At 43.7% G+C, this 120,017-nt stretch overlaps 1 protein-coding gene and 1 non-coding gene across 3 annotated transcripts; one reads left to right on the plus strand and one right to left on the minus strand.

The window, feature by feature from the left end:
- Positions 1 to 2,047: 2,047 nt before the first annotated feature.
- Positions 2,048 to 97,391, minus strand: LOC106562421 (sodium-dependent noradrenaline transporter). Of its 2 annotated transcripts, none has more exons than XM_045689315.2 (15): positions 97,069 to 97,391; positions 96,094 to 96,588; positions 93,834 to 93,965; positions 87,344 to 87,581; positions 36,204 to 36,342; positions 29,600 to 29,734; positions 28,699 to 28,802; positions 17,776 to 17,900; positions 16,203 to 16,315; positions 15,192 to 15,320; positions 14,765 to 14,864; positions 12,611 to 12,711; positions 7,231 to 7,398; positions 4,936 to 5,010; positions 2,048 to 4,511 (listed from the first exon to the last, which is right to left on the minus strand). In XM_045689315.2, exons 2-15 carry the CDS (start codon positions 96,389 to 96,391, stop codon positions 4,488 to 4,490), a joined length of 1,881 nt encoding a protein of 626 aa, XP_045545271.1. In that variant the 5' UTR covers positions 96,392 to 96,588; positions 97,069 to 97,391; the 3' UTR covers positions 2,048 to 4,487. The 2 variants fall into 2 exon arrangements, with proteins under 2 accessions (XP_045545271.1, XP_013982775.2); XM_014127300.3 differs by having other exon boundaries at positions 96,094 to 96,512; positions 97,069 to 97,388.
- Positions 97,392 to 105,104: 7,713 nt separating this feature from the next.
- Positions 105,105 to 105,161, plus strand: LOC123725299 (U7 small nuclear RNA). The gene has a single exon (XR_006757797.2). It is a non-coding gene; the product is annotated as a U7 small nuclear RNA (small nuclear RNA).
- The last annotated feature ends 14,856 nt before the right edge of the window (positions 105,162 to 120,017 follow it).

Here is a 120,017-nt window from a genome sequence, read left to right on the forward strand (position 1 = left end):
TTGTTAATGAATAGGATCTTAGGATAGGATAGGCAGCAAAAGGACCTGTAGTCAGTCTCTGTAGGTGTGAACTCTTCAGAGAGAGAGAGAGAAAGGGGAGAGAGAGAGACAGAGAGAGAAAGAGGGAGAGGGGGACAGGTACAGAGAGAGAGAGAGAGAGAGAGAGAGAGAGAGAGAGAGAGAGAGAGGGGGGGGACAGATACAGAGAGAGAGAAAGAAAGAAAGGAGGGAGAAAGAAGATCAAGAGATGGGGCGAGAGAGATAGAAAGAGAGAGGGGAGAGCGAGAGAAAGAAAGAGTTAAAAAGCACTGCACAGTCACATGTGATAGCTTTTGGGGATCTCTCCAAAAATGTGTGCATTAATAGCATAGAGCAGTTTGGCAATAGGCATGCAGGAGAAACAGACAAGGATTATGTACTGTTCTGGATCCCACACCTGCTGCTGATTAAAAACAAAAGCAGCATAACCGGCCACTCAGCCGACAGCAGAGCGGAGCTCGGCCACAGTGGCACAAAGCTTTGGTCATTGTGTGGTGGCCTTTGTGGGGTATGACATGGGCACAGAGCAGCCGCACATGAAGAGAAAAGAGACACGACAGCAGGACGCCACAGTTAGCTACAGTACTGCAAGTGTAACCGATGTGAAATGGCTAGCTAGTTAGCGGTGGTGCGCGCTAATAGCGTTTCAATCGGTGACGTCACTCGCTCTGAGACCGTGAAGTAGTTGTTCCCCTTGCTCTGCAAGGGCCGCGGCTTTTCTGGCGCGATGGGTAACGATGCTTCGTGGGTGTCGATGTGCGCAGAGGGTCCCTGGTTCGAGCCCAGGTAGGGGCGAGGAGAGGGACGGAAGCTATACTGTTACACAATGAGAAATCCTCGCTCAGCAGAAACAGAGGAGAACACTGTCAAAGAGCAGCATCAACCATGTTGTTAAATTGCTATTTGGCTCACCACACACTAACCATCTGTTAACTTCATATTATATATGGAGAGTGCTAAAACTCTGTATTATATACAGTGATTCCGATGCCTTTGAATCATGGATACTAGATCTGATGGATGTGAGATGTAAGACTTGTTTGACTAACTTGTTATTGTTATTTTTATTGTATTACTATATTTCCTTTAGTTTATTTAGCAAATGTTGTCATACTTTTTTTTAAAACTCTGCATTGTTGGTTAAGGTAAGCGTTTCACGCTATACAACATATTCGACGCATGTGACAAATAACATTTGATTTGATTTCCATCAGTCTGTGTAAGGTGAGAGATATTAATAGGCTTTGTTGTTGTTATAAATGATTCACCTCTGTATAAAGCTATTGCCATTAGCTTCTCTTTGTACTGTATATCCTTCACTTGTTGCTGAGAGAAATTGAAAAATATATTTAAGAAAGCTGCATACTTCTCTACTCTTGAGAATATGCAATGTTTTTGCACCGGTAGAGACGCTTCGCTGTATCTGTGTCAGTCAACGCTGCAGAATATATATCCTGACGAAACATAAACAATACAATTCCCACATAGCTTTACTTCAAAAAAGAACTCTGAGAATAAACGCATGATGCAGGGAGCTGGAGCCTCCAGCAGTGAAACAGAAGTACATTTTTTTTCTTCTGTTGAAGTACAATATTGCAACACTTGCTGAATCAGTGGAGAGAGAGAGAGAGAGAGAGAGAGCGAGAGAGAGAGACAGAGGGAAAGTGAGCGAGAGAGAGACAGAGGGAGAGAGACAGAGGGAGAGAGAGACAGAGGGAGAGAGAGAGAGAGCGAGTGAGAGACAGAGGGAAAGTGAGCGAGAGAGAGAGAGAGAGAGAAACGTATGTAGATGCTCCCTTCCAGAAGAAGAATCCCCTTTCCCTCATCAGAGAGCTCCAAACATCCCCCCTTTCTGGTTCCTCTATTATCTAAGCCCCATGCATTCATCCTTTGGCTAATGTACAGTCTACCCTCTCGAACACAACACAATGGACCGGGAATTCAATTCCATTCACAGAAGCTTATAATCCCATTCTTCCAACAATAAATCAATGCTTATACCCCCATCTGTGTGTGTAGAAGAACTCTTTATTATAATAGTGTGCATATTTTGACTTCTTCATAGATAGTTGTCACTCACGTTCAACAGGACTTTTGTATTGTACACAGTGTTCTGTAAACTTAGCTCAGGTAATGCCAGGGCTCTACATTCACGTTGCAAAGTTACCCCGGTTACACTGGAGAATACATCTGTAAATAGATTAATCTTACCTACATCAAACACAATGATATAACAGTAACGGTGGACAGTTACGTTTAAAATACTTTACATTCACGTTTCGTTTATAAACAATTTGATAAATACAAGATTAGATATATAACAAAAGAATATATTTATATATTTTTCCATATCTTATACTCCACATACAATAGAATTTTTGTGTGTGGCTTGCTTCCTGCCATTAATGTTATTTTACAATTTAAAAAAAATCTATTACATTTCAACTCCATTTCAATAAATAAAGAAACAGAAAAGAGAAACAGAAAAAAACAAAAACGAAAGACAAAAACAGCAGACGTCTCTAAAAAAAAGGGGTGAACATATTGGCACTTCCTTGGTGGTGAATCTTCTTTGAGTCAAGTTGGACAAAAAATAGGCTTCAACAGATGACAATGTAACATATAAAGACACCATAAACTATTTAACATAACAATCCTTGTACAATGAATGAGGCATTTCAAACTTAAAATACACTATCTATCCACACACACACACACACACACACACACACACACACACACACACACACACACACACACACACACACACACACACACACACACACACACACACACACACACACACACACACACTTTGAAGGAGAAGCTCCTGATTTCCCTCACCCATATGGACCACAAAACCATGCATTGGAAAGATGCAACATAACAAAGAGAACATTATATAAAAAGTAAAGAAACGTCACTTGTTTTGTTGAGTCTACCTGTGTTAGTGCTGTAATTCAGTTAAGCTTTTGATGAAACAGGGCATTTCTTGCATGCCTGAAAACATTCCCTAAAACACTAAGAGTGCTTACCTATGCATAGAGAACTGAAACAATTATTTATGTTAAGGACTTCTTTCAAGTGCTAGATTCAACTTCATTTTATCAAAGCCTCCCTTTGTGTCTTCACCACTGTTCAATTACTACTGTTTATCCACAAGCACGGTGAAGGCAAAATCATTGGATCAAGGGCACAAGCCTCTCTGAAGAGGAAAATATGCTAGTACTATGCAACACATTAAAGCTGGTACACACAGTACCATTAGTAACCATAGCAGGACAATGTAGACCTCTACTCTGTGTAAAGTCCATGTGTAAAGCATAAGGACGACCACTTGCAAGACAAAACATTTCTGAGTCTCAACATAAATTGTTCCCTTTTCTGTGAGACAGGTGACAAAAGCTTCACATCTGTTTCAGGAAGGTTTCAAAAGATGGAGAAGGCAACTGGGAAAAACCTCTACCGCTGTAAGATGAACATCAAAAGGACATTGTCATTCAAACTGAATTAATAACGTATGTTGGTAACCATAAAGTGTATCTATCATCCACGAGCTCTGATCTGCAGGAGGATTCCTGAGTCGTCGGGCAAAACCTTTCTGGATGGACCAATGAAAACATTTACCTTTCTGTATGGACCAATGAAAACATTGGCAGGTTCTGAAGTGTCTAGCTCGATAAGGCACTGACACAGTTGAGCTGCTGTTATCTAGAGTAGTGACTGGAGACCTACTCAGTCAGACATACAAAGAGGGCAATGAAACTAGATTTCTTCCCTTTCTCATTCACCTAAAAGCTTGAGGGTCCTCTTTGAAAAGAATCAAGAAGATAAAAAGCAATGTAAGTCATGTTTGTCTCCCCCTGCCTAGAGTATACATGATGACAGAAGTGGTCATTTGGTACTTTCTGACTTGGTTTAAGTGTCTAACCCATGTATAACTAATGAACACAGAACAACAGTCATTGTAAAAAAAACATGTAAAAAAAAAAATTATGATATGAAAAACAATAATTGTGTCCATGAACACAGAAAACACCTGTAGATGCTCTGCATGGAATGTCTCCATCTTATGAGTTGTATACATTTTTTTTTAAATGACGATGATGACGATGTCACATGGTAAAAAGTTTTAAATAAAAAGATACTTCAAAAGCAAAAACATGGAGGATACTGGGTTGACTCTGTAGGCAGAGGTTGATGAGAGAATCTGTAGTCACTCGACAGAGAGAGAAGGAGATGAGGGGCGGAGTGGAAAAGAGGGGATGGCAGGTCGCAGGTTGGGTCAGAACCAACAGAAGACAGAGAGGCAGAAAGGAGCATGGCATTTTCCCTGTCCATCCTCCAGTAGCAGGAGGCTCAGCAGCAGGAACATCTGCCGTCGAAACACAATGACTCCAACACCCCGGAATTGTGAGTAGTGGGGAAGGTTGGGTGACATCAGGTTGTCAGATAGCCAACCAGTGCTTGAGCTGAAATAGAAAAGGGTGAATTTGCTAAAGCCTCATCGCCAATGCAGTATGGAGCATCATTAGAGGTCACATTCATTCAGTTTTCCATTCTGGTCATCACTCTGTCTACCTCCACTATACCTCTCTGTTTTCCAGCCCTTACAGATGTAGAACCTTAAACACACTACAAGTTTGCATTTCCTGCTGTGCAAGAAAAATCTCAGCAACAAAAGAGTGATCAAATTGAGTTTTAAAAAGGCTTCTAAAGTTTGTCATTTTCACTTTAAAATGTCAGACTTAATTTGCCATAATGAAAAATATATCAACCCCTACAAAAATGTCCATTCATTATAATACACATAATAATTCAAATGTCCTGTTGCTGCAGGATTATTTTCCTGATCTAGCACACTGGCTCAAATTAAGATCCAACATCTGTACTCACTGTGAACTGTCTGATGGTAGCTCCCTCCGCCACCAGATGATGTTCGTGTTCTGGTGTGATGCAGTAGGCTATCCTCTGAAAATAAACCATTACAGTACATAACTCATACCTTACAATAAACACATAGTCTTACACTGAAAAAAACAGAATCCAAAGAGTTTAGATGCACATTGTCCCAAGAAAAAGAGATATGATCTTGAAGCTTGAAATAAACTAGCGCTTTATTCTATGGTCACAGTTTATTCTATAGATCCACCATTTCTTCTATAGATAAGGAACTTCGAGATAGCTCAAATACGTCGAACAGCTTTCTGATTCTGATGTGATCAGGCTGGACTGGATGTACACTGCACTGTAGTGTGTACTGCATGACCTCTGATGTCTGTTCAAGATTGCCCCCATCCTCATATCTGACTGAGTGCACTTGGTGTGATAACAGTATGATAAACTGTGATCTCAGCTGGAGGAAAAGCATGAGAGATAGTCATGGAAGGAGTTTAAACACTGCCAGGATATCAGAAGGAAATGCCACGAGGAGTGAGTAAGAAAACACAAGGTAACACTGTTTACTGCTCAGGAAGATAATCAAAGCTGTGGAATGTTGTTTTTATGATTGTACTGTACACTGTTCAGGCTTTGAACCCGCAAGATCTCTAACCAGCGTCCCAAAAGCACTGACATCATCAACCATCAACCATTGAAAAGGAAAAAGTCCATTTATGTGTCAGTTCAATGTCAAGCCCTGAAGACTCCAAGCTAAATGCTTGCCATTGATCTAAGATTATCTTTGCATAAAATAAACACATACTATCCCAGGGGGGCAACCCTGGTTGAAATGACATCATAATCTGGTTATAAGGATGGCATTTCAACCAGTTTTGACCGCTGGGATACAGATAAGAGGTTGCTATTTACCACAGCTTTCAAGCTACATGACATCAAGCTACAGTACATACTGTACCTGCCAACATTAACACACTACTATGTTAAAAGCTCTTAAGGATTGGACCCTTTTTCACCTAAAATTACATACCCAAATCTAACTGCCTGTAGCTCAGAACCTGAAGCAAGGATATGCATATTCTTGATACCATTTTTTTTTAAACCTTTATTTAACTAGGCAAGTCAGTAAGAACAAATTCTTATTTACAATGACGGCCTACCCCGGCCAAACTCGGACAATACTGGGCCAATTGTGCACCGCCCTATGGGACTCCCAATCACGGCTGGTTGTGATATAGCCTGGAATCAAACCAGGGACTGTAGTGACGCCTCTAGCACTGAGATGCAGTGCTTTAGACCGCTGCGCCACTCGGGAGCCATTTGAAAGAAAACATTTTGAAGTTTGTGGAAATATGAAATGAATGTAGGAGAATATAACACATTAGATCTGGTAAAAGATAATACAAACAAAAAAACATACATTTTATATTTATTTTTTTGTTCCATAATCTTTGAAACGCAAGAGAAAGGCCATAAATTAAGATGGTAGCCTATGTGTAATTTAGATTGTGTCCACAAGATGGCAGCAGTGTTTGTGCAAAGTTTCACAGATCAACCCTTAAGAGAGATTGGTGGGGCTAAGGCTTAAGAGGGTGTGAACAATGTTGAATGGGTGTAGACAAAGAAGAGCTCTCCAATAGTAGTACCAAAACATTGAAAGACGGTTTTCTCAAAAGTGAGTTTACAAGTTGATCAACTTTCAAAGCAGAATTACTTTCCCATTGGTTCCTCAAATGCAGTGTATTATATACCATGTTGTAGCTCTAAGTCTCTACTTTTATCCAATGTAAAAAACAGAAATTCAAATGTTGCTACATAAGACCGAATCCAGATGGTGAGTCACATTTTATCTCTGGGACCCTCAGGATGACAAATCAGAGCAAGATTACGGAATGTAAGTACATTATTTACCTTCAGAGGTGAATGTCTCAAACCAGTGTTTTGTTGTTGTGCACTATCCTCAAACAATAGAATGGATTTTTTTCTGTAATAGCTACTGTAAATTGGACACTGCAGTTAGATTAACAAGAATTTAAGCTTTCTGCCCATATAAGATATGTCTATGTCCCGGAAAGTTGGCTGTTGTATACAACGTTTTCTAGTCACATTATTGCATATGAACATTGTCTGTAATGTCATTTACGTTATATGTCGGACCCCAGTAAGACTAGCTGTCGCCATTGGCGTTGGCTAATGGGCATCCTAATAAATCAAATCCAATCGATCTAAGGTTATCTTTACATTATATAAACAACAACTATGCAGATGAGAGGGATTTGTTTTTCCACTGACCTGTTTGAATGTCCCTGGCATACTGAGGAACTTGTAGATGGCGTAGATGGGCACAAACATCATGGAGGACAGAGCTACGCCCCAGCCAATCACATTGGACCATGAAGGAAAGACATAGTCATCATAACTCAGGCCCGTGGACGTCACAATGCTGGCTATCACCACAACCTGGGGAGAGGAGAGAAACAACAGAACGGATAGCTAGGTCATCATACAAACTGAGGACAGGAGAAACAACAGAACCGCTAGCTATGTCACCATATAAACTGAGGACAGGAGAAACAACAGAACGGTTAGCTATGTCACCATATAAACTGAGGACAGGAGAAACAACAGAACGGTTAGCTATGTCACCATATAAACTGAGGACAGGAAAAACAACAGAACGGTTAGCTATGTCACCATATAAACTGAGGACAGGAGAAACAACAGAACGGTTAACTATGTCACCATATAAACTGAGGACAGGAGAAACAACAGAACGGTTAACTATGTCACCATATAAACTGAGGACAGGAGAAACAACAGAACGGTTAGCTATGTCACCATACAAACTGAGGACAGGAGAAACAACAGAACCGCTAGCTATGTCACCATATAAACTGAGGACAGGAAAAACAACAGAACGGTTAGCTATGTCACCATATAAACTGAGGACTGGAGAAACAACAGAACGGTTAGCTATGTCACCATATAAACCGAGGACAGGAGAAACAACAGAACGGTTAGCTATGTCACCATATAAACTGAGGACAGGAGAAACAACAGAACCGTTAGTTAGGTCACCATATAAACTGAGGACAGGACAAACAACAGAACCGTTAGTTAGGTCACCATATAAACTGAGGACAGGAGAAACAACAGAACCGTTAGGTCACCATATAAACTGAGGACAGGAGAAACAACAGAACGGTTAGTTAGGTCACCATATAAACTGAGGACAGGAGAAACAACAGAACCGTTAGCTAGCTCACCATATAAACTGAGGACAGGAGAAACAACAGAACGGTTAGTTAGGTCACCATATAAACTGAGGACAGGAGAAACAACAGAACGGTTAGCTAGGTCACCATATAAACTGAGGACAGGAGAAACAACAGAACGGTTAGCTATGTCACTATATAAACTGGGAACAGGAGAAACAACAGAACGGTTAGCTAGGTCATCATATCAACAGAGGACAGGAGAAACAACAGAACCGTTAGCTAGGTCACCATATAAACTAAGGACAGGAGAAACAACAGAACGGTTAGCTAGGTCACCATATAAACTGAGGACAGGAGAAACAACAGAACGGTTAGTTAGGTCACCATATAAACTGAGGACAGGAGAAACAACAGAACGGTTAGCTAGGTCATCATATCAACAGAGGACAGGAGGAACAACAGATCCGCTAGGTCTTGATGCTGGCAATCACCACAAAGTAAGGAGAGGAGAAAAAACAACAGGGTGGTTATAATAATCCCAACGAAACATCAAACAGAGCTTAGAAATAGAAATAACGAATACCTCTCCTCCACTCCGCCACTGTTCATTTTGACAAAAAAATGTAAGCATTGCAGAGATGAAATTGAGTTGAATAGAACAGACTAGGGCATGGTCGCTCCCTCTGGGGTTTAAACATACTGTAATAGACTTACACTGTAAGTACTCTGGTTCACCTGGCTGCTGTAGACTAGAGACTGGAGGCCCATCACCACTGAACTGTAGCTCTGTAGCTTTGTAACTGTTGCCCCAGAGAGCAGCAAACATCACTAGTAGTTATAATACAACACTGGAAGGTCAGGGAAGTGTCTCTTCCTCGTCTCCAACTGAATATCAAAGGCCAACAACATCCTTCTATGTCCTTCTTCTACAAATGCCATCTATGCAACAGCCAAAGTTGCTTGCTATCTTCCTGACATCTGCTGTTTCTGCCTTGCTTCTGGAGGTAAGGCTAGCAGAACTATGGTAGCATACACTACACATTAAAACTAAACAATGATAGCTCCCCTCAGACGTAAGGTTTAAAGATCATGGTGATATATTGGCTTACAATCTTATGTACCTCTTTTCCTGGCTTTCAATCTTCCTCTGCTCTTTTTATTTCCTGTTTGCCATATAAAACATATACACTTCCCATATGGAAGGAAGAATATTGACTTATGACTGATCATAATCAATATAAAAGCATTAAGGGAATAAAATAATTTCCCACCAAGACAGATAATGTGCTTTTGGTAAGCCCTATCTATACAAACCCATACAGTATCTGTGCTTTATTGACATAGCATATTTCTAATATTATAAAATATAGAGACCTACACATTGTCATGATGTGGCCCTCTTTGGATATAGCAAGCACCAACTCTCTCTCTCTCACCACCTCTTTCTTCCCCCTACACCCAGGCTCTGTTATCTCAGGTCGTAAATTCCTGGAGGAGACTCTCTCCCTCATGCAGTATAGAGAGAGAAAGGTTCACAGTAGAACAAAGGAACTTCTTCTACCTCACAGAGCTTGAGAACTGAACAATATCCATGTTTTGGAGAATGTGTAACCGGTCGGTGGAGAATCCAGCTACGACCGGTCCATTTTGTTTAAAGTTTGTGACCTCATTGAGAGACAATACAGCCACATTACCATAACTCTGTTTATACAAGAGTCTCCGTTATGAGATTTGCATCTAATTATTGTATAAAATGAATGAGTAAAGATGGAACTATTTGTGAAATTCTGTGATGTGATTTTAATCTGTTTAATGAAAGAGAGTCCAATTCCCTTTAAAGTTAACTAAGTCATTGGCCCACCCCATGAGCACAGACATTGTTCTGGCGTCATGGGACAGCCTTTTCTGCTGTTCCGAAAAAACCCTGCACCTAGAGAAGCCCACTTTAGACCAAGCGTACCTCGATTACCGAGAGGGCTAAGGTTTGAGTAGAGACCATGCATTCCTCGGTTGCTGAATTCTTAACCATACCACGTGGTTAAACTCTGAGACTATTGATACCGACAGAATAAGAGCAAATCTTCGATACTAATTACTAGTCTGCAGCTAGGAATTCTGTACCATTGAATGCGAAGACCGACAACCGCCGAAACATCTATTCTATAAGAACATTTCTGAATGTTACTCTGAAGTATTCATTCTAACCAAAGACTCCAGGGACGCAGAGAGAATCTCAGATGAACTTTCCAACAAAAAAGGATGATTCCAACAGAGATCACGACGACACACTGAGCGTAAATATATATATTGATTGCAATTATTCCCGAATGAGTGAGCGTTCATGTGCAAAGGTTTAGTATTTCAATTGTTATAATTATCAACTGTGTAGTGTCTTTTGTCTTTCCCGCCCTTCTCAGTCCCTTTGTCTACCAAGCCGCCATGCCGGTTTAGACCACTAGGGCACATCCCCCATCATTTCCTTGTAACCATACCTCTTGTTTGTTATGCACTTCTGTGATTATTTAGTTACTTAGTAAATAAATGATTAAGACAATTGATGTATGGATGATTCATAGCAAAGACTGGGTTCTGGCTGTGCTGGGTTGGCTGGGTATGGCCAAGATGTTCAAACATAGTTATATTGTAGTTTAATCAGTTTTCATGCAGAGTTCATGTGATGCTAATCTATTCTTGGAGATACAGTACTTCTAACATGGAGGCGAACAACCTTTAAAAAAATATAACAGGAAAACATATTTCCTGTGGCAAATTACGAATTGCTGGCACATAATACAAGTTTAACCTCTATGGGCTAGGCGGGACGAATTCGTCCCACCTACGTAACAGCCAGTCTAATCCAGTGGCGCGATTTTTGAATCGTTTGAAATACTATTACTTCAATTTCTCAAACATTTGACTATTTTACAGCTATTTAAAGACAAGACTCTCGTTTATCTAACCACACTGTCCGATTTCAAAAAGGCTTTACAACGAAAGCAAAACATTAGATTATGTCAGGAGAGTGCCCAGCCAGAAATAATCAGACACCCATTTTTCAAGCTAGCATATAATGTCACCAAAAACCCAAACCACAGCTAAATGCAGCACTAACCTTTTATGATCTTCATCAGATGACACACCTATGACATTATGTTATACAATACATGCATGTCTGTTCAATCAAGTTCATATTTATATCAAAAAACAGCTTTGTACATTAGCATGTGACGTTCAGAAAAAGCATACCCCCCGCAAACTTCCGGGGAATTTACTAACAGTTTGCTAAATTACTCACGATAAACGTTCACAAAAAGCATAACAATTATTTTAAGAATTATAGATACATTACTCCTCTATGCACTCGATATGTCCGATTTTAAAATAGCTTTTCGGATGAAGCACATTTTGCAATATTCTAAGTACATAGCCCAGCCATCACATTTCCTATAAGAAAAATGTTCTTACCTTTCCTGTTCTTCATCAGAATGCACTCCCAGGACTTCTACTTCAATAACAAATGTAGGTTTGGTCCCAAATAATCCATAGTTATATCCAAATAGCGTCGTTTTGTTCGTGCGTTCTAGACACTATACGAATGGTAATCCACGGTCGCGCGCATGGCGCATGGCGTGACAAAAAATGTCTAAATATTCCATTACCGTACTTCGAAGCATGTCAACCGCTGTTTAAAACCAATTTTTATGCCATTTATCTCGTAGAAAAGCGATAATATTCCGACCGGAATCTGCAATAAACTAAACAGCCGAATTAAAATACTCCACGGGGGCTAATCGCGCACGCGCCTCATTCCATTGTCACCTAATGGGACACTTGAATAAGGTGATAATCTGTTTCAGCCTGAGGCTGCCTCGTCATCCTTCATGATTTTCCCGGGTCCTGAGAGCCTATTGGAGCCCTGGGAATTGTCACGTTACAGCTAAGATCCTTACTCTTCAATAAACAGATGCAAGACGCACGACTCCTTGTCAGACAGGCCACTTCCTGCATGAAACCTTGTCAGGTTTTTGCCTGCCATAGGAGTTCTGTTATACTCACAGACACCATTCAAACAGTTTTAGAAACTTTAGGGTGTTTTCTATCCAAACCTGAACAGTAATATGCATATTCTAGCTTCTGAGTTGGTGTAGGAGGCAGTTAAAAATGGGCACATATTTTTTCCAAATTCTCAATACTGCCCCCTAGCCCAAACAGGTTAAAAAGACTATAGTACAGTATATGGCAGCCAGTAACAATTAAGAAACCTCTGTTGTGAATTTCCTCATTTCTTCCTTCAAGCACAATAACATATCATACATCATGATTCCTACAGTATGTTAAATACTTGCTTGTGTCAGGTACTTTGCCCTCCCATCCCAACCCCCAGCACCATGCCAAAAGCTTCCGCCCCACCCCAGTACCCCAACCAGCCCTTTCTTGCCCCCCGGGGGTCTCACCAGTAGGAAGGTGGGGCTGACAAACTTCCAGCACAGCCTCCAGTAGAGACCTGGCTTGAAGCCCATCATGCGCTCGATATCCTCACTGAAGCGGTCCACGCCTGGAGAGGAAACACAGGGCAGAAGACCAGGGCTTGAACTCACGCACACAGAACCAGACCCATAAACCCACTGCAGACCTGGGTTCAAATAGTACTTGTTTCCTTACAAATACTGAAGCTGAGCTTGATTGAGCTTGCCCGGTGCAATACAACCAATAGTCCCGAAAGTATAAACCCTGCCCATCTGGCACTACGGGAAGGTTGAATCAAACACTCAACGTACTTTAAAGGAAACAAATACTATTTGCACCCAGGTCAGACCGACAGTCCGCTTTGCTTCTGATGTCTCAAGTTCACAGGAGAACTAACGCTCCTCTCATCAATTTCCATACATAACAGGTGGAGCATTGGCTCCAATTTCTTGTATAATTATGAGTTCACACAGCAGTAAAAATGCAGCTCAATGATATCTGTTTCATAAAAGTCTCTGAGCCTTCCAAGTATGTTATATTATAATTTCACACAGGGTTAAGTCTGCCTATAAGGAGATGGACTGTGTCCCAAACGGCACTATATAGTGCACTACTTTTGACCAAAAGTAGTACACTATATAAGGAATATGGTGCCATTCGGTACACAACCATGATGTTTCTATAGCTTGGGCATAATGTTTCTTTATCAAGGCAGCCCAGGCCTGTTAACATCTACAAGAAGACCCTCTCCTTTTATCTCCTCCCGACAACAGCTCAGCATCTGGGGTGCTCTGTCTGTCTCACCTCCTCATGAGGTTCAGTTTCAACAGTTAATGCTGACAATAAATCATGGTGTACATTGATGGGCTGTAGTTTAAAGATAAAGCACAAGTCATCTTGTCGACGTACAGTATTATCTTTGTGCAATACATAAAACACAAAACAGACTGCATACAACTGTTCACACACCATAGAATCATTCACTACTCTCCCTCACACATGCCCATGCTAGGTAGCCTAGCGGTTAGAGCATTGGGCCTGTAACCGAAAGGTTGCTAGTTCAAATCCCCAAGGTGAGAAGTCTGTCGATGTGCCCTAAAGCAAGGCACTTAACCCTCATTTGCTCCAGGGTTTCTGTACTACTATGGACGACCCCGTCACATTTCTCTGCATTACTAGACACACTGTACTGTACAGTCTCTCATCACTCCCCCATACCTCCCCTCCCTGCCTCCCTCTCCTCTGACCCCCACCAAGGGAGAGAGTCAGTAGTTAGCCTCCCCTCCCTGCCTCCCTCTCCTCTGACCCCCACCAAGGGAGAGAGTCAGTAGTTAGCCTCCCCTCCCTGCCTCCCTCTCCTCTGACCCCCACCAAGGGAGAGAGTCAGTAGTTAGCCTCCCCTCCCTGCCTCCCTCTCCTCTGACCCCCACCAAGGGAGACAGTCAGTAGTTAGCCTCCCCTCCTTGCCTCCCTCTCCTCTGACCCCCACCAAGGGAGAGAGTCAGTAGTTAGCCTCCCCTCAGTGGTCTGTGTGTGGCTCTGGCTGTGGCCTACTTTATGATGGCTGCAATCTACTGTCTGACAATGGGAGTGTATGGAGGGATGGAAAGGAGCAGGGAGGAAGGGAGAAGGCAGGAGGTGTAAGGAAGGAGGGAAGTGTATGGAAAGCTGAAGACATGGAGAGGGAGCAGAGGAGAGGAGTATTGGGAGAGATGGAGATCTATTAGTGAAGAGAGGCAGTCTAGAAGATAAGAGGAGGGAGGGAGTGTATGGAGAAATGGAAAGAGGAGTATTGGGAGAGATGGAGAAAGGGGGTTAACAGTGGCAGTCTAAGGAAGGGAAGCACAGTGTCTCTACACTGCCAGTAAATGTCAGGTGTAGCTGCAGGGCCTGGGTAGTGAAGATGCCAGGGAGTTAGGGAGGTTGAGAGAGCCCAGCGGAGGAGAGGGCAGGCCAGGAGAGGTGGGAAGGGGGTGATGGAGGGTGGGGTGATGGAGGGATGGACAGAACAAAGGGCTGGGCTCTAATTAACAACAGAAGAGGATGAGGAAAGGTACAGTAGATAAGCAGGTTCACCACAGTAAGAAGTCAGCATTAGTATGTGCCTCTGTACTAGGCTAAGGGGGACCGATTATACATACCGTAGAACCAGGACACCCCAATGGCCTCAATCAGCACCCCAAACAAGATGGAGGTCCCTGCCGCGTAGTTATCCAACAAAGTCAGCACATATATACCTCCCTGACAGACAGAGAGAGAGAGAGACAGATACAGAGACACAATGTCAAAAGGTTGTTGCAGATGTTACTGAGGGCAATCTGTCTGCAGTTAACTACAGTGAGCTGGCAAGGATAAGCATGAAACACAAAGCTTATCCAGTCAGTCAATAACAATACTTCACATGGTTGGACAGGGGTTTCCCTTTTCTGTCTTTCCTGTGACTGATCCACCTAAATCACAGAAGCACACTCTATCTTGTCTCTTTGGTGTATCTTTGGTTTGATTTATGCAATCATATGACAACTATGAAAATCATATGTGACTCAGAGGAACAGGAAGTGACCTCACATTAGTGATGCAGAAGAGCGCAACAAGGAAGGTTCCGAATGCCGTGGCGAAGGTGAACAGCTTCCTGTTCCTCTTCAGGATCTTGAAGTCGTCTGACAGTCCTGTGATGACCGCCTCCATACCGCCCATCTAGAAGACAGACAGACAGACAGACAGACAGACAGACAGACAGACAGACAGACAGACAGACAGACAGACAGACAGACAGACAGACAGACAGACAGACAGACAGACAGACAGACAGGATGATTCAGTGGCAGAAACACATAAACCGTAGTGCCTACAGCAGCAATGTAACAGAATCACACAAAGTCTTCGCACCCAAACAGAATACCTTTGGCCTAGAATATAAATGATCAGACCTAGCTTTCTTAGTGCAGTGCTACATTGGGCATGACTACTACTGTAAAAGAAAATGTTCCCCTGCTGTGGAATTTCCTTTCTCTCTTCATTTACAGTAAATTATCACCTTGTGTAACTGAGAAATTGAATGGGGAAAAATGTAAATCTCTGTGAACAAAGTTTTCCTGTGTTTCAGGTTGCGGTGCATGTGATTTTCCACCTCATGCTTCATGGTTATTGGGTAACAGTCAAAACAACTGCCTTCCCACACTGCTGCTAGTCTAGACAATACCTAGAGCACTCACTGCAACCATGGGAAAGTAGAATAATGCAGAGAGAGACAGAGCGAGGGACAGCGAGAGGGACAGAGAGAGACAGAGAAAGAGAGAGACAGAGAGGAACAGAGAGAGGGGCAGATAGAGAGAGAGCGAGACAGGGAGAGAGAGAGAGAGAGAGAGAGAGAGAGAGAGAGAGAGAGAGAGAGAAAGACAGAGAGAGAGACAGATATAGATAGAGTGGAGGAGATTATATAGTATTCTAATCTTCAAATCCACTATATAGATCAGATAAACCCACCATAAGATAGAAACAAAAGGTCAGTAGCCATATGTGCCCTGTGGTGGGACATAGCATGCAGTCATTCAACCCTGAGGAGGGCCAGTAACTCACAGAGCTGTCGATGCCCAGAGTCAGCAGCATGATGAAGAATACTATGGCCCAGAAGGTAGATCCAGGCAGGGTGGAGATGGCCTCAGGATAGATGATGAACACCAGTCCTGCACCTGCACTCACACACAGATACACAGATAGAGACACTTGTGATAGGACACACCAGAGCCAACTGATTACCATCAGTCTATAAAACAGTGCCTTGTTTGGTGGGATGCTGAAATAGAACAGTATATTGTTGGGTGGGATGTTGATATATAACTTCCTTGTCCTGAGCTTGACCCTGTCCACAAGGTGGTTTTAGAGGAAATAAGAGATGGTTTAACAATGGAAAGGAAAGTGAAAGAAGGAGGAGCGGATGGAGAAAGACAGAGAAGTGAGGACACAAGATGACAAAGAAATGACAGACAGCTAGAGACAGTGGAAAGTAGAAGACAAAAGAACTAGAAAGAAAAGCAGATTTTTAACAGATACCATTCTTTTTGTATGTCTGCCAACCCCTCTCCACAGCAGGCCAGTATTTATGTGACTTCTTGGAAACTGTTTGCCTTAAAAAAAAAACAGTTTGAAATGTTCTCTGGTATTTCAATTCCATCTGAACCCCAGAGCCTCTCAGCTACTGTTGCAATCAATTATATTAAAAACATTGCACGTTGCTGCTCATTCTTAAAGGGATGATTCACCCATTTTGAATGTTATATCATTTTTGTGCATCACTGAGCGATGTTCGATCGATTCCTGGGATCATTTCATGTTTTCATGTGTATCTGAGCTATTGCCGTACAAGCAGGCAGAAATACAGCCGGTATGACGAGTTTTCCATCACTTGTCATACCGACTGTATTTCTGCCTCCTTGAATAGCAGTAGCTCAGATATACATGAAAACATGAAATTGCTTATAGATGAACAAAAACGATATAACATTCAAAATGGGTGAATCTTTCCTTTAAGTTGTCTGATTCAGTGAGCAGTAACAGTAAGCTTGAGGGATGTTTAGTTCCATGATGAATTTATAGATGTTTTGACTGGGTTTGAAACTCTCTAAATGGTGTGTAGATGACTGACTGTTGGGTGTTGTCAGAATCCTGTCCTCCCTTAGAGCAGGTGACTCCCCTCACTCTTCTCAGGGTCAGACAGGGACTGTTCATGTGTTGAGTCTATCCTAGCTGAGTCATAGCCTGGGTGGATCCACCATACAAACACAGCACTCTCTGGGGGCTGGCCAGGGAAAAGAGAATACTGCGGATAGCCTGCAATATAGCCTTATTCTAATAAGGCATGTCTATCTTCCTATCTTTTTCTTTGTGTTTTATGAGGTATCTATGCTGTGGACAGTTTGATCATAAATCTGGGTCTAAATGAAGTTGGGTGTGTTGTTGGAGAGTGTGTGGTCTGGGTGTGTTACGCATGTCATCCTCCACACCACTTATTGTGTGTGTGCTCGTGTTTTTGCCTGTGTGTGTGTGTGTGTGTGTGTGTGTGTGTGTGTGTGTGTGTGTGTGTGTGTGTGTGTGTGTGTGTGTGTGTGTGTGTGTGTGTGCGTGCGTGCGTGTCTAGTAGGGTTCCTTTCACCTTCGGTGGCCACGTCCTCTATCCTGACTCCGTGTTTGTAGGCCATGTATCCGAGCACAGAGAAGATGGCGAAGCCTGAAAAGAAGCTGGTGACACAGTTCACTGTACTGGTCAGGATAGCATCCCTGTTGGGAAGAGAACACACACACATAAAACATGTTTAGAAAAATAAAGCTACCATGATAGTACCAGGACAGGTTTTATAACAATAATAAACCTGGCCAAGATAAAGCATAGCAATTCGACACATACAACAACACAGAGTTAAACATGGAATAAACAAAGCATACAGTCAATAATACAGTAGAACAAAGAAAACAAAAGTCTACATACAGTGAGTGCAAATGAGGTAAGTTAAGGCAATAAATAGGCCATGGTGGCGAAGTAATTACAATATAGCAATTAAACACTGGAATGGTAGATGTGCAGAAGATTCATGTGCAAGTAGGGATACTGGGGTGCAAAGGAGCAAGATAAATAAATAAATACAGTATGGGGATGAGGTAGGTAGATAGATGGGCTGTTTACAGATGGGCTATGTATAGGTGCAGTGATCTGTGAGCTGCTCTGACAGCTGGTGCTTAAAGCTAGTGAGGGAGATATGAGTCTCCAGCTTCAGAGATTTTTGCAGTTCGTTCCAGTCATTGGCAGCAGAGAACTGGAAGGAAAGACGACCAAAGGAGGAATTGGCTTTGGGGGTGACCAGTGAGATATACCTGCTGGAGCGCATGCTACGAGTGGGTGCTGCTATGGTGACCAGTGAGCTGAGATAAAGCAGGGCATTACCTAGCAGAGACTTGTAGATAACCTGTAGCCAGTGGGTTTGGTGACGAGTATGAAGCGAGGGCCAACCAATGAGAGCGTACAGGTCGCAATGATGGGTAGTGTATGGGGCTTTGGTGACAAAACGGATGGCACTGTGATAGACTGCATCCAGTTTGTTGAGTACAGTGTTGGAGGCTATTTTATAGATAATTTTTAATTTAAAAAAAAAAAAATGGTCATTTAGCAGACGCTCTTATCCAGAGCGACTTACAGTAGTGAATGCATACATTTCATACAATTTCATACATTTTTATTTATAAAAAAAAAATTCTGTGCTGGCCCCCCGTGGGAATCAAACCCACAACCCTGGCGTTGCAAACACCATGCTCTACCAACTGAGCTACAGGGAAGGCTAGAATGACATCACCGAAGTCGAGGATCGGTAGGATTGTCAGTTTTACGAGGGTATGTTTGGCAGCATGAGTGAACGATGCTTTGTTGTGATATAGGAAGCCGATTCTAGATTTCATTTTGGATTGGAGATGCTTAATGTGAGTCTGGAAGGAGAGTTTACAGTCTAACCAGACACCCAGGTATTTGTAGTTGTCCACGTATTCTAAGTCAGAGCCGTCCAGAGTAGTGATGCTGGACGGGCGAGCAGGTGCGGGCAGTGATCAATTGAATAGCACGCATCTAGTTTTACTTGCGTTTAAGAGCAGTTGGAGGCCATGGAAGGAGAGTTGTATGGCATTGAAGCTCGTCTGGAGGTTAGTTAACACAGTGTCCAAAGAGGGGCCAGAAGTATACAGAATGGTGTCGTCTGCGTAGAGGTAGATCAGAGAATCACCAGCAGCAAGAGCAACATCATTGATGTATACAGAGAAGAGAGTCGGCCCTGAGAATTGAACCCTGTGGCACACCCATAGAGACTGCCAGAGGTCCGGACAACAGGCCCTCCGATTTGACACATTGAAATCTTTCAGAGAAGTAGTTGGTAAACCCGACGAGGCAATCATTTGAGAAATCAAGGCTGTCGAGTCTGCCAATAAGAATGTGGTGATTGACAGAGTCGAAAGCCTTGGCCAGGTCGATGAATACAGCTGCACAGTAATGTCTCTTATCGATGGCGGTAATGATGTCGTTTAGGACTTTGAGCGTGGCTGAGGTGCACCCATGACCAGCTCTGAAACCAGATTGCACAGCGGAGAAGGTACGGTGGGATTCGAAATGGTCGGTAATCTGTTTGTTAACCTGGCTTTCGAAGACCTTAGAAAGACAGGGTAGGATAGATATAGGTCTGTAGCAGTTTGGGTCTAGAGTGTCACCCCCTTTGAAGAGGGGGATGACCGCGGCAGCTTTCCAATCTTTGGGAATCTCAGACGATACAAAAGAGAGGTTGAACAGGCTAGTAATAGGGGTTGCAACAGTTTCGGCAGATAATTTTAGAAAGAGAGGGTCCAGATTGTCTAGTCCAGCTGATTAGTATGGGTCCAGATTTTGCAGCTCTTTCAGAACATCAGCTATCTGGATTTGGGTGAAGGAGAAATGGTGGGGGCTTTGGCGGGTTGCTGTGGAGGGTGCCGGGCAGTTGACCGGGGTAGGGGTAGCTAGGTGGAAAGCATGGCCAGCCGTAGAGAAATGCTTATTGAAATTCTCCATTATAGTGGATTTATCGGTGTTAACAGTGTTTCCTAGCCTCAGAGCAGTGGGCAGCTGGGAGGAGGTGCTCTTATTCTCCATGGACTTTACAGTGTCCCAGAACTTTTTTGAGTTAGCACTACAGGATGCAATTTTCTGTTTGAAAAACTAACCTTAGCTTTTCTAACTGCTTGTGTATATTTGTTCCTAACTTCCCTGAAAAGTTGCGTATCACAGGGGCCATTTGATGCTAATGCAGAACGGATGTTTTTGAGCTGGTCAAGGGCAGACAGGTCTGGAGTGAACCAAGGACTATATCTGTTCCTAGTTCAAGTGGGGCATGCTTATTTAAGATGGTGAGGAAGGCACTTTTAAAGAATAGCCAGGCATCATCTGTTGATGGGATGAGGTCAATGTCATTCCAGGATACCCCGACCAGGTCGATTAGAAAGACCTGCTCGCAGAAGTGTTTTAGGGAGCGTTTGACAGTGATGAGGGGTGGTTGTTTGGTCGCAGACCCATTACGGATGCAGGCAATGAGGCAGTGATCTTGATTGAAAACAGCAGAGGTGTATTTGGAGGGTGAGTTAGTTAGGATGACATCTATGAGGGTGCCCGTGTTTACAGATTTGGGGTTGTACCTAGTAGGTTCATTGATAATTTGTGTGAGATTGAGGGCATCAAGCTTAGATTGTAGGATGGCCGGGATGTTAAGCATGTCCCAGTTTAGGTCACCTAGTAGCACGAGCTCAGAAGATAGATGGGGGACAATCAATTCACATATGGTATTGAGGGTACAGCTGGGGGCAGAGGGAGGTCTATAGCAAGTGGCAACAGTGAGAGAATTTTTTGAAGTAGAAGCTCGAATTGTTTGGGTACAGACTTGGATAGTAATACAGAACTCTGCAGGCTATCTTTGCAGTAGATTGCAACACCGCCCCCTTTGGCAGTTCTATCGCGGCGGAACATTTTATTGTTAGCGATGGAGATTTCAGGGTTTTTGGTGGTTTTCCTAAGCCAGGCTTCAGACACGGCTAAGACATCCGGGTTGGCAGAATGTGCTAAAGCAGTGAGTAAAACAAACTTAGGGAGTAGGCTTCTAATGTTAACATGCATGAAACCAAGGCTTTTACGGTTACAGAAGTCAACAGATGAGAGCACCTGGGGAGTGGGAGTGGAGCTAGGCACTGCAGGACCTGGATTAACCTCCACATCACCAGAGGAACAGAGGACAAGTAGGATAAGGGTACAGCTAAAGGCTATACGAACTGGCCGTCTAGCATGTTCGGAACAGAGAGTAAAAGGAGCAGGTTTCTGGGCACGATAGCATAGATTCAAGGCATAGTGTACAGACAAAGGTAAGGTAGGATGTGAGTACATTGGAGGTAAACCTAGGCATTGAGTAATTATGAGAGAGATATAGTCTCTAGAGACGTTTAAACTAAGTGATGTCATCGCATATGTAGGACGTGGAACAACATGGTTGGTTAAGGCATATTGAGCAGGGCTAGATGCTCTACAGTGAAATAAGACAGTAATCACTAACCATGATAGTAATGGACGAGGCATATTGATATTAGAGAGAGGCATGCGTAGCCAAATGAACATATGGGTCCAGTGAGTGGTTGGTCTGACTGGGGTCACGGTGATTCAGACAATTAGCAGGCCGATGCTTACAAGCTAACAGTTAGTAGGCTGGGGATAAACAAGCTAGCAGTTAGCAGACCAGGGCTGGCAAGCTAGCAGTTAGCAGACCGGGTTAGCAAGCAAGCACTTGGCAGACCGGGGCTAGCAGTTAGCAGACCGGGGCAGGCAAGCTAGCAGTTAGCAGACCGGAGCAAGCAAGCTAGCAGTTAACAGACCGGGGCTAGCAAGTTAGCCTGTTGGGGACGTCGCGATGGGGGTAAGTCTGTTTTTGCCTCTTCGTGCGGTGACGTCGATAGACCAGTCGTGGAATTAGTAGGGTTCCAAGTAGCTCTAGGTAGCTGGCAGGTCGCGGTTAGCAGAATGGGCCTTCAGCCGACGTCGCGCCTGAGGGGCCTGTTGGAATCCTCAGGCAGATTATGTCGGTATTCCAGTCGTAGAGGATCGGCGGGGTTCCGTGCCCCGTACCGGCAGAAGAAGGGGTCCGGATATTGTAGCCCAGGAGTGGGCTTCGGTGGTAGCACAGGAACCCTGGCCGGGCTAGCTTCAGGCTAATTGGTGCTTGCTCCGGGATGGAAACGCTAGCCAGGAGTAGTCACCCGGGATTGCGGTTAGCTAGTTGCGAAGATGCAGATGAAAATGTTCAGAGTTTGCGGTGGGAATCCGGGGATATGGGGGGGGAAAAATTATAATAATAGGTCCGTTATGCTCTGGTTTGAGTCACGTTATTCGAACTGGCGAGAGCTTTCCGAGCTAAAGGTTAGCTGATGACCGCTAGCAATGGTTTGCTTACTGATAGCTGGTAGGTAGTTAGCTGGCTATCTTCAGTTGAGGGATTCCAGATCCGAAGTAAATAGAAATACTTTAGAAAAAAACAGATCCACGCCACATTGGGTGAGGCGGGTTGCAGGAGAGTATTTAGAAGTTGTGGTTTAGGAAAATATTTTTAAAAGATACGCGAAGAAAAATATGTAAAAAGATATATACAAGGGACACGACAGGACAAAGACAAAGACGTCTGACTGCTACGCCATTTTGGATATATATATATGTATATATATTGGACTTCCTGTTGTTTCCTTGAACCATAGACAATCTAAACCAAAATTTTTATTGGAACCATATCTTGGGTCTTGTCTTGAGGGTCTTGTCTTGAGGGTCTTGTCTTGAGGGTCTTGTCAAGGTATTAGAAGACAGAAGAACGAAGGGGCCGTAACCCCCCCACCCCACCACCAAGCCCTGGGTCCAACCTCACCACATCACAGCAAGCTTCTGCCACATGGACCCAGCAGAGATCTCCCAGATCCAGAATGTGGTAGCCCACCAAGGAGCACTGTTAGGACAAGAAGCAAGAACAGCTCTCCCAAATCTCCGGGAACCTTCTGGTACTTGCCGAGTCCCTCCAACCATGGCACGCCCCCAACCCAGGAGGATCCAATGCACAGGTCTCATTGCCCAGTGCTACAGACGTCGTTGTGGTTCCTCCAGGGAACCTGCACCGGGAACCCAAGCCCCTGAGCGGTATGACGGTCACCCGGGAGGATGCAAGGGGTTTCTCACTCAGTGTACTCTGGTGTTCGAGCTACAGTCCTCCTCGTTCCACACCGATCGGGCCATGATCACCTATATCATCACTCTACTCTCGTGTGGGAACAGCAGCCACCATCTTGCAGATCTGTAGTAGCCTTCACTGCCAAGCTGCGACGAGTCTTCAACCACCCAGTCTGCCGGACGAGAAGTGGCCAGCCTACTGTTCAACCTCCGCCAAGGGGCCATTGAGTTCCGCATCCTCGCCGCCGAGAGGGGGTGGAATACGGAGGCACTGGTTACCGCTTTCCACCAGGGTCTGTCTAACTCCATCAAAGATGAACTGCCCGCTCAGGAACTGGGAGAGGACCTCGAGTCCCTGAAAACGCTAGCAATCAGGATTGACAACCGGGAATGGGGGAGACAGCCCCCTTTTGACACCACTCCAGAATTCCGGTTTCCTGAGCACCCCAAGGCCACCGAGCCCAGCATGGTGGATCCCATGCAGCTGGGTCGCACACGTCTGAGCCCACAGGAGCGTGACAGGCGCATGCACGAAGGCTCCCCGGGGTCGTCTGTATTCCCTCTCGACCCCTGAAGCAGCAGTCATGAACAATTACATCTGGGAGTCGCTGGAGGCAGGTTTCAATCGCCCCTCTACATCCCCTGCTGGTGAATGTAAGAAGGATGGAGGCCTGCATCCCCTGCATCGACTACAGAGGGCTGAACCAGATTACAATCAAGAATTGTTACCCCCTGTCCGTGATGTCCTCTGCATTGGAGTTGGTCCAAGGGGTCCAATTCTTCACCATACTGGACCTCCGCAACGCTTACAATCTGGTGAGAATCAGGGAGGGAGATGAATGGAAGACTGCCTTTAACACCCCTAGTGGCCACCCTTTAACACCCCTTATCGAACTCACCGGCAGTCTTTCAAGCATTGGTCAATGACACCCTGAGGGATATGTTGAATCGATTCGTCTTTGTTAACCTCAATGACATCTTGATTTTCTGCAAGACCCTTCCGGAACACATACTGCACGTCCGCCAAGTCCTGAGACACCTCCTGCAGAGTCCACTATATGTCAAGATTGTGAAGTGTGAGTTCCACGTATCCCAGGATTTCTTCCTGGGTCACATTATCTCTACCACAGGCATCCAAATGTAACATTGAGGCGGTCGCTAACTTGCCCCGTCCCACCTCACTCAAGCAGGTCCAGCGGTTCATTGGGTTTTCCAATTTTTACAGGCGCTTTACATACAACTTTGGTGCGGGTGCAGAGCCTCTCACGGTCCTAACCCGCAAGTCCCAGACCCGTTTTTGCTGGAACCCGAGGATGACAGGGCATTCATGGAGATCAAGGGATGTTTCACCTCTGGACCCATCCTCATTCATCCTGATCCGACTCGTCCCTTTGTGGTGGAGGTGGACGCATAGGACACCGGAGCAGGGGCGGTCCTTTCACAGCGGAACGAGGAGGAGAAGAAACTGCACCCATGCGCCTATTTCTCCAAATGGTTCTCGCCAGCGGAACGCAACTACGATGTAGGCAACCAGGAGCTCTTGGCAATTAAGTGGGCTCTTGAGGGGTGGAGACACTGGTTGGAGAGGGCACCTCATCCTTTCATGATCTGGACGGACCATAAGAACTTGGTCTCCACCCCTCCACCACTCCAAGAAGCCAAGAGGTTGAACACTTGCCAGGCTAGGTGGGCTCTGTTTTTTAACAGGTTTGATTTTACACTAGCCTATCCAAGAATCAGAAGGCAAATGCCCTGTCGCTCCAACATGATGTCTCCAACGAGTTGAGGGATCCCGAGCCCATCATCCCCAGCTCACGCATTGTGGCCCCTGTGATATGGAGTATTGAGACCACGGTCCGACAAGCCCAGACCCGAGAACCTGACCCCAGCGATCAGCCCGGTCCCAAGTACTACAATGGGGACTCTCCTCTAAATAAACTGGGCATCAAAGGGTTAATCCGACACTGGAGTTTCTGAGGCGGAAATTCTGGTGGCCCAACATGATGGAGGATGTGAGATCCTTTGTTGCGGCCTGTTCCATCTGTGCCCAAAGCAAGTCTTCACGTCAGCGACCGGCCGGGTTGCTCCAATCTCTACCCATCCCCAGCCGGCCCTGGTCTCATCTGTCTGTAGATTTTATCACAGGGTTAACTCCATCTCAAGTGCTTACCACTATCCTGGTGGTGGTCGATCGGTTCTCCAAGGCAGCCCATTTCATCGCCTTACCCAAGATGCCTTCAGTGAAGGAGACCACTTATCTCGTGATTATCCATGTCTTTCGACTACACAGAGTTCCCCCGAACATTGTCTCAGATCGTGGGCCTCAGTTTGTCGTATGGTATTGTAAGGCCTTCTGTTCCCCGTTGGAGGCATTGGCGAGTCTCTCCTCGGGGTTCCACCCTCAGTCGAATGGGAAACTGAGCGGGCCAACCAGCAACTGGAGCAAGTTCCTCATCTGGGCAGAGTATGCTCATAACACACTGCTGAACTCGCCATTTGAGTGTCAGTTCGGGTTCGCCGCCCCCTATTTCCTGAACAAGAGGCCGAAGTGGAGGTGCCATCAGCCGAGGCGTTCATTCAACGATGTCACCATATCTGGATCAGAGTGCGATCCTCCTTGCTCCACTCCTCTGCCCGACACCAACATCAGGAAAACTGGCACTGAATACCTCTTCGACTCCTCCGACCGGTTCAACGGGTGTGGCTGTCCACCTGTGATCTTCCCTTAAAGTTGGACTTGCGGAAGCTCGCTCTACGCTACATAGGACCATTCAATATCTCATGGCTACCCATGTATTTCCATGGAAATATAACGTTTATTTGGAAAGTAAGAAATATATAAATATTTTTAAAAGCATTCATGATTTGCGTAAATGTAATATACTATTACTCTTGTTAAAATTATGAAATGGTATTACATTTGGTGAAGAGCACATTATGACTTGTTTAGGACTCGAAACTCAAAGTTTAGGACTTGACTTGATACTTGCCTGTCTTGACTTGGGACTTGAGTGCTAAGACTTGAGACTTACTTGTGACTTGTAAAACAATGACTTGGTACCACCTCTGACCTGCAGTACCTGGTGGACTGGGGGGACTACGGTACTGTCATGGTTCCTCCTGGCACCAGAGGGCAGCAGAGACCGCCCTAGAGACTTTTATTGGACTCAGGTGTGTCTTATTATTTCATGATTGTGTCCCTGTTAAAAGAGGTGTGTTTTCTGTAGTCCTTTGCAGAAGCTTGAATTGTTTACTGTGTGTGGTCTTTTATTGAGTGAGTTTGAGACTTAGTGTTTGTTGTTTTTCTAGTGTACTGTGATCCTGCGGATACTGTTTCTCAGTAAAGTATTTATGTTTATCCTTAACCACTGATTCCTTGTCTGGTCTCTTCTCTGCACCTGGGTCCAACCTTACCACGTCACATAAACAATAAAAAAAAGAGTTCCTCCCACCCCTGTTTTGGTAAGAAGCTGTGGGATGGGGCTGGAGAAATGTAACCTCTTTCAAATTCATAGACAGAGCTAAGGATTCAAGGACTGACCATCCACGATATCAAATGTATAGTGTAAACCATGCTTTGAGGCTATATAGTGTTTGTTTACATTTACTTTGTTTACAAACTTTGGAGTAAAACAAAGCTTATATTTTGGGTTCTGGTGGGGTATGACAGTTGAACTAAGCTCATGTGACATAAGTTATATCCTTCAAGAATCAATGAGTACATATCATTAATTAATATGTCAAAAAATGGATGCATCAACTGCTGATTGCCCCTTTAAAGAGAATTTTGTATTGGTTTTAATTAACCATTTTGATGCCAGAGGGACAGGATGTTGTTTGAGAGCCTTTGAGGCCCACCTGGAAATAAAACTAGGTGAAAGCCTGAAGACTGTTTGTGGTCAGTAACCCACGATCAGTCAGCAAAACATCCACCCACGTTCAGTCAGCAGACAGACCGAGAGAACATGGACCACAGTCTGACCTCAACCGTCCCATCTGTGTACAATATGGAGAATAATACAACCAGCTGCTAGCCACTTGGATGTCCTTTGAGAATATCTACAGATGTAACAGCCAACTTTCACAAGTCCTCATTCAGCCTCTCAGCTCCCAAATATGGCCCAGCTGAGCACACGAGGCCTTCAGCTGTGTTGGGTGTTTAGATCAAGACAAGTAATCTAGTGGGAAAGTGGGAAATTCAATTGGCTGTACAGCGTCACACTACAATAAGACTACCCAGCTAACACATAACGTTCTGAGAACCCTATGTTTCCGAGACCTTGGTGAGAGCGTGGTAGTCCTATAGTAATTTTGCATACAACCTTCCCACAATGTTCTGTGAATGATGCAGGACACCCAGTTAGCACATACTGTTCTGAGAACCATATGTTTCTTAGGTGGGAAATTCATAACGTTTCCTACAGATTTGTAGCAGATAGCTATACACCTTGACAAACTTAGCAGTGAGTGAGTGGTGACCATAAAAACACACATGACTGATGGCTATAGCTAATTAGCTGTGTTCGATAAGTATATTATTCTTCTGTCTTTATCTAGCTCTACTTGTGATATTTTACCTTGCCTTGCTGGCTTGCTAGTTTGCTAAGTAATCAATCCTCTGATGACATCTGTGATGTTGTAGATGATAACTATCTGAATACATGAGCTGCGTCTGAAGTTGGATGTGGTCATATTCACTTCAATGTAAACAAGCCCATTATCTGGTGCGAACCTGCGCATGTAACTTTTCATGATGCGGCCGGGAAATTGGTCTATAGAATGGGTGGACAATGGTCCATGGACAAACATTACTGTACTGTTACCACTGCAGCCAGCGAGACATACATACTGTACATACACAAACACAGCTGGAATACAAACAAGACCATATATCTACACACGTGTTTTTAAAAGCAGAATGGGTCTGATAGCAGCACCCACCTCTCCACTTTCACAGGAACCTATTATTGATGACAAGGATCAGCAGATCCCACAGTCTAATGTCTGTTTCTCTGTGAGGGGTTTAAAGGACGACAGAATGGCAGGGAAGGTAACACTGCCTATGGCTACAGCCATCATCTGGCCTAGCATGGCCTGCACTTATCCTGTTAGCTCCAAGCCAGAAGGTCCACTGGCCTGATACACATCACCTTTCTGTCCAGTTAAAACAGGAAAGATAAACCTAAAGAGAACTAAACAAAGCACAGGATCTGTTCTATCTCGTTGCCTGGTTACGGGTTATAGAAGGTCATGTAAGCCTTGTAAGGTCATGATAGAGAAGCACTGAGGACAGCACCGTGATATCAACACAGTGATACGTCTTACCTGTAACAGTTGTTGTCAAATTTATTGTAGCTGGCAAATGCAATGAGCACTCCAAAGCCGGCTCCCAAGGAGTAGAAGATCTGGGTAGCAGCATCAATCCACACCTACAGCAGGAACATAGAAAGATACTTTATGTGTTGCTCTCAAAGATTTGTCTTCGTGGCCTGTGTGATCCAGAAGTTACAGCCTCTGACCCCGGCCCACTGCCCTTTGACTCACCCTTCCCCTATCCCCCCATCTTTCCAACACTTTACTATCTCTTCAATCAAGCGAAGAAATTAAGAAACTGCCCCACTCCTTAAAAAAAGATAAATATAAATAAATAAAAAGATTTGTCCTCAAAGGGCCCATAGAATTACAGTACGATACAGAGAAGAGCACTACATTTGACAGAATCTCTCCTGAGTACTGACTATCTACTGACTATTGGCTGCAAATAATCTCGTCTCTGATATGATTCCTTGGCCATGTTTTCAAAAAGAGCTCCTTACCGTTCATTTACTGCATTCTATATTGAATATGGCATATTATGCGAAATCACGACCTCCCAGATGTTTTATTCCAATCTTTTTATCCCTCCACTCTGTTTACAAAAACAGCTAACACATGTTTTGGTTTCTAAATGAGTTAATTACATTTATTTCCATATTGGACGTGACTATGGGAGCCCGAGCAGTAACACTGTCCTGCACTCTGAGGCTGTGTCTCTCTGTAAAAGGGTTTAGAAATTCTTGTATCTTTTCCAAAATTCCCAGGTTTTAAGAAATCTTGTTCGGTGGATCCCGGATTTCTAGTTAATTCTCTCTTGATTCCAGGAACCTGGGAATTTTGTAAGTTATTGGAAATATTGCATCCCTAATTTCAGTAAAACACTGTATTGTACTCTGAAGACCTGTCTGACCTTGGGGTCGTTGAGTTGTTTAAAGTCGATGTGGAGGTAGGCCCGTATGCCGTCCATAGCCCCTGGCAGAGTGATGCCTCTGATCAGCAGGACGAACAGCACCACATAGGGCATTGTGGCCGTGATGTACACCACCTGGACACAACACAACACAGAACATTAGCTACATGACAACAGTAGTGTTCAATACACCACCTGGACACAACACAACACAGAACATTAGATACATGACAACAGTAGTGTTCAATACACCACCTGGACACAATACAACACAGAACATTAGATACATGACAACAGTAGTGTTCAATACACCACCTGGACACAACACAACACAGAACATTAGATACATGACAACAGTAGTGTTCAATACATCACCTGGACACAACACAACACAGAACAGTAGATACATGACAACAGTAGTGTTCAATACACCACCTGGACACAACACAACACAGAACATTAGATACATGACAACAGTAGTGTTCAATACACCACCTGGACACAACACAACACAGAACATTAGATACATGACAACAGTAGTGTTCAATACACCACCTGTACACAATACAACACAACACAGAACATTAGATACATGACCACAGTAGTGTTCAATACACCACCTGTACACAATACAACACAACACAGAACATTAGATACATGACAACAGTAGTGTTCAATACACCACCTGGACACAACACAACACAGAACATTAGATACATGACAACAGTAGTGTTCAATACACCACCTGGACACAATACAACACAGAACATTAGATACATGACAACAGTAGTGTTCAATACACCACCTGGACACAATACAACACAGAACATTAGATACATGACAACAGTAGTGTTCAATACACCACCTGGACACAACACAACACAACACAGAACATTAGATACATGACAACAGTAGTGTTCAATACACCACCTGTACACAATACAACACAACACAGAACATTAGATACATGACAACAGTAGTGTTCAATACACCACCTGGACACAACACAGAACATTAGATACATGACAACAGTAGTGTTCAATACATCACCTGGACACAATACAACACAGAACATTAGATACATGACAACAGTAGTGTTCAATACACCACCTGGACACAATACAACACAGAACATTAGATACATGACAACAGTAGTGTTCAATACACCACCTGGACACAACACAACACAGAACATTAGATACATGACAACAGTAGTGTTCAATACACCACCTGGACACAATACAACACAACACAGAACATTAGATACATGACAACAGTAGTGTTCAATACATCACCTGGACACAATACAACACAGAACATTAGATACATGACAACAGTAGTGTTCAATACACCACCTGGACACAACACAACACAACACAGAACATTAGATACATGACAACAGTAGTGTTCAATACACCACCTGGACACAACACAACACAGAACATTAGCTACATGACAACAGTAGTGTTCAATACACCACCTGGACACAATACAACACAACACAGAACATTAGATACATGACAACAGTAGTGTTCAATACACCACCTGGACACAACACAACACAACACAGAACATTAGATACATGACAACAGTAGTGTTCAATACATCACCTGGACACAATACAACACAGAACATTAGATACATGACAACAGTAGTGTTCAATACACCACCTGGACACAATACAACACAGAACATTAGATACATGACAACAGTAGTGTTCAATACACCACCTGGACACAATACAACACAACACAGAACATTAGATACATGACAACAGTAGTGTTCAATACACCACCTGGACACAATACAACACAACACAGAACATTAGATACATGACAACAGTAGTGTTCAATACACCACCTGGACACAACACAACACAGAACATTAGATACATGACAACAGTAGTGTTCAATACACCACCTGGACACAATACAACACAACACAGAACATTAGATACATGACAACAGTAGTGTTCAATACACCACCTGGACACAATACAACACAACACAGAACATTAGCTACATGACCACAGTAGTGTTCAATACACCACCTGGACACAATACAACACAACACAGAACATTAGATACATGACAACAGTAGTGTTCAATACACCACCTGTACACAATACAACACAACACAGAACATTAGATACATGACAACAGTAGTGTTCAATACACCACCTGGACACAATACAACACAGAACATTAGATACATGACAACAGTAGTGTTCAATACACCACCTGGACACAACACAACACAACACAGAACATTAGATACATGACAACAGTAGTGTTCAATACACCACCTGTACACAATACAACACAACACAGAACATTAGATACATGACAACAGTAGTGTTCAATACACCACCTGGACACAACACAGAACATTAGATACATGACAACAGTAGTGTTCAATACATCACCTGGACACAATACAACACAGAACATTAGATACATGACAACAGTAGTGTTCAATACACCACCTGGACACAATACAACACAGAACATTAGATACATGACAACAGTAGTGTTCAATACACCACCTGGACACAATACAACACAGAACATTAGATACATGACAACAGTAGTGTTCAATACACCACCTGGACACAATACAACACAGAACATTAGATACATGACTACCTGCACCTGTCTTTTCCTACCATCACTGATTTTGCTGATAGCCACTTTACTGAGGGAAAATGTGCAAGCTACGACTGTGATATGTGGTTGTCTCACCTAGCTATCTTAAGATGAAGGCACTAATTGTAAGCCGCTCTGGATAAGAGCGTCTACCTGGAACCAAAAGGGTTCTACCTGCAACAGAACACATTTCTTCAAAGGCTTATCCTATGGGGACAGCCGAAGAACCCTTTATGGTTCTAGATAGCACCTTTATTTCTAAGAGTGTACAGTAGTGTTCAATACACCACCTGGACAACATAACATTACAGATTACTCATTATTACTGTGAGATCATGTTATATTACAGTAGCAGTGTGGTATTACAGTAGGAGTGTGTGTTGTATTACAGTAGGAGTGTGTGTTGTATTACAGTAGGAGTGTGTGTTGTACTACAGTAGGATTGTGTGTTGTATTACAGTAGGATTGTGTGTTGTATTACAGTAGGATTGTGTGTTGTACTACAGTAGGATTGTGTGTTGTATTACAGTAGGATTGTGTGTTGTACTACAGTAGGATTGTGTGTTGTACTACAGTAGGAGTGTGTGTTGTACTACAGTAGCAGTGTGTGTTATATTACAGTAGGAGTGTGTGTTGTACTACAGTAGGATTGTGTGTTGTATTACAGTAGGATTGTGTGTTGTATTACAGTAGGATTGTGTGTTGTATTACAGTAGGAGTGTGTGTTGTACTACAGTAGGAGTGTGTGTTGTACTACAGTAGGAGTGTGTGTTGTATTACAGTAGGAGTGTGTGTTGTATTACAGTAGGAGTGTGTGTTGTATTACAGTAGGAGTGTGTGTTGTACTACAGTAGGAGTGTGTGTTGTACTACAGTAGGAGTGTGTGTTGTATTACAGTAGGAGTGTGTGTTGTACTACAGTAGGATTGTGTGTTGTACTACAGTAGGAGTGTGTGTTGTATTACAGTAGGATTGTGTGTTGTATTACAGTAGGATTGTGTGTTGTATTACAGTAGGATTGTGTGTTGTACTACAGTAGGATTGTGTGTTGTATTACAGTAGGATTGTGTGTTGTACTACAGTAGGATTGTGTGTTGTACTACAGTAGGAGTGTGTGTTGTACTACAGTAGCAGTGTGTGTTATATTACAGTAGGAGTGTGTGTTGTACTACAGTAGGATTGTGTGTTGTATTACAGTAGGATTGTGTGTTGTATTACAGTAGGATTGTGTGTTGTATTACAGTAGGAGTGTGTGTTGTACTACAGTAGGAGTGTGTGTTGTACTACAGTAGGAGTGTGTGTTGTATTACAGTAGGAGTGTGTGTTGTACTACAGTAGGATTGTGTGTTGTACTACAGTAGGAGTGTGTGTTGTATTACAGTAGGATTGTGTGTTGTATTACAGTAGGATTGTGTGTTGTATTACAGTAGGAGTGTGTGTTGTACTACAGTAGGATTGTGTGTTGTATTACAGTAGGAGTGTGTGTTGTATTACAGTAGGAGTGTGTGTTGTATTACAGTAGGAGTGTGTGTTGTACTACAGTAGGATTGTGTGTTGTACTACAGTAGGAGTGTGTGTTGTATTACAGTAGGATTGTGTGTTGTATTACAGTAGGAGTGTGTGTTGTATTACAGTAGGAGTGTGTGTTGTACTACAGTAGGAGTGTGTGTTGTACTACAGTAGGATTGTGTGTTGTATTACAGTAGGATTGTGTGTTGTACTACAGTAGGAGTGTGTGTTGTATTACAGTAGGAGTGTGTGTTGTATTACAGTAGGAGTGTGTGTTGTACTACAGTAGGGGTGTGTGTTGTACTACAGTAGGAGTGTGTGTTGTACTACAGTAGGAGTGTGTGTTGTATTACAGTAGGATTGTGTGTTGTATTACAGTAGGATTGTGTGTTGTATTACAGTAGGAGTGTGTGTTGTACTACAGTAGGAGTGTGTGTTGTATTACAGTAGGAGTGTGTGTTGTATTACAGTAGGAGTGTGTGTTGTATTACAGTAGGAGTGTGTGTTGTATTACAGTAGGATTGTGTGTTGTATTACAGTAGGAGTGTGTGTTGTATTACAGTAGGAGTGTGTGTTGTATTACAGTAGGATTGTGTGTTGTATTACAGTAGGAGTGTGTGTTGTATTACAGTAGGAGTGTGTGTTGTATTACAGTAGGAGTGTGTGTTGTACTACAGTAGGATTGTGTGTTGTACTACAGTAGGAGTGTGTGTTGTATTACAGTAGGATTGTGTGTTGTATTACAGTAGGAGTGTGTGTTGTATTACAGTAGGAGTGTGTGTTGTACTACAGTAGGAGTGTGTGTTGTACTACAGTAGGATTGTGTGTTGTATTACAGTAGGAGTGTGTGTTGTATTACAGTAGGATTGTGTGTTGTATTACAGTAGGATTGTGTGTTGTATTACAGTAGGAGTGTGTGTTGTACTACAGTAGGATTGTGTGTTGTACTACAGTAGGAGTGTGTGTTGTATTACAGTAGGAGTGTGTGTTGTATTACAGTAGGAGTGTGTGTTGTATTACAGTAGGATTGTGTGTTGTACTACAGTAGGATTGTGTGTTGTACTACAGTAGGAGTGTGTGTTGTATTACAGTAGGAGTGTGTGTTATATTACAGTAGGAGTGTGTGTTGTACTACAGTAGGATTGTGTGTTGTATTACAGTAGGATTGTGTGTTGTATTACAGTAGGAGTGTGTGTTGTACTACAGTAGGAGTGTGTGTTGTACTACAGTAGGAGTGTGTGTTGTATTACAGTAGGAGTGTGTGTTGTATTACAGTAGGAGTGTGTGTTGTATTACAGTAGGATTGTGTGTTGTACTACAGTAGGATTGTGTGTTGTACTACAGTAGGAGTGTGTGTTGTACTACAGTAGGATTGTGTGTTGTATTACAGTAGGATTGTGTGTTGTATTACAGTAGGATTGTGTGTTGTACTACAGTAGGAGTGTGTGTTGTATTACAGTAGGAGTGTGTGTTGTATTACAGTAGGAGTGTGTGTTGTACTACAGTAGGAGTGTGTGTTGTATTACAGTAGGAGTGTGTGTTGTATTACAGTAGGAGTGTGTGTTGTATTACAGTAGGATTGTGTGTTGTAATACAGTAGGATTGTGTGTTGTAGTACAGTAGGAGTGTGTGTTGTATTACAGTAGGAGTGTGTGTTGTACTACAGTAGGAGTGTGTGTTGTATTACAGTAGGAGTGTGTGTTGTATTACAGTAGGAGTGTGTGTTGTACTACAGTAGGAGTGTGTGTTGTACTACAGTAGGAGTGTGTGTTGTACTACAGTAGGATTGTGTGTTGTACTACAGTAGGATTGTGTGTTGTATTACAGTAGGAGTGTGTGTTGTACTACAGTAGGATTGTGTGTTGTATTACAGTAGGAGTGTGTGTTATATTACAGTAGGAATGTGTGTTGTACTACAGTAGGATTGTGTGTTGTATTACAGTAGGATTGTGTGTTGTAATACAGTAGGATTGTGTGTTGTAGTACAGTAGGAGTGTGTGTTGTATTACAGTAGGAGTGTGTGTTGTACTACAGTAGGAGTGTGTGTTTGGCACACCCTGACCTGAGAGAGACGGTTCATTTCTCTATTTTGTTAGGTCAGGGTGTGGGGTGGGCATTCTATGTTTTGTATTTCTTTGTTTTGGGCCGAGTATGGTTTCTCATCAGAGGCAGCTATCTATCGTTGTCTCTGATTAGGAATCATACTTAGGCAGCCTTTTCCCACCTGTGTTTGTGGGTAATTGTTTTCTGTTTAGTTTTCTGTACCTGACAGAACTGTGCGCCTTCGTTTTCCCTTTGTTATTTTTGTTAGAGTGTTTGTTTGATTCAAATAAAAAATCATGAACACGTGCCACGCTGCATCATGGTCCCCTCTCTATGGCGAGCGTTACAGTGTTGTACTACAGTAGGAGTGTGTAAGCGGTAGGGTACAGCACAGTGTGTCAGCAGTACCTTGCCGGAGGACTTGACGCCCTTCCAGAGGCTGAAGTAGAGAAGAAAGACCACAGCCACCAGACAGAGGACCAGCTCCCAGCGAGGCATGCCCAGGTCCTGGATCCCCCTGCTCTCATGGAGGTGGAGTACGCCACGCCTGGAGAACACACACACTAAGGCTGAGTCCCGATTCTACAAGCTTCTACCGTAAGTGTCCTTTGCACACTTTCACATGGCCAATGCTTACACCAACCCTGTGCTTTTAAATCAATGACGGGAAGTCTGAAAGTGTGTACTTCTGGAAAAGGGTGTAGAATCTGGAAGCATCCACATATTTAACAAGACAGTGGTGTGGAGGATGACATGCATAACATACCCAGACCACACACTCCAACAACACACCCAACTTCATTTAGACCCAGATTTATGATCAAACTGTCCACAGCATAGATACCTCATAAAACACAAAGAAAAAGATAGGAAGATAGACATGCCTTATTAGAATAAGGCTATATTGCAGGCTATCCGCAGTATTCTCTTTTCCCTGGCCAGCCCCCAGAGAGTGCTGTGTTTGTATGGTGGATCCACCCAGGCTATGACTCAGCTAGGATAGACTCAACACATGAACAGTCCCTGTCTGACCCTGAGAAGAGTGAGGGGAGTCACCTGCTCTAAGGGAGGACAGGATTCTGACAACACCCAACAGTCAGTCATCTACACACCATTTACTCCAGTCTGAACTTAAACCACTTCAATCAGGTACAAAGTGTGTAGGAATGATAATGAACTTAACTTTTTTAAATAATCTCAACAATTTTTCTTCAATCACAGTATTTTCAATAAAGAGCTATTAGCAGCAGTATTCTGGTTGATTTTGTGGTCTCAAGCCAGTGAGACTATTAACATGAATATGGACAAAATGTAATTATTGACAATGATTGAGGTGGGAATGTTGTTCACTTGTCATATAATTGCCACATTTAATATCAATATAGCATTAAAAATAGTTTTCCAGATTGTATTTTGGCGATTATTTTTCACGATGTGAATATTGGGTCGCGACAGAGACAACCTGGTTCAATTTGGTTTCTGAAGCAAAACCAGTTGAGAACCACTGATTTAGAGGTGTTAAAACCCAGTCACAGCATCTATACATTCATCATTGAACTAACCATTCCACAAGCTTACTGTTACTGCTCACTAAATCAAACAACTTAAGAATGAGAAGCAAAGTTCCAAACTTTTATCTCAACATATTATGATCACCATTTGTTCTGTATCCATTCAATCATCTAGCTAACAGAATCACGAGGGAAGAATGAAGGACTCTGGGTTTGGAGTACCTGAGAAAATATTTTCTACTCTTAACATGCACAAAAGCACGCATGCATGCACACACACACACTCTCTCACACTCTTTCAAAGACCTTGGCAGCTAGAGGTTTTAATAACAGACTTTGTCAACCCTCTTGGGAGCCATTCCCCTCAAAGCACTCTGTCTACTACTCTCAGTTGAAGGGGCGCTCAAAGGTTCAAGTGCTTTACCGGAACATAAATAAAAGGAGGGAGACGGCAGGAAGACAAATGTTGTCTCATCCTTCCCTACATAAATATTGTTTCCTGCTATCTATCTCCTCATTCCCAGATCATTCTCGGATCTTCCCAGGACAGGCATACTGAGCCACACCTGCTCTGAGTCCCACCGGACTGACCGGACTGACAGCGGATCTGGATCAACTTCCAGCTCAGCGATATTAGGGAGCATCCCATTCCTGCTCTGCATCTCAAGTGGCACCCTATTCCCTTTATAGTGCACTACCTTTGTCCAGGGACCATAGGGATTTGGTCAAAAGCTGTGCACTATAAAAGGGAATAGGGTGCCATTTAAAGACACTGCCTTGCTCAAAGGGAAGCAGGGGTCAGAGGTCATAGTGTTTAAATGATCAACGGTATTGACCAATATTGACCTCTAACGAGAACGGCCATGTGTTTTTTTCGCTCTTCTTCTAAACTGAGTAAGGAGGAAGGAGTAAACGTGAGTCATCACAAGTGGACAGTATTATGGGACATCTGATCTCATTCTAATCGCAGAGGGTGCCCTAAAACGATTTAAGTTTACATCGAGATGACAGATGGTTTGTTTCTGCTTTAAAAACCAGGTAATCATAGCTCCCTGAGGAGCGGGTTGATGGCTGCTTGTTTCTTCATCTTCCAGTCTTTGAAACAGGCCTGAGGCTCAGTGTTCAGCCCAGCCGAGGGCTCACCACCATTGGGGAGAGAGATGTGGGACTCCATGGACCCGAAAACAAAGAGCCAGGCCAGAATTATGCTCACCATGAAGCTCATATCCAAGACAACATGATCTTTAGGGACTCCTCAAGACCTGATGTTTTGTCTGCTGTCTCTATCTGGAGCCCTCAAAGTTGTTGTCATGTGTTGCTGCCATGCTATGTTGTTGTCTTAGGTCTCTTTATGTAGTGTTGTGGTGTCTCTCTTGTCATGATGTGTGTGTTGTCCTATATTTGTATTTTTAATCCCAGCCCCCGTCCCCGCAGGAGGACTTTTGCCTTTTGGTAGGCCGCCATTGTAAATAAGAATTTGTTCTTAACTGACTAGGTATCCCCCATTCCCTAATACTATGTTCACTTGCCTAGTTAAATAAAGGTGCAATAAAATACATCAAAATAACACCCATCCTATTCATCAGAGAAACAGCTGTCTAAGAGCTGCACTTAAAAAAAATCCACCCTTTAACTTCATTATCTGTTTCTGATTCCTCCTCTCTGTCTGTTTGACCGGTGGGCTAGTGAGGCGATTCGATCTGGCGGGCAGCCTCTCTCTGTGATTATGCTGATAAGTGTAGCTACGAAATTACATGTGGATCTGATGCACCCGGATGGTTACACAATCCACCGCCTGGCAAGCCAGAAGAGAAGACACAGGAACAAGCCAACTGTCTGTCCAGACTAGACATCAAGGATAAGGGGACATCTGTCAGATCAGACAGCCCAGTCCTAAATATGTCTAACTGACGTGATTTATATCCTGATGATACATTTAAAGCTGTTAGAACACGCGTTTCAAAATTAGTTTGCCACTTCACCAGGTGAAGAGAGAACGAGAGATAGAGGAGAGGGCAGTGGAGGGGGAGAGGAGAGGAGAGGAGAGGAGAGGAGAGGAGAGGAGAGGAGAGGAGAGGAGAGGAGAGGAGAGGAGAGGAGAGGAGAGGAGAGGAGAGGAGAGGAGAGGAGAGGAGAGGAGAGGAGAGGAGAGGAGAGAGGCTGTCTAAGAAGGACAGAACGGAACAAGAGACAGACATGTTGATATTTATGACTAGTCATGTATAGGCAGGGGGTCTAGGGCTGTTGTGGTGCTTCCAGGCTGTACAGTCCATCTGATATCACACTAACCATAAATGTTATCAAACATCAATGCATTTTCTTTGGACCAGTTATTCTAGAAACAAACTCTTATCTGCTTTCCCTGAAATGGTCAACACATAAGTGATCTGAAGCTATTTAGACAAAGTATATCAATCCCTAAGGCCTCTTTTACAAATTCTGGGCTAAAATGTTCTTTAAGAAGCATATATACACAACAGAGACACACATATAATATGGTAGTGATATGAACAATATGCCATTAAAAAAAAAGGAAAACAATGTCTTCCATGAAAAATTCAAGCAATACTGTATGCTTTATCAAATATTATTGACTAGTATTAATCTCTTTGGGCCATTTTCCCAGACATGTATAGCATGTTCTCCAGAATGAGGTAAACGTCTGACTTGACTTTAAGTAGACACACCAAGCAGCAACACTACTTACTACAAATACCCTCAGAACCATGCAAGTGGAACTGATGGAAAGTGATCAAATAAAACCTAATTATCTCTTATGTAATTGTTCAAGCAATTTCCTCAAAAAACTGTTTAATTGAGCACTTCATCAATCGAGTCAATGACAGTGACAGTGAAGTCAATCATCTAAAAATGCAAAGGGCTATTTGTCACTACAGGTGAACTATTTTTGGTTCCAGGTAGAACCCTTCTTGGTTCCATGTAGAACCCTCTATAGAAAGGGTTCTACATGAAACCGAAAAGGGTTCTACCTGCAATTAAAAAGGGTTCTTCAAAGAGTTATCCTATGGGGACAGCCGAAGAAACCTTTTAGGTTCTAGATAGCACTTTTATTTCTAAGAGTGTGTCAGGTTGCTGGATGGAATCCCCGAGCTGACAAGGTAAAAAGCTGTCATTCTGCCCCTGAGCAAGGCAGTTAACCCACTGTTCCCCGGGCGCTGAAGACGTGGATGTCGATTAAAGCAGCCCCCCTGCACCTCTCTGATTAAGAGGGGTTGGGTTAAATGCGGAGGACACATTTCAGTTGAAGGCAATCAGTTGTACAACTGACTGAGAGAAACATGTCTAAAGCAGAGAGAGAACTAGAGTCAGAGGGAGAGAAACATGTCTAAAGCAGAGAGCCAACTAGAGTCAGAGGGAGAGAAACATGTCTAAAGCAGGGAGACAACTAGAGTCAGAGGGAGAGAAACATGTCTAAAGCAGAGAGACAACTAGAGTCAGAGGGAGAGAAACATGTCTAAAGCAGAGAGCCAACTAGAGTCAGAGGGAGAGAAACATGTCTAAAGCAGGGAGACAAATAGAGTCAGAGGGAGAGAAACATGTCTAAAGCAGAGAGACAACTAGAGTCAGGGGGAGATAAACATGTCTAAAGCAGAGAGACAACTAGAGTCAGAGGGAGAGAAACATGTCTAAAGCGAGGAGACAACTAGAGTCAGAGGGAGAGAAACATGTCTAAAGCAGGGAGACAACTAGAGTCAGAGGGAGAGAAACATGTCTAAAGCAGGGAGACAACTAGAGTCAGAGGGAGAGAAACATGTCTAAAGCAGGGAGACAACTAGAGTCAGAGGGAGAGAAACATGTCTAAAGCAGGGAGACAACTAGGGTCAGAGGGAGAGAAACATGTCTAAAGCAGGGAGACAACTAGAGTCAGAGGGAGAGAAACATGTCTAAAGCAGGGAGACAACTAGAGTCAGAGGGAGAGAAACATGTCTAAAGCAGGGAGACAACTAGAGTCAGAGGGAGAGAAACATGTCTAAAGCAGGGAGACAACTAGAGTCAGAGGGAGAGAAACATGTCTAAAGCAGGAAGACAACTAGAGTCAGAGGGAGAGAAACATGTCTAAAGCAGGGAGCCAACTAGAGTCAGAGGGAAGGAAACATGTCTAAAGCAGGGAGACAACGAGAGTCAGAGGAAGAGAAACATGTCTAAAGCAGGGAGCCAACTAGAGTCAGAGGAAGAGAAACATGTCTAAAGCAGGGAGACAACTAGAGTCAGAGGGAGAGAAACATGTCTAAAGCAGAGAGACAACTAGAGTCAGAGGGAGAGAAACATGTCTAAAGCAGGGAGACAACTAGAGTCAGAGGGAGAGAAACATGTCTAAAGCAGAGAGACAACTCGAGTCAGAGGGAGAGAAACATGTCTAAAGCAGGGAGACAACTAGAGTCAGAGGGAGAGAAACATGTCTAAAGAAGGGAGACAACTAGAGGGAGAGAAACATGTCTAAAGAAGGGAGCCAACTAGAGTCAGAGGGAGAGAAACATGTCTAAAGCAGGGAGACAACTAGAATCAGAGGGAGAGAAACATGTCTAAAGCAGGAAGACAACTAGAGTCAGAGGGAGAGAAACATGTCTAAAGCAGGGAGACAACTAGGGTCAGAGGGAGAGAAACATGTCTAAAGCAGAGAGACAACTAGGGTCAGAGGGAGAGAAACATGTCTAAAGCAGAGAGACAACTAGAGTCAGAGGGAGAGATACATGTCTAAAGCAGGGAGACAACTAGAGTCAGAGGGGGGAGAAACATGTCTAAAGCAGAGAGACAACTAGAGTCAGAGGGAGAGATACATGTCTAAAGCAGGGAGACAACTAGAGGCAGAGGGAGAGAAACATGTCTAAAGCAGAGAGACAACTAGAGTCAGAGGGGGGAGAAACATGTCTAAAGCAGGGAGACAACTAGAGTCAGAGGGAGAGAAACATGTCTAAAGCAGAGAGACAACTAGAGTCAGAGGGAGAGAAACATGTCTAAAGCAGAGAGACAACTAGAGTCAGAGGGAGAGAAACATGTATAAAGCAGGGAGACAACTAGGGTCAGAGGGAGAGAAACATGTCTAAAGCAGGGAGACAACTAGGGTCAGAGGGAGAGAAACATGTCTAAAGCAGGGAGCCAACTAGAGTCAGAGGGAGAGAAACATGTCTAAAGCAGAGAGACAACTAGAGTCAGAGGGAGAGAAACATGTCTAAAGCAGAGAGACAACTAGAGTCAGAGGGAGAGAAACATGTCTAAAGCAGGGAGACAACTAGAGTCAGAGGGAGAGAAACATGTCTGAAGCAGGGAGACAACTAGAGTCAGAGGGAGAGAAACATGTCTAAAGCAGGGAGACAACTAGAGTCAGAGAGGGAGAAACATGTCTAAAGCAGAGAGCCAACTAGAGTCAGAGGGAGAGAAACATGTCTAAAGCAGGGAGACAACTAGAGTCAGAGGGAGAGAAACATGTCTAATGCAGGTAGAAAGCTAGAGTCAGAGGGAGAGAAACATGTCTAATGCAGAGAGACAACTAGAGTCAGAGGGAGAGAAACATGTCTAAAACAGAGAGACAACTAGAGTCAGAGGGAGAGAAACATGTCTAAAGAAGGGAGACAACTAGAGGGAGAGAAACATGTCTAAAGAAGGGAGACAACTAGAGGGAGAGAAACATGTCTAAAGCAGGGAGCCAACTAGAGTCAGAGGGAGAAAAACATGTCTAAAGCAGGGAGCCAACTAGAGTCAGAGGGAGAGAAACATGTCTAAAGCAGGGAGCCAACTAGAGTCAGAGGGAGAGAAACATGTCTAAAGCAGGGAGCCAACTAGAGTCAGAGGGAGAGAAACATGTCTAAAGCAGGGAGCCAACTAGAGTCAGAGGGAGAGAAACATGTCTAAAGCAGGGAGACAACTAGAGTCAGAGGGAGAGAAACATGTCTAAAGCAGGGAGACAACTAGAGTCAGAGGGAGAGAAACATGTCTAAAGCAGGGAGACAACTAGAGTCAGAGGGAGAGAAACATGTCTAAAGCAGGGAGACAACTAGAGTCAGAGGGAAGAGAAACATGTCTAAAGCAGGGAGCCAACTAGAGTCAGAGGGAGAGAAACATGTCTAAAGCAGAGAGACAACTAGAGTCAGAGGGAGAGAAACATGTCTAAAGCAGAGAGACAACTCGAGTCAGAGGGAGAGAAACATGTCTAAAGCAGAAAGCCTACTAGAGTCAGAGGGAGAGAAACATGTCTAAAGAAGGGAGACAACTAGAGTCAGAGGGAGAGAAACATGTCTAAAGCAGGGAGACAACTAGAGTCAGAGGGAGAGAAACATGTCTAAAGCAGAGAGACAACTAGAGTCAGAGGGAGAGAAACATGTCTAAAGCAGAGAGACAACTAGAGTCAGAGGGAGAGAAACATGTCTAAAGCAGGGAGACAACTAGAGTCAGAGGGAGAGAAACATGTCTAAAGCAGGGAGACAAGCTAGAGGGAGAGAAACATGTCTAAAGCAGGGAGACAACTAGAGTCAGAGGGAGAGAAACATGTCTAAAGCAGGGAGACAACTAGAGTCAGAGGGAGAGAAACATGTCTAAAGCAGGGAGACAACTAGAGTCAGAGGGAGAGAAACATGTCTAAAGCAGGGAGACAACTAGAGTCAGAGGGAGAGAAACATGTCTAAAGCAGGGAGACAACTAGAGTCAGAGGGAGAGAAACATGTCTAAAGCAGAGAGACAACTAGAGTCAGAGGGAGAGAAACATGTCTAAAGCAGGGAGACAACTAGAGTCAGAGGGAGAGAAACATGTCTAAAGCAGGGAGACAACTAGAGTCAGAGGGAGAGAAACATGTCTAAAGCAGGGAGACAACTAGAGTCAGAGGGAGAGAAACATGTCTAAAGCAGAGAGCCAACTAGAGTCAGAGGGAGAGAAACATGTCTAAAGCAGGGAGACAACTAGAGTCAGAGGGAGAGAAACATGTCTAAAGCAGGGAGACAACTAGAGTCAGAGGGAGAGAAACATGTCTAAAGCAGGGAGACAACTAGAGTCAGAGGGAGAGAAACATGTCTAAAGCAGGGAGACAACTAGAGTCAGAGGGAGAGAAACATGTCTAAAGCAGAGAGACAACTAGAGTCAGAGGGAGAGAAACATGTCTAAAGCAGAGAGACAACTAGAGTCAGAGGGAGAGAAACATGTCTAAAGCAGGGAGACAACTAGAGTCAGAGGGAGAGAAACATGTCTAAAGCAGGGAGACAACTAGAGTCAGAGGGAGAGAAACATGTCTAAAGCAGGGAGACAACTAGAGTCAGAGGGAGAGAAACATGTCTAAAGCAGAGAGACAACTAGAGTCAGAGGGAGAGAAACATGTCTAAAGCAGAGAGACAACTAGAGTCAGAGGGAGAGAAACATGTCTAAAGCAGGGAGACAACTAGAGTCAGAGGGAGAGAAACATGTCTAAAGCAGGGAGCCAACTAGGGTCAGAGGGAGAGAAACATGTCTAAAGCAGGGAGCCAACTAGAGTCAGAGGGAGAGAAACATGTCTAAAGCAGGGAGACAACTAGAGTCAGAGGGAGAGAAACATGTCTAAAGCAGAGAGACAACTAGAGTCAGAGGGAGAGAAACATGTCTAAAGCAGGGAGACAACTAGAGTCATAGGGGGGGAAACAAGTCTGAAGCAGGGAGACAACTAGAGTTAGAGGGAGAGAAACATGTCTAAAGCAGGGAGACAACTAGAGTCAGAGAGGGAGAAACATGTCTAAAGCAGAGAGACAACTAGAGTCAGAGGGAGAGAAACATGTCTAAAGCAGGGAGACAACTAGAGTCAGAGGGAGAGAAACATGTCTGAAGCAGGGAGACAACTAGAGTCAGAGGGAGAGAAACATGTCTAAAGCGAGGAGACAACTAGAGTCAGAGGGAGAGAAACATGTCTAAAGCAGGGAGACAACTAGAGTCAGAGAGGGAGAAACATGTCTAAAGCAGAGAGCCAACTAGAGTCAGAGGGAGAGAAACATGTCTAAAGCAGGGAGACAACTAGAGTCAGAGGGAGAGAAACATGTCTAAAGCAGGGAGACAACTAGAGTCAGGGGGAGAGAGACATGTCTAAAGCAGAGAGACAACTAGAGTCAGAGGGAGAGAAACATGTCTAAAGCAGGGAGACAACTAGAGTCAGAGGGAGAGAAACATGTCTAAAGCAGGGAGACAACTAGAGTCAGAGGGAGAGAAACATGTCTAAAGCAGGGAGACAACTAGAGTCAGAGGGAGAGAAACATGTCTAAAGAAGGGAGACAACTAGAGGGAGAGAAACATGTCTAAAGCAGAGGAGACAACTAGAGTCAGAGGGAGAAAAACATGTCTAAAGCAGGGAGACAACTAGAGTCAGAGAGGAGAGAAACATGTCTAAAGCAGAGAGCCAACTAGAGTCAGAGGGAGAGAAACATGTCTAAAGCAGGGAGACAACTAGAATCAGAGGGAGAGAAACATGTCTAAAGCAGGGAGACAACTAGAGTCAGGGGGAGATAAACATGTCTAAAGCAGAGAGACAACTAGAGTCAGAGGGAGAGAAACATGTCTAAAGCAGGGAGACAACTAGAGTTAGAGGGAGAGAAACATGTCTAAAGCAGGGAGACAACTAGAGTCAGAGGGAGAGAAACATGTCTAAAGCAGGGAGACAACTAGAGTCAGAGGGAGAGAAACATGTCTAAAGAAGGGAGACAACTAGAGGGAGAGAAACATGTCTAAAGAAGGGAGCCAACTAGAGTCAGAGGGAAGGAAACATGTCTAAAGCAGGGAGCCAACTAGAGTCAGAGGAAGAGAAACATGTCTAAAGCAGGGAGCCAACTAGAGTCAGAGGGAAGGAAACATGTCTAAAGCAGGGAGCCAACTAGAGTCAGAGGAAGAGAAACATGTCTAAAGCAGGGAGCCAACTAGAGTCAGAGGGAGAGAAACATGTCTAAAGCAGGGAGACAACTAGAGTCAGAGGGAGAGAAACATGTCTAAAGCAGAGAGACAACTCGAGTCAGAGGGAGAGAAACATGTCTAAAGCAGGGAGACAACTAGAGTCAGAGGGAGAGAAACATGTCTAAAGAAGGGAGACAACTAGAGGGAGAGAAACATGTCTAAAGAAGGGAGCCAACTAGAGTCAGAGGGAGAGAAACATGTCTAAAGCAGGGAGCCAACTAGAGTCAGAGGGAGAGAAACATGTCTAAAGCAGAGAGACAACTAGAGTCAGAGGGAGAGAAACATGTCTAAAGCAGGGAGACAACTAGAGTCAGAGGGAGAGAACATGTCTAAAGCAGGGAGACAACTAGAGTCAGAGGGAGAGAAACATGTCTAAAGCAGAGAGAACTAGAGTCACAGGGAGAGAAACATGTCTAAAGCAGAGAGACAACTAGAGTCAGAGGGAGAGAAACATTCCTAAAGCAGAGAGAGAACTAGAGTCAGAGGGAGAGAAACATGTCTAAAGCAGGGAGACAACTAGAATCAGAGGGAGAGAAACATGTCTAAAGCAGGAAGACAACTAGAGTCAGAGGGAGAGAAACATGTCTAAAGCAGGGAGACAACTAGGGTCAGAGGGAGAGAAACATGTCTAAAGCAGGGAGACAACTAGGGTCAGAGGGAGAGAAACATGTCTAAAGCAGAGAGACAACTAGGGTCAGAGGGAGAGAAACATGTCTAAAGCAGAGAGACAACTAGAGTCAGAGGGAGAGATACATGTCTAAAGCAGGGAGACAACTAGAGTCAGAGGGGGGAGAAACTTGTCTAAAGCAGAGAGACAACTAGAGTCAGAGGGAGAGATACATGTCTAAAGCAGGAAGACAACTAGAGTCAGAGGGAGAGAAACATGTCTAAAGCAGGGAGACAACTAGGGTCAGAGGGAGAGAAACATGTCTAAAGCAGAGAGACAACTAGAGTCAGAGGGAGAGAAACATGTCTAAAGCAGAGAGACAACTAGAGTCAGAGGGAGAGAAACATGTCTAAAGCAGAGAGACAACTAGAGTCAGAGGGAGAGAAACATGTCTAAAGCAGGGAGACAACTTGAGTCAGAGGGAGAGAAACATGTCTAAAGCAGAGAGACAACTAGAGTCAGAGGGAGAGAAACATGTCTAAAGCAGGGAGACAACTAGAGTTAGAGGGAGAGAAACATGTCTAAAGCGAGGGAGACAACTAGAGTCAGAGGGAGAGAAACATGTCTGAAGCAGGGAGACAACTAGAGTTAGAGGGAGAGAAACATGTCTAAAGCAGGGAGACAACTAGAGTCAGAGAGGGAGAAACATGTCTAAAGCAGACAGACAACTAGAGTCAGAGGGAGAGAAACATGTCTAAAGCAGGGAGACAACTAGAGTCAGAGGGAGAGAAACATGTCTGAAGCAGGGAGACAACTAGAGTTAGAGGGAGAGAAACATGTCTAAAGCGAGGAGACAACTAGAGTCAGAGGGAGAAAAACATGTCTAAAGCAGGGAGACAACTAGAGTCAGAGAGGGAGAAACATGTCTAAAGCAGAGAGCTAACTAGAGTCAGAGGGAGAGAAACATGTCTAAAGCAGGGAGACAACTAGAGTCAGAGGGAGAGAAACATGTCTAAAGCAGGGAGACAACTAGAGTCAGGGGGAGATAAACATGTCTAAAGCAGAGAGACAACTAGAGTCAGAGGGAGAGAAACATGTCTAAAGCAGGGAGACAACTAGAGTTAGAGGGAGAGAAACATGTCTAAAGCAGGGAGACAACTAGAGTCAGAGGGAGAGAAACATGTCTAAAGCAGGGAGACAACTAGAGTCAGAGGGAGAGAAACATGTCTAAAGAAGGGAGACAACTAGAGGGAGAGAAACATGTCTAAAGAAGGGAGCCAACTAGAGTCAGAGGGAAGGAAACATGTCTAAAGCAGGGAGCCAACTAGAGTCAGAGGAAGAGAAACATGTCTAAAGCAGGGAGCCAACTAGAGTCAGAGGGAAGGAAACATGTCTAAAGCAGGGAGCCAACTAGAGTCAGAGGAAGAGAAACATGTCTAAAGCAGGGAGCCAACTAGAGTCAGAGGGAGAGAAACATGTCTAAAGCAGGGAGACAACTAGAGTCAGAGGGAGAGAAACATGTCTAAAGCAGAGAGACAACTCGAGTCAGAGGGAGAGAAACATGTCTAAAGCAGGGAGACAACTAGAGTCAGAGGGAGAGAAACATGTCTAAAGAAGGGAGACAACTAGAGGGAGAGAAACATGTCTAAAGAAGGGAGCCAACTAGAGTCAGAGGGAGAGAAACATGTCTAAAGCAGGGAGCCAACTAGAGTCAGAGGGAGAGAAACATGTCTAAAGCAGAGAGACAACTAGAGTCAGAGGGAGAGAAACATGTCTAAAGCAGGGAGACAACTAGAGTCAGAGGGAGAGAACATGTCTAAAGCAGGGAGACAACTAGAGTCAGAGGGAGAGAAACATGTCTAAAGCAGAGAGAACTAGAGTCACAGGGAGAGAAACATGTCTAAAGCAGAGAGACAACTAGAGTCAGAGGGAGAGAAACATTCCTAAAGCAGAGAGAGAACTAGAGTCAGAGGGAGAGAAACATGTCTAAAGCAGGGAGACAACTAGGGTCAGAGGGAGAGAAACATGTCTAAAGCAGGGAGACAACTAGGGTCAGAGGGAGAGAAACATGTCTAAAGCAGGAAGACAACTAGAGTCAGAGGGAGAGAAACATGTCTAAAGCAGGGAGACAACTAGGGTCAGAGGGAGAGAAACATGTCTAAAGCAGGGAGACAACTAGGGTCAGAGGGAGAGAAACATGTCTAAAGCAGAGAGACAACTAGGGTCAGAGGGAGAGAAACATGTCTAAAGCAGAGAGACAACTAGAGTCAGAGGGAGAGATACATGTCTAAAGCAGGGAGACAACTAGAGTCAGAGGGGGGAGAAACATGTCTAAAGCAGAGAGACAACTAGAGTCAGAGGGAGAGATACATGTCTAAAGCAGGAAGACAACTAGAGTCAGAGGGAGAGAAACATGTCTAAAGCAGGGAGACAACTAGGGTTAGAGGGAGAGAAACATGTCTAAAGCAGAGAGACAACTAGAGTCAGAGGGAGAGAAACATGTCTAAAGCAGAGAGAGAACTAGAGTCAGAGGGAGAGAAACATGTCTAAAGCAGAGAGACAACTAGAGTCAGAGGGAGAGAAACATGTCTAAAGCAGGGAGACAACTTGAGTCAGAGGGAGAGAAACATGTCTAAAGCAGAGAGACAACTAGAGTCAGAGGGAGAGAAACATGTCTAAAGCAGGGAGACAACTAGAGTTAGAGGGAGAGAAACATGTCTAAAGCGAGGAGACAACTAGAGTCAGAGGGAGAGAAACATGTCTAAAGCAGGGAGACAACTAGAGTCAGAGGGAAGGAAACATGTCTAACGCAGGGAGACAACTAGAGTTAGAGGGAGAGAAACATGTCTAAAGCAGGGAGACAACTAGAGTCAGAGGGAGAGAAACATGTCTAAAGAAGAGAGACAACTAGAGTCAGAGGGAGAGAAACATGTCTAAAGCAGAGAGACAACTAGAGTCAGAGGGAGAGAAACATGTCTAAAGCAGAGAGACAACTAGAGTCAGAGGGAGAGAAACATGTCTAAAGCAGGGAGACAACTAGAATCAGAGGGAGAGAAACATGTCTAAAGCAGGAAGACAACTAAAGTCAGAGGGAGAGAAACATGTCTAAAGCAGGGAGACAACTAGGGTCAGAGGGAGAGAAACATGTCTAAAGCAGGGAGACAACTAGGGTCAGAGGGAGAGAAACATGTCTAAAGCAGAGAGACAACTAGGGTCAGAGGGAGAGAAACATGTCTGAAGCAGGGAGACAACTAGGGTCAGAGGGAGAGAAACATGTCTAAAGCAGAGAGACAACTAGGGTCAGAGGGAGAGAAACATGTCTAAAGCAGGAAGACAACTAGAATCAGAGGGAGAGAAACATGTCTAAAGCAGGAAGACAACTAAAGTCAGAGGGAGAGAAACATGTCTAAAGCAGGGAGACAACTAGGGTCAGAGGGAGAGAAACATGTCTAAAGCAGGGAGACAACTAGGGTCAGAGGGAGAGAAACATGTCTAAAGCAGAGAGACAACTAGAGTTAGAGGGAGAGAAACATGTCTGAAGCAGGGAGACAACTAGAGTCAGAGGGGGGAGAAACATGTCTAAAGCAGAGAGACAACTAGGGTCAGAGGGAGAGAAACATGTCTAAAGCAGAGAGACAACTAGAGTCAGAGGGAGAGAAACATGTCTAAAGCAGAGAGACAACTAGAGTCAGAGGGAGAGAAACATGTCTAAAGCAGAGAGCCAACTAGAGTCAGAGGGAGAGAAACATGTCTAAAGCAGGGAGACAACTAGAGTCAGAGGGAGAGAAACATGTCTAAAGCAGGAAGACAACTAGAGTCAGAGGGAGAGAAACATGTCTAAAGCAGGGAGACAACTAGAGTCAGAGGGAGAGAAACATGTCTAAAGCAGAGAGAACTAGAGTCACAGGGAGAGAAACATGTCTAAAGCAGAGAGACAACTAGAGTCAGAGGGAGAGAAACATTCCTAAAGCAGAGAGACAACTAGAGTCAGAGGGAGAGAAACATGTCTAAAGCAGGGAGACAACTAGAATCAGAGGGAGAGAAACATGTCTAAAGCAGGAAGACAACTAGAGTCAGAGGGAGAGAAACATGTCTAAAGCAGGGAGACAACTAGGGTCAGAGGGAGAGATACATGTCTAAAGCAGGGAGACAACTAGAGTCAGAGGGGGGAGAAACATGTCTAAAGCAGAGAGACAACTAGAGTCAGAGGGAGAGATACATGTCTAAAGCAGGAAGACAACTAGAGTCAGAGGGAGAGAAACATGTCTAAAGCAGGGAGACAACTAGGGTCAGAGGGAGAGAAACATGTCTAAAGCAGAGAGACAACTAGAGTCAGAGGGAGAGAAACATGTCTAAAGCAGAGAGACAACTAGAGTCAGAGGGAGAGAAACATGTCTAAAGCAGAGAGACAACTAGAGTCAGAGGGAGAGAAACATGTCTAAAGCAGGGAGACAACTAGAGTCAGAGGGAGAGAAACATGTCTAAAGCAGAGAGACAACTAGAGTCAGAGGGGAGAGAAACATGTCTAAAGCAGGGAGACAACTAGAGTCAGAGGGAGAGAAACATGTCTAAAGCAGAGAGACAACTAGAGTCAGAGGGAGAGAAACATGTCTAAAGCAGGGAGACAACTAGAGGCAGAGGGAGAGAAACATGTCTAAAGCAGAGAGACAACTAGAGTCAAAGGGGGGAGAAACATGTCTAAAGCAGGGAGACAACTAGAGTCAGAGGGAGAGAAACATGTCTAAAGCAGGGAGACAACTTGAGTCAGAGGGAGAGAAACATGTCTAAAGCAGAGAGACAACTAGAGTCAGAGGGAGAGAAACATGTCTAAAGCAGGGAGACAACTAGAGTTAGAGGGAGAGAAACATGTCTAAAGCAGGGAGACAACTAGAGTCAGAGGGAGAGAAACATGTCTAAAGAAGAGAGACAACTAGAGTCAGAGGGAGAGAAACATGTCTAAAGCAGGAAGACAACTAAAGTCAGAGGGAGAGAAACATGTCTAAAGCAGAGAGACAACTAGGGTCAGAGGGAGAGAAACATGTCTAAAGCAGGGAGCCAACTAGAGTCAGAGGGAGAGAAACATGTCTAAAGCAGAGAGACAACTCGAGTCAGAGGGAGAGAAACATGTCTAAAGCAGAGAGACAACTCGAGTCAGAGGGAGAGAAACATGTCTAAAGCAGGGAGACAACTAGAGTCAGAGGGAGAGAAACATGTCTAAAGAAGGGAGACAACTAGAGGGAGAGAAACATGTCTAAAGAAGGGAGCCAACTAGAGTCAGAGGGAGAGAAACATGTCTAAAGCAGGGAGACAACTAGAGTCAGAGGGAGAGAACATGTCTAAAGCAGGGAGACAACTAGAGTCAGAGGGAGAGAAACATGTCTAAAGAAGAGAGACAACTAGAGTCACAGGGAGAGAAACATGTCTAAAGCAGAGAGACAACTAGAGTCAGAGGGAGAGAAACATGTCTAAAGCAGGGAGACAACTAGAGTCAGAGGGAGAGAAACATGTCTAAAGCAGGGAGACAACTAGAGTCAGAGGGAGAGAGACATGTCTAAAGCAGGGAGACAATTAGAGTCAGAGGGAGAGAAACATGTCTAAAGCAGGAAGACAACTAGAGTCAGAGGGAGAGAAACATGTCTAAAGCAGGGAGACAACTAGAGTCAGAGGGAGAGAAACATGTCTAAAGCAGGGAGACAACTAGAGTCAGAGGGAGAGAGACATGTCTAAAGCAGGGACACAACTAGAGTCAGAGGGAGAGAAACATGTCTAAAGCAGGGAGACAACTAGAGTCAGAGGGAGAGAAACATGTCTAAAGCAGGAAGACAACTAGAGTCAGAGGGAGAGAAACATGTCTAAAGCAGGGAGACAACTAGAGTCAGAGGGAGAGAAACATGTCTAAAGCAGGGAGACAACTAGAGTCAGAGGGAGAGAAACATGTCTAAAGCAGGGAGACAACTAGAGTCAGAGGGAGAGAGACATGTCTAAAGCAGGGAGACAACTAGAGTCAGAGGGAGAGAGACATGTTTAAAGCAGGGAGACAACTAGAGTCAGAGGGAGAGAAACATGTCTAAAGCAGAGAGCCAACTAGAGTCAGAGGGAGAGAAACATGTCTAAAGCAGGAAGACAACTAAAGTTAGAGGGAGAGAAACATGTCTAAAGCAGGGAGACAACTAGGGTCAGAGGGAGAGAAACATGTCTAAAGCAGAGAGACAACTAGGGTCAGAGGGAGAGAAACATGTCTAAAGCAGGGAGACAACTAGGGTCAGAGGGAGAGAAACATGTCTAAAGTAGAGAGACAACTAGAGTCAGAGGGAGAGAAACATGTCTAAAGCAGAGAGACAACTAGAGTCAGAGGGAGAGAAACATGTCTAAAGCAGGGAGACAACTAGAGTCAGAGGGAGAGAAACATGTCTAAAGCAGAGAGCCAACTAGAGTCAGAGGGAGAGAAACATGTCTAAAGCAGGGAGACAACTAGGGTTAGAGGGAGAGAAACATGTCTAAAGCAGGGAGACAACTAGAGTCAGAGAGGGAGAAACATGTCTAAAGCAGAGAGAGAACTAGAGTTAGAGGGAGAGAAACATGTCTAAAGCAGGGAGACAACTAGATTCAGAGGGAGAGAAACATGTCTAAAGCAGGGAGACATTTAGAGTCAGAGGGAGAGAAACATGTCTACAGCAGGGAGCCAACTAGAGTCAGAGGGAGAGAAACATGTCTAAAGCAGGGAGACAACTAGAGCTAGAGGGAGAGAAACATGTCTAAAGCGAGGAGACAACTAGAGTCAGAGGGAAGGAAACATGTCTAAAGCAGGGAGACAACTAGAGTCAGAGGGAGAGAAACATGTCTAAAGCAGGGAGACAACTAGAGTCAGAGGGAGAGAAACATTCCTAAAGCAGGGAGACAACTAGAGGCAGAGGGAGAGAAACATGTCTAAAGCAGGGAGACAACTAGAGTCAGAGGGAGAGAAACATGTCTAAAGCAGGGAGACAACTAGAGTCAGAGGGAGAGAAACATGTCTAAAGCAGAGAGACAACTAGAGTCAGAGGGAGAGAAACATGTCTAAAGCAGGAGAGACAACTAGAGTCAGAGGGAGAGAAACATGTCTAAAGCAGAGAGACAACTAGAGTCAGAGGGAGAGAAACATGTCTAAAGCAGGGAGACAACTAGAGTCAGAGGGAGAGAAACATGTCTAAAGCAGAGAGACAACTAGAGTCAGAGGGAGAGAAACATGTCTAAAGCAGAGAGACAACTAGAGTCAGAGGGAGAGAAACATGTCTAAAGCAGAGAGACAACTAGAGTCAGAGGGAGAGAAACATGTCTAAAGCAGGGAGACAACTAGAGTCAGAGGGAGAGAAACATGTCTAAAGCAGGGAGACAACTAGAGTCAGAGGGAGAGAAACATGTCTAAAGCAGGGAGACAACTAGAGTCAGAGGGAGAGAAACATGTCTAAAGCAGGGAGACAACTAGAGTCAGAGGGAGAGAAACATGTCTAAAGCAGAGAGACAACTAGAGTCACAGGGAGAGAAACATGTCTAAAGCAGAGAGACAACTAGAGTCAGAGGGAGAGAAACATGTCTAAAGCAGGGAGACAACTAGAGTCAGAGGGAGAGAAACATGTCTAAAGCAGGGAGACAACTAGAGTCAGAGGGAGAGAAACATGTCTAAAGCAGGGAGACAACTAGAGTCAGAGGGAGAGAAACATGTCTAAAGCAGGGAGACAACTAGAGTCAGAGGGAGAGAAACATGTCTAAAGCAGGGAGACAACTAGAGTCAGAGGGAGAGAAACATGTCTAAAGCAGAGAGACAACTAGAGTCAGAGGGAGAGAAACATGTCTAAAGCAGGGAGACAACTAGAGTCAGAGGGAGAGAAACATGTCTAAAGCAGGGAGACAACTAGAGTCAGAGGGAGAGAAACATGTCTAAAGCAGGAGAGACAACTAGAGTCAGAGGGAGAGAAACATGTCTAAAGCAGGGAGACAACTAGAGTCAGAGGGAGAGAAACATGTCTAAAGCAGGGAGACAACTAGAGTCAGAGGGAGAGAAACATGTCTAAAGCAGAGAGACAACTAGAGTCAGAGGGAGAGAAACATGTCTAAAGCAGGGAGACAACTAGGGTCAGAGGGAGAGAAACATGTCTAAAGCAGGGAGACAACTAGAGTCAGAGGGAGAGAAACATGTCTAAAGCAGAGAGACAACTAGAGTCAGAGGGAGAGAAACATGTCTAAAGCAGGGAGACAACTAGAGTCAGAGGGAGAGAAACATGTCTAAAGCAGAGAGCCAACTAGAGTCAGAGGGAGAGAAACATGTCTAAAGCAGGGAGACAACTAGGGTCAGAGGGAGAGAAACATGTCTAAAGCAGGGAGACAACTAGAGTCAGAGGGAGAGAAACATGTCTAAAGCAGAGAGACAACTAGAGTCAGAGGGAGAGAAACATGTCTAAAGCAGGGAGACAACTAGATTCAGAGGGAGAGAAACATGTCTAAAGCAGGGAGACATTTAGAGTCAGAGGGAGAGAAACATGTCTACAGCAGGGAGCCAACTAGAGTCAGAGGGAGAGAAACATGTCTAAAGCAGGGAGACAACTAGAGCAGAGGGAGAGAAACATGTCTAAAGCGAGGAGACAACTAGAGTCAGAGGGAGGAAACATGTCTAAAGCAGGGAGACAACTAGAGTCAGAGGGAGAGAAACATGTCTAAAGCAGGGAGACAACTAGAGTCAGAGGGAGAGAAACATGTCTAAAGCAGGGAGACAACTAGAGTCAGAGGGAGAGAAACATGTCTAAAGCAGAGAGACAACTAGAGTCAGAGGGAGAGAAACATGTCTAAAGCAGGGAGACAACTTGAGTCAGAGGGAGAGAAACATGTCTAAAGCAGAGAGACAACTAGAGTCAGAGGGAGAGAAACATGTCTAAAGCAGAGAGCCAACTAGAGTCAGAGGGAGAGAAACATGTCTAAAGCAGAGAGCCAACTAGAGTCAGAGGGAGAGAAACATGTCTAAAGCAGGGAGACAACTAGAGTCAGAGGGAGAGAACATGTCTAAAGCAGGGAGACAACTAGAGTCAGAGGGAGAGAAACATGTCTAAAGAAGAGAGACAACTAGAGTCACAGGGAGAGAAACATGTCTAAAGCAGAGAGACAACTAGAGTCAGAGGGAGAGAAACATGTCTAAAGCAGGGAGACAACTAGAGTCAGAGGGAGAGAAACATGTCTAAAGCAGGGAGACAACTAGAGTCAGAGGGAGAGAGACATGTCTAAAGCAGGGAGACAATTAGAGTCAGAGGGAGAGAAACATGTCTAAAGCAGGAAGACAACTAGAGTCAGAGGGAGAGAAACATGTCTAAAGCAGGGAGACAACTAGAGTCAGAGGGAGAGAAACATGTCTAAAGCAGGGAGACAACTAGAGTCAGAGGGAGAGAGACATGTCTAAAGCAGGGACACAACTAGAGTCAGAGGGAGAGAAACATGTCTAAAGCAGGGAGACAACTAGAGTCAGAGGGAGAGAAACATGTCTAAAGCAGGAAGACAACTAGAGTCAGAGGGAGAGAAACATGTCTAAAGCAGGGAGACAACTAGAGTCAGAGGGAGAGAAACATGTCTAAAGCAGGGAGACAACTAGAGTCAGAGGGAGAGAAACATGTCTAAAGCAGGGAGACAACTAGAGTCAGAGGGAGAGAGACATGTCTAAAGCAGGGAGACAACTAGAGTCAGAGGGAGAGAGACATGTTTAAAGCAGGGAGACAACTAGAGTCAGAGGGAGAGAAACATGTCTAAAGCAGAGAGCCAACTAGAGTCAGAGGGAGAGAAACATGTCTAAAGCAGGAAGACAACTAAAGTTAGAGGGAGAGAAACATGTCTAAAGCAGGGAGACAACTAGGGTCAGAGGGAGAGAAACATGTCTAAAGCAGAGAGACAACTAGGGTCAGAGGGAGAGAAACATGTCTAAAGCAGGGAGACAACTAGGGTCAGAGGGAGAGAAACATGTCTAAAGTAGAGAGACAACTAGAGTCAGAGGGAGAGAAACATGTCTAAAGCAGAGAGACAACTAGAGTCAGAGGGAGAGAAACATGTCTAAAGCAGGGAGACAACTAGAGTCAGAGGGAGAGAAACATGTCTAAAGCAGAGAGCCAACTAGAGTCAGAGGGAGAGAAACATGTCTAAAGCAGGGAGACAACTAGGGTTAGAGGGAGAGAAACATGTCTAAAGCAGGGAGACAACTAGAGTCAGAGAGGGAGAAACATGTCTAAAGCAGAGAGAGAACTAGAGTTAGAGGGAGAGAAACATGTCTAAAGCAGGGAGACAACTAGATTCAGAGGGAGAGAAACATGTCTAAAGCAGGGAGACATTTAGAGTCAGAGGGAGAGAAACATGTCTACAGCAGGGAGCCAACTAGAGTCAGAGGGAGAGAAACATGTCTAAAGCAGGGAGACAACTAGAGCTAGAGGGAGAGAAACATGTCTAAAGCGAGGAGACAACTAGAGTCAGAGGGAAGGAAACATGTCTAAAGCAGGGAGACAACTAGAGTCAGAGGGAGAGAAACATGTCTAAAGCAGGGAGACAACTAGAGTCAGAGGGAGAGAAACATTCCTAAAGCAGGGAGACAACTAGAGGCAGAGGGAGAGAAACATGTCTAAAGCAGAGAGACAACTAGAGTCAGAGGGAGAGAAACATGTCTAAAGCAGGGAGACAACTTGAGTCAGAGGGAGAGAAACATGTCTAAAGCAGAGAGACAACTAGAGTCAGAGGGAGAGAAACATGTCTAAAGCAGAGAGCCAACTAGAGTCAGAGGGAGAGAAACATGTCTAAAGCAGAGAGCCAACTAGAGTCAGAGGGAGAGAAACATGTCTAAAGCAGAGACAACTAGAGTCAGAGGGAGAGAAACATGTCTAAAGCAGGGAGACAACTAGGGTCAGAGGGAGAGAAACATGTCTAAAGCAGGAAGACAACTAGAGTCAGAGGGAAAGAAACATGTCTAAAGCAGAGAGACAATTAGAGTCAGAGGGAGAGAAACATGTCTACAGCAGGGAGCCAACTAGAGTCAGAGGGAGAGAAACATGTCTAAAGCAGAGAGACAACTAGAGTCAGAGGGAGAGAAACATGTCTAAAGCAGAGAGACAACTAGAGTCAGAGGGAGAGAAACATGTCTAAATCAGAGAGCCTACTAGAGTCAGAGGGAGAGAAACATGTCTAAAGCGAGGAGACAACTAGAGTCAGAGGGAGAGAAACATGTCTAAAGCAGAGAGACAACTAGAGTCAGAGGGAGAGAAACATGTCTAAAGCAGAGAGACAACTAGAGTCAGAGGGAGAGAAACATGTCTAAAGCAGGGAGTCAACTAGAATCAGAGGGAGAGAAACATGTCTAAAGCAGGAAGACAACTAGAGGGAGAGAAACATGTCTAAAGAAGGGAGCCAACTAGAGTCAGAGGGAGAGAAACATGTCTAAAGCAGGGAGACAACTAGAGTCAGAGGGAGAGAAACATGTCTAAAGCAGAGAGACAACTAGAGTCACAGGGAGAGAAACATGTCTAAAGCAGGGAGACAACTAGAGTCAGAGGGAGAGAAACATGTCTGAAGCAGGGAGACAACTAGAGTCAGAGGGAGAGAAACATGTCTAAAGCAGAGAGACAACTAGAGTCAGAGGGAGAGAAACATGTCTAAAGCAGGGAGACAACTAGAGTTAGAGGGAGAGAAACATGTCTAATGCAGAGAGACAACTAGAGTCAGAGAGGGAGAAACATGTCTAAAGCAGAGAGCCAACTAGAGTCAGAGGGAGAGAAACATGTCTAAAGCAGAGAGACAACTAGGGTCAGAGGGAGAGAAACATGTCTAAAGCAGGGAGACAACTAGGGTCAGAGGGAGAGAAACATGTCTAAAGCAGAGAGACAATCAGGGTCAGAGGGAGAGAAACATGTCTAAAGCAGGGAGACAACTAGGGTCAGAGGGAGAGAAACATGTCTAAAGCAGAGAGACAACTAGAGTCAGAGGGAGAGATACATGTCTAAAGCAGGAAGACAACTAGAGTCAGAGGGAGAGAAACATGTCTAAAGCAGAGAGACAACTAGAGTCAGAGGGAGAGAAACATGTCTAAAGCAGAGAGACAACTAGAGTCAGAGGGAGAGAGACATGTCTAAAGCAGGGAGACAACTAGAGTCAGAGGGAGAGAAACATGTCTACAGCAGGGAGCCAACTAGAGTCAGAGGGAGAGAAACATGTCTAAAGCAGAGAGCCAACTAGAGTCAGAGGGAGAGAAACATGTCTAAAGCAGGGAGACAACTAGAGTCAGAGGGAGAGAAACATGTCTAAAGCAGGGAGACAACTAGAGTCAGAGAGGGAGAAACATGTCTAAAGCAGAGAGCCAACTAGAGTCAGAGGGAGAGAAACATGTCTAAAGCAGGGAGACAACTAGAGTCAGAGGGAGAGAAACATGTCTAAAGCAGGGAGACAACTAGAGTCAGAGGGAGAGAAACATGTCTAATGCAGGTAGAAAGCTAGAGTCAGAGGGAGAGAAACATGTCTAATGCAGAGAGACAACTAGAGTCAGGGGGAGATAAACATGTCTAAAGCAGAGAGACAACTAGAGTCAGAGGGAAGGAAACATGTCTAAAGCAGGGAGACAACTAGAGTCAGAGGGAGAGAAACATGTCTAAAGCAGGGAGCCAACTAGAGTCAAAGGAAGAGAAACATGTCTAAAGCAGGGAGCCAACTAGAGTCAGAGGGAGAGAAACATGTCTAAAGCAGAGAGACAACTCGAGTCAGAGGGAGAGAAAAATGTCTAAAGCAGGGAGACAACTAGAGTCAGAGGGAGAGAAACATGTCTAAAGAAGGGAGACAACTAGAGGGAGAGAAACATGTCTAAAGAAGGAAGCCAACTAGAGTCAGAGGGAGAGAAACATGTCTAAAGCAGGGAGACAACTAGAGTCAGAGGGAAGAGAAACATGTCTAAAGCAGGGAGCCAACTAGAGTCAGAGGGAGAGAAACATGTCTAAAGCAGAGAGACAACTAGAGTCACAGGGAGAGAAACATGTCTAAAGCAGAGAGACAACTAGAGTCAGAGGGAGAGAAACATGTCTAAAGCAGGGAGACAACTAGAGTCAGAGGGAGAGAAACATGTCTAAAGCAGGGAGACAACTAGAGTCAGAGGGAGAGAAACATGTCTAAAGCAGGGAGCCAACTAGAGTCAAAGGAAGAGAAACATGTCTAAAGCAGGGAGCCAACTAGAGTCAGAGGGAGAGAAACATGTCTAAAGCAGAGAGACAACTCGAGTCAGAGGGAGAGAAACATGTCTAAAGCAGGGAGACAACTAGAGTCAGAGGGAGAGAAACATGTCTAAAGAAGGGAGACAACTAGAGGGAGAGAAACATGTCTAAAGAAGGGAGCCAACTAGAGTCAGAGGGAGAGAAACATGTCTAAAGCAGGGAGACAACTAGAGTCAGAGGGAAGGAAACATGTCTAAAGCAGGGAGACAACTAGAGTCAGAGGGAGAGAAACATGTCTAAAGCAGGGAGCCAACTAGAGTCAGAGGGAGAGAAACATGTCTAAAGCAGAGAGACAACTAGAGTCACAGGGAGAGAAACATGTCTAAAGCAGAGAGACAACTAGAGTCAGAGGGAGAGAAACATGTCTAAAGCAGGGAGACAACTAGAGTCAGAGGGAGAGAAACATGTCTAAAGCAGGGAGACAACTAGAGTCAGAGGGAGAGAAACATGTCTAAAGCAGGGAGACAACTAGAGTCAGAGGGAGAGAACATGTCTAAAGCAGGGAGACAACTAGAGTCAGAGGGAGAGAAACATGTCTAAAGCAGAGAGACAACTAGAGTCACAGGGAGAGAAACATGTCTAAAGCAGAGAGACAACTAGAGTCAGAGGGAGAGAAACATTCCTAAAGCAGAGAGAGAACTAGAGTCAGAGGGAGAGAAACATGTCTAAAGCAGGGAGACAACTAGAGTCAGAGGGAGAGAAACATGTCTAAAGCAGAGAGACAACTAGAGTCAGAGGGAGAGAAACATGTCTAAAGCAGAGAGACAACTAGAGTCAGAGGGAGAGAAACATGTCTAAAGCAGGGAGACAACTAGAGTCAGAGGGAGAGAAACATGTCTAAAGCAGAGAGACAACTAGAGTCAGAGGGAGAGATACATGTCTAAAGCAGGGAGACAACTAGAGTCAGAGGGAGAGAAACATGTCTAAAGCAGGGAGACAACTAGAGTCAGAGGGAGAGAGACATGTCTAAAGCAGGGAGACAATTAGAGTCAGAGGGAGAGAAACATGTCTAAAGCAGGGAGACAACTAGAGTCAGAGGGAGAGAGACATGTCTAAAGCAGGGAGACAACTAGAGTCAGAGGGAGAGAAACATGTCTAAAGCAGGGAGCCAACTAGAGTCAGAGGGAGAGAAACATGTCTAAAGCAGAGAGCCTACTAGAGTCAGAGGGAGAGAAACATGTCTAAAGCAGAGAGACAACTAGAGTCAGAGGGAGAGAAACATGTCTAAAGCAGGGAGACAACTAGAGTCAGAGGGAGAGAGACATGTCTAAAGCAGGGAGACAATTAGAGTCAGAGGGAGAGAAACATGTCTAAAGCAGGGAGACAACTAGAGTCAGAGGGAGAGAAACATGTCTAAAGCAGGGAGCCAACTAGAGTCAGAGGGAGAGAAACATGTCTAAAGCAGAGAGCCAACTAGAGTCAGAGGGAGAGAAACATGTCTAAAGCAGAGAGCCAACTAGAGTCAGAGGGAGAGAAACATGTCTAAAGCAGAGAGCCAACTAGAGTCAGAGGGAGAGAAACATGTCTAAAGCGAGGAGACAACTAGAGTCAGAGGGAGAGAAACATGTCTAAAGCAGAGAGACAACTAGAGTCAGAGGGAGAGAAACATGTCTAAAGCAGGGAGACAACTAGAGTCAGAGGGAGAGAAACATGTCTAAAGCAGGGAGACAACTAGAGTCAGAGGGAGAGAAACATGTCTAAAGCAGAGAGACAACTAGAGTCAGAGGGAGAGAAACATGTCTAAAGCAGAGAGACAACTAGAGTCAGAGGGAGAGAAACATGTCTAAAGCAGAGAGACAACTAGAGTCAGAGGGAGAGAAACATGTCTAAAGCATGAAGACAACTAGAGTCAGAGGGAGAGAAACATGTCTAAAGCAGAGAGCCTACTAGAGTCAGAGGGAAGGAAACATGTCTAAAGCAGAGACAACTAGAGTCAGAGGGAGAGAAACATGTCTAAAGCAGAGAGACAACTAGAGTCAGAGGGAGAGAAACATGTCTAAAGCAGAGAGACAACTAGAGTCAGAGGGAGAGAAACATGTCTAAAGCGAGGAGACAACTAGAGTCAGAGGGAAGGAAACATGTCTAAAGCAGGGAGACAACTAGAGTTAGAGGGAGAGAAACATGTCTAAAGCAGGCAGACAACTAGAGTCAGAGGGAGAGAAACATGTCTAAAGCAGGGAGACAACTAGAGTCAGAGGGAGAGAAACATGTCTAAAGCAGGGAGACAACTAGAGTCAGAGGGAGAGAAACATGTCTAAAGCAGGGAGACAACTAGAGTCAGAGGGAGAGAAACATGTCTAAAGCAGGGAGACAACTAGAGTCAGAGGGAGAGAAACATGTCTAAAGAAGGGAGCCAACTAGAGTCAGAGGAAGAGAAACATGTCTAAAGCAGGGAGCCAACTAGAGTCAGAGGGAGAGAAACATGTCTAAAGCAGAGAGCCAACTAGAGTCAGAGGGAGAGAAACATGTCTAAAGCAGGGAGCCAACTAGAGTCAGAGGGAGAGAAACATGTCTAAAGCAGGGAGACAACTAGAATCAGAGGGAGAGAAACATGTCTAAAGCAGGGAGACAATTAGAGTCAGAGGGAGAGAAACATGTCTACAGCAGGGAGCCAACTAGAGTCAGAGGGAGAGAAACATGTCTAAAGCAGGGAGACAACTAGAGTCAGAGGGAGAGAAACATGTCTAAAGCAGGGAGACAACTAGAGTCAGAGGGAGAGAAACATGTCTAAAGCAGGGAGCCAACTAGAGTCAGAGGGAGAGAAACATGTCTAAAGCAGAGAGCCAACTAGAGTCAGAGGGAGAGAAACATGTCTAAAGCGAGGAGACAACTAGAGTCAGAGGGAGAGAAACATGTCTAAAGCAGGGAGACAACTAGAGTTAGAGGGAGAGAAACATGTCTAAAGCGAGGAGACAACTAGAGTCAGAGGGAGAGAAACATGTCTAAAGCAGGGAGACAACTAGAGTCAGAGGGAGAGAAACATGTCTAAAGCAGGGAGACAACTAGAGTCAGAGGAAGAGAAACATGTCTAAAGCAGGGAGACAACTAGAGTCAGAGGGAGAGAAACATGTCTAAAGCAGGGAGCCAACTAGAGTCAGAGGGAGAGAAACATGTCTAAAGCAGAGAGACAACTCGAGTCAGAGGGAGAGAAACATGTCTAAAGCAGGGAGACAACTAGAGTCAGAGGGAGAGAAACATGTCTAAAGAAGGGAGACAACTAGAGGGAGAGAAACATGTCTAAAGAAGGGAGCCAACTAGAGTCAGAGGGAGAGAAACATGTCTAAAGCAGGGAGACAACTAGAGTCAGAGGGAGAGAAACATGTCTAAAGCAGAGAGACAACTAGAGTCAGAGGGAGACAAACATGTCTAAAGCAGAGAGACAACTAGAGTCAGAGGGAGAGAAACATGTCTAAAGCAGGGAGACAACTAGAGTCAGAGGGAGAGAAACATGTCTAAAGCGAGGAGACAACTAGAGTCAGAGGGAAGGAAACATGTCTAAAGCAGAGAGACAACTAGAGTCAGAGGGAGAGAAACATGTCTAAAGCAGAGAGACAACTAGAGTCAGAGGGAGAGAAACATGTCTAAAGCGAGGAGACAACTAGAGTCAGAGGGAGAGAAACATGTCTAAAGCAGGGAGACAACTAGAGTCAGAGGGAGAGAAACATGTCTAAAGCGAGGAGACAACTAGAGTCAGAGGGAAGGAAACATGTCTAAAGCAGGGAGACAACTAGAGTTAGAGGGAGAGAAACATGTCTAAAGCAGGGAGACAACTAGAATCAGAGGGAGAGAAACATGTCTAAAGCAGGCAGACAACTAGAGTCAGAGGGAGAGAAACATGTCTAAAGCAGGGAGACAACTAGAGTTAGAGGGAGAGAAACATGTCTAAAGCGAGGAGACAACTAGAGTCAGAGGGAGAGAAACATGTCTAAAGCAGGGAGACAACTAGAGTCAGAGGGAGAGAAACATGTCTAAAGCAGGGAGACAACTAGAGTCAGAGGGAGAGAAACATGTCTAAAGCAGGGAGACAACTAGAGTCAGAGGGAGAGAAACATGTCTAAAGCAGGGAGCCAACTAGAGTCAGAGGGAGAGAAACATGTCTAAAGCAGGGAGCCAACTAGAGTCAGAGGGAGAGAAACATGTCTAAAGCTGAGGAGCCAACTAGAGTCAGAGGGAGAGAAACATGTCTAAAGCAGGGAGACAACTAGAGTCAGAGGGAGAGAAACATGTCTAAAGCGAGGGAGACAACTAGAGTCAGAGGGAGAGAAACATGTCTAAAGCAGAGAGACAACTAGAGTCAGAGGGAGAGAAACATGTCTAAAGCAGAGGAGACAACTAGAGTCAGAGGGAGAGAAACATGTCTAAAGCAGAGAGACAACTAGAGTCAGAGGGAGAGAAACATGTCTAAAGCAGAGGAGACAACTAGAGTCAGAGGGAGAGAAACATGTCTAAAGCAGGGAGACAACTAGAGTCAGAGGGAGAGAAACATGTCTAAAGCAGGGAGACAACTAGAGTCAGAGGGAGAGAAACATGTCTAAAGCAGGGAGACAACTAGAGTCAGAGGGAGAGAAACATGTCTAAAGCAGGGAGACAACTAGAGTCAGAGGGAGAGAAACATGTCTAAAGCAGGGAGACAACTAGAGTCAGAGGGAGAGAAACATGTCTAAAGCAGGGAGACAACTAGAGTCAGAGGGAGAGAAACATGTCTAAAGCAGGGAGACAACTAGAGTCAGAGGGAGAGAAACATGTCTAAAGCAGGGAGACAACTAGAGTCAGAGGGAGAGAAACATGTCTAAAGCAGGGAGCCAACTAGAGTCAGAGGGAGAGAAACATGTCTAAAGCAGAGAGACAACTAGAGTCAGAGGGAGAGAAACATGTCTAAAGCAGAGGAGCCAACTAGAGTCAGAGGGAGAGAAACATGTCTAAAGCAGGGAGACAACTAGAGTCAGAGGGAGAGAAACATGTCTAAAGCAGGAGACAACTAGAGTCAGAGGGAGAGAAACATGTCTAAAGCAGGGAGACAACTAGAGTCAGAGGGAGAGAAACATGTCTAAAGCAGGAGACAACTAGAGTCAGAGGGAGAGAAACATGTCTAAAGCAGAGAGACAACTAGAGTCAGAGGGAGAGAAACATGTCTAAAGCAGGAGACAACTAGAGTCAGAGGGAGAGAAACATGTCTAAAGCAGGGAGACAACTAGAGTCAGAGGGAGAGAAACATGTCTAAAGCAGGGAGACAACTAGAGTCAGAGGGAGAGAAACATGTCTAAAGCAGGGAGACAACTAGAGTCAGAGGGAGAGAAACATGTCTAAAGCAGGGAGACAACTAGAGTCAGAGGGAGAGAAACATGTCTAAAGCAGGGAGACAACTAGAGTCAGAGGGAGAGAAACATGTCTAAAGCAGGGAGACAACTAGAGTCAGAGGGAGAGAAACATGTCTAAAGCAGGGAGACAACTAGAGTCAGAGGGAGAGAAACATGTCTAAAGCAGGGAGACAACTAGAGTCAGAGGGAGAGAAACATGTCTAAAGCAGGGAGCCAACTAGAGTCAGAGGGAGAGAAACATGTCTAAAGCAGAGAGCCAACTAGAGTCAGAGGGAGAGAAACATGTCTAAAGCAGGAGACAACTAGAGTCAGAGGGAGAGAAACATGTCTAAAGCAGGGAGACAACTAGAGTCAGAGGGAGAGAAACATGTCTAAAGCAGGGAGACAACTAGAGTCAGAGGGAGAGAAACATGTCTAAAGCAGAGAGCCAACTAGAGTCAGAGGGAGAGAAACATGTCTAAAGCAGGGAGCCAACTAGAGTCAGAGGGAGAGAAACATGTCTAAAGCAGGGAGACAACTAGAGTCAGAGGGAGAGAAACATGTCTAAAGCAGGGAGACAACTAGAGTCAGAGGGAGAGAAACATGTCTAAAGCAGGGAGACAACTAGAGTCAGAGGGAGAGAAACATGTCTAAAGCAGGGAGACAACTAGAGTCAGAGGGAGAGAAACATGTCTAAAGCAGGGAGACAACTAGAGTCAGAGGGAGAGAAACATGTCTAAAGCAGGGAGACAACTAGAGTCAGAGGGAGAGAAACATGTCTAAAGCAGAGAGACAACTAGAGTCAGAGGGAGAGAAACATGTCTAAAGCAGGGAGACAACTAGAGTCAGAGGGAGAGAAACATGTCTAAAGCAGAGAGACAACTAGAGTCAGAGGGAGAGAAACATGTCTAAAGCAGGGAGACAACTAGAGTCAGAGGGAGAGAAACATGTCTAAAGCAGGGAGACAACTAGAGTCAGAGGGAGAGAAACATGTCTAAAGCAGAGAGACAACTAGAGTCAGAGGGAGAGAAACATGTCTAAAGCAGGGAGACAACTAGAGTCAGAGGGAGAGAAACATGTCTAAAGCAGGGAGACAACTAGGTCAGAGGGAGAGAAACATGTCTAAAGCAGGGAGACAACTAGAGTCAGAGGGAGAGAAACATGTCTAAAGCAGGGAGACAACTAGAGTCAGAGGGAGAGAAACATGTCTAAAGCAGGGAGACAACTAGAGTCAGAGGGAGAGAAACATGTCTAAAGCAGAGAGACAACTAGAGTCAGAGGGAGAGAAACATGTCTAAAGCAGGAGACAACTAGAGTCAGAGGGAGAGAAACATGTCTAAAGCAGGGAGACAACTAGGGTCAGAGGGAGAGAAACATGTCTAAAGCAGAGAGACAACTAGAGTCAGAGGGAGAGAAACATGTCTAAAGCAGGGAGACAACTAGAGTCAGAGGGAGAGAAACATGTCTAAAGCAGGGAGACAACTAGAGTCAGAGGGAGAGAAACATGTCTAAAGCAGGGAGACAACTAGAGTCAGAGGGAGAGAAACATGTCTAAAGCAGGGAGACAACTAGAGTCAGAGGGAGAGAAACATGTCTAAAGCAGGGAGACAACTAGAGTCAGAGGGAGAGAAACATGTCTAAAGCAGAGAGACAACTAGAGTCAGAGGGAGAGAAACATGTCTAAAGCAGGGAGACAACTAGAGTCAGAGGGAGAGAAACATGTCTAAAGCAGAGAGACAACTAGAGTCAGAGGGAGAGAAACATGTCTAAAGCAGAGAGACAACTAGAGTCAGAGGGAGAGAAACATGTCTAAAGCAGGGAGACAACTAGAGTCAGAGGGAGAGAAACATGTCTAAAGCAGGGAGACAACTAGAGTCAGAGGGAGAGAAACATGTCTAAAGCAGGGAGACAACTAGAGTCAGAGGGAGAGAAACATGTCTAAAGCAGAGGAGACAACTAGAGTCAGAGGGAGAGAAACATGTCTAAAGCAGAGAGACAACTAGAGTCAGAGGGAGAGAAACATGTCTAAAGCAGGGAGACAACTAGAGTCAGAGGGAGAGAAACATGTCTAAAGCAGGGAGACAACTAGAGTCAGAGGGAGAGAAACATGTCTAAAGCAGGGAGACAACTAGAGTCAGAGGGAGAGAAACATGTCTAAAGCAGGGAGCCAACTAGAGTCAGAGGGAGAGAAACATGTCTAAAGCAGGGAGACAACTAGAGTCAGAGGGAGAGAAACATGTCTAAAGCAGAGAGACAACTAGAGTCACAGGGAGAGAAACATGTCTAAAGCAGAGAGACAACTAGAGTCAGAGGGGGAGAAACATTCCTAAAGCAGAGAGACAACTAGAGTCAGAGGGAGAGAAACATGTCTAAAGCAGGGAGACAACTAGAGTCAGAGGGAGAGAAACATGTCTAAAGCAGGGAGACAACTAGAGTCAGAGGGAGAGAAACATGTCTAAAGCAGGGAGACAACTAGAGTCAGAGAGAGAGAAACATGTCTAAAGCAGGGAGACAATTAGAGTCAGAGGGAGAGAAACATGTCTAAAGCAGGGAGCCAACTAGAGTCAGAGGGAGAGAAACATGTCTAAAGCAGAGAGACAACTAGAGTCAGAGGGAGAGAAAAATGTCTAAAGCAGAGAGACAACTAGAGTCAGAGGGAGAGAAACATGTCTAAAACAGGGAGCCAACTAGAGTCAGAGGGAGAGAAACATGTCTAAAGCAGAGAGACAGCTAGAGTCAGAGGGAGACAAACATGTCTAAAGCAGGGAGACAGCTAGAGTCAGAGGGAGAGAAACATGTCTAAAGCAGGGAGACAACTAGGGTTAGAGGGAGAGAAACATGTCTAAAGCAGAGAGACAACTAGAGTCAGAGGGAGAGAAACATGTCTAAAGCGAGGAGACAACTAGAGTCAGAGGGAGAGAAACATGTCTAAAGCAGGGAGACAACTAGAGTTAGAGGGAGAGAAACATGTCTAAAGCGAGGAGACAACTAGAGTCAGAGGGAAGGAAACATGTCTAAAGCAGGGAGACAACTAGAGTTAGAGGGAGAGAAACATGTCTAAAGCAGGCAGACAACTAGAGTCAGAGGGAGAGAAACATGTCTAAAGCAGGGAGACAACTAGAGTCAGAGGAAGAGAAACATGTCTAAAGCAGGGAGCCAACTAGAGTCAGAGGGAGAGAAACATGTCTAAAGCAGAGAGCCAACTAGAGTCAGAGGGAGAGAAACATGTCTAAAGCAGGGAGCCAACTAGAGTCAGAGGGAGAGAAACATGTCTAAAGCAGGGAGACAACTAGAATCAGAGGGAGAGAAACATGTCTAAAGCAGGGAGACAATTAGAGTCAGAGGGAGAGAAACATGTCTACAGCAGGGAGCCAACTAGAGTCAGAGGGAGAGAAACATGTCTAAAGCAGGGAGACAACTAGAGTCAGAGGGAGAGAAACATGTCTAAAGCAGGGAGACAACTAGAGTCAGAGGGAGAGAAACATGTCTAAAGCAGGGAGACAACTAGAGTCAGAGGGAGAGAAACATGTCTAAAGCAGAGACAACTAGAGTCAGAGGGAGAGAAACATGTCTAAAGCAGGGAGACAACTAGAGTCAGAGGGAGAGAAACATGTCTAAAGCAGGGAGACAACTAGAGTCAGAGGGAGAGAAACATGTCTAAAGCAGAGAGCCTACTAGAGTCAGAGGGAGAGAAACATGTCTAAAGCAGGGAGCCAACTAGAGTCAGAGGGAGAGAAACATGTCTAAAGCAGGGAGACAACTAGAGTCAGAGGGAGAGAAACATGTCTAAAGCAGGGAGACAACTAGAGTTAGAGGGAGAGAAACATGTCTAAAGCGAGGAGACAACTAGAGTCAGAGGGAAACAAAACATTCCTAAAGCAGAGAGACAACTAGAGTCAGAGGGAGAGATACATGTCTAAAGCAGGGAGACAACTAGAGTCAGAGGGAGAGAAACATGTCTAAAGCAGGGAGACAACTAGAGTTAGAGGGAGAGAAACATGTCTAAAGCGAGGAGACAACTAGAGTCAGAGGGAGAGAAACATGTCTAAAGCAGGGAGACAACTAGAGTCAGAGGGAAGGAGACATGTCTAAAGCAGGGAGACAACTAGAGTTAGAGGGAGAGAAATATGTCTAAAGCAGGGAGACAACTAGAGTCAGAGGGAGAGAAACATGTCTAAAGCAGGGAGACAACTAGAGTCAGAGGGAGAGAAACATGTCTAAAGCAGGGAGACAACTAGAGTCAGAGGAAGAGAAACATGTCTAAAGCAGGGAGACAACTAGAGTCAGAGGGAGAGAAACATGTCTAAAGCAGGGAGCCAACTAGAGTCAGAGGGAGAGAAACATGTCTAAAGCAGAGAGACAACTCGAGTCAGAGGGAGAGAAACATGTCTAAAGCAGGGAGACAACTAGAGTCAGAGGGAGAGAAACATGTCTAAAGAAGGGAGACAACTAGAGGGAGAGAAACATGTCTAAAGAAGGGAGCCAACTAGAGTCAGAGGGAGAGAAACATGTCTAAAGCAGGGAGACAACTAGAGTCAGAGGGAGAGAAACATGTCTAAAGCAGAGAGACAACTAGAGTCAGAGGGAGACAAACATGTCTAAAGCAGAGAGACAACTAGAGTCAGAGGGAGAGAAACATGTCTAAAGCAGAGAGACAACTAGAGTCACAGGGAGAGAAACATGTCTAAAGCAGAGAGACAACTAGAGTCAGAGGGGGAGAAACATTCCTAAAGCAGAGAGACAACTAGAGTCAGAGGGAGAGAAACATGTCTAAAGCAGGGAGACAACTAGAGTCAGAGGGAGAGAAACATGTCTAAAGCAGGGAGACAACTAGAGTCAGAGGGAGAGAAACATGTCTAAAGCAGGGAGACAACTAGAGTCAGAGAGAGAGAAACATGTCTAAAGCAGGGAGACAATTAGAGTCAGAGGGAGAGAAACATGTCTAAAGCAGGGAGCCAACTAGAGTCAGAGGGAGAGAAACATGTCTAAAGCAGAGAGACAACTAGAGTCAGAGGGAGAGAAAAATGTCTAAAGCAGAGAGACAACTAGAGTCAGAGGGAGAGAAACATGTCTAAAACAGGGAGCCAACTAGAGTCAGAGGGAGAGAAACATGTCTAAAGCAGAGAGACAGCTAGAGTCAGAGGGAGACAAACATGTCTAAAGCAGGGAGACAGCTAGAGTCAGAGGGAGAGAAACGTCTAAAGCAGGGAGACAACTAGGGTTAGAGGGAGAGAAACATGTCTAAAGCAGAGAGACAACTAGAGTCAGAGGGAGAGAAACATGTCTAAAGCGAGGAGACAACTAGAGTCAGAGGGAGAGAAACATGTCTAAAGCAGGGAGACAACTAGAGTTAGAGGGAGAGAAACATGTCTAAAGCGAGGAGACAACTAGAGTCAGAGGGAAGGAAACATGTCTAAAGCAGGGAGACAACTAGAGTTAGAGGGAGAGAAACATGTCTAAAGCAGGCAGACAACTAGAGTCAGAGGGAGAGAAACATGTCTAAAGCAGGGAGACAACTAGAGTCAGAGGAAGAGAAACATGTCTAAAGCAGGGAGCCAACTAGAGTCAGAGGGAGAGAAACATGTCTAAAGCAGAGAGCCAACTAGAGTCAGAGGGAGAGAAACATGTCTAAAGCAGGGAGCCAACTAGAGTCAGAGGGAGAGAAACATGTCTAAAGCAGGGAGACAACTAGAATCAGAGGGAGAGAAACATGTCTAAAGCAGGGAGACAATTAGAGTCAGAGGGAGAGAAACATGTCTACAGCAGGGAGCCAACTAGAGTCAGAGGGAGAGAAACATGTCTAAAGCAGGGAGACAACTAGAGTCAGAGGGAGAGAAACATGTCTAAAGCAGGGAGACAACTAGAGTCAGAGGGAGAGAAACATGTCTAAAGCAGGGAGACAACTAGAGTCAGAGGGAGAGAAACATGTCTAAAGCAGGGAGACAACTAGAGTCAGAGGGAGAGAAACATGTCTAAAGCAGAGAGCCTACTAGAGTCAGAGGGAGAGAAACATGTCTAAAGCAGGGAGCCAACTAGAGTCAGAGGGAGAGAAACATGTCTAAAGCAGGGAGACAACTAGAGTCAGAGGGAGAGAAACATGTCTAAAGCAGGGAGACAACTAGAGTTAGAGGGAGAGAAACATGTCTAAAGCGAGGAGACAACTAGAGTCAGAGGGAAAGAAACATTCCTAAAGCAGAGAGACAACTAGAGTCAGAGGGAGAGAAACATGTCTAAAGCAGGGAGACAACTAGAGTCAGAGGGAGAGAAACATGTCGAAAGCAGGGAGACAACTAGAGTTAGAGGGAGAGAAACATGTCTAAAGCGAGGAGACAACTAGAGTCAGAGGGAGAGAAACATGTCTAAAGCAGGGAGCCAACTAGAGTCAGAGGGAAGGAAACATGTCTAAAGCAGGGAGACAACTAGAGTTAGAGGGAGAGAAATATGTCTAAAGCAGGGAGACAACTAGAGTCAGAGGGAGAGAAACATGTCTAAAGCAGGGAGACAACTAGAGTCAGAGGGAGAGAAACATGTCTAAAGCAGGGAGACAACTAGAGTCAGAGGAAGAGAAACATGTCTAAAGCAGGGAGACAACTAGAGTCAGAGGGAGAGAAACATGTCTAAAGCAGGGAGCCAACTAGAGTCAGAGGGAGAGAAACATGTCTAAAGCAGAGAGACAACTCGAGTCAGAGGGAGAGAAACATGTCTAAAGCAGGGAGACAACTAGAGTCAGAGGGAGAGAAACATGTCTAAAGAAGGGAGACAACTAGAGGGAGAGAAACATGTCTAAAGAAGGGAGCCAACTAGAGTCAGAGGGAGAGAAACATGTCTAAAGCAGGGAGACAACTAGAGTCAGAGGGAGAGAAACATGTCTAAAGCAGGGAGACAACTAGAGTCAGAGGGAGAGAAACATGTCTAAAGCGAGGAGACAACTAGAGTCAGAGGGAGAGAAACATGTCTAAAGCAGGGAGACAACTAGAGTCAGAGGGAGAGAAACATGTCTAAAGCGAGGAGACAACTAGAGTCAGAGGGAGAGAAACATGTCTAAAGCAGGGAGACAACTAGAGTCAGAGGGAGAGAAACATGTCTAAAGCAAGGAGACAACTAGAGTCAGAGGGAAGGAAACATGTCTAAAGCAGGGAGACAACTAGAGTCAGAGGGAGAGAAACATGTCTAAAGCAGGGAGACAACTAGAGTCAGAGGAAGAGAAACATGTCTAAAGCAGGGAGCCAACTAGAGTCAGAGGGAGAGAAACATGTCTAAAGCAGAGAGCCAACTAGAGTCAGAGGGAGAGAAACATGTCTAAAGCAGGGAGACAACTAGAGTCAGAGGGAGAGAAACATGTCTAAAGCAGGGAGACAACTAGAATCAGAGGGAGAGAAACATGTCTAAAGCAGAGAGACAACTAGAGTCAGAGGGAGAGAAACATGTCTAAAGCAGAGAGCCAACTAGATTCAGAGGGAGAGAAACATGTCTAAAGCAGGGAGACAACTAGAGTTAGAGGGAGAGAAACATGTCTAAAGCAGAGAGCCAACTAGAGTCAGAGGGAGAGAAACATGTCTAAAGCAGGGAGACAACTAGAGTTAGAGGGAGAGAAACATGTCTAAAGCAGAGAGACAACTAGAGTCAGAGGGAGAGAAACATGTCTAAAGCAGGGAGACAACTAGAGTTAGAGGGAGAGAAAGATGTCTAAAGCAGAGAGCCAACTAGAGTCAGAGGGAGAGAAACATGTCTAAAGCAGGGAGACAACTAGAGTCAGAGGGAGAGAAACATGTCTAAAGCAGAGAGCCAACTAGAGTCAGAGGGAGAGAAACATGTCTAAAGCAGGGAGACAACTAGAGTCAGTGGGAGAGAAACATGTCTAAAGCAGGGAGCCAACTAGAGTCAGAGGGAGAGAAACATGTCTAAAGCAGAGAGACAACTCGAGTCAGAGGGAGAGAAACATGTCTAAAGCAGGGAGACAACTAGAGTCAGAGGGAGAGAAACATGTCTAAAGAAGGGAGACAACTAGAGGGAGAGAAACATGTCTAAAGAAGGGAGCCAACTAGAGTCAGAGGGAGAGAAACATGTCTAAAGCAGGGAGACAACTAGAGTCAGAGGGAGAGAAACATGTCTAAAGCAGAGAGACAACTAGAGTCAGAGGGAGAGAAACATGTCTAAAGCAGGGAGCCAACTAGAGTCAGAGGGAGAGAAACATGTCTAAAGCAGGGAGACAACTAGAGTCAGAGGGAGAGAAACATGTCTAAAGCAGGGAGACAACTAGAGCCAGAGGGAGAGAAACATGTCTAAAGCAGAGAGACAACTAGAGTCACAGGGAGAGAAACATGTCTAAAGCAGAGAGACAACTAGAGTCAGAGGGAGAGAAACATTCCTAAAGCAGAGAGACAACTAGAGTCAGAGGGAGAGAAACATGTCTAAAGCAGGGAGACAACTAGAGTCAGAGGGAGAGAAACATGTGTAAAGCAGAGAGACAACTAGAGGGAGAGAAACATGTCTAAAGAAGGGAGTCAACTAGAGTCAGAGGGAGAGAAACATGTCTAAAGCAGGGAGACAACTAGAGTCAGAGGGAGAGAAACATGTCTAAAGAAGGGAGACAACTAGAGGGAGAGAAACATGTCTAAAGAAGGGAGCCAACTAGAGTCAGAGGGAGAGAAACATGTCTAAAGCAGGGAGACAACTAGAGTCAGAGGGAGAGAAACATGTCTAAAGCAGGGAGACAACTAGAGTCAGAGGGAGAGAAACATGTCTACAGCAGGGAGCCAACTAGAGTCAGAGGGAGAGAAACATGTCTAAAGCAGAGAGACAACTAGAGTCAGAGGGAGAGAAACATTCCTAAAGCAGAGAGAGAACTAGAGTCAGAGGGAGAGAAACATGTCTAAAGCAGGGAGACAACTAGAGTCAGAGGGAGAGAAACATGTCTAAAGCAGAGAGACAACTAGAGTCAGAGGGAGAGAAACATGTCTAAAGAAGGGAGCCAACTAGAGTCAGAGGGAGAGAAACATGTCTAAAGCAGGGAGACAACTAGAGTCAGAGGGAGAGAAACATGTCTAAAGCAGGGAGCCAACTGGAGTCAGAGGGAGAGAAACATGTCTAAAGCAGAGAGACAACTAGAGTCAGAGGGAGAGAAACATGTCTAAAGCAGGGAGACAACTAGAGTCAGAGGGAGAGAAACATGTCTAAAGCAGGGAGACAACTAGAGTCAGAGGGAGAGAAACATGTCTAAAGCAGGGAGACAACTAGAGTCAGAGGGAGAGAAACATGTCTAAAGCAGAGAGACAACTCGAGTCAGAGGGAGAGAAACATGTCTAAAGAAGGGAGACAACTAGAGGGAGAGAAACATGTCTAAAGCAGGGAGACAACTAGAGTCAGAGGGAGAGAAACATGTCTAAAGCAGGGAGACAACTAGAGTCAGAGGGAGAGAAACATGTCTAAAGCAGGGAGACAATTAGAGTCAGAGGGAGAGAAACATGTCTACAGCAGGGAGCCAACTAGAGTCAGAGGGAGAGAAACATGTCTAAAGCAGAGAGCCAACTAGAGTCAGAGGGAGAGAAACATGTCTAAAGCAGAGAGAGAACTAGAGTTAGAGGGAGAGAAACATGTCTAAAGCAGAGAGACAACTAGAGTCAGAGGGAGAGAACATGTCTAAAGCAGGGAGACAATTAGAGTCAGAGGGAGAGAAACATGTCTAAAGCAGGGAGCCAACTAGAGTCAGAGGGAGAGAAACATGTCTAAAGCAGGGAGACAACTAGAGTCAGAGGGAGAGAACATGTCTAAAGCAGAGAGACAACTAGAGTCAGAGGGAGAGAAACATGTCTAAAGCGAGGAGACAACTAGAGTCAGAGGGAGAGAAACATGTCTAAAGCAGGGAGACAACTAGAGTCAGAGGGAGAGAAACATGTCTAAAGCAGGGAGACAACTAGAGTCAGAGGGAGAGAAACATGTCTAAAGCAGGGAGACAACTAGAGTTAGAGGGAGAGAAACATGTCTAAAGCGAGGAGACAACTAGAGTCAGAGGGAGAGAAACATGTCTAAAGCAGAGAGACAACTAGAGTCAGAGGGAGAGAAACATGTCTAAAGCAGGGAGACAACTAGAGTCAGAGGGAGAGAAACATGTCTAAAGCAGGGAGACAACTAGAGTCAGAGGGAGAGAGACATGTCTAAAGCAGGGAGACAACTAGAGTCAGAGGGAAGGAAACATGTCTAAAGCAGAGAGACAACTAGAGTTAGAGGGAGAGAAACATGTCTAAAACAGAGAGACAACTAGAGTCAGAGGGAGAGAAATATGTCTAAAGCAGGGAGACAACTAGAGTCAGAGGGAGAGAAATATGTCTAAAGCAGGGAGACAACTAGAGTCAGAGGGAGAGAAACATGTCTAAAGCAGAGACAACTAGAGTCAGAGGGAGAGAAACATGTCTAAAGCAGGGAGACAACTAGAGTCAGAGGGAGAGAAACATGTCTAAAGCAGGGAGAGAACTAGAGTCAGAGGGAGAGAAACATGTCTAAAGCAGGGAGACAACTAGAGTCACAGGGAGAGAAACATGTCTAAAGCAGAGAGACAACTAGAGTCAGAGGGAGAGAAACATGTCTAAAGCAGGGAGACAACTAGAGTCAGAGGGAGAGAAACATGTCTAAAGCAGAGAGACAACTAGAGTCAGAGGGAGAGAAACATGTCTAAAGCAGAGAGACAACTAGAGTCAGAGGGAGAGAAACATGTCTAAAGCAGGGAGACAACTAGCGGGAGAGAAACATGTCTAAAGCAGAGAGCCAACTAGAGTCAGAGGGAAGGAAACATGTCTAAAGCAGAGAGACAACTAGAGTCAGAGGGAGAGAAACATGTCTAAAGCAGGGAGACAACTAGAGTCAGAGGGAGAGAAACATGTCTAAAGCAGAGAGACAACTTGAGTCAGAGGGAGAGAAACATGTCTAAAGCAGAGAGCCAACTAGAGTCAGAGGGAGAGAAACATGTCTAAAGCAGAGAGACAACTAGAGTCAGAGGGAGAGAAACATGTCTAAAGCAGGGAGACAACTAGAGTCAGAGGGAGAGAAACATGTCTAAAGCAGGGAGCCAACTAGAGTCAGAGGGAGAGAAACATGTCTAAAGCAGAGAGACAACTAGAGTCAGAGGGAGAGAAACATGTCTAAAGCAGAGAGACAACTAGAGTCAGAGGGAGAGAAACATGTCTAAAGCAGAGAGACAACTAGAGTCAGAGGGAGAGAAACATGTCTAAAGCAGGGAGACAACTAGAGTCAGAGGGAGAGAAACATGTCTAAAGCAGGGAGACAACTAGAGTCAGAGGGAGAGAAACATGTCTAAAGCAGGGGGCCAACTAGAGTCAGAGGGAGAGAAACATGTCTAAAGCAGGAAGACAACTAGAGTCAGAGGGAGAGAAACATGTCTAAAGCAGTAGTCTCCTGAGGAAGCTAGGCTTTTGGCCATCCTCTTACCTCGCCCCTTTTTAGAGCCCCATGTGTTCATAATCACTGACCCAGGTCAGCCCAGGTCCTTCAGCCTCTGCTCTTTCTCAATCACTCTCTTTCCCATCCAGTGGTCTACAGGCTCCCCTCGTCCACATGATATTACATTCTAGAAATCACGCCCAACTTAATTCCATGTAACTGTGTGATTGATAACCTACCACAGATGTAGGAATAGATTTATGAGAGGATTCACACGCACATGCAAAAATGATATCAAACGTTTTACCATTGCAACATTTGATAGGTTACAGTCACATTCAAAGCGGTTGTCTGAAGCTTGCTAGAGTTCACAGATGGTGATCCCTCATCGTGATTGGTCATTTGCAACAATCTCAATGAGCGGTCCGACACAAAGCCACTAATACGCTCAGTGAACAACAGGGTGTGCTTAAAAAAACAAGCAGAAAAACTTGGCACAGCACAGCGACGATGGCCTAAAAGCATTTCTAGCTTACACACATTCTCATTACTCAGTGAATGAGAAATCATTTGGAGGTATGGGGAAAGGGCCAAATCAGGTTAGGGCTAATATGGGGTCAATGCTTTCCTGGAACTGACAAGAGCAATATGTTAGGGGCAGAGGGGTAGAAAGTGTCTACAGTACGTTCGGAGAGAGTATTTGGTTGGGGAGGAGTATTTGGTTGGGGAGGAGTATTTGGTTGGGGAGGAGTATTTGGTTGGGAGAGTATTTGGTTGGGGTGGAGTATTTGGTTGGGGAGGAGTATTTGGTTGGGGAGGAGTATTTGGTTGGGGAGGAGTATTTGGTTGGGGAGGAGTATTTGGTTGGGGAGGAGTATTTGGTTGGGGAGGAGTATTTGGTTGGGGAGGAGTATTTGGTTGAAAGGAGTATTTGGTTGGGGAGGAGTATTTGGTTGGGGAGGAGTATTTGGTTGAAAGGAGTATTTGGTTGGGGAGGAGTATTTGGTTGAGAGGAGTATTTGGTTGGGGAGGAGTTTTGGTTGGGGAGGAGTATTTGGTTGAAAGGAGTATTTGGTTGGGGAGGAGTACTTGGTTGGGGAGGAGTATTTGGTTGAGAGGAGTATTTGGTTGGGGAGGAGAATTTGGTTGAGAGGAATATTTGGTTGGGGAGGAGTATTTGGTTGTGGGGAGTATTTGGTTGGGGGAGTATTTGGTTGGATATTTGATTTAAAATATTTGATTTGAGTGAATGGCAATTCTGGTACTTTGATAAAGAGGACAACAATAAAATATTTCAAGATTTTCAAGATTTGATGTTGATTCAAAATAAATCTGTTTTCTTATTGTCTTATGTATCATTAAAAAGGCATTTCATCCAAGGTATTGGAAAGAGAAGTCTGAGCGGGTCTTGGTGTATGTTTCAGATCCCCTGTGAGTGTTCACAATGTCTAGACTTGGAACACATGACGTATTGATCTCCCAGCAGTGGACTTGTTCAATTAAGACCGATAAAGGTTGTGTGAGACTTCCAACGGAGGTGTTCTGAGTTCTAACCTTTTGATAAGCTATTTAATGGATAATCTGAGCTGCTAACAGAATAAAATGGCTCTCAATTTGTGTTGATTTCATTTGGACTGGATTTGCTCTTGCCATTTAATTAAGCAGTGCTTGCAATTATAAACACCTGCTTCAAACATCCAAATCCACTATCACTATTTCACTATATCAAGGTAGAAAAATACAGATCATTTGTTGAGTACAGATCAGTTTGTTATATTAATTAGAGAATGTCATCAATAATATTACGCAAAGTCAATGTATTTAAATATCTGAACATTTTGCAGTGTCCTCAAAATATTTGGATATTTCATTACATTGACTGTGCGTAATATTATTGATGGCATTCTCTAATTAATATAACAATCTGATCTGTACTCAAACTGTATAAACTTACATGACTGATTGACCTTTATTGATATAAGCTGAGACAACCCATCAGCACCATCAACACAGAAGGTATATATTTACCCAGCCTCTCGGTAGCCCAGCTTGGTTTCTGAGAATCCTAGTCTCTCATTAGGTGTTGATAGCTATGTTGAGCCCCTGTGATAGCATTGTAACTGACACCTGCTGTGTGTCCGCCCCGGGACGTTGCCATGACACTAATGACTATACTCCAGGGACCTTTGCACTGCAGCACCACAGATTGCAGGGCAGCCGTGATCAATGAAACCAATAATAAAGGCCTAATAGGAGAGGAAATGAGGGCCTAGCACATCCTCAGTCAGCTGAGGAGAGGACAGCAACACATCAACATGGCCTGGTGTGAGAACCAGAGCAATGCAGCAGCAAAGGAAAAGTAAGGGGTGTGTGTGTGTGGTGTGTGTGTGTGGTGTGTGTGTGTGTGTGTGTGTGTGTGTGTGTGTGTGTGTGTGTGTGTGTGTGTGTGTGTGTGTGTGTGTGTGTGTGTGTGTGTGTGTGTGTGTGTGTGTTGTTACAGGTTAACCACATGCCCTCAAATCTCTAAAATCTCTTGAGAAAATGTCTCCTCTGTCTCTGTTCATCTCTAGGGGATACAGGAGGATCAAATCTCCATATCTCAGAACTAAGAGCACCTGCAGCTCCTTGAGACTCTCAGAGATCACTGCTCATTACATAAGGAGGCAAACTGACGTCAGAAAGAAAGAGAACGAATAGAGAGGGAAAACATGAGGGGAAGAGATAGAGAGGGAGAATTTAAGAGAGAGAAAAGGTGAGAAAGAGGTAGAAAATGAGAGAGAGAACGAGGGGGAAAAGGAGAGAGAAAGAGAGAATGTGAGAGAGAGAGGGAGAAAAAGAGAAGAAAAAAGAGAAAGAGGGAGAAAAGGAGAGGGAGAAAATGAGGGAAAGAAGGAGAGAGAGAAATATGTCTCCCAGAGCGTGCAGTGGCAGCGTGCAGTGGTCTGATGGCCTTGTTCCTGTTCTTGGAGCTCTGTGGGAGCAGGGGTTTATGTCCCCCACACAAGGCCTTACTGAAATATACAATGAGATTAGAAGTGTTGTGGGAGAAAAATCACTGTCTATTCTAGAGCTCCCACTGCCTGGGTCTCTGTGTTTTTCATTCAGCCTGTCTAGAATCAACTATAGTAATACTGGGATATAGTGGCTCTCAGGAGAGTATGGACCTAAAGCTCTTTGATAGAGCCGTTGTCAATACACCAATGAGTATTCAAGGTCTGTGAAGATGGTAGAGTACACAAAGAACAACATTTTCTGGTAAATAAATGCAGGAAGATATGCTGTAAAAGCAACCAACTTGACTCCATTGACTTCCTATAATTACCAAGAATTGAAGGTCTATGAATAATTCTTACAGTATGGTAGAAGCAGTGGTTAAGTGGAGGGTAAACGCACGTAAACGTTGTTCACCTAACTTTTTTTCCCACAACAGTTTACCCACCTTTTGCACAAAAATGCATTGAAAGTATACGGAGAGTAACTTTATTCACCACAGATGGCGATCAGAGTTTACCCACCTATTTTTTTACCACTACATCACTGGGTTGAAAGAATGAGAGCGATTTTATGCTAAAAGAAAGAAAATAGGATGTAACGGGAACTGACTGTATTCAAGTTTAGAGGAATTGATGAGAGAAAAACATTGGAGGAAATCCAGAGATGTTGATTACATAAACACACGAGACATCAATGCAGATCAGCATTCTGGTAGAGGGTCTTTCATCTGCTCTTATTGGCCGCCTGTCACGCACTCTTAGGCTGCGTCCCAAATGGTTCACTATTCCTTATATAGTGCACTATTAAAGTTTGGAATGCAAGCTTAGAATGTTTTGTTGGTGCCTCCCTGGCGCTCTACTCTGTACTGCACATCAGCTGCAGGATAAGGATGCTGCTGTATGTCCCAGTCATTTCAGACGACTTCCTTTGGGCTGCAGAAGTAATCTTCACACAGAGCTCTGGAAAGGAATTCTTTGAAGTGCAAACGGATGGGGCTATTCGTGTCAACTTCAAACGCAGCATCTAAGCTTTTTATGCCTTTCTGTAGAGCAATCGGTATATGGGCGGATGACTTCAGACATTTTGGGGATACTGCACAAAAGTTTTAATGACAGTGGCCCACTTCACAGTGGAATTGTTTGAGTATGAGTAGGGTTGCAAAATTCCTGAAACGTTCAATAAATTCTCTGGTTTTCCCGAAATTCTGGAAAGGCGGGTTCCTGGAATCAGGAGGGAATAAGCAGGAAATCTGTAATCCTCCAACCAGGATTTCTGGAAAACCGGGGAATTTATTGAAAGCTCCAGGAATTTTGCTGACCTAAAATGAAGTGTCATATACACTGGTACCATGCAGAGATGCAATTATAGTCAATAAAAACACTTTCAATTTAGATTCATTGCTTAGTAAAGGCCTTTGTTGCCTGAACACGTTCTGCTCAGCATGTAAGCAGATTGAGCCACGTCATCAGAACCTACTGAATGGTAAAAGTCACTCTTCAATGAGACAAGGGCCCAGAAGCTTAAAAACACACTGTAAGACTGTGACTCTGCAGAAGTCCAAAGCTTATCTATTCCTCAAGCCACTCCAGAACTTTAGACTTCATACTGGTCAGTCTTGGTAAGATGTAGAGTGAGTAAGCAGGGGTTTCATGGCAGGTGATGAGAGTGAGTGTGTGCAGTTTGCTGTCCACTCACTGATGTACACTAACTAAATATTGATTTATGAAGACCTGCCATACTGTACAGGCCATTAATAATACATTTTAAAACAGTTATTTCTTGTTTATGAAATGCTTAAGTGAACAATTTCCACTTTAAAAAGTGGCCAGACTAAATAACCAAGCTTCGAAAAGGTTAAGCCTAATTCTAACACATTTAGTCTCTAATGAAAATACTTATTTTGACACAGTTCATATTTGGCACTGTAGGTCAGGTCTATCCCAACGAGAAACATGTTAAAAGGCTGGTTTATTTGATCTTTTAGATTCCGCGACAGAGGAGGGTCAGACTCAAGACACACATCAGAGGCACAGGTCAAGAACAGGAACAGGACAGGACCCACTGTACTCACTCATAGAACAGGGACAGAACCCACTGTACTCACTCAGAGAACAGGACAGGACCCACTGTACTCACTCATAGAACAGAGACAGAACCCACTGTACTCACTCAGAGAACAGGACAGGACCCACTGTACTCACTCATAGAACAGGGACAGAACCCACTGTACTCACTCATAGAACAGGACAGGACCCACTGTACTCACTCATAGAACAGGACAGAACCCACTGTACTCACTCATTGAACAGGGACAGAACCCACTGTACTCACTCATAGAACAGGAACAGAACCCACTGTACTCACTCATAGAACAGGACAGAACCCACTGTACTCACTCATAGAACAGGACAGAACCCACTGTACCCACTCATTGAACAGGGACATAATCCACTGTACTCACTCATTGAACAGGGACATAATCCACTGTATTCACTCATAGAACAGGAACAGGACAGAACCCACTGTACTCACTCATTGAACAGGGACATAATCCACTGTACTCACTCATAGAACAGGGACAGAACCCACTGTACTCACTCATAGAACAGGGACAGAACCCACTGTACGCACTCTAAGAACAGGAACATAATCCACTGTACTCACTCATTGAACAGGGACATAATCCACTGTACTCACTCATTGAACAGGTACATAATCCACTGTACTCACTCACTGAACAGGACAGAACCCATTGTACTCACTCTAAGAACAGCGCCCCGCCACCAGCAACCCACTGTACTCACTCACTCCAGAACCCACGCCCCGAACACATAATCCACTATACTCACTCATAGAACAGGAACATAATCCACTGTACTCACTCATAGAACAGGAACAGGACAGAACCCACTGTACTCACTCATAGAACAGGGACATAATCCACTGTACTCACTCATTGAACAGAGACATAATCCACTGTACTCACTCATTGAACAGGGACATAATCCACTGTATTCAAACATTGAACAGGTACATAATCCACTGTACTCACTCACTGAACAGGGAAGGACCCACTGTCCTCACTCATAGAACAGGAACAGGGACATAATCCACTGTACTCACTCATAGAACAGGAACAGGGACATAATCCACTGTACTCACTCATAGAACAGGAACAGGACAGAACCCACTGTACTCACTCATAGAACAGGAACAGGGACATAATCCACTGTACTCACTCATAGAACAGGAACAGGGACATAATCCACTGTACTCACTCATAGAACAGGAACAGGACAGAACCCACTGTACTCACTCATAGAACAAGAACATAATCCACTGTACTCACTCATTGAACAGGTACATAATCCACCGTACTCACTCATAGAACAGGACAGAACCCATTTTACTCACTCATAGAACAGGAACAGGACAGAACCCACTGTATTCACTCATAGAACATGACAGAACCCACTGTACTCACTCACAGAACATGACAGGACCCACTGTACTCACTTATAGAACAGGACAGAACCCACTGTACTTACTCATAGAACAGGGACAGAACCCACTGTACTCACTCATTGAACAGGGACATAATCCACTGTACTCATTCATTGAACAGGAACATAATCCACTGTAATCACTCATAGAACAGGAACAGGACAGAACCCACTGTACTCACTCATTGAACAGGGACATAATCCACTGTACTCACTCATAGAACAGGGACAGAACCCACTGTACTCACTCATAGAACAGGGACAGAACCCACTGTACGCACTCTAAGAACAGGAACATAATCCACTGTACTCACTCATTGAACAGGGACATAATCCACTGTACTCACTCATTGAACAGGTACATAATCCACTGTACTCACTCACTGAACAGGACAGAACCCATTGTACTCACTCTAAGAACAGGGACAGAACCCACTGTACTCACTCATAGAACAGGAACATAATCCACTGTACTCACTCATAGAACAGGAACATAATCCACTGTACTCACTCATAGAACAGGAACAGGACAGAACCCACTGTACTCACTCATAGAACAGGGACATAATCCACTGTACTCACTCATTGAACAGAGACATAATCCACTGTACTCACTCATTGAACAGGGACATAATCCACTGTATTCAAACATTGAACAGGTACATAATCCACTGTACTCACTCACTGAACAGGGAAGGACCCACTGTCCTCACTCATAGAACAGGAACAGGGACATAATCCACTGTACTCACTCATAGAACAGGAACAGGGACATAACCCACTGTACTCACTCATAGAACAGGAACAGGACAGAACCCACTGTACTCACTCATAGAACAGGAACAGGGACATAATCCACTGTACTCACTCATAGAACAGGAACAGGGACATAATCCACTGTACTCACTCATAGAACAGGAACAGGACAGAACCCACTGTACTCACTCATAGAACAAGAACATAATCCACTGTACTCACTCATTGAACAGGTACATAATCCACCGTACTCACTCATAGAACAGGACAGAACCCATTTTACTCACTCATAGAACAGGAACAGGACAGAACCCACTGTATTCACTCATAGAACATGACAGAACCCACTGTACTCACTCACAGAACATGACAGGACCCACTGTACTCACTTATAGAACAGGACAGAACCCACTGTACTTACTCATAGAACAGGGACAGAACCCACTGTACTCACTCATTGAACAGGGACATAATCCACTGTACTCATTCATTGAACAGGAACATAATCCACTGTAATCACTCATAGAACAGGAACAGGACAGAACCCACTGTACTCACTCATAGAACAGGGACATAATCCACTGTACTCACTCATTGAACAGAGACATAATCCACTGTACTCACTCATTGAACAGGGACATAATCCACTGTATTCACTCATTGAACAGGTACATAATCCACTGTACTCACTCACTGAACAGGACAGAACCCACTGTACTCACTCATAGAACAGGGACAGAACCCACTGTCCTCACTCATAGAACAGGAACAGGACAGAACCCACTGTACTCACTCATAGAACAGGAACAGGGACATAATCCACTGTACTCACTCATAGAACAGGAACAGGGACATAATCCACTGTACTCACTCATAGAACAGGAACAGGACAGAACCCACTGTACTCACTCATAGAACAAGAACATAATCCACTGTACTCACTCATTGAACAGGTACATAATCCACCGTACTCACTCATAGAACAGGACAGAACCCATTTTACTCACTCATAGAACAGGAACAGGACAGAACCCACTGTATTCACTCATAGAACATGACAGAACCCACTGTACTCACTCACAGAACATGACAGGACCCACTGTACTCACTTATAGAACAGGACAGAACCCACTGTACTTACTCATAGAACAGGGACAGAACCCACTGTACCCACTCATTGAACAGGGACATAATCCACTGTACTCATTCATTGAACAGGAACATAATCCACTGTAATCACTCATAGAACAAGGACAGAACCCACTGTACTCACTCATAGAACAGGAACAGGACAGAACCCACTGTACTCACTCATAGAACAGGAACAGGGACATAATCCACTGTACTAACTCATAGAACAGGAACATAATCCACTGTACTCACTCATAGAACAGGAACAGGACAGAACCCACTGTACTCACTCATAGAATAGGACAGAACCCACTGTACTTACTCATAGAACAGGGACAGAACCCACTGTACTCACTCATTGAACAGGGACATAATCCACTGTACTCATTCATTGAACAGGAACATAATCCACTGTAATCACTCATAGAACAAGGACAGAACCCACTGTACTCACTCATAGAACAGGAACAGGACAGAACCCACTGTACTCACCATAGAACAGGAACAGGGACATAATCCACTGTACTCACTCATTGAACAGGGACATAATCCACTGTACTCACTCATAGAACAGGAACATAATCCACTGTACTCACTCATAGAACAGGAACAGGACAGAACCCACTGTACTCACTCATAGAACAGGAACAGGGACATAATCCACTGTACTCACTCATAGAACAGGGACAGAACCCACTGTACTCACTCATTGAATAGGTACATAATCCACTGTACTCACTCATAGAACAGGGACAGAACCCACTTTACTCACTCATAGAATAGGGACATAATCCACTATACTCACTCATAGAACAGGAACAAGACAGACCACGCCACCTGCGGTGACGTCCCGACCACTCATTGCAGGCACAGCCCCGACCACTCATGCGGACAGAATCCACTGTACTCACTCATTGCAGGCACAGCCCCGCCACCAGAACGGCGACCCACTGTACTCACTCATTGAACAGGGACATAATCCACTGTACTCACTCATAGAACAGGGACAGAACCCACTGTATTCACTCATAGAACAGGAATATGACAGAATCCACTGTACTCACTCATTGAACAGGCACAGAACCCACTGTACTCACTCATTGAACAGGGACATAATCCACTGTACTCACTCATAGAACAGGGACAGAACCCACTGTATTCACTCATAGAACAGGAATATGACAGAATCCACTGTACTCACTCATTGAACAGGCACAGAACCCACTGTACTCACTCATAGAACAGGACAGAATCCACTGTACTCACTCATTGAACAGGCACAGAACCCACTGTACTCACTCATTGAACAGGCATAGAACCCACTGTACTCACTCATTGAACAGGGACCTAATCCACTGTACTCACTCATTGAACAGGTACATAATCCACTGTACTCACTCATAGAACAGGAACAGGACAGAACCCACTGTACTCACTCACTGAACAGGGACATAATCCACTGTACTCACTCATAGAACAGGAACATAATCCACTGTACTCACTCATAGAACAGGAACAGGACAGAACCCACTGTATTCACTCATAGAACAGGACAGAACCCACTGTACTTACTCATAGAACAGGGACAGAACCCACTGTACTCACTCATTGAACAGAGACATAATCCACTGTACTCACTCATTGAACAGGTACATAATCCACTGTACTCACTCATTGAACAGGGACAGAACCCACTGTACTCACTCATTGAACAGGTACATAATCCACTGTACTCACTCATAGAACAGGGACAGAACCCACTGTACTCACTCATTGAACAGGGACAGAACCCACTGTACTCATAGAATAGGGACAGAACCCACTGTACTCACTCATAGAACAGGGACAGAACCCACTGTACTCACTCATTGAACAGGGACAGAACCCACTGTACTCATAGAATAGGGACAGAACCCATTGTACTCACTCATTGAACAGGGACAGAACCCACTGTACTCACTCATAGAACAGGGACAGAACCCACTGTATTCACTCATAGAACAGTGACATAATCCACTGTACTCACTCATAGAACAGGGATAGAACCCACTGTACTCACTCATAGAACAGGGACAGAACCCACTGTATTCACTCATAGAACAGTGACATAATCCACTGTACTCACTCATAGAACAGGGATAGAACCCACTGTACACACTCATAGAACAGGGAGATAACCCACTGTACTCACTCATAGAACTCTGCAGCCGGCGTCATCTTGTACTTGGCATAAGACGTCCCGTTGCCCAGGAAGGATCCGTTTAGTAGCTTGGGGTCTGTGCAGTTCGGACTGTTCCAGGCGTTTCCACAATGGAGCCAGGGCAGCTCACTGGTCATAGAGGAGAACAGGTAGTACAGGGACCAGGCTATGATGACGTTGTAGTAGAAACCCACATACAACGCTATGATGATCACAGTGTAGCCCACACCTGAGGGAACGAGAGAAACAGAGAGAGAAACAGAGAGCGGGAGGAGAGAGAGAGAGAGAGAGAGAGAGAGAGAGGAGAGAGAGAGAGAGAGAGAGAGAGAGAGAGAGAGAGAGAGAATGGTTACATACTGTAGGTTACATAGGGTTGCAGAGGGTGGAATGCTGCTACTCCTGTGTAATGCCAATCATAAATGTGTATGTGTGAGGGAACACAAATATCAAACCAAACTATGCAGCATGTATCCACAAGACCTTGGACAGCAGAGACTACTGAAAAACAAGCACAGCAGTGGAATACCAGCTAGTATTATGTAAAAAAAAAGGACTTGAGGAAACTTGAGGATTCAACCCCTTATTTCACCTGATTCAATGTATTATTTGAGCAACATGTGATGTGCTATAACTCTACCATCAGAACAAGCAGCAGATGAACTTAACAACGTCAGTTTAACATTGTCTTTTTTACTTTTACCCCTTTTTCTCCCCAATTTCATGGTATCCAATTGGTAGTTACAGTCTTGTCGCTGCAACTCCCGTATGGACACAGAGCCATGAGTAATCCGAAACACAACACAACCAAGCTGCACTGCTTTTTGACACAATGCCCGCTTAACCTGGAAGCCAGCCACACCAACGTGTCAGAGGAAACACCGTACACCTGGCAACTGTGTCCGTGTGCATGCGCCCGGCCCGCCACAGGAGTCGCTAGAGCGCAATGGGACGAGGACATCCCTGCCGGCCAAACAACAATATACAATAGACAATGTGTAACATACTGTAAATTACAACACTGCCTGTAAACTTCTGGTGAAGCTTTCAGGTTCAACAGTTCAGATGTCATGGTGTGTGTGTGGTAACAGTATGTCATGGTGTGTGTGGTAACAGTATACCATGGTGTGTGTGGTAACAGTATGCCATGGTGTGTGTGGTAACAGTATGTCATGGTGTGTGTGGTAACAGTATGCCATGGTGTGTGTGGTAACAGTATGCCATGGTGTGTGTGGTAACAGTATGTCATGGTGTGTGTGGTAACAGTATGCCATGGTGTGTGTGGTAACAGTATGTCATGGTGTGTGTGGTAACAGTATGCCATGGTGTGTGTGGTAACAGTATGCCATGGTGTGTGTGGTAACAGTATGTCATGGTGTGTGTGGTAACAGTATGCCATGGTGTGTGTGGTAACAGTATGCCATGGTGTGTGTGGTAACAGTATGTCATGGTGTGTGTGGTAACAGTATGTCATGGTGTGTGTGGTAACAGTATGCCATGGTGTGTGTGGTAACAGTATGCCATGGTGTGTGTGGTAACAGTATGCCATGGTGTGTGTGGTAACAGTATGTCATGGTGTGTGTGGTAACAGTATGTCATGGTGTGTGTGGTAACAGTATGCCATGGTGTGTGTGGTAACAGTATGTCATGGTGTGTGTGGTAACAGTATGCCATGGTGTGTGTGGTAACAGTATGTCATGGTGTGTGTGGTAACAGTATGTCATGGTGTGTGTGGTAACAGTATGTCATGGTGTGTGTGGTAACAGTATGTCATGGTGATAAGGCTGTCAGTAGTAAAACTAATCAACAAACAGCCTTTATGTGTCCATCTTCATTACAATGCATATCTATGTTTCTACAGTATATCTATTGTATGTTTATTGTTGTACAGTGTCTTGAGATTTACTGGATACTTCTAAAAGACCACATCTCTCCTTCCTCGCTCCTCTGTACAAGGCTTTTGGAAAAGTGGGCAGGGAGAGCTGAAGACAGGAAAATGAAAAAGAGAGGCACTGTATATAGGAGAAAGGAGAGAGAGATGAATGAAGGAGATTATAGGGGAAACCCAGTGGGTACAAACTGGTTGAATCAACGTTGTTTCAATGTAATCTGTCAACGTATTGTGACGTGGACTCTGTGTGTAAAATACATTGGATTTGCAGCACCTCTTACTGGGCAGCACCTCTTACTGGAGAATGTCTCTATCTACAGCTCTCTCTTTGGTCTCCCAACCACGGTTTTAAAAAAGCCCAGCCGTGCTTTGCTTTGAAATGTATCACTGACACCATTGTGCTATCGTGAGAATGAGAGATCTCCACTTAAAAATTAAATAGATACTGTTGCTATTAAAGTCATTTCCAAAGGGTAGGTTTAACAGAGGTTTAACATATAGCATTAATGATACTATTTAGGCCTATATAGCCATTGCATCAACAACTATTGTTTCAATTCAACTTAAAAATAGACAATAAATAGGCCTAGGGTTTCAAGTTTAGCTTGATTTCAAATGTAATCTACAAGTTAATAATGAATATGTTGGATTCAATGGCTCCATCTCAACCAAAAATCTAAGTTATAGAACAGGACAAAATCAAATACAACTTTATTTAAAGTGCATTTAAAGTTTGATTTGATTTGATTTGATTTTGTCCTGTTCTATAACTTAGATTTTTGGTTGAGATGGAGCCGTTGAATCCAACATATTCATTATTAACTTGTGGATTAAATTTGAAATCAAGCGAAATTGGAATTAAAGCCAGACTCAGTGGCACAGATGAAACTTTCCAAGCAGAAGATACATCTCCTTCAAATAGTGACACTGTAACTATAAATGTCTTCTTATGTAATCATATAAAGCAGACATGTTGAAGATCGCAGGTCTGTGGAGATCTTCCCAATTTCTAAAATAATCTGCCCGGAATCTCCAACGGCATTTAAAAATATATATATATTATTTCACCTTTATTTAACCAGGTAGGCTAGTTGAGAACAAGTTCTCATTTGCAACTGCGACCTGGCTAAGATAAAGCATAGCAATTCGACACATACAACAACACAGAGTTAAACATGGAATAAACAAAACATACAGTCAATAATACAGTAGAACAAAATAAAACAAAAAGTCTATATACAGTGAGTGCAAATGAGGTAAGATAAGGGAGTTAAGGCAATAAATAGGCCATGGTGGCGAAGTAATTACAATATAGCAATTAAACACTGGAATGGTAGATGTGCAGAAGATGAATGTGCAAGTAGGGATACTGGGGTGCAAAGGAGCAAGATAAATAAATACAGTATGGGGATGAGGTAGGTAGCTAGATGGGCTGTGTACAGGTGCAGTGATCTGTGAGCTGCTCTGACAGCTGGTGCTTAAAGCTTGTGAGGGAGATATGAGTCTCCAGCTTCAGAGATTTTTGCAGTTCGTTCCAGTCATTGGCAGCAGAGAACTGGAAGGAAAGACGACCAAAGGAGGAATTGGCTTTGGGGGTGACCAGTGAGATATACCTGCTGGAGCACGTGCTATGAGTGGGTGCTGCTATGGTAACCAGTGAGCTAAGATAAGGCGGGGCTTTACCTAGCAGAGACTTGTAGATAACCTGTAGCCAGTGGGTTTGATCACTTGCATCATGTATATACTTTTAATGTAATCTCAACTGCAATCGAGGTCATTTGGTTGTGCGATTACATGAAGCTGTCACGTTAGTCGTAAGAACTGGACCAAGGCGCAGCGTACGTAGCGTTCCACATCTTTATTATAAAGTGAAACTATAGCAAATACAAAACAATAAACGAACAAACGAAACGTGAAGCAAGTGAAGTGCTCACAGGCAACTACACATAAACAAAACAAGATCCCACAAAACACAGTGGGGAAATGGCTGCCTAAATATGATTCCCAATCAGAGACAATGAAAAACAGCTGCCTCTGATTGGGAACCATACCAGGCCAACAAAGAAATAGACAACCTAGATTACCCACTCTAGTCACACCCCGACCTAACCAACATAGAGAATAAAAGGCTCTCTATGGTCAGGGCGTGACAGAAGCACAGTGATAACACATTAAGTTGTTGTATTAATCAGCAAAATCACTGTCATTGTGTTCCCATTTCAACTTTGGGTGCTTTTAAAATGGCTTAAAGTGCATTGATACACATTTAGGTGACACCTTAACCAAAACCAGACATTGGTTTTGCTTTTAGATGGTTGAACGCATACTGACCATGTTTACATGCACATCATTATCCCGTTATTATTCAGGATACTCAAGTATTCTGTGTTTGAGTTGATGCATATAAACATCACATCCAGTTTACAATAACCTGAAAAAGCTTGAATCCCGGCTATAAGAAACCTGGATAAGATGCCTGGGACAGGCTGATTTAAGACGGGATACTGTGGCATGTAAACATCCTATCCCATTTACTGTTGTTTCTGTGGTCTGTGCTGTCAGGCTCAGTTTCACATATCAGGAGTGTTGTGTGATGATGTTTTCATCTGATTGTCAAACTAATCACTTCAAAAAATAGGTTAACTGCTCAGTTCGATCCACAAAAATAATTCCATAAGAATTTAGTCTACTATAATTAATTTACTACAATTTAAATTACGTTTCTGATTATAATTTCTGACATTTGGGAGGCCAAATTATAATTTCCAGCATTTGCCATTTGTTTGTCAACTAAAGATTGATACATGCAGCTTCTCTTCTGTCATAACTTCTGCCTAGTTACATCTTCTGCCTAGTAAAATAAATGTTAAATTAAAAAAAAATTAAAATGACTTGTTGCCCCAGAAGACTAAATAAAGTAGTGCTCACCAAAATAATGTCTTCCATGGATAAAATGAATGCATTAGTAATCTAGTTAACACCGGTAAAGTTGTCTGTCCAAATGTCATCAGTTTCACCTGTTTTAAGAAAATTAAAAGCTGAGAAAACGACGAAACATATTTCGGATAAGACTTTAGTTCGTCTTTGGTGCATATTTTATGTGGTTGAAATACTGTCTGCTTGCATAACTGCTTGCATAACTTCTGATCCCTCCTGTCTCAGCCTCCAGTATTTATGCTGCAGTAGTTTATGTGTCGGGGGGCTAGGGTCAGTCTGTTACATCTGGAGTATTTCTCTTGTCTTATCCGGTGTCCTGTGTGAATTTAAATATGCTCTCTCTAATTCTCTCTTTCTCTCTTTCTGTCTTTCTCTCGGAGGACCTTAGCCCTAGGACCATGCCTCAGGACTACCTGGTATGATGACTCCTTGCTGTCCCCAGTCCACCTGGCCGTGCTGCTGCTCCAGTTTCAACTGTTCTGCCTGCGGCTATGGAACCCTGACCTGTTCACCGGACGTGCTTGTTGCACCCTCGACAACTACTATGATTATTATTATTTGACCATGCTGGTCATTTATGAACATTTTAACATCTTGACCATGTTCTGTTATAATATCCACCCTGCACAGCCAGAAGAGGACTGGCCACCCCTCATAGCCTGGTTCCTCTCTAGGTTTCTTCCTAGGTTTTTGGCCTTTCTAGGGAGTTTTTCCTAGGGAGTTTTTCCTAGCCACCGTGCTTCTTTCACATACATTGCTTGCTGTTTGGGGTTTTAGGCTGGGTTTCTGTACAGCACTTTGAGATATCAGCTGATGTACGAAGGGCTATATAAATAAATTTGATTTGATTTGATAACAGTGTGAAAGATAACACATTACACAAGCATTTGCATTTTCTCAAGATATGCTGAAAGAAAGAAATTATATTTCTTAACTACTGTTCCCGAGACAAAATTAGCATTTGTTGTATAATTTCACTGCAAGAAATGCATAATTCTGCAAGAGTTAATATTATATTACACTACATGTGAGAGGTTATAGGCCTACAGTCAGTGTCCATAGTTCAGTTACGATTCCATTTAACCCAAATGAACTTAAATTAGAAGTATTCCGTTTATTCATGGTTACAGGGATACTCACGAGCGGGATATACCATCTATATTACGGCCGTAATTTTTGTTGGACCCCAGGAAGAGTAGCTTCTGCCTTGGCAGCAGCTAATGGGGATCCATAATACTGACAAAATATCAAAGGTGCATGTAAACAGCTTATACCGAATAAGACCTTAAGCGGGATATGAGCTACTATCCGGAATACTTTGTGCCTTTAAACGTGGTCACTGATAACACATGGGTAATTCAACAAACTTTTGGCTGTCTTTTTGAGTGGGTGAATATAGGTTGCAATCTCATTCATCAACATCTTGTCAACATTGTCCCTATTGAAATGATGTGGTGTGCCCACTGGGAAGGAACATTAAAAGAGCGGGGAAAGGAAGGAGGGGAAAGGACAAGTGGTGAGTGAAAAAAGAGAGAGATGTTCAAAGATAGAGAAGAAAAGAGAGGCCAGGAGCCTTGAGAAGGTGAGAGGTGGGAGATGAGGCAGAGGTCAGGAAAGAGATGGAATACAGAGATGGGAGAGAGTGAGAAAGCTCACCTTTAAAGACAGGGCAGATCTTCCAGACTGTAGCAGCTCCTTCCCTATTGTACTGTCCCAGGGCTAGTTCCATATAGAACAGAGGCATCCCAGCAATCACCAGGAACAGAATGTAGGGGATTAGAAAGGCACCTGAAATCACGACAAAAACCCACAAAACAACGTTTTTGAAGGTGATCCTTTTGGCATTTGTGTTGCAGCCAAGACAACATATTTAGCATTTTGTGGGTGTTTTTCGCCCTAGCAATTTGTGTTGATGATGATATCTAAAGAAAAATCACATGAAACAGACATCAACATGGACTCTCCAGGCACAGACAGTGAATTGTCCATGCATGGTAGCTTTTAATGTTCCAGTGAATTCTAGGAAGAATAAAATTCCCTTCATCTAGTATAATAAAAAATATATTGTATGCAACATTTTAACAAAGAGCTGAGCGTTGGGCTGCATTACAGCCTTTCAGAGAGCGCCAAATGAACATGACCCACAGCTGAAGAGTTGGCACCACAGGACACAACACTGCAACACAGTTCACCAGATAAAGATACACGTCTATTTTCACCACGTGAAGTGTAATGCTGCCAAAGGGGACAGGAAATCTAGTAAACACTAGTAATCACTGTTATTACAACAAGCTACTGAAGGTCTGTGGTGGCAAACCCAAAATGTCATTTTGTAATTAACAAGGACCTTTGGTTTGTTAACATTCACTCGGCTCGATTATAGATATATTCAGGTGCAGATTTGATGTTTTCTCTTGTTTTGGACACTTGTTTTGGTCATTGTTGGCAATCAATAATCTCTGTAGTTAGCCTTTGCTTTGTTGTTCATTCTTCAGATTTGTCATAACCCATTGGCACTTCTAACAGATGTTATCTAAAACTCTTCTTAACAAACAAATGCAGTACACATATTACAAGTGATTTGCTTACATGTTCCACCACCACTACTGAGCCACTGAAATATGGCTAAACCAATATTATTTGCTCTTAACCTGGTCTCAGAGCATATTGTATTATTATGTACGTAAATCCGAGGCATCACATTTAGTATATGTTAAGAATCACAATTCGTATTATATGTTACAAATTAGCAAAACGTACAATATGTTACGAATTTGCAGAACTTATGATATGTTACAAATTCTAGCTAGGTGGCTAGGTGGCTAATGTTAGCTATCTGGCAAACGTTATCTAGGCTAGGGGTTAGGGTTAAGATTATGAGTTAGGGTAAAGGTTAGCTAAAAGGGATAAGGTTTGGGAAAGGTTAGCTAACATGCTAAGTATTTGCAAAGTAGCAAGTAGATGAAAAGTTGCTAATGAGCTAATGTTGTCTGTCATGAGATTCGAACTCGCAACCTTTGGATTGCTAGAAGTTAGCATTATACGCCCACCCACCCCAACCATCTGTCTTATGTAACCATACCAAAAGTAACATGTCATACTAATTTGAGTGTCAGGGATACATTTTTACTATGTTAAGTCTAGATTATGAGACCAGGCTGTAACTCTTAACGGTCTAGACCACATATCGAGGCCTGCAGGCTGGATCTGGCCCTCGAGCCCATTCAAAATTCCCAAACCAATAGTTAGGACAATTGTTTAGCAAATTTTGACTGCGAGGAAATATAATACATTTTAAGTGTGGTCCCCCAGACCCTGGTGAAGACCGAATGCGGCCCGCAGGAAGAATGGGTTCTACACCACTGATCTAGACAGATTTAAATTAAGTTATTCATTATTTACATATTTGCATAGCTATCTGTTCAACTGTGAGTATTTAAATATTTCCTAACATGTGCCATCAGCAATAAAGCACTTACGAGCCAGCAACTGGTGTGAATGGGTTATAATCAACCCTTTACAGTAAGATACAGTAGCACCCAGATACAGTGAATGTATTTGCAGTTGAGTCAACCACACTGACCTGAATGAATTTATGCAGTGAGGTATTTCCGTTTCCCTCTTACCAGCAAAGCCTCTTGGCTCAAGAAAGCCTGCGCAAAGCTATTTGGGGATTTCAAAAAAATCACTGACTAGTAGTGACTGGTACGTATGGTAGCATACAAACTAACAGATTGGCACATTTTATCATAAACTCACGAAGAAAGTTATTTCACAACAGTAAAACAAACTTGATATTAGTTCCAAAGCAGTCTCGCGTTGCCATACCAAGCCTGGTTCTCTACGAGGATAGTTCCAAAGGAACCTGGGAAAGTCTTAACAGAAGTCTTTACAGAAGTTATAACAGTTCACTCACCACCTCCATTCTTGTAGCAGAGGTAAGGGAATCTCCAGACATTGGCCAAGTCCACTGCGAAGCCTATGACGGAAAGGAGAAAGTCTATTTTCTTTCCCCATGTTTCTCTCTCCTCCAGCTCCTCAGCCGTGCAGGGGGTGCTGTGCATGCTGGGGGTGGGCATGATGGTCGAACTGGTATACTGGACCCCATTTTGGTCCATCACCAGTATCAGTTCCACTTCCTTCTTCTCCACATTGCAGGGTTTCAGCGGGGCCACTGATGACAGCTTGTGGTCTGGCAGGACCTGGATGTTCATCTTTTCTCCGGTGTCGGTGTGCAGCTCGCCGACGGCCTTGTGCTCTCACCGCACGGAGGAAGTATCCGTGGCGGAGGTGATGCTCGCGCTGCAGTGGACCGTGATGACGATGGGAGTCCCGCTAGCGTGGAAAGGCAAACTCTGCATAAGTGACTATTTTCTCCACGAACTACAGTGGACTCCACCGCATTCATCGGCTAGAGAGGTAAAACAAATAGTTTGCAGAGGTGGAATAGTTATGAAAAGTTTTATAGCTACACTAGCGCACAGAGAGGAATAGGCAATATATGAGTGATAGAAAGGGATTTCAATTTTTTCAGAAACCTCAGTCATATTTTACAAATACATTGACATATATTATATTAAATCATATAAACTACTAGTCATGCAATTGGAAACATATTTCAAAATGTTAAAATAAACGTAAATAACAAGTGAATGTCGTAGAATAGGCTTAGGCTATTCCATTGCTCCTGCATATTTCTCATAATCCCTGTGCGTATTTCTTGAACGCAGCTAAGCAACATTGGTTAATAAATCAAATTGATACAAACTGGCATCAATACACCATAACATATCAGTTAAAATTACAATAGTATAGTCAGTGATGTATAGTATCGTTATTAAAGCACATTTAAACCCGTATAAATAGAAGAGGAGCCACGGTTGGTCCGTACTTGTGAAGCTACGGACACCTCTCCATGACCCGTTGATGCTGTCGTCCTGCTGCGTCTGAGGAGAGACTGCCCATTCTGATGGAACTTTAAGACTCGCCTTCTCATGAGAGATAGACGATATACATTCAGAGCTTTTAAATCAGCTTGCTCTCTCTCTCTCCACGTGATTTTTTATAATTGAAAATGTTCTTTCTGCTCCTCCCTTCCTCACTTCATGTTGGATCTTTCTTGTCGCCACTGTTGTGAAGTGCGCGCCAACATGCGTCCGTGGCCTCACCTCGCCAAACCCGCAGCACCAGTCCTAAAGGAATATACACTACATGACCAAAAGTATGTGGACACCTGTTCATCAAACATCTCACTCCAAAATCATGGGCATTAATATGGAGTTGGTCCCCCCTTTGCTGCTATGACAGCCTCCACTCTTCTGGGAAGGCTTTCCACTAAATGTTGGGACATTGTTGCAGGGACTTGATTCCATTCAGCCACAAGAGCATTAGTAAGGTCAGGCACTGATATTGGCCGATTAGGCCTGGCTCGCAGTCGGCGTTCCAAATCATCCCAAAGGTGTTCGATGAGATTGAGTTTAGGGCTTCTGTGCAGGCCAGTCAAGTTCTTCCACACCGATCTCGACAAACCATTTCTGTATGAACCTCACTTTGTGCACAGGGGCATTGTCATGCTGAAACAGGAAAGGGCTTTCCCCAAACTGTTGCCACAAAGTTGGAAGCACAGAACCGTCTAGAATGTCATTGCATGCTGTAGTGTTAAGACTTCCCTTTAATGCAACTAAGGGGCCTACTACGAACCATGAAAAACATCCCCAGAATATCATTCCTTCCCCACTAAACTTTACAGTTGGCACTACACATTGGGGTAGGTAGCGTTCTCCTGCCAAACCCAGATTCAACTGTCGGACTGCCAGATGATAAAGTGTGATTCATCACTCCAGAGAACGCGTTTCCACTGCTCCAGAGTACAATGGCGGTGAGCTTTACACCACTCCAGGTGACGCTTGGCATTGAGCATGGTGATCTTAGGCTTGTGTGCGGCTGCTCGGCCATGGAAACCCATTTCATGAAGCTCCTGACGAACAGTTCTTGTGCTAACGTTGCTTCCAGAGGCAGTTTGGAACTCGGTAGTGAGTGTCCCAACCAAGGAAAACGCTTTTTATGTGCTACGCGCTTCAACACTCCGCAGTCCTGTTCTGTGAGCTTGTGTGGCCTACCACTTTACAGGTGAGCCGTTGTTGCTCCTAGACATTTCGACTTCACAATAACAGCACTTACAGTTGACTAGGGCAGCTCTAGCAGGGCAGACATTTGACGAACTGACTTGTTGGAAAAGTGGCATCCTATGACGGTGCCACGTTGAAAGTCATTGAGCTCTTCATTAAGGCCATTCTACTGCCAATGTTTGTCTAAGGAAATTGCAAGGCTGTGTGCTTGATTTTATACACCTGTCAGCAAAAATAGCCAAATCCACTAATTTGAAGGGGTGTCAAACATACTTTTGTATATACAGTGCATTCGGAACGTATTCAGGCCCATTGACTTATTCCACATTTTATTATATTACAGCCTTATTCTAAAATTGATTAAATCGTTTTTCCCCTCGTCAAACTACACACAATACCCCATAATAACAAAACAAAAACAGGATTATTGTTTTTTTTGAAAATATAAAAAAATAAAATGGAAATATCACATTTACATAAGTATTCAGACCCTTTACCCTTTTTGTTGAAGCACCTTTGGCAGCGATTATAGCCTTGAGTCTTCTTGGGTATGACGCTACAAGCTTGGCACACCTGTATTTGGGCAGTTTCTCCCATTCTTCTCTGCAGATCCTCTCAAGCTCTGTCTGGTTGGATGGGGAGCGTCGCTGCACAGCTATTTTCAGGTCTCTCCAGAGATTTTTGATCGGGTTCAAGTCCGGACTCTGGGTGGGCCACTCAAGGACATTCAGAGACTTGTCCCGAAGCCACTCCTGCACTGTCTAGGCTGTGTGCTTAGGGTCATTGCCCTGTTGGAAGGTGAACCATCGCCCCAGTCTGATGTCCTGAGCGCTGTGGAGAAGGTTTTCATCAAAGATCTCTCAGTACTTTGTTCCGTTCATCTTTCCCTTGATCCTGACTAGTCTCTCAGTCCCTGCCGCTGAAAAACATCAACACATCATGATGCTGCCACCACCATGCTTCACAGTAGGTGCCAGGTTTCCTCCAGACGTGACGCTTGACATTCAGGCCAAAGAGTTCAATCTTGGTTTCATCAGACCAGAGAATCTTGTTTCTCATGGTCTGAGAGTCATTTAGGTGTCTTTTGTCAAACTCCAAGCGGGCTGTCATGTGCCTTTTACTGAGGAGTGGCTTCCGTCTGGCCACTCTACCATAAAGGCCTGATTGGTGGAGTGCTGGAGAGATGGTTGTCCTTCTGGAAGGTTCTCCCATCTCCACAGAGGAACTGTGGAGCTCTGTCAGAGTGACCATCGGGTTCTTGGTCATCTCCCTGACCAAGACCCTTCTCCCCTGATTGCTCAGTTTGTCCGGGCTGCCAGTTCTAGGAAGAGTCTTGGTGGTTCCAAACTTCTTACATTGATGGAGGCCACGGTGTTCTTGGGGACCTTCAATTGTTTACAGAATTGTTTTGGTACCCTTCCCCAGATCTGTGCCTTGACACAATCCTGTCTCGGAGCTCTACAGACAATTCCTTCGACCTCATGGCTTGGTTTTTGCTCTGACATACACTGTCAACTGTGGGACCTTATATAGACAGGTATGTGCCTTTCCAAATCATGTCCAAACAATTGAATTTACCACAGGTGGACTCCAATCAAGTTGTAGAAACATCTCAAGGATGATCAATGGAAACAGAATGCACCTGAGCTCAATTTCGAGTATCATAGCAAAGGGTCTGAATACTTATGTAATTCAAGTATTTCAGTAATTATTTTTATTGTTTTTTTGCAAAAATTTCAAAAAAACTGTTTTCGCTTTTTCATTATGGTGTATTGTGTGTAAATTGATGAAGTGAAAACATAATTGTATACATTTTAGAATAAGGCCGTAACGTAACAAAATGTGGAAAAAGGGAAGGGGTGTGAATACTTTCTGAATACACATGTGTACATACACATTGAATTTAATCCGTGGTAAATTCAGCATAGGATACAGAGAATGCAATAGGCCTTCTTCTCACGCAATTAGATTTGGATTACTTATTAAAGGCAATTTTCAATAGGATATTTAGAAGTGTTGACAGACTTAATTTTATTCATTTTTTTGTAGCATATTGAAGCCATTACATTTTTTGAAAGTATGAACAGTTCTATTTTTGTTCTATTTTGATATTTTCAAAAATTGTTTTTTCTTTTACCTGAAAGCAAGAAAATAAAAACTTATTTCAGAAATGTTTTAATTTGGACTTTATTTATTTGTTTCTTCTCTCAACTAAATATATTGAATTACAGTTTTCTAATAAGCGGTAAAAGCACTGTGTTCCATACGTAATTAAATAACACACCAGCTTTTGCCATGGGCAATGATTTCTATTAGATATGGTTGATCAGTTCATCCCATTAAAGTCAATGAATGTCCCCTTAAAGCTCTCCAGTGCTTTTCAGGCTTCTCTTATAAAACTTAAAAGGGCTGTTTGGGGGCGTTTTGTTTGTAAAGATTAAATAATGTTATTAGTGGTGTTTTCCTCTGTGGTATCTTGGATTTATTTCCTCCCATTTAACAGAGTTGTGAAGGTAGGCTACATTTGAATAGGTGAACCCAGGACAAACAGATGGCAAACAATACCTACAAAATCTGTCTAAAGTTCATGTTTTGATTCATTTAAAGGCCTATTCATGTTAAAGAATAAATGGCAATAGAAAAACATGCACTAACCAAGGACTGAATCTTAACATACATAATGTGAATTTCCATACACATCTTACATTGATATCAATGTATTAAGATAGCCGGGAATACAAACTTGTGAACATATCAGTTTGGTTTCTAGGCTTGTATTACGCAACAGTTGAAGTGACGTCTCAGGATAGATTTTCGGCCTTGGGGACATATTACATTCTTACACTTCGATGGATAGGCTGTCCAGTGTTGTGCCTGGCTGTCAGCCTAGAAGATGACCTGTGACTGGAGATGGATTGTGCTCTGGTTGTCTCGACAGGGGCATATTTGTCCTCCAAAACCACAGCAGTTCTGATTACCTCTGACACCAACCCACATGACATGGAGCGCCATCAATCTGTCATAAGGAAGCTTCCCTTCCTTTTAGATGCAGATCCTAGTGACCTAGGTCAAGGATAACTACTAACACCCAGGCCGGCATTTACTGCTGCCTTACCCTTATTTCTGAATCCCATTCTAACTGCTCACGGCAAAGCAATCTCTTCCCTCCCTTCTGGCCTCTATCAACCATCCCTTCCATGCCCCTGCAGCCAGTCTGTCTTCCTCCATGCCTGTTTTTCTGCATGTCTGTCTACCTACCTACCTACCTACCTACCTACCTACCTACCTACCTACCTACCTACCTACCTACCTACCTACCTACCTACCTACCTACCTACCTACCTACCTACCTACCTACCTACCTACCTACCTACCTACCTACCTACCTACCTACCTACCTACCTACCTACCTACCTACCTACCTACCTACCTACCTACCTACCTACCTACCTACCTGCCTGCCTGCCTGCCTGCCTGCCTGCCCTCCTGCCTGCCTGCCTGCCTGCCTGCCTGCCTGCCTGCCTGCCTGTCTGTCTGTCTGTCCTGCCTGCCTGCCTGCCTGCCTGCCTGCCTGCCTGCCTGCCTGCCTTTCTGTGTGTACCAGCATCCGTCCATCCATCTGCCTACCCGCCTGCCTCCTTCCCTTCCTCTCCCTCTCTTCCTTCCCTCTGTCTTCTATCTGCCCCGGGGCCTCTTCTCTCCATGGGCCAGCTAGATCCTGATCTCAGATCAGATGAGGTTGATGAGACGTGAAATGTCTCTCACAACAGTCCAGAAAGGCCCCAGTCTCCTCTAGGACCACAGCCAGCCAGACCCCTGTGCTCTCTGTCCACACCGCTCTCCATCTTCCAGGCCTGCCCTGCCATCGGAGGACCACCCCATCTCTTAACCCTGGAAAGAGCAGAGGCAGGTCCACCTCTGCCTGGTCATTCAGGCTCAGTCCAAGTGACTCAGGCAAGAGAGTGGAGAAATGTTGTTTGAGCTAGGATGAGTAGGTCACTTTACTTTAGACTGTTTTCAATATGTTTTTGAGATTAAATGAAATGAGCTGTTCCTTAAGTACCATGTTCTTATGTTTCATATTGTACTGAATGCATTGCCAAAGAATGCATTGCCAAAATATGGCATTCAAGTTGATTTCCATGCACTTGTAATATGAACTTAGGCTACAGCACTTGATGTTTCTTTATAGATTTAGCCCACATTAAGAAATACTAAAGTTTACTATTGCCAAAATATGGCATTCAAGTTGATTTCCATGCACTTGTAATATGAACTTAGGCTACAGCACTTTATGTTTCTTTATAGATTTAGCCCACATTAAGAAATACTAAAGTTTACTAAAGTACTTAATATAGAGTTCTGTAGTAAACTGTAGTAAAATGTAGAATACTATACTAGACACTGTAATATCCCTCGATCATGTGAACAACTTAGTATAGAATTTTGCAGTATACTGTAGAATACTATAGTAAATACTACAGTATTATCCCCAAAAAACATTGTAGTGAACACTACAGAAATATCTGCAAAAACACATTTTTATTTCTAGAGTAAATACTACAGTATTTTATTTGCATTTACCCTGCCGATCCTCTCACCATATCCCAATTTGTGAGAAACCTACAAGCCAAGTACAGTTGAAGTCAGAAGTTTACATACACTTATGTTGGAGTCATTAAAACTCGTTTTTCAGTTTTGGCAAGTCGTTTAGGACATTTACTTTGTGCATGACACAAGTAATTTTTCCAACAATTGTTTACAGGCAGATTATTTCACTTATAATTCACTGTATCACAATTCTAGTGGGTCAGAAGTTTACATACACTAAGTTGACTGTGCCTTTAAACAGCTTGGAAAATTCCGGAAAATGATGTCATGGCTTTAGACGCTTCTGATAGGCTAATTGACATCATTTGAGTGAATTGGAGGTTTACCTGTGGATGTATTTCAAGGCCTACCTTCAAACTCAGTGCCTCTTTGCTTGACATCATGGGAAAATCAAAAGAAATCAGCCAAGACCTCAGAAAAAAAATGGTAGACCTCCATGAGTCTGGTTCATCCTTGGGAGCAATTTCCAAATGCCTGAAGGTACCACGTACATCTGTACGAACAGTAGCATGCAAGTATAAACACCATGGGACTACGCAGCCGTCATACCGCTCAGGAGGAGACGCGTTCTGTCTCCAAGAGATGAACGTACTTTGGTGCGAAAAGTGCAAATCAATCCTAGAACAACAGCAAAGGACCTTGTTAAGATGCTGGAGGAAACAGGTACAAAAGTATCTATATCCACTGTAAAACGAGTCCTATATCGACATAACCTGAAAGATCGCTCAGCAAGGAAGAAGCCACTGCTCCAAAACCGCCATAAAAAAGCCAGACTATGGTTTGCAACTGCACATGGGGACAAAGATTGTACTTTTTGGAGAAATGTCCTCTGGTCTGATGAAACAAAAATAGAACTGTTTGGCCATAATGACCATCATTATGTTTGGAGGAAAAAGGGGGAGGCTTGCAAGCCGAAGAACACCATCCCGACCGTGAAGCACGGGGGTGGCAGCATCATGTTGTGGGGGTGCTTTGCTGCAGGAGGGACTGGTGCACTTCACAAAATAGATGGCATCGTGAGGGGGGAAAATGATGTGGATATATTGAAGCAACATCTCAAGACATCAGTCAGGAAGTTAAAGCTTGGTCGCAAATGGGTCTTACAAATGGACAATGACCCCAAGCATACTTCCAAAGTTGTGGCAAAATGGTTTAAGGACAACAAAGTCAAGGTATTGGAGTGGCCATCACAAAGCCCTGACCTCAATCCTATAGAAAATGAGTGGGCAGAACTGAAAAAGCCTGTGCGAGCTAGGACGCCTAGAAACCTGCCTGAGTTAAACCAGCTCTGTCAGAAAGAATTCACCCAACTTATTGTGAGAAGCTTGTGGAAGGCTACCCGAAACATTTGACCCAAGTTAAACAATGTAAAGGCAATGCTACCAAATACTAATTGAGTGTATGTAAACTTCTGACCCACTGGGAATGTGATGAAAGAAAAGAAAAGTTGAAATAAATCATTCTCTCTTCTATTATTCTGACATTTCACATTCTTAAAATCAACTGGTGATCCTAACTGATCTAAGACAGTGTCACGACTTCCACCGAAGGTGGCTCCTCTCCCTGTTCGGGCGGTGCTCGGCGGTCGTCGTCGCCGGCCTACTAGCTGCCACCGATCCATTTTTCCTTTTCGTTTGTGTCTGTCTGTTTTTTCACACCTGTGTTCATTTAGTTTGTTTCAATGGGTTTATTATCACCCCGCTGCCTGCTAGTCTTTGTGCGGGATTGTTTGTATGTGTTCTACGTTAGGGGTGCGTGTCTGCACCACAGGGTTTTTGTTTTATTCGGTAGTGTTACCGTTTTTGAGTATTTTGTTTAGGAGTGGAGTTTTCTCCTCCATGTGTAATTAGTTTCCCTGTGTGTGGCGACTTCGTTTTGTGCGTGTTTTCCCTCATGTTGTTATTGAGTCGGGACTACTATAATAAACGTTTGTTCCACTGGAACTTCCTTGCTCTCCTGCTCCTGATTCCTGCACCTCCCTCCTACTAGGAGGCTATTGTAACAGACAGGGCATTTTGACTAGGATTAAATGTCAGGAATTGTGAAAAACTGAGATTAAATGTATTTGGCTAAGGTGTATGTAAACTTCCGACTTCAACTGTATATACCATATTCCATACAGGTTATATAAAAGAGCAGAAGCTCTGAACTCTCCGTTCAGAACCCAGTCCTACCTACCTAAAGGTTATAGAAATTTAGCTCTTTTAGTATTTCTCCAGTAGGTTTCCTCAAGGAGAAAGCCCCCCCCCCCCCCCCCCACTTCAATGTCCCCAAAAACACTACAGTAAATACTACAGTATGCTACAGTCCACAAAAGCACTACAGTAATTACTATAGTGTATACTAAAAAAGATTTACTACAGTATCAGTCCGCAAAAACATCACAGCGAATACTACAGTAAAGTCTTCAAAAACACTATAGTGATTTTTATAGTATTCCTAACATAGTATATAGTACACTATAGTATTTTTTAATGTGGGAGTGGGTGGGAAAGTAATAGTGGGTGGTTGGGTTGGGTTTGAACATCTTGTTTATAGAATTCTAATTTCTAAAATGTCCTCATGCATAGATTTGATCATTGTGTGAAATTCACGCCAATATTATAATTTATTAACAGAACATGACGTGGAAAACTGCATTTTCTTTTGATTTTGAATTAGATTTACAAGTAAAAAGTGTTATAATGTATTAATTTACACTACCGGTCAAAAGTTTTAGAACACCTACTCATTCAAGGGTTTTTCTTTATTTTACTATTTTCTACATTGCAGAATAATAGTGAAGACATCAAAACTATGAAATAACACATATGGAATCATGTAGTAACAAAAAAAGTGTTAAACAAATCAAAATAGATTTTAGATTTTAGATTCTTCAAAGTAGCCATTCTTTGCCTTGATGACAGCTTTGCACACTCTTGGCATTCTCTCAACCAGCTTCATGAGGTAGTCACCTGGAATGCATTTCAATTAACAGGTGTGCCTTCTTAAAAGTTATTTTGTGGAATTTCTTTCCTTCTTAATGCGTTTGAGCCAATCAGTTGTGTTGTGACAAGGTAGGGGGGTATACAGAAGGTGGGCGGCAGGTAGCCTAGTGGTTAGAGCGTTGGACTTGTAACCAAAACGTTGCAATATCGAATCACTGAGCTGACAAGGTAAAAATCTGTCATTCTGCCCCTGAACAAGGCAGAGATTGCAAATTGGCCAGTGTTACCTAGTGTTTATTTTTCAGTGTAACATTTTTTTGTGTTGATTCCGGAGTAAAATTAACTCTTAGGGTTAAATTGACACCGAGTGGTGTAATAGAACCCAAGTGTCTGTTAATAACCGATGTTGAACCAAAACCCCGGCCATCATGTTTCCCATGCTCAATGCAGGTGATTTTACAATTATGTAATTCTTTACACTGGGTAATTCTTGGCTCTAAACACTCTGTCTCAAACATCATACTCTACTTTACACTTCAGCTTCTTTTAGAAATCCTCTGGTTCATATTTCAGTTAATTTCCTTTGTGCCTATAAGCCTCTCCGTGTGACCTACAGATGTGAAGAGATTTAAGTACCCCAGCAATGTTAAGTCTTACTGAGTCAGATACCCACCCACACAGTGAGAAGAAAAACCTCCAACTGTCATTTGATCAATCGACAATTAATAATAGGACTTTTCATCCAGTTTTAGCTCCTTATAAGAGACATACAAATAATCACCAATCAGAGATGCACAAAAGCTCTTCGTAGTGGCAATAGGATGAGCTGTGTAACAAATATGAAGCAGGGTTTATTGGTTGGTGTGAATGCTATTTGGCATCACAGAGAAAAGATGGTTAGAGTGATTGATAAATCGGTGTAAAGCCTAATTTACCACTTCCCCAAAATAAAAAACAAGAAAAAATCTATACAGTAATAATTCCCTATTAATCAAGCAAAAATATCCTATAAATCAACTTCAATTTCCTATCAATCAAACAATAAGATTTATTGACAAGGGGACATGGGTTTGTGTTTACAGTGCGGGCGCCTTCCTCTGCCCAGATGCTGCTGATGCATGCCAGATCTTACAACGCCTGGATAGCTATTTTACATATCAGCTAATCACATCATATGTTGTAGCAATCTGGTGCCCGACGTGTAATCAGTAATCAGCCAGAGTGCCTGCTTGGAGAGCCGTGAGGCTGCTGGTTGGTTTGATGGGCAGGAGGCCTTTTGCTGGTTTTATAGTCTTTAGTTTGGGCATGCCTGTAGTTTCCCTTTTGTACATATTTATGTTTCCTCACCATTTGAACGAATAATAATCTGCTTATACTGGCCAACCATGAGGTCAAGATTCACAGAGCTGGCCCTGGACCAAGTTTAGGTTGCTGTCTCCCTGGGCACATGTATCTTCAACACCTAGGCGCATACGCTGATTTCTCACATAAATGCACACATTCATTCATGTTACAGACCATTTAACTAGGCCTAGGACCCCTACAGAAAGCGAGTGCAACAATATCCGTAGGCTAGTTATTGGTTTCGTAGCAAACTAATAACTGGCCTACCTAACAAACCTTCCTCTCCCAGCTGTCTCCCACCTTCTCTTGCCACTTTCAACCTATTAAGGATCCTCTTTTCCAACCAAAGAGCAAGCTGACCCACACTTGTACTAGAGCTCAGGAAAACTCTCTATCCCGCTCCAAACAGATGTCTGGAAACAAATCACACACACTCTATCCCAGGGTTGTGAAATTATACAATGAGTTGGAAAACAAACGTGCACAACCAAATATCGGTTGGTTGGCCATTGATGTTCAAAACTTTCTCCCAAAATATTTTTCTTTGCCCAGAACTTTGTTATTATTCTGGAAAACCATCAAACAGGATTTCCTTTTTCTTTTTTGAGAAAATAATAGAATTAAGAAAATCAACAAGATGTCATCTGCCAGTTTAAGTTAACTGGAGGAACTACTAAGTGCCAACAATGTGGTGTTGAGGCACTCCCTGAAACTCCCAGAGGGCTGAATGGTAAACTGGGGGAACTGTGCCAGAGTCAACCATGCTACAGCCAAGGGTGACTGGGTGTCAGCTGGAAGAGCAAGAAGACCCTACAGATACAGTCAACTCCAAAATTATTTGGCAAACAAAATACTATCAAAAACTGTTGAGGGCCTCCCGAGTGGCGCGGTGGTCTAAGGTACTGCATCGCAGTGCTAGCTGTGCTGCTAGAGATTCTGGGTGTGAGTTCATGTTCTGTCGCAGCCGGCCGCGACCGGGAGACCCATGGGGCGGCACACAATTGCCCAGCGTCGTCCGGGTTAGGGGAGGGTTTGGCCGGCAGGGATGTTCTTGTCCTATCGCGCACTAGCGACTCCTGTGGCGGGCCGGGCGCAGTGCATGCTGACACAGTCGCCAGGTGTACGGTGTTTCCTCCGACACATTGGTGCGGCTGGCTTCTGGGTTAAGTGGGCATTGTGTCAAGAAGCAATGCGGCTTGGTTGGGTTGTGTTTCAAGGACGCACGGCTCTCGACCTTTGCCTCTCCCGAGTCCGTACGGGAGTTGCAGTGATGAGACAAGACTGTACCTACCAATTGGATACCATGAAATTGGGGATAAAAAGGGGTAAAATAAAATACGTAACTGTTGAGCGTGAAAAACCCAGAAGCGTTGCAGTTCTTCACACAAACATTGAGCCTGGCTCCTACTACCATACCCTGTTCAAAGGTACATAATGGTTTTGTCTTGTCCATTCACCCTCTGAATGGCACACATACACAATCCATGTCTCAATTGTCTCAAGGCTTTAAAAAAAATACTTCTTTAACCTGTCTCTTCCCCTTCATCTACACTGATAGAAATGGATTTAACAAGTGACATCAATAAGGGATCATAGCTTTCACCCTTGATTCACCTGGTCTGTCTGTCATGGAAACAGCAGCTGTTCTTAATGTTTTGTACACTCAGTGTATATTTCATGCTCCTCACAATATTTTAGAGAATTTTTTATTAATTATTTTGTTAAACAAAATATATTTCCTGAGCAATTTTATTAGTAAAAAATTATATAATTTTAAAATGTTTGTTGAGCATACAATATAGCTCAGTATTTGTATCATTTATTTTATACAGTCTTTTTTGCTCATCTTTATCAAGGGTGTCAATCATTTTTGAGGTGACTCTATGTCACACCTCAATGTGCAATGCCTGACTGGGGGGTGGTGGACTCTGTAGGGGGGCATAGATGTACAGCACCTCCTAGGCTCCATCTTAAATATCAACACATGAATCAACACGTGTATACACTCAGATAGACACTAGGTCACTGTCCTTTACAATCAAGGGAGGGTCCTACTACTTACAGTGTATAGCACCCATCTAGATTGATTGAGAGTCACTCGGCACATATGTTCTTAGTGGGAACCTCCAGGCATGAAAAGGGTGAAACACACATAAGTTCATCTTTCAGTGTTTGTTGTCTGTATTATTAAGCCGTCAGCGCAAAGGAGAACACGCGCCCATCTGACTCCTCCTACCTACCTGGTGAGATAAATAAAAGCCATTCAATTGCAGCGTGTCAATTAGCCTGTTGTTGCTGTCAGGGATGACCTTTTCTTTATGGCTCTGGCCAGCACTGAGGCCTCTCATCTGTCTGACCGCTCGGTCCAGCCACAGCCCCAATGACCAGCCACATCTCTGCAGGAGAGGAGACCAAACATGATTACAAACACTGATCGCCTGCAATCTAACCAGACAGGTTTACCCCCGGGTAGGGTTGGAATGGATACGGCAATATTGAGAGAGATGCAGAACAGACTGAGAAAGAGAGAGAGAGAGAGAGAGAGAGTAGGAGAAAAACAACACCAGACAAGACAACAACAATGTGATTTAATTGATTTTAATTGTTATTAAAATTAAATGGGCTCTGTACATTTGAAAAGGTTAAATCCAATTGAAGGTGGAAATCACAGCTGGCAATCACGGTCTGTCTAACAGCAGGCTTTTAATGAAGCGCCCTGGTCCCCATCATTCATCTGGAGGTGTGCGTGTGTGTGTGTGTGTGTGTGTGTGTGTGTGTGTGTGTGTGTGTGTGTGTGTGTGTGTGTGTGTGTGTGTGTGTGTGTGTGTGTGTGTGTGTGTGTGTGCGTGTGCGTGTGCGAGAGAGAGAGAGAGAGAGATGGCGATAGAGAAATTGCATCTGGGTAGTAGACACTCTTCATGCATCGTTCTAGGGCAACAGACATCATGTTGACAGTTATCAACTGACAAATCACAGCTATGATGTAGACCTGTTACTTTTGTCATGACTTTCTCTTATGTATCGTATGTTCAAGTATAGGTTCCATTTCATTTAAGAAATCAATGAGAACCAATATGATCCAGTGACATTTAGACCTTTCCTAGATTCCCAGTCCTTCATCTTTTGAATAATAATTTCCCCAGGCTGTGTTATGTTATCAATAACTCTTTACTGAATGAAACATATTAATACTGGATAACACCATGATCTCCATCTATTGTTCATTATCAGCTCCTGACTGCACTGCTCTGTAATGTCAACGAGGAGCATTATTGGTCATATTGGTAAGTTCCTCTTAAAAGTCCCAGATTTACTAGTTCAATGAAATATTACTATCTAACTGCTATACATGTTGAGTTGAGTCAAAGATACTCTGTGGTTGAGTGAGTAAACCCTTTCTTCTCTAACAGACGAATGGTTTAACATGATAAAGTGTAGGTAAATGCCTCCACCTAGTGGTAAATTTAGAACTGTGCACCTATTTATTGTTCTGGCAGTAGACTATGGGAATATCTCAATGCATACTCCTTGCGTCCTCTTTCCTCTCTCCTCGTCTCCTTCTCAAAACCCATTGGATGAGAGTGCCAGAGGTCCCTCCCCTCTTCCAATGGGTTTTGAGAAGGAGGCAAGGAGAGAGGACTTGAGGAGTATGCAATTGCGATTTTCCCTATGCCTGCAGTGACCATTGACCAATTAGGAGTCGGGGGTGAAGAATGGCGAGAACAACAATGAACAACATTTTGTTCAATGGGTTAGCAACGCTCACATAACATTAAAGTGATGCTCCAGAACTTTTGTATAATTTCAGACAGTAGTTTTGAAAGTGGTGCTCATGTTTAGGTACTACAGTACGTCATCCAATTGTGTATTACGTCATCCATTTCATTTGCACTTCGTATATTATGTTAGGAATCCAATTCGTACAATATGTTACAAATTTGTTGTGCTTAAGATCCCGGACTGCATCTTTAACTTAAAGTTGTGACATGGGATTTACACTAAACACCGATTGACATCTAGGCTTACTGTTAATGATTTAGAAGTCCTATTGTTGACCTCTAGGGTTACTGTTAATGATGTAGAAGTCCTAGTGTTGACCTCTAGGGTTACTGTTAATGATGTAGAAGTCCTAGTGTTGACCTCTAGGCTTACTGTTAATGATTTAGAAGTCCTATTGTTGACCTCTAGGCTTACTGTTAATGATGTAGAAGTCCTATTGTTGACCTCTAGGGTTACTGTTAATGATGTAGAAGTCCTAGTGTTGACCTCTAGGCTTACTGTTAATGATGTAGAAGTCCTATTGTTGACCTCTAGGCTTACTGTTAATGATGTAGAAGTCCTATTGTTGACCTCTAGGCTTACTGTTAATGATGTAGAAGTCCTATTGTTGACCTCTAGGCTTACTGTTACTGATGTAGAAGTCCTATTGTTGACCTCTAGGCTTACTGTTAATGATGTAGAAGTCCTAGTGTTGACCTCTAGGCTTACTGTTAATGATGTAGAAGTCCTATTGTTGACCTCTAGGCTTACTGTTAATGATGTAGAAGTCCTATTGTTGACCTCTAGGCTTACTGTTAATGATGTAGAAGTCCTATTGTTGACCTCTAGGCTTACTGTTAATGATGTAGAAGTCCTATTGTTGACCTCTAGGCTTACTGTTACTGATGTAGAAGTCCTATTGTTGACCTCTAGGCTTACTGTTAATGATGTAGAAGTCCTAGTGTTGACCTCTAGGCTTACTGTTAATGATGTAGAAGTCCTATTGTTGACCTCTAGGCTTACTGTTAATGATGTATAAGTCCTATTGTTGACCTCTAGGCTTACTGTTAATGATGTAGAAGTCCTAGTGTTGACCTCTAGGCTTACTGTTAATGATGTAGAAGTCCTATTGTTGACCTCTAGGCTTACTGTTAATGATGTAGAAGTCCTATTGTTGACCTCTAGGCTTACTGTTAATGATGTAGAAGTCCTATTGTTGACCTCTAGGCTTACTGTTAATGATATAGAAGTCCTATTGTTAACCTCTAGGCTTACTGTTAATGATGTAGAAGTCCTAGTGTTGACCTCTAGGGTTACTGTTAATGATGTAGAAGTCCTATTGTTAACCTCTAGGCTTACTGTTAATGATGTAGAAGTCCTAGTGTTGACCTCTAGGCTTACTGTTAATGATGTAGAAGTCCTAGTGTTGACCTCTAGGGTTACTGTTAATGATGTAGAAGTCCTAGTGTTGACCTCTAGGCTTACTGTTAATGATGCAGAAGTCCTATTGTTGACCTCTAGGCTTACTGTTAATGATGTAGAAGTCCTATTGTTGACCTCTAGGCTTACTGTTAATGATGTAGAAGTCCTATTGTTGACCTCTAGGCTTACTGTTAATGATGTAGAAGTCCTAGTGTTGACCTCTAGGCTTACTGTTAATGATGTAGAAGTCCTATTGTTGACCTCTAGGCTTACTGTTAATGATGTAGAAGTCCTATTGTTGACCTCTAGGCTTACTGTTAATGATGTAGAAGTCCTAGTGTTGACCTCTAGGGTTACTGTTAATGATGTAGAAGTCCTAGTGTTGACCTCTAGGCTTACTGTTAATGATGCAGAAGTCCTAGTGTTGACCTCTAGGCTTACTGTTAATGATGTAGAAGTCCTATTGTTGACCTCTAGGCTTACTGTTAATGATGTAGAAGTCCTATTGTTGACCTCTAGGCTTACTGTTAATGATGTAGAAGTCTTATCTTGTTAAAGATAAAACAAGCCTTTGTTGTCTAAAAGCAATAGTTTGTTTTAGTATGGGCCTTTCTTAAGACATATCTGTCAAGCACATAATTCATTCATGATTGTCAAGGTACTGTACTTTGTTATTTATCAAAAAGAGGGTGCTAGAAGATGACACAGACAACTAATCAAGAGCTTTTGTGTCTGCCAAATCAAATGTAGAAAGGTGAGTAAAGGTGAGAGTAAATTGTGTCGAGAGTATGCTTTCGTGTGTGATCAATTATCTCCCACACATGGCTTTGCTGCTTGTTCAAAGCTTCTGTTTGCACTCTAACCATAAGTTTACAGTGGCCTTGCTCTAACCCCCTGATCTGCAACACAGCACACGTTCATAGCTCTGCTCTACCCTGAGGAAATGCCACACTAGGTCTATACAAGAGATTGTGTAGTGGAGAACTATGTCCAGCAGTTCCTTTAGTCAAGTCACTTCCTGCTGTGAATGTCTGTACACAAGCTGACCCCTGTTTACAGGAACTTTTCCCCCATGACTGGGTCACTGTGAGTGGGCGAGCTGAGTGTGTCTGTCCCTGGTTGCTTGGCTGCCTAGTGTTCACTGACGCTGCACTTACCGTACACCAGGGGTGTCAAACTCATTCCATTGAGGGCCTAGTGTCTGCTGGTTTTTGTTTTTTGTTTTTTTCCTTTCAATTAAGACCTAGACAACCAGGTGAGGGGAGTTCCTTACTAATTAGTGACCTCATCAATCAAGTACAAGGAATGAGTTTGACATGTGCAGTACACAGTGAGCAGTGAGCTGAAGCTGGGGTTGTTCCTGGGAGCAGGCTGGAGCAGGGGCTGGGACTGTGCCTGGGGCTTGGGTTAGGGCTTGGCAGGCTGAGGCTGGGCAGTCCGGGGCAAAGCCTTATATGGCCTTTCACTGGCATCCCGTGGCAATTACACTCCAGGACAGGCAGGGTAAATGCAACGTAGGCGAGTAGTTAGGAAAAACCTCTCCTCTACTACGTCAAAGGCTTCTGTCAGTGGAGACTGGAGAGAGAGTGAGAGTGTGTGAAGAACTGGGAAATGTTTGATGGGGAGCTGGGGAGACACAGAGGTGACAATTAGTTTAGAGGGCTGGGTAATACTACTGAATTAATGAATTGTGAGTAACTAACTTGTTACCATACTGTTACCATGTAATCACTGCTACCGAATGTTCTACAAAGGACCACCGCTTTCATTCTGAGTAATTTTTTGTCAATGTATATTTAGCAGACCTGGGTTCAAATACATATGTATTTGAGTATCTGGTATTTAAAATATGTTCAAATACACAGCCCAAAACAAGTACTTTTATTGGAGTATTTTAATGGTTACTTGTAAAAACCAAAAAGTCTGCCAAAATGTGTATGACAAGATTTTCAAAAACGTATTTGAAATACTATTTTCAAAACCTGCATGGGAGTGTATTTGAATCAGTGTATTTGAGTATTTCAAATACTTTCCAAGGGTCTTTCCAAATACATAAACATTTTCAACTACTTCTCTTTTCAAGTAAAATATATCTGAATACTTACTTCGAATGTATGTGAAAGTAATTGAGATATTTGAAATAGTATTTCGACCCAGGTCTGATATTTTGACCCAAAAAGGTCTATTGAAACAGATTCTGTATTACTGAATTGAACTTAAAGACACAATGTACTGTATATTGAACTGTTCTGCTTATTATTGTTACTGTTATTAGGCAGGCCAAAGTACGATATGTGACATTGCCAGCATTGCCTGGATTACACAAGAAAGTCAGACTCTGTTTCATTTCCAAACACAGTCATTGAACTATGAACCATAAACTGAAAACTGTCAGTTTTGTCTGTTGTGTAATAAGATAGAAGGGGGTAAATATCTAAACCCATGACATCCACTACATAATATAATAATAATAGTATGTGCCATTTAGAAGATGTTTTTATCCAAGGTAACTTACAGTATTGAGTGAGCACAAACATTTCCGTACGGGTGAGTCTTGCGTGACCCCAACGAGAATTGAACCCATAACCATAGTATTGCAACTTGTAAGTGTCATGCTCTACCAACTGTGACACCGTTTTTTACAGAGGCCCCAGAAGTCCAAAGAGTGGAGAAGAGTAGAGCTCAAATAACTTAAAATAGGACATTTAATGGGCCTCTGTAATTACAGGCTGCTGTAGGCCCTGTGATCTGTCTTCCTGGGGACTTCTGGTTTTCAGTGAAAGAGGGAAGGAAAGAGATGATGTTTTTTAAGGTTAGTTCCCCTGATATCTTAAAGAGATGCCATGAAACGCACAACTAAAATGGCCTGTTCTGGATTATGGGTAAAAATGTATTAGTAGGCTATTTATATTTACAGTAGGCCTACATTTTCTTGCCTATAATTTACATTGTTACTTTAATGTCACAGTACCCTACATTTCACTTTAAATATATGTCAAACAAAAAACAATGATTACAAAGTTAAACAAACCATACAACTCTATGTACAATGACTACTTTTAACAATTTCCAAATAAAATTTTACAAAAACACATGTATTTGAAGAACAGTGCAGATGCAAAGTTTGGTAATCATCAATGTTTTTTGTTTGACATACATTTTAAAGTGAAAAATTGGATTCTCATCATTACCGTGGAATTACCTGTAGGGTAAAGCTTACTACATTATAGCCTTTAGCCGTACCCTTATCCTACTCCTCTGTTCCTCTGGTGATGTAGAGGTTAACCCAGGCCCTGTGTGTCCCCAGGCGCTCTCATTTGTTGACTTCTGTAACCGGAAAAGCCTTGGTTTCATGCATGTTAACGTCAGAAGCCTCCTCCCTAAGTTTGCTTTATTCACTGCTTTAGCACACTCCGCCAACCCTGATGTCCTAGCCGTGTCTGAATCCTGGCTTAGGAAGGCCACCAAAAATTCTGACATTTTCATCCCCAATTACAACATTTTCTGTCAAGATAGAACTGCTAAAGGGGGCGGTGTCACGTTCTCCAAGATAGCAGGAAAGGGGTAAGTCAGGCACAGGAGACTGAGGTCCGTTGAACAAAACGTTTAATACCGTCAAGGGCAAAACACAGCGACAAGGCAGGGTGCACAGAAGAAAAGGGAGGAGGAAAATGCTCCAAACTCCAAAATAGACGGGGCGCAGCCCGGCAACCCTAATGCCTATACAATACGCAGTGTAATCTAATAATCATAAAACCTGCTTACGAAAGTAACGACACACAAAACAATCCCGCACAAATCCCAAACACAGCCAAACACCGGCGCCACCCCCCCCACCGCCCCCCCCCCCGACCGCCTAACCCCATCCCCCACCGCGCGGGCCGCCAGCGGCCCTAATGACAAACAAGGAACAGGTGCAAACTAAAACAGACATAACCAACAGACACTGAAACATGGATTGGTGGCAGCTAGTAGGCCGGAGACGACGACCGCCTACTTGTACTGTTAGGTGACCTAAACTGGAATATGCTTAACACCCTGGCCATCCTACAATCTAAGATAGATGCCCTTAATCTCAGACAAATTATCAAGGAACCTACCAGGTACAACCCCAAATCCGTAAACATGGGCACCCTCATAGATATCATCCTGACCAACTTGCCGTCTAAATACACCTCTGCTGTTTTCAACCAGGATCTCAGCGATCACTGCCTCATTGCCTGCGTTAGTTATGGGTCCGCGGTCAAACGACCACCCCTCATCACTGTCAAACGCTCTGCTAAAACACTTCTGCGAGCAGGCCTTTCTAATCGACCTGGCCCGGGTATCCTGGAAGGATATTGACCTCATCCCGTCAGTAGAGGAGGCCTGGTTGTTCTTCAAAAGTGCCTTCCTCACCATCTTAAATAAGCATGCCCCTTTCAAAAAATGCAGAACTAAGAACAGATATAGCCCTTGGTTCACTCCAGACTTGACTGCCCTTGACCAGCAGAAAAACATCCTGTGGCGCACTGCACTAGCTTCAAATAGTCCCCACGATGTGCAACTTTTCAGGGAAGTCAGGAACCAATATCCACAGTCAGTTAGGAAAGCTAAGGCTAGCTATTTCAAACAGAAATTCGCATCCCACATCACTAATTCCAATAAGTTTTGGGACACTGTAAAGTCCATGGAGAATAAGAGCACCTCCTCTCAGCTGCCCACTGCACTGAGGCTAAGAAACACTGTCACCACCGACAGTGTTTGGGGCGGCAGGTAGCCTAGTAGTTAGAGTGTTGTATTATTAACCGGAAGGTTGTAAGATTGAATCCCCGAGCTGACAAGGTACAAATCTGTCGTTCTGCCCCTGAACAAGGCAGTTAACCCACTGTTCCTAGGCTGTCATTGAAAATAAGAATTTGTTCTTTAACTGACTTGCCTAGTTAAATAAAGGTTAAAAAAATAATAATAAATCCATGATTATCGAGAATTTCAATAAGCATTTCTCTACAGCTGGCCACACTTTCTACCTGGCTAGCCCAGCCAACAGCTCTGCACCCCCTGCAGCAACTGGCCTACAGCTGATGTCCTGAAAGAGCTGTAAAATCTGGATCCCTACAAATCAGCTGGGCTAGACAATCTGGACCCTCTCTTCCTAAAATGATCTTCCGCCATTTTCGCAACACATATTACTAGTCTGTTCAACCTCTCTTTCGTATCCTCCGAGATTCCTAAATATTGGAAACGGCTGCAGTCATCCCCCTCTTCAAAGGGGGAGACACTCTAGTCCCAAACTGTTACAGACCTATATCCATCCTGCCCTGCCTTTTTAAAGTCTTCGAAAGCCAAGTGAACAAACAGATCACCGACCATCTCGAATCCCACCGTACCTTCTCCGCTATGCAATCCGGTTTCCAAGCTGGTGTACCTCAGCCACGCTCAAGGTCCTAAACGATATCATAACCACCGTCGATAAAAAAAACAGTACTGTGCAGCCGTCTTCATCGACCTGGCCAAGGCTTTCGACTCTGTCAATCATCGTATTCTTATCGGCAGACTCAACAGCCTTGGTTTCTCTAATGACTGCCTCGCCTGGTTCACTAACTACTTCTCAGATAGAGTGCAGTAAGTCAAATCGGAGGGCCTGTTGTCTAAACCTCTGGCAGTCTCTATGGGGGTGCCACAGGGTTCAATTCTCGGGCCGACTCTTTTCTCTGTATATATCAATGATGTCGCTCTTGCTGCTGGTAATTCTTTGATCCACCTCTACGCAGACGACGCCATACTGTATACATCTGGCCCTTCTTTGGACACTGTGTTAACAAACCTCCAAATGAGCTTTGATTTCATAGAACACTCCTTCTGTGGCCTCCAACTGCTCTTAAACGCTAGTAAAACTAAATTCATGCTCTTCAGCAGATCGCTGCCCGCACCCGCCTAGCATCACTACTCTGGACAGTTCTGACAGAGTATGTGGACAACTATAAATACCTAGGTGTCTGGCTAGACTGTAAACTCTCCTTCCAGACTCATATAAGCATCTCCAATCCAAAATGAAATCTAGAATCGGCTTCTTATTTCGCAACAAAGCCTCCTTCATTCATGCTGCTAAACATACCCTCGTAAAACTGACTATCCTGCCGATCCTTGACTTCGGCGATGTAATTTACAAAATAGCCTCCAACACTACTCAGCAAATTGGATGCAGTCTATCACAGTGCCATCCGTTTTGTCACCAAAGCCCCATATACTACCCACCATTACGACCTGTATGCTCTCGTTGGCTGGTCCTCGCTACATATTCGCCGCCAAACCCACTGGCTCCAGGTCATCTATAAGTCTTTGCTAGGTCACCATAGCAACACCCACCCGTAGCACGCGCTCCAGCAGGTATATTTCACTGGTCATCCGGAAGCCAACACCTCCTTTGGCCGCCTATCCTTCCAGTTCTCTGCTGCCAATGACTGGAACGAATTGCAAAAATCACTGAATTTGGAGACTTATATCTCCCTAACTAACTTCAAGCATCGGCTGTCAGAGCAGCTTACAGATCGCTGCAGCTGTACACAGCCCATCTGTAAATAGCCCATCCAACCTACTACCTACCTCATCCCGATATTTGTTTTTAGTTTTTTCTGCTCTTTTGCATACCAGTATTTCTACTTGCACATCCTCATCTGCACATCTATCCCTCCAGTGTTCATTTCTAAATTGTAATTATTTCACCACTATGGTCTATTTATTACCTTACCTCCTTACTTACTTTTCACACACTGTATACAGATTTTCTCTTGTGTTATTAACTGTACGTTTGTTTATCCCATGTGTAACTCTGTGTTGTTGTTTTTGTCGCACTGCTTTGCTTTATCTTGGCCAGGTCGCAATTGTAAATGAGAACTTGTTCTCAACTGGCCTACCTGGTTAAATATATAAATAAATATATATTTATTTAATTACATTTTTTAAATAAGGTAGATTTGGAAAATTAAAGAGGACCTTAGGGGGGAGTGCCGAAGACATGAAAGCGCATGAGGTTTTTCTTCCAGCTGCAGTCTATTACTGATGCTTTGGGTTGGGTCGTTGTGGTAAAGACGCTGTAAAGATTCTGTTGTAAAGATTCCGTTCATGTTTATTTTACTGTATACAGTAATTGTACTGTATAATTTTACTGTATTGTATTACAGCTATAATGCCTAAAAGGAAAGCAGAATAATTTATATCATAGGCCTATACAGTTTAGGAATACAGAGGATGTTGCTGCCTGTTCCTCAGGTCAAAGGCTGATATGACATCAGCATTATGCAGTATTTTCCTCTGCTTATGCCAAACGCAGGGGCTGTGTTACACACTTTCTCCCTCTCTCTCACTCCCTCTCTCTCTCTCGCTCGTCTCTCTTTTTATTTATTTCTCTCTCTCTCTCGTCTCTCTCCGTCTCGCTCTCTCTCTCTCTCTCTCTCTCTCTCTCTCTCTCTCTCTCTCTCTCTCTCTCTCTCTCTCTCTCTCTCTCAAACAAACACGTGGTTTATTTGATTATTTTCCAAACTGCCACGTCTCAGAGTTGTGTGTGTGTGTTTTGGTAAAGACCCACATACACAGAGGACTGTTTGTCTGTCTCTCTGACTGTGTGTGTGTGTGTGTGTGTGTGTGTGTGTGTGTGTGTGTGTGTGTGT

The sequence above is a fragment of the Salmo salar genome, chromosome 11, assembly GCF_965601325.2.
Source record: "Salmo salar chromosome 11, fSalSal1, whole genome shotgun sequence".
In the NCBI taxonomy this organism is placed as follows: Eukaryota; Metazoa; Chordata; class Actinopteri; order Salmoniformes; family Salmonidae; genus Salmo; species Salmo salar.

What these genes read in the sequence shown, in the direction of transcription:
- LOC106562421 (XM_045689315.2), bottom strand. Translation starts at nt 96,391, where the DNA reads ATGAACATCCAGGTCCTGCCAGACCACAAGCTGTCATCAGTGGCCCCG. An exon ending in CCGGCTGCAGAGTTCTATGA is followed by an intron (nt 36,343 to 87,343) that starts GTGAGTACAGTG and finishes TGTGTTCTCCAG; the next exon opens with GCGTGGCGTACTCCACCTCC. An exon ending in CTACCATCAGACAGTTCACA is followed by an intron (nt 4,512 to 4,935) that starts GTGAGTACAGAT and finishes TTTCTATTTCAG; the next exon opens with CTCAAGCACTGGTTGGCTAT.